The 140,593-nt window shown below is 56.2% G+C and overlaps 7 protein-coding genes and 1 pseudogene across 8 annotated transcripts in view; 3 read left to right on the forward strand and 5 right to left on the reverse strand.

Annotated features, from left to right (window-relative positions):
- LOC306945199 (C-type lectin domain family 2 member B-like) overlaps window positions 1-14,251 on the forward strand; it is a gene marked incomplete at both ends in the record, with an annotated part of 23,148 nt that extends 8,897 nt beyond the window's left edge. Inside the window, 1 exon segment of the mRNA XM_079533904.1 lies at window positions 14,110-14,251. Within this exon segment, the coding sequence (XP_079390030.1) occupies window positions 14,110-14,251 (142 nt within the window).
- Window positions 14,252-22,893: 8,642 nt separating this feature from the next.
- On the reverse strand, window positions 22,894-23,967 carry LOC306945210 (C-type lectin domain family 2 member D-like; the record flags this gene model as incomplete). Its single annotated transcript, XM_079533915.1, has 4 exons — window positions 22,894-23,035; window positions 23,135-23,241; window positions 23,445-23,629; window positions 23,886-23,967. The coding sequence occupies 4 exons, from the start codon at window positions 23,965-23,967 to the stop codon at window positions 22,894-22,896; spliced, it is 516 nt and encodes a 171-aa protein (XP_079390041.1).
- Window positions 23,968-33,365: 9,398 nt separating this feature from the next.
- On the reverse strand, window positions 33,366-34,638 carry LOC306945221 (C-type lectin domain family 2 member B-like; the record flags this gene model as incomplete). Its single annotated transcript, XM_079533925.1, has 5 exons — window positions 33,366-33,507; window positions 33,607-33,713; window positions 33,917-34,101; window positions 34,358-34,453; window positions 34,551-34,638. 5 exons carry the CDS (start codon window positions 34,636-34,638, stop codon window positions 33,366-33,368), a joined length of 618 nt encoding a protein of 205 aa, XP_079390051.1.
- A 1,984-nt stretch (window positions 34,639-36,622) lies between these two features.
- LOC306945229 (uncharacterized protein) lies at window positions 36,623-75,310 on the forward strand (the record flags this gene model as incomplete). Its single annotated transcript, XM_079533937.1, is given in 7 exon segments — window positions 36,623-36,647; window positions 37,062-37,393; window positions 38,478-38,501; window positions 38,505-38,610; window positions 74,356-74,540; window positions 74,792-74,898; window positions 75,235-75,310. Coding segments are annotated over 7 exon segments (855 nt in total).
- An 8,148-nt stretch (window positions 75,311-83,458) lies between these two features.
- LOC306945235 (C-type lectin domain family 2 member B-like) lies at window positions 83,459-84,639 on the reverse strand (the record flags this gene model as incomplete). Its single annotated transcript, XM_079533950.1, is given in 6 exon segments — window positions 83,459-83,600; window positions 83,700-83,806; window positions 84,010-84,194; window positions 84,470-84,575; window positions 84,579-84,596; window positions 84,598-84,639. Coding segments are annotated over 6 exon segments (600 nt in total).
- Window positions 84,640-87,104: 2,465 nt separating this feature from the next.
- Window positions 87,105-92,327, forward strand: LOC306945246 (C-type lectin domain family 2 member H-like; the record flags this gene model as incomplete). Its single annotated transcript, XM_079533961.1, has 3 exons — window positions 87,105-87,185; window positions 91,980-92,086; window positions 92,186-92,327. The coding sequence occupies 3 exons, from the start codon at window positions 87,105-87,107 to the stop codon at window positions 92,325-92,327; spliced, it is 330 nt and encodes a 109-aa protein (XP_079390087.1).
- A 26,599-nt stretch (window positions 92,328-118,926) lies between these two features.
- LOC306945278 (C-type lectin domain family 2 member B-like) lies at window positions 118,927-120,107 on the reverse strand (the record flags this gene model as incomplete). The annotated part of the gene is given in 6 exon segments (XM_079533993.1): window positions 118,927-119,068; window positions 119,168-119,274; window positions 119,478-119,662; window positions 119,938-120,043; window positions 120,047-120,064; window positions 120,066-120,107. Coding segments are annotated over 6 exon segments (600 nt in total).
- Window positions 120,108-139,080: 18,973 nt separating this feature from the next.
- Window positions 139,081-140,290, reverse strand: LOC306945288 (C-type lectin domain family 2 member B-like; annotated as a pseudogene). The gene is made up of 4 exons: window positions 140,091-140,290; window positions 139,632-139,816; window positions 139,314-139,428; window positions 139,081-139,215 (listed from the first exon to the last, which is right to left on the reverse strand). The product of its transcript is annotated as a C-type lectin domain family 2 member B-like (transcript).
- Between the last annotated feature and the right edge of the window lie 303 nt (window positions 140,291-140,593).

The raw sequence follows: 140,593 nt of genomic DNA on the forward strand, positions 1-140,593 counted from the left end.
TTAAGCGTGCACCAATGGCATCATACAGACCAGAAGTGTTGGCATGAGATTGCTGCGGATGGGATCTGTCACTGTGGATTTGTCCCATTCCTCCAGAGGGACAAAGCTGTCGGCTCTGCTGCACACCCACAACTTCTCAGTGTGGCACAGGGCTGAGCTGATCCTGTCCCCATTCAGGTACGCACATCGGCCTCCGCCTCGCAGCTGGAACCTGAGCACAGCAGGGAGCAGAATGGGAAACCCAATCCCAGCCCATCCCAAACAGACCCTGACACACATCCCAGACAGACAGACGGACGCACGCACTGACCAGTTGCTGAAGGCGCTGCCGTCGGCCCACGTCCAGCGCTCGTCCCTTCTGCCCTGTGCAGCCCAATCCAACAGTTTGCCGGGCCCAGGTACCGCAGCATGAATTCCTTTGAACAAACCCAGGGTGTGACTGCAGCCGTTGGAGCACTTTCCCCCCTCAGGCCCACGTCTCAGCTGCCACCTCGCTGCAAGGCATCTCCTCGTGGCTTTGGCGTGGGGCCACTTGGGGGCACCGGGAGCCGTTGGTGCGGCCCCACAAGTGTGGGTTTCCCACCCCCACCTTGCACTGTAGTGCCCACCTTGCACTGCGGGCCACTTGCAGTGCCCACCTTGGCACTGCGGCTCACACCCCGCTCTCACCTTCTGCTCCTCCGTGTCCACGGTGGCCAGGGAAGCTCCGAGGCGCTGGCCAGCGCTCCCTGCTGCTGTCCCAGTCACTCTCGTTGGCCGAGAAATAAAAGCATTTCCCTTGCAAACCGAGCCAGGCGTCGGGCAGACGTGGGAGAAGGGTGGGCGAGGTGAGCACGACTCAGAATGCTGGAGCACTGAGAGGGAGAGAGTTGGGCGAGGGAGAGGCAAAGATCTGAAATACTTGCGATTAAATTGTGATTAAACTGGGATTAAACTGTGATGCACTTGGAAAGTTATGTTCTAGTCGCCATCACAGAAACATGGTGGGATGGCTCCCATAACTGAAATACCACCGCTGAGGGGTATCGGCTCTTCATAATGGATAGGTGAGGTTGGAAGCCTGGGGGAGTGTCATGGTTCTGTTTTTTTGTTTTTGGGTTTCAGTATTCCACATCAAAACATCATGTAGTGTACAGGGCATTGAAGTGTTTGTGAGAATCCTTCTTAGCTTTTTTTTTTTGGCTCAAAGCTTGCTTCCTGAGGTTTTTCTTGTGATAAGACTCTGAGTGACTTGTCAAGGAGGCAAGTGATGGGTGCTAACTGTGTGACAATCGATATCGCTTTGGGAACATTTGCAAGCCCCTTCCCCCAGAGCTGCTTGCTCTGTAGAAGAGCGGAAGAGAGTGCTCAGGAGTGTTCACTGGTGGAAGATCTGGCCTGTGGCCAAACCGCTCCAGCTAAGTATGGAAGGCTGGGGGATGATACCATTGTATCTTGCGAAGGCAAGATGCAAGTTGGTGCCTCCCTGCTTCCTCTTATCTGCTGGCAAGGCCCGGAAGATGGGAACAAAGGAGGTTCCTGCTGAGATCCCAGAGCCAGAAGCTGCCACCACAAGGAGAACTGACTCAACCACCTTGGGTTTGAGCTGTCACTCCAAAAACAGCTGACTCAACCACTTTGAAGCATTGAAAAAGGGCCATGATCACCATGGTCGTCGTCGTCATTGGCAACAGGACAACTCCGCCTGACGACCCACCGCTACTGAAGATCAAAGACTGAACTACGAACCTCGCTGGATCCATGGTGGTGACTATCTCCCTCTTGCTGCCTATAAAGACCCCTTGCTTCTCCTTTTCTATCTTTTCTATCGCCCTCCTTCCCTTCCCCCATTACCCTAATTCATAATAGTGTCCGTTCTCCCCCATTTCCCCTGATTAAGATTTGTAATAAACTGGTTGGACCAACATTTGAACCGTTGCTTCTTAATCTCACGCCGGGTATATAGATAATAAAAGAACCTCCTCTCCCTCCTATAAATTGGAGCGAGACAGTGTTAATACCCCAGTTCCGTGGCAGTAAACTCTGTGGCAGTTGGTGGTACAGCGGTTAGCATAGCTGCCCTCTATGCAGTTGACCTGGGTTCGATTCCTGGCCAATGCACCAAAAATCTGTCACGGAGTTGACCAGATCAATCCATGTCTGTGACAGGGGTGACAGGCCTCTGCCCTCCCCCAGCCCCACAAAATGGGAAGGAAGGAAGGGAGGAAAAGAGCAGCGGCAACAATCTATGGAGGAAAACTTGTTTTACTGTGGTACCAGAAAACAAGACAACACAATATAATACAACTTAATTGAAATTGAGATGAATAAATCAGACAAGATGAGAGAGAGAGAGAGAGAGAGTTCCCAGGACCGAGTCAAACCTGAACAGCTTGGAACGGCCAGGAAAGCGCCTGCAGCACCCACTGCAAGGCAGGGAGAGAGCGCCCCCCATCACTCAGAAGGGCCAGATGCCGTGACTGCTGTAAAGTACAGGGATGGGAACCTGGGATTGGGGCAGTGACACTTTAATGCCCCGTACACTGCATGATGTTTTGATGTGGAATGCTGAAACCCAAAATAAAAAAAACATAGAACCATGACAGGGAGTTGCCTTCTATGTCAGAAAGCAGATAGACTGTGAGAAGCTCCTTCTGAGTCAGGAACAGGTTTAGAGACTGTGGGTTAGAATCAGGGATAGGACTAAGAAAGGCCAGCTGGTGATAGGGCTGCACTACAGGCGGCCTGATCAAGGGGAGATATTGTTGTTGAAGCTTCTTGCTTCAGATGCAGGAGGCACTGTGCTCACAGCTCTCGTCCAGGTGGGGACTTCAACCATCCTGATGTGTGTCGGAAAAGCCACACAGCGAGCTGCAAGATGTCCAGGAGGCTCCTGGAATGCATTGATGACAACTTTGTGGTCCAGCTGTTGGACAGACCGACCAGAGGTGAAGCCTTGCTGGACCTGCTGCTCACCAATGCGGAGGAGATCATGGCGTTAAGGTTGGAGGCAGCCTGGGCTGCAGTGACCACCCTGGTCAAGTTGGTGATCTCAAGGAATGTGGGCCTGGCAAAGAGTGGGGTCAGGATCCTGAACTTTGGAAGAGTGAATTTTAAGCTGTTGAAGGAATTGCTGGCTAAGATCCCCTGAGATGCCATCTTCAAAAACAAATATGCAGAGGAGAGCAGGCTGCTCTTCAACAATGCCTTCCTGAGAGCACAAGAGCTCTCCGTCCCTTTGAACAAGAGAGCAGGCAGAAGAGGCAGGAATCCGGCATGGCTCAGCAAGGACCTGCTGGGCAGCTGAGGGCAAAGAAAGGTGCACACAAGCTCTGGAAACAAGAGCGTGTCACCTGGGAAGAACACAGGGACTTGCAGACAGGGGATCAGGAAAGCCAAGGCACAGGCAGAACTGAACTTGGTGAGGGACGTGAAGAACAACAGGAAGATTCTACAGGTACAGTGGCCAGAAGAGAGAGGCCAAAACGAATGTACCTGCTTTGGTAAATGTAAAAGGGGAACTGGCTTCAATGGGTGAGGAGAAGGCTGAGGTACTGAATGAGTTCTTTGCCCCAGTCTTCACTGGCAGCTGGGATCCTAATATTCCTCACGTCCCTGACACCTGCATCCCTAAACCTCTAGGTGGGGATGAGGTGAGCTCACTGCAGCCTTCCAGGACCTAGAGGAAGCCTATAAACAGGAGGGGACTCCACTCTTTAAAAGGGCAGATAATGTCAGTACAAAGGGAAATGGCCTTAAGTTGAAGGAGGGAAGACTGAGGTTGGATGTCAGGGAGAAGATCTTTACAGAGACAGTGGTGAGGTGCTGGAACGGCTGCCCAAAGAGGTTGTTAATGCCCCGTCCATCCCTGGAGGTGTTGGAGGCCAGGTTGGATGGGGCCCTGGGCAGCCTGGGCCGGTATGAAATGTGGAGGTTGGCAGCCCTGCATGTGCTGGGGGTTGGAGCTCCGTGATTCTTGAGGTCCTTTCCAAATTCTGTGGTTCTCATTCTGTGAATAGTATTTTTGTTCTGAAGGTTCCCCTGCAGCAGGCGTGGGCTTGGGATGCACGGCCATGGGGCGATGGCCTCGCAGCAGTGGCAGAGGCTGGGAAGGTGGAGCAGAAGGCGGTTTGGGGCACCACGTGGGCGCCCCAGGAGCTGGGATGGGGGCTGTGCTTGGGGAGCAGCTCAGGGCTGGGAAACCCCATCGTCCCCCGTCCTACACCCACAATGGATGCTGGGTGGCACTCACCTCTCCCAAACACCAGCGTGACGATGACGCCCACCAGCACTCCACTCACACAGAGCAAAAGGGAGGTTTTCCTTCTGCCCACCTTCCATTTGCAGCCTAGTGGGGCAGAGAGCAGATGGGATCAGGCTCCATTCCCCCATGCAGCTCGGATTCTCTTCTCTTACCCCATTTGGATCGTTGTTTTTCATCACCTGGGCAGAACTGCTCTGCTTCGTGCTCTAGAGAATTTCGTTGTTGTTCTCCTGCTGCCATCGTGTGGGAGTGTTGGATGGTGGAGCTGAGATCTGCCTGTTCTGTTCTTGGAGCTGGGAGAGCGGGCTGGAGGGAGAAAGGAGACACTGACTGTGACTTTAAATATTACAATGGTGAGAAGCAAAACAGTGCCTTATCAGCATCCAGAGCTGAAAGATTTAAACAGACCTCAACTGCACCAAATGAGCCACAAATGGACCCAAAAGGACACAGTCAGCCCAAAATGCACAGAAATGGCACCAAGTCTACTCAAAGCAGACAGAAAGAACCCCACAATGCCCCCAGATCAGACCTAATAGACCAAAACTGCCTCAAAGACACCCAAACTAATGCGAAATGGTTCCAATGGCTCAAAAGGTGTCAGAATGGCCCCCAAAACCACTCACAATGGATCCACAAGGCCCCACAATTGACCCAAAAAAATCAATGAGTGACACAAATGGCACCAAAACAGCCTGAAACAAACTGAAAAGGCTCTGGTTGGCCTCAAAATGACACCATTGGCTTAAATATAACCCCAAATTATCCCCAACACAACCCCAAAATGACCCCAACACGCGCCTTAACGGTGCTCCAACGGCCCAAATGGCACCAAAACCAGCCCAGAACGACCCCACAAGGACCCCAAAATGCTCCCGAGAGCGGCTCCCAAACGGCCGTGGATCGGCCCCTGGCTGCCCAAAGCACCCAAAGCAGCACTGAGAGCCCAGAACAACGGGCCGATGGCACGGACACGGCCCGGCGCCCACAAACGGCCCAAACGCCCGCGGGCATCCCCCAAACGGCCGAGTGGCACAAAGCCGTCCCGCAGCCACCCGAAAACGGGCCCCAAAGCGCCCCCAGGTACCGCGGGCACGAAGGGCTCAATGGCGGGGCGCGAGAGCCTTCGCGGCGTCGCGGCCGGGATGCAGAGCGGGCTGCGCTGCTGCGTGTTGTTTCTGCATTGGAATTGGATAATACTGCTTTTATTTCATGATCTCCGCTATCATAGTTCTTTTGGGGAGTCCTTCTACTCCACTTGGGGAAGATCTCTGATAGTTTACATCACTGATCCTCTAGACGAACCTTCCCAGGCACGCACACTCTGTATAGAGGTGTACAGAAGTACATTTTGTCATACACACTGCAGGAATATCCTGCACGAGAGCAAACCAGAGAACAGTGGTGGCAACCCGAGGAAGCGCCTGAAGAGACATCGGAAGGCCTGGCACCATCCCCCAGTGCTCTTTGTTTAACGAAGCCTTTCAAGAAAATCACCATATCAATACGGCAAGGAGAGCACCGAGACAGCTTGGAAACAACAGGATGGCTGCTGGCTGACAGCAGGTAACAAATAAATTAACAAGTAAAGAGCAAATGTAAACCTTCTGTAAGATTGTGAACCTGGAGTACCAGCCAGTGGGGAAACAGCGGAGGGAGGGAGGCAAGGGGGAGAAAACCGGGTCTAAAGGCTGTCATGCTGTGTCCATAGGCGCTCCTGCTTGCGGGACGCCGCCATTGCAACCGCGAATAAATTCTGCTTTTATCAGAGATACCGTCCTGACAAACATGACTTGGATATTTCCAACACTTCTGCCGGTCTCGCATGCCGGAAAGCAGAAGCGTCACGTATTTGTAAGCCACGCTCATGCGTAATCAGTATATTCAATAGATGTCCTGCAATCCATGTACGTATTCTTTTTTTTTTTCCGGGAATTCATTTAGATAAAGTCCCTCCCCCTGGCGCCAATGTCGTGTGCAGTGAGGGTCCCTGCTGGTGCTCTTTGGGGATGCCCTGAGTTGTCTTCCTCGCTCTGGCGAAACGGCCTAAAATGGCCCCAAACGGTCCCGGAACGGGCGCGGCTCCCAGAAGCGCACTCATAGGGCCCCGTCCGTACGGCGGTCTCGAAACGCCGCATAACAAGGAGAAAAGATTCCAGAGCCTTCCTTGCTTCGGCAGCGCGCACGCAGCGCCACAAACGGCCCTAAAGGCGCTGCCCTCCCCATCTCCGTTCCTTTTTCTCTGTCCCTGTCGCTCCCCTCCCGCCTCCCCTTTCCTTTCCCCTCCCCTTATCCCTGCCCCCTCCCCATCCATATCTCCTCTCCTCCCCCAGTACCCGGCGCTGTGCGCGGTCCGGGACACAGCGCTGCTGCTGCGGGACCGCAACCGCCCAGGTTTATGGATCGTCCGTCAGGGGAGCCCCGTGCGGTCGTCGGCGGTCCGCCCAAAGGCGGTGCTGTGCTGCCGTCGGCAGTCCGCCCATAAGGGGCGCTTTGCGGCCGTCCCGGCGCTGCACGGCGGTACCGCGCGGTGCGGTGCCCCCCCCCCCCCCCGCCTCTGTCCCCGCTTTGCCCGGCGCTGGGAGCCCTTCCCCCTTCTCCCCATCGGCGGAGGCAACTCGTCGCAGTGCCTTGTCTCCCTCACTGTGAATTGTAAACAATTGGGGGCACTGGGAGCCGTTGGTGCGGCCCCACAAGTGTGGGTTTCCCACTCCCGTGTTGGCACTGCGGCTCATGCCCCGCTTTCACCATCTCCTCCTCCGTGTCCACGGTGGCCAGGGAAGCTCCGAGGCGCTGGCAGTGCTCCCTGCTGCTGTCCCAGTCACTCTCGCTGGCCGAGAAATAAAAGCATTTCCCTTGCAAACCGAGCCAGGCGTCGGGGCAGACGTGGGAGAAGGGTGGGCGAGGTGAGCACGACTCAGAATGCTGGAGCACTGAGAGGGAGAGAGTTGGGCGAGTGAGAGGCAAAGAAGGTTCCCCTGCAGCAGGCGTGGGCTTGAGATGCACGGCCATGGGGCGATGGCCTCGCAGCGGTGGCAGAGGCTGGGAAGGTGGAGCAGAAGGCGGTTTGGGGCACCACGTGGGCGCCCCAGGAGCTGGGATGGGGGCTGTGCTTGGGGAGCAGCTCAGGGCTGGGAAACCCCATTGTCCCCTGTCCTACACCCACAATGGATGCTGGGTGGCACTCACCTCTCCCAAACACCAGCGTGACGATGACGCCCACCAGCACTCCGCTCACAAAGAGCAAAAGGGCAGTTTTCCTTCTGCCCACGTTCCATTTGCAGCCTGGTGGGGCAGAGAGCAGATGGGATCGGGCTCCGTTCCCCCCTTCAGCCCTTTCTTGCTGTGTACCAGCAGAGAATCGCTCGTTTCAGGACGAAGTCATTTGTCTACCTCGCCACGTCCTTCCGACCTTTGTCCCAGTTCTGGCCTCTTCTCCCGCCCTGCATGCCTCAGCAATTTCCTATTCTGCTTACCTTCCCTCTTTTTGTTGCTGTCTTAGGGGCCTCTCTTCCACTGTCTGGAGAGGGCTCCCTTTTTACAATCTGCCTGGGCTGACAAAAATACCTAACATGCAGGAAGCAACGGGACACGGCCAACCTCTTCAGCAGTGCGTAGGAACAGGACAAGAGGAAACGGCCACAAACAGAAGCACAGAAAGTTTCACACAAATATGCATAGGAACGTCTCACAGTGAGGGAGACGAGGCACTGCGACGAGTTGCCTCCGCCGATGGGGAGAACGGGGGAAGGGCTCCCAGCGCCGGGCACAGCGGGGACACAGGCGGGGGGGGCACCGCACCGCGCGGTACCGCCGTGCAGCGCCGGGACGGCCGCACAGCGCCCCTTATGGGCGGAGCGCCGACGGCAGCACAGCACCGCCTTTGGGCGGAAAGACGCGCGAATCTTAACTGGGGCGGCTGCGAGCCCGCAGCAGCAGCGCTGTGTCCCGGACCGCGCACGGCAGCAGGTATGAATGGGGAGAAGTGCGCGGGATGGGAAGGGGGCAGGGATAAGGGGAAGAGGAAAGGAAAGGGGAGGCGGGAGGGAAGGGAAAGAGAAAAAGGAACGGAGACGGGGAGGGCAGCGCCTTTAGGGTCGTTTGTGGCGCTGCGTGCGCGCTGCCGAAGCAAGGAAGGCTTTGGAATCTTTTCTCCTTGTTATGCGGCGTTTTTCTGCCATTTCGGGACCGCCGTACGGACGGGGCCCTATGAGTGCGCTTCTGGGAGCCGCGCCCTTTCCGGGACCGTCTGGGGCCATTTTAGGCCGTTTCGCCAGAGCGAGGAAGACAACTCAGGGCATCCCCAAAGAGCACCAGCAGGGACCCTCACTGCACACGACGTTTGCGCCAGGGGGAGGGACTTTGAAATGAATTCCCGGAAAAAAAGAAAGAATATGTCCATGGATTGCAGGACATCTATTGAATATACTGATTACGCATGAGCGTGGCTTACAGATACGTGACGCTTCTGCTTTCCGGCATGCGAGACCGGCAGAAGTGTTGGAAATATCCAAGTCATGTTTGTCAGGACGGTATCTCTGATAAAAGCAGAATTTATTCGCGGTTGCAATGGCGGCGTCCCGCAAGCAGGAGCGCCTATGGACACAGCATGACAGCCTTTAGACCCGGTTTTCTCCCCCTTGCCTCCCTCCCTCCCCTGTTTCCCCACTGGCTGGTACTCCAGGTTCACAATCTTACAGAAGGTTTACATTTGCTCTTTACTTGTTAATTTATTTGTTACCTGCTGTCAGCCAGCAGCCATCCTGTTGTTTCCAAGCTGTCTCGGTGCTCTCCTTGCCGTATTGATATGGTGATTTTCTTGAAAGGCTTCGTTAAACAAAGAGCACTGGGGGATGATGCCAGGCCTTCCGATGTCTCTTCAGGCGCTTCCTCGGGCTGCCATGGCTGTTCTCTGGTTTGCTCTCATGCAGGATATTCCTGCAGTGTGTATGACAAAATGTACATCTGTACACCTCTATACAGAGTGTGCGTGCCTGGGAAGGTTCGTCTAGAGGATCAGTGATGTAAACTATCAGAGATCTTCCCCAAGTGGAGTAGAAGGACTCCCCAAAAGAACTATGATAGCGGAGATCATGAAATAAAAGCAATATTATCCAATTCTAATGCAGAAACAACACGCAGCAGCGCAGCCCGCTCTGCATCCCGGCCGCGACGCCCCGAAGGGTCTCGCGCCCCGCCATTGAGCCCTTCGTGCCCGCGGTACCTGGGGGCGCTTTGGGGCCCGTTTTCGGGTGGCTGCGGGACGGCTTTGTGCCACTCGGCCGTTTGGGGGATGCCCGCGGGCGTTTGGGCCGTTTGTGGGCGCCGGGCCGTGTCCGTGCCATCGGCCCGTTGTTCTGGGCTCTCAGTGCTGCTTTGGGTGCTTTGGGCAGCCAGGGGCCGATCCACGGCCGTTTGGGAGCCGCTCTCGGGAGCATTTTGGGGTCCTTGTGGGGTCGTTCTGGGCTGGTTTTGGTGCCATTTGGGCCGTTGGAGCACCGTTAAGGCGCGTGTTGGGGTCATTTTGGGGTTGTGTTGGGGATAACTTGGGGTTATATTTAAGCCAATGGTGTCATTTTGAGGCCAACCAGAGCCTTTTCAGTTTGTTTCAGGCTGTTTTGGGGCCATTTGTGTCACTCACTGATTTTTTTGGGTCAATTGTGGGGCCTTGTGGATGCATTGTGAGTGGTTTTGGGGCCATTCTGATGCCTTTTGAGCCATTGCAGGGCCATTTGTGTCCGTTTGGAACCATTTCGCATTAGTTTGGGTGACTTGGACGCAGTTTTGGTCTATTAGGTCTGATCTGGGGGCATTGTGGGGTTGTTTCTGTCTGCTTTGAGTAGACTTGGTGCCATTTCTGTGCATTTTGGGCTGACTGTGTCCTTTTGGGTCCATTTGTGGCTGCCGTTGCTGTCTCTCAGTGCTGCAAAAGGGGACGGAGAGTGGCGTGGGGGGAGCTGTGAACAGGTCAGCCCATGAATGAAAAGGAACATTCAGTACGGCTTAACGGTATGTTTAACAGTGGTACTGGGGAGGTGGCAGAAGAAAGTTGATGGTAGAAAGAGAAGTCAGCTTGGGGTGGGGGGTGGATATTGGGTTGAAAAACAACAGCAAGGCAGGGCATCCGGGGGGGGTGGTTGCGGGAACAGAGAGGAAGGAGGTCTGACTAAGAACAGGAAAGGTTTCATTCACGAGTTCCATTTTCGGTATTCACACAGAATCACAGAATTGTAGGGGTTGGAAGGGACCTCCAGAGATCATCGAGTCCAACCCCCCTGCCAAAGCAGGTTCCCTACACCAGGTCGCACAGGTCGGCATCCAGGCAGGTCTTGAGCATCTCCAGAGAAGGAGACTCCACCACCTCCCTGGGCAGCCTGTTCCAGTGCTCCGTCACCCTCACTGTAAAGAAGTTCTTGCGCATGTTTGTGCGGAACTTCCTATGCTGCAGTTTCCGGCCATTTCCCCTCGTCCTGTCTCCACTCTGTGCCAGGGCCGTGCCCCCGTCAACGTCCAGGCAGACTCCCGCTTTCCGTCCTGTGCAGACATAAATCACAGCATCACATCAGAATTGTAGGAGTTGGAAGGGACCTCTAGAGATCATCGAGTCCAACCCCCTGCCAAAGCAGGTTCCCTAAACCAGGTCGCACAGGTAGGCGTTCAGGCGAGACTTCAACATCTGCAGAGAAGGAGACTCCCCACCTCCCTGGGCAGCCTGTTCCAGCGCTCCTCACCTCACTGCACAGCCGTTCCTTTGCACATTGGTGCAGAACTTCCTATGCTGCAGTTTCCGGCCGTTTCCCCTCGTCCTGTCTCCACTCACCACTGAAAACAGTCCGGCCTCGCCATTCTGCCCCCCACACCTCAGATATTTATAGACCTGGATCAGGTCCCCTCTCAGTCTTCTCTTCCCAAGGCTGAACAGACCCAGTTCACTCAGCCTTTCCTCATAGGAGAGATGCTCCAGGCCCTCCACCATCTTGGTGGCCCTCCGCTGGACTCTTTCCAAGAGATCCCTGTCTTTTTTGTACTGGGGAGCCCAGAACTGGACGCAGTGCTCCAGATGAGGCCTCACCAGGGCAGAGTAGAGGGGGAGGATCACCTCCCTCGACCTGCTGGCCACGCTCTTTTTAATGCACCCCAGTAAGCCATTGGCCTTTTTGGCTACAAGGGCACACTGCTGGCTCATGGCCAACCTGTCATCCACCAGGACACCCAGGTCCCTTTCGGCAGAGCTCCCCTCCAGCAGCTCATCCCCCACCCTGTACCGGTGCATGCAATTATTCTTCCCCAGATGCAAGACTCTACACTTGCTGTTGTTAAACCTCATCCGGTTTTGTTCTGTCCAGCTCTCCAGCCTATCCAGGTCTGGCTGAATGGCAACACAGCCTTCAGGCGTGTCAGCCAATCCTCCCAACTTCGTATCATCAGCAAACTTGCTGAGGGTGGCCATTATCCCCTCATCAAGGTCATTGATGAAGATGTTGAACAAGACCGGACCCAGCACAGACCCCTGAGGAACACCACTGGTTACAGGCCTCCAACCGGACTCTGCACCACCAACAACGACCCTCTGCGCTCTGCCAGTCAGCCAGTTCTCAACCCACCTCACCGTCCACTCATCTATCCCACACTTCCTCAGCTTTGTTATAAGGATGTTGTGGGGGACAGTATCAAAAGCCTTGCTGAAATCAAGGTAGACTACATCCACTGCTCTCCCCCCATCCACCCAGCCAGAGACAACATCATAGAAGGCCACCAGGTTGGTCAAGCACGACCTCCCCCTGCTGAACCCGTGCTGACTACTCCTGATAACCTCCTCTTCTTCCAGTTGTCTGGAGATGACATCCAGTACAAGCTGTTCCATCACCTTTCCAGGGACAGAGGTGAGGCTGACTGGCCTATAATTGCCTGGGTCTTCCTTCTTGCCTCTTTTGAAGACCGGAGTGACATTGGCTATCTTCCAGTCCTCAGGCACCTCCCCCGTCCTCCAAGACTTCTCAAAGATGACAGAAAGCGGTTCAGCAACCACCTCTGCCAGCTCCCTCAGCACCCGTGGATGAATCCCATCAGGTCCCATGGATTGGTGAACATTGGTGTTGCCTAGGCGCTCCTGGACCACCTCTTCCCTGACAGAAGGGAGGTCTTCCATTCCCCAGATCCTCTCACTCACCTCCAGGGTCTCAGATTCCCGAGTGGGAGCTTTTTCACTGAAAACAGAAGCAAAGAAGGCATTCAGTATCTCCGCCTTCTCAGCATCCCCCGTTACCAGCACACCCCCGTCACTTAGCAGGGGAGCCACATTCTCCCTAGTCTTCCTTTTACTGTTAATGTACTTGAAAAAACCTTTCTTATTATCCTTTATCCCCTTTGCCAGATTTAATTCCAGGCGGGCTTTAGCCTTCCTTGTCGCATCCCTGCAGACCCTGACAACATTCCTGTATTCTTCCCAAGTAGTCAGACCCTTTTTCCACATTTCATGGCCTTTCTTCTTTCCTTTGAGTTTGTGCACGAGCTCCTTGCTCATCCACACAGGTCTCCTGCCACCCTTTCCCGATTTCTTCCTCACAGGGACACACCGATCCTGAGCTTGGAAGAAGAGCTGCTTAAATGCCCACCAGCTCTCACAGGCCCCCTTCCCTTCCAACACCCTAGCCCATGAGACAGCTCCAAGTAGGTCCCGGAAGAGATCGAAGTCGGCTCTCCTAAAGTCCAGGATAGCAATCCTACTTTTTGCTTTACTTCTTCCACCCAGGATCTTGAACTCCACCATCTCATGGTCACTGCAACCCAAGCTACCCCCGACCTTTACTTCCCTGACAAGCCCTTCTCTATTAGTGAGAATAAGGTCCGGCAGTACCCCTCTCCTCGTCGGTTCCTCAACCACCTGCATCAGGAAGTTGTCTTCAACACATTGCAGGAATCGTCTGGACCGCGCATGCCTGGCCACATTGCTTTTCCAGCAAATATCTGGATAATTGAAGTCCCCCATAAGCACCAGCGCCTGGGATCGTGACGCTGCTTCCAGCTGTTTGTGGAAGGCCTCATCAACCTCCTCCTCCTGATCAGGGGGCCTGTAGCACACACCCACAACGGTGTCAGCCATACCAGCCCGCCCCTTGATTCTTACCCACAAGCTCTCCACTGCTACACCACTCTCCCCCAGGTGGAGTTCAATACATCCAAGCTGCTCTCTTACATAAAGAGCAACTCCACCACCCCGCCTCACCGGCCGATCTTTCCTAAAGAGCACATAGCCCTCCATGACAACATTCCAGTCATGCCAGCTGTCCCACCACGTCTCTGTGATCGCAATGAGATCATAGCCATGTGACCGCACGCAGATCTCCAACTCTTCCTGTTTATTTCCCATACTGCACGCATTGGTGTATAGACACTTCAGGGAGGCAGCATTCCCCTGCCACACTCAACTGGTATTACACATTGACATTTGTTGGTTTGCTTGGCAATAGGGAGCAGTGTATCACATTGAGAATGGTGGAAATACCCAAATAGTTTTTGTCTAGAGGATAAGTGATACCAAAGGCATCTCCTCATACCAAAGCCACGAGGAGATGCCTTGCAGCGAGGTGGCAGCTGAGACGTGGGCCTGAGGGGGGAAAGTGCTGCAACGGCTGCAGTCACACCTGGGTTTGTTCAAAGGAATTCATGCTGCGGTACCTGGGCCCGGCAAACTGTTGGATTGGGCTGCACAGGGCAGAAGGGAACGAGCGCTGGACGTGGGCCGACGGCAGTGCCTTCAGCAACTGGTCAGTGCGTGCGTCCGTCTGTCTGTCTGGGATGTGTGTCAGGGTCTGTTTGGGATGGGCTGGGATTGGGTTTCCCATTCTGCTCCCTGCTGTGCTCAGGTTCCAGCTGCGAGGCGGAGGCCGATGTGCGTACCTGAATGGGGACAGGATCAGCTCAGCCCTGTGCCACACTGAGAAGTTGTGGGTGTGCAGCAGAGCCGACAGCTTCGTCCTCTGGAGGAATGGGACAAATCCACAGTGACAGATCCCAGCCCAGCCAGCTCGTGCCAATGCTGCTGGGCACGGCCATGCCATGGCTGTGTGCTGGAATCTGCCTCTTTCCAGCACTGCTGCAGCTGTTCCTGCCTGGAACCACGCAGCTCTGCTGCTCGTTATCTCTCAGGGAACATGTTTAATTGCACCGTTCCTTAAAGGGAGGGTCCTCTGAGGGTCCTTACAGGTCACAGCAGCACGGAACGATCCCAATGTGCTGCCGTGTGTGGCCAGACTCCAGGCTGGGGTATTTCTGCTCTCCTTTCGAGCTCTGTGTCACATTGCGGTGCCACCACTGTGTCACATCACGCTGCCATCGCTCCCAGCCGCCGTCTGACTTTGGCTCTGGGCGACGTCGCTCCCGGTGCTGTCACACGGCCGCAGCCCTGCAAGGAGGCTTTCTGCACTCACAGTTCTTGCTGAGCTGCAGCGTTTTGTAATTGCGTTGAGCTCTCATTACAGTCGCTGTGTTTTTGGCTGCTGTGCAGTCGGTGCCGTTCTGTCCCTGCGATGGCAGCACCGCGTCCTCCTGCTGTGTCCCTGCAGCGCCGTGCGGGGCAGCAGCAAAGTGAGGGCGCGCTCGGTGCCGCTGTGCGTGTGACGGAGAGAGGGCTGGGAAGGAGAGCAGCGCTGCCAGAAGGACCCCCGGGGCACAGCGGCGGCTGCAGGTGGCACCGATGGCGGTGAGCGGCGGCTGCCGTTGCTGTCGCTCAGTGCTGCAAAAGGGGACGGAGAGCGGCGTGGGGGGAGCTGCGAACAGGTCAGCCCACGATCGAGAAGGACTTTCAGCACGGCTTAATGCTGTTTTGTGCTGCTAATGTAGAGGCTGGAAAGAGAAGTTGAGGGCAGAAAAAGAACTGCTTGTGGCAGAGGGTGGAGGTTGGGTTGAAAAAAACAAGAGCAAGAGCGGGCACGTGGGGGGAGGGTGGTTTGGGGGGAGAGGGCAGGAAGGGCGGTCTGGCAAACAGACAACAGAAAATGTTTTAGTTTAACCATTTTTGTTTGCAGTACTGCACATGGCTACGGGTTGGTTTGCTCAGCAACAGGGAGCAGTGCATCAGTTTCAGAACCAGTATGAGTTCAGCAAAAGGAATCCATGAGTGACACTTGCGAAATCTTCCACTGCAGCTTCAGTGGGCACACAGTGCTGATTTCTCTCTAATTTTGCACTGGGAAATAACAGAGCACCTCTGTCTTCTGCCCTATGGCTTCGCCCCATGAAGAGCACTGCAGTCCCGATGGAACACTGTCATCTTTGGCCTCACAACGCACACAGACATTTCCTCGGGTTCCACAGAGCCTGCTGTAAGAGCGGCTCACTGTGCCATAGGGAGCACTGGGAATGTTCTGAGCTGGGAGCAGCGGGTGGCAGTGGGACATTCCGTGCTGGAGCTGATGGTGAACAAAGGGGGAGCAGTCGGGGGGCACTCGAGCAGCCTGAATAGCGCTGAGCACGGCCAGAGGGACAGCAGCTCGTATCTGAGAGTCCTTGGGAAAGGAGGAGTTCGTGTGACAGTGCAGTGCGTATGGCTGTGTGAGCTGTTGGTGTGCAGGACCTGAACCCCACGAGGGTGCACTCACTGGTCACGTCCCGCAGAGCAACCAGTGAGGAATAAAGACTGGGAGTGGAACGTTGTTTCTGCGTTGTAATTAATGAGATAAGTGTTTTATCTCACGGTCAGTGCCGCCGTTCTGTGTCCTGTCCTGGTACTCATCATTCCTCCCGGGGCTCTCTGGATTTCGCCGGGTCTCTCTGAAGGTCTTCATCACTTTCCTTTGGATGAACTTTCCACGTTGGCGCACGCTCAGCAGGTAGATGGAGTAATTTATAGGTACGGAGAGTGCAGCCGTGCTCTGCGCAGCCGTCTGGAACGGCTCTGAGCCAGGAGCTCAGGACAAGTTCCACATCCCAGCCCTGGAGAGCGTGAGAACGCCTTTACGAATCAGAAACCCTGGACAAGGATATGAACAGGCTCATTGCGTTGACTGCCCTTCGTCCCTCCGCCTTCCTTTTCCCCCGTCGCCCCTCGCGACTCCCCCAGCGCCGTGCCGTTCCCGATCCCATCTCCGCACGCCCGCACATCGGCCGCCGTTCTACTCGTAGCGCCCAGCGCCGCTGCCGCCGGGGAGCGACGGCTCGGCAGCGCCGCCCCGCGGTCACGGAGAGGAAGCGCAGCCGCGCGGCGCTGCGTCGCTGGAGGTGCCCGAGGCCGTTCCGCCCGCGTTCCTTGTGCCGTAGGTTCCGCGTCTCCCCGCCCCCAGCACAGCCCTACGACGGCCGCCGCGCTGCCCCGCCGATCGCAGTGCGCACGCGCAGCCGCACCGCCGCTCTCCGCTGTAACAAGGGAAGGAGTCGGGCGGGGAGGGGAGGGGCCAGGGATGGGGGCGGGGCCTAGGGTGCCACGCCCAATAGGGGAGGTGAGCGCCAAGGGCGGGGCTATGCTAATCTGCGCCGAAAGGGCCGGCGGTAGTTCTCAAACAGGAACAACCGGGGAACGGCGGGCCGCCATCGGGGCGGAGCGGGAGCGTAGCGGTGCGGTGCAGGATGGGGAGCGGCGTTGGGACGACGGGTGAGGGGCCGATGGGGGCAGCGCGTGCGCGTCCGTGAGATGTCGGGGTCGCGCGTGGGGCCGGTTGGTGTCGGGGCAGGGACGCGGGCATCGCTTCTCGGCCTTTTGGCTAAGATCAAGTGTAGTATCTGTTCTTATCAGTTTAATATCTGATACGTCCTCGATGAGAGGACTTTATATTAAACGGATTTTTGGGCGCGGGAGTTGGACCCGGAGCTTGCTCCCTCCGCTCCGCGCATCGTCGCGGTATGGCAGTACCTCCGGGCACGGTGCACCTCCCCGTCCGGGGAGGAGTGTTGGTGGTGAAGGGCAGAGCGGCGGGCGGTGTTTGGTGCGGAGCAGTGTGCTGCTGTGTTCCCGCAGGGGCCGCTGATGGTCCGCATTCGGCGCAGCGTTGCCGCTGTGTGCGCTGATCCTTCAGAGGAGCGGCTGTCAGCCCTCGAGAGCCCCTTCCGGGAGCCGTGGGGCTGCGGGAGCGGGGCCGGAGAAGGGCGCGCTGATGGCTGGGTGCTGCAGCTGTGTGTGGGAAAGGCCGACGGAGGGGCTGTGCAGCCTGGAGCAGGGACGGCTGCGGGGAGACCGCGCTGCGGCTGTCGGTGCCTGAAGGGGCCGAAGCGCAGCAGGAGAAGCGGCTTTGTGTGCGGGCAGAGAGCGGTGGGATGAAGGGGGGACGGTGTTAAACTGAAAGAGACTGAGGTCAGATGGGCACCTCGTGGTTTGTTCTGTGGTTCGAGCAACCTCCTGCAGGATATCCTTGCAAAGTGTATCAGAAAATGTTACATACGTATTGGTGCTGTCCAGGCACAGACTGTTGCTGCCTGTGCATGTACGTGGCTAATTATTTACCTTCTTCCCCTCTTATTCTCTATTACTCGGGTCTTGCTGTGCAGCACCAAATGCTGGCAGTTCTCCGACATCGGGGTCTTTGATCTGTCTGACCTGCCCTTAACTGAAGGCTCAGAGGTGTTTCAGATGGACGGACAGACAGGAGCTGCAGCCTTTGTGCCTGCAGCCACCTGCATCCACCTCATCTCCACGCCTATAAATCACTGCCCTGTGTACTGAGCGCGCATTGCTGGGGAAGGTTCACCTAGAGCACAAGTGATGGAAACTATCGGAGACCCCCAGAAAAGTAGAAAGACGCCTGAAAAGGGCCGTGGCAGCAGAGTCCATGAAATGAAAACTCTTACCTTGCTCTAACGCAGAAGCAGCATTCGATTCCCACAAAACTGAACTGAAAGAAGTGAAACTGAGGCGGGATGGGGGGAAATCCTTCACCCGAGGCGGTGCGGCGCTGGCACCGCTGCCCAGAGCTGTGGGTGCCCCGTCCCTGGAGCTGCCCGAGGCGTGGATGGGAGCCGGGCAGCCCGAGCTGGGGCCACACAGCCCACAACGGGGATTTGGAGCTCGCTGATGCTTTCAATCCCTTCCAACTCGACCCATCGCTCCTCACAACCTCCCGGGGCCGTCCGGCACAGCTGGGGCCATACGCGGTGCCGTCGCTCTGCCGGCCGCAACCCCTCCTGTGCTGCCCGGCTGCGTCCTTTTGGCGCTGCCGGAACGGAGCTGCCGCGTGCGGGGAGGGGGGGGGGGAAGAAGAACAGCCGCTCCTCGGGGCTGTGCGGGCACGGAGGGCAAACGGAGGGCGAGGAGGGGCGGAGGAGCCGAGAGTCACACACTGCGACCGCTGAGCGCGGGAGAGAGCGGCCGGATTTATTGCAGCAAAGCGGCCCGAGCGGCACCTCGTGGGACGGGAAGCGGAAGGAAAAAGAAGAGACGGAAAGCAGGCGGCTCGCACCGCGCCCGGCTTCGGGCAGCGCTGCGCTGCTCTGCGCTGCACCGCGTGGCATCGATGTGCCAGAAAAGGGGCGGCTCCGTATGGCCGAACAGAGAGAGGGGGGAACGCGCTGCAGAACCGAGCCGAGAGCGCCCGGAAGACGCCTGCGAGCGGAGAGAGCGCCGTCACCGTTCCGGGTAGGGCATCCCCCGCACGGCCCGGCAGACGGAGCGCGCAGCCCCGGCCCCGCCGTCTCCCCGCCCCCAGCACGGCACTACGGCGGCCGCCGTGCTGCCCCAGCAGCAACCGATCGCAGTGCGCACGCGCAGCAGCACGGCCGGACGGAGACGGGAGGGGCGGGGCTGGGGGCGGAACCCACGGCGAAAGGGGTGGGCTATGCTAATTTGCGGCGCAGGGGCCGCCGGTAGTGCCCAAACACGAACAACCGAGGAACGGCGGGCCGCCATCGGGGCGGAGCGGGAGCGAAGCCGTGCGGTGCGGGATGGGGAGCGGCGTTGGGACGGCGGGGGAGGGGTCGATGCGAGCAGCGCGTGCGCGTCCGTGAGATGTCGGGGTCGCGCGTGGGGCCGGTTGGTGTCGGGGCAGGGACGCGGGCATCGCTTCTCGGCCTTTTGGCTAAGATCAAGTGTAGTATCTGTTCTTATCAGTTTAATATCTGATACGTCCTCGATGAGAGGACTTTATATTAAACGGATTTTTGGGCGCGGGAGTTGGACCCGGAGCTTGCTCTCTCCGCTCCGCGCATCGTCCCGGTATGGCAGTACCTCCGGGCACGGTGCACCTCCCCGTTCGGGGAGGAGTGTTGGTGGTGAAGGGCAGAGCGGCGGGCGGTGTTTGGTGCGGAGCAGTGTGCTGCTGTGTTCCCGCAGGGGGCGCTGCTGGGCCGCGTTCGGTGGAAGGTTGCCGCTGCCTGGGCTGATCCGGCAGAGGAGCGGCGGGGAGGGGAGCGGCCCCGTCTGTCAGCCCTCGGGAGCCCCCGGAGGGAGAGGGCAACGAGGCCGAAAGCCGAGCTGAAGGGCGGAGTTGCCGCCCTCTGTGTTAACTGCCAAAAGCTGACTGAGGAACAGCCACCATCAGGTCGAGAGCTTGTGGGTAAAAATCACGGACGGATCCAGCAAAGGGCTTCTGGTGGTTGGGGTCTGCTGCAGCCCACCTGCTCAGGGGAGCCCGTTGACGAGCCCTTCTTGCTTCAGCTGCAGGAGCTGTTGCGCTCGCGGGCTCTTGTCCTGATGGGGGATGTCAACGACATGGATGCCTGCTGGGAGAGCAGCACGGCGGGGAGCAGACAGCACAGGAGATTGCTGGAGTCTGTCGAGGACGACTTCCTGGTGCAGGTAACAGATGGACCGACCCGAGGGGAAGCCTTGCTGGGCCTGGCGCTCACCAGGAGGAGAGCATTGGAGAGGCCAAGATCGGAGGCAGCCTGGGCTGCAGTGACCAGGCCTTGGTGCAGTTTGTGATCTGGAGGAATGCAGGCCTGGCAACGAGCAGAGTCAGGACCCTGAACTTCAGGAGGGCAAAATTCTGTCTGCTGAAGGAACTGCCGGGTGCGATCTCCTGGGAAACTGTGCTTAAGGACATAGGAACAGAACTGAGCTGGCAGCTCTTCAAGGACAGAGGGGGGCCACAAAGATGATCAGAGGGCTGCAGCACCTCCCTACAAAGACAGGCGGAGGGAGCTGGGCTCTTCAGCATGGAGAAGTGAAGCTGCAGGGTGACCTCAGTACAGCCTTCAGTACCTGAAGGGAGCCTACAGACAGGAGGGGAAAGGGGAGATGACAGCAGGACGAGGAAAATTGTTTGAAATCGAGGGAGGGCAGCTGGAGGTTGGAGTCAGGGGAAAGTTGTGTGCTGTGAGAGCGGGGAGGGGCTGGAACAGCTGCCCAGAGAGGCTGTGATGCCCCGTCCATCCCTGGAGGTGTTGGAGGCCAGGTTGGATGGGGCCCTGGGCAGCCTGGGCTGCTGTGCAATGGGGAGATTGGTGGCCCTGCGTGTGGTGGGGGGTTGGAGCTTCGTGATCCTTGAGGTCCCTTCCAACCCGGGCCATTCTGTGATTCTGTGACAGCCTTCTGCGAGCACAAGAGCTCTCCACCCCCCAGCAGAAGAAACTGAGCAGAGGAGGCGGGCGGCCGGCATGGCTGAGCAAGGACCCGCAGCTGAATCTGAGGGAAAAGAGGGAAATGTACAGGAAGTGGAAGCAGGGTTGTGTAGCCTGGGAGGAATACGGGGCTGCTGTCTGCATGTGAAGAGATAGATTAGGAAAGCCAAGGTGCAGATGGAGCTGAACTTGGCGAGGGATGTGAAAGATAACAAGAAGGGATTGTACAGGTCCATAGGCAGGAGGAGACAGGCCAAGGAGAGCGTTCCCCTCTGATGAAAGGCAATGGGGAGCTGCCTTCCTCAGGCATGGAAAAAGCTGAGGTGCTCCATGAGTGCTTTGCTTCAGTCTTCACGGGTGGTCAGGCTCCTCCCCATGCCTGCCACGACCCTGAAGCTCCAGGTGTGGGTGAGAGGAGCCGATTCCATCCAGAGGGACCTGGACAGGCTGGAGAAGCGGGCCCGTGAAAACCTGATGAGGCTCAATAAGGCCAAGCGCAGGGTGCTGCAGCGGGTCGGGGCAATGCCAGCTCTTGATGCAGACTGGGCGAAGATCTGCTTGAGAGCAGCCGTGCGGAGAAGGACTTGGGGGTCCTGGCGGACCAGAAGCTGGACACGAGCCAGCAGTGTGCGCTCGCAGCCCGGAAGGACAACTGTGATCCGGGCTGCACGAAAACGGGGCGGCCAGCAGGGACAGGGAGGCTCCACCAGCGGCTCCGGCCGCCCCCGCCGTCCGAGCAGCGCACACAGCGCAGCGCCGCGCCCCGCTAACGGCGGTCGGCGGGACCCAGCGCCGAGAACAGCGCCCAGCAGCGCCCCCTGCGGGAACACAGCAGCACACTGCTCCGCACCAAACACCGCCCGCCGCTCTGCCCTTCACCACCAACACTCCTCCCCGAACGGGGAGGTGCACCGTGCCCGGAGGTACTGCCATACCGGGACGATGCGCGGAGCGGAGGGAGCAAGCTCCGGGTCCAACTCCCGCGCCCAAAAATCCGTTTAATATAAAGTCCTCTCATCGAGGACGTATCAGATATTAAACTGATAAGAACAGATACTACACTTGATCTTAGCCAAAAGGCCGAGAAGCGATGGCTCCAACCCTGCCCGGGCGCCACCCACCCCAACGCCCACCCCCGACATCTCACGGACGCGCACACGCCGCCCGCACCGACCCTCCCCCGCCACCCCAGCGCAGCTCCCAAGCCCCGGCGTCCCGCTCCGTTCCCGCTCCCGGCCCGCCGTTCGCGGTTCTTCGTGTTTGTGTGCTACCGGCGGCCCCTGCGCCGCAGATTAGCATAGCCCCGCCCTTGGAGCACACCTCACTCCATGTTTAACCACTCTTAAACATACCGTTAAGCCCTACTGAGCGTTCCTTCTCGATCGTGGGCTGACCTGTTCGCAGCTCCCCCCACGCCGCTCTCCGTCCCCTTTTGCAGCGCTGAGCGACAGCAACGGCAGCCGCCGCTCACCGCCATCGGTGCCACCTGAAGCCGCCGCTGTGCCCCGGGGGTCCTTCTGGCAGCGCTGCTCTCCTTCCCAGCCCTCTCTCCGTCACACGCACAGCGGCACCGAGCGCGCCCTCACTTTGCTGCTGCCCCGCACGGCGCTGCAGGGACACAGCAGGAGGACGCGGTGCTGCCATCGCAGGGACAGAACGGCACCGACTGCACAGCAGCCAAAAACACAGCGACTGTAATGAGAGCTCAACGCAATTACAAAACGCTGCAGCTCAGCAAGAACTGTGAGTGCAGAAAGCCTCCTTGCAGGGCTGCGGCCGTGTGACAGCACCGGGAGCGACGTCGCCCAGAGCCAAAGTCAGACGGCGGCTGGGAGCGATGGCAGCGTGATGTGACACAGTGGTGGCACCGCAATGTGACACAGAGCTCGAAAGGAGAGCAGAAATACCCCAGCCTGGAGTCTGGCCACACACGGCAGCACATTGGGATCGTTCCGTGCTGCTGTGACCTGTAAGGACCCTCAGAGGACCCTCCCTTTAAGGAACGGTGCAATTAAACATGTTCCCTGAGAGATAACGAGCAGCAGAGCTGCGTGGTTCCAGGCAGGAACAGCCGCAGCAGTGCTGGAAAGAGGCAGATTCCAGCACACAGCCATGGCATGGCCGTGCCCAGCAGCATTGGCACGAGCTGGCTGGGCTGGGATCTGTCACTGCGGATTTGTCCCATTCCTCCAGAGGACGAAGCTGTCGGCTCTGCTGCACACCCACAACTTCTCAGTGTGGCACAGGGCTGAGCTGATCCTGTCCCCATTCAGGTACGCACATCGGCCTCCGCCTCGCAGCTGGAACCTGAGCACAGCAGGGAGCAGAATGGGAAACCCAATCCCAGCCCATCCCAAACAGACCCTGACACACATCCCAGACAGACAGACGGACGCACGCACTGACCAGTTGCTGAAGGCGCTGCCGTCGGCCCACGTCCAGCGCTCGTCCCCTTCTGCCCTGTGCAGCCCAATCCAACAGTTTGCCGGGCCCAGGTACCGCAGCATGAATTCCTTTGAACAAACCCAGGTGTGACTGCAGCCGTTGGAGCACTTTCCCCCCTCAGGCCCACGTCTCAGCTGCCACCTCGCTGCAAGGCATCTCCTCGTGGCTTTGGCGTGGGGCCACTTGGGGGCACCGGGAGCCGTTGGTGCGGCCCCACAAGTGTGGGTTTCCCACCCCCGTGTTGGCACTGCGGCTCACGCCCCGCTCTCACCATCTCCTCCTCCGTGTCCACGGTGGCCAGGGAAGCTCCGAGGCGCTGGCAGTGCTCCCTGCTGCTGTGCCAGTCACTCTCGTTGTCCGAGAAATAAAAGCATTTCCCTTGCAAACCGAGCCAGGCGTCGGGGCAGACGTGGGAGAAGGGTGGGCGAGGTGAGCACGACTCAGAATGCTGGAGCACTGAGAGGGAGAGAGTTGGGCGAGTGAGAGGCAAAGAAGGTTCCCCTGCAGCAGGCCTGGGCTTGGGATGCACGGCCATGGGGCGATGGCCTCGCAGCGGTGGCAGAGGCTGGGAAGGTGGAGCAGAAGGCGGTTTGGGGCACCACGTGGGCGCCCCAGGAGCTGGGATGGGGGCTGTGCTTGGGGAGCAGCTCAGGGCTGGGAAACCCCATCGTCCCCCGTCCTACACCCACAATGGATGCTGGGTGGCACTCACCTCTCTCAAACACCAGCGTGACGATGACGCCTATCAGCACTCCGCTCACAAATAGCAAAAGGGAGGTTTTCCTTCTGCCCATCTTCCATTTGCAGCCTGGTGGGGCAGAGAGCAGATGGGATTGGGCTCTGTTCCCCCCTTCAGCCCTTTCCTGCTGTGTACCAGCAGAGAATCGCGGATTCTCTTCTCTTACCCCGTTTGGATCGCTGGTTTTCGTCTCCTGGGCAGAATTGTTCTGCTTCGTGCTGTGGGGAATTTGGTTGTTGTTCTCCTACTGCCATTGTGTGCAAGTGTTGGGTGGTGGAGCTGAGATCTGCTCGTCCTGTTCTGGGAGCTGGGAGAGCGGGCGGGAGGGAGAAAGGAGACACCGACTGTGACTTTAAATATTACAATGGTGAGAAGCAAAGTAATGCCTTATCAGCATCCAGAGCTGAAAGATTCAAACGGACTTCAACTGCACCAAATGAGCCACAAATGGACCCAAGAGGACAAAGTCAGCCCAAAATGCACAGAAATGGCACCAAGTCTACTCAAAGCAGACAGAGACAGCCCCACAATGCCCCCAGATCAGACCTAATAGACCAAAACTGCCTCCAAGTTACCCAAACTAATGCGAAATGGTTCCAAACGGACACAAATGGCCCTGCAATGGCTCAAAAGGCATCAGAATGGCCCCAAAACCACTCACAACGGATCCACAAGGCCCCACAATTGACCCAAAAAAATCAGTGAGTGACACAAATGGCCCCAAAACAGCCTGAAACGAACTGAAAAGGCTCTGGTTGGCCTCAAAATGACACCATTGGCTTCCAAATAACCCCAAGTTATCCCCAACACAACCCCAAAATGACCCCAACACGCGCCTTAACGGTGCTCCAACGGCCCAAATGGCACCAAAACCAGCCCAGAACGACCCCACAAGGACCCCAAAATGCTCCCGAGAGCGGCTCCCAAACGGCCGTGGATCGGCCCCTGGCTGCCCAAAGCACCCAAAGCAGCACTGAGAGCCCAGAACAACGGGCCGATGGCACGGACACGGCCCGGCGCCCACAAACGGCCCAAACGCCCGCGGGCATCCCCCAAACGGCCGAGTGGCACAAAGCCGTCCCGCAGCCACCCGAAAACGGGCCCCAAAGCGCCCCCAGGTACCGCGGGCACGAACGGCTCAATGGCGGGGCGTGGTTCGTGGGACGGCGCGGCGGCGACCAATCGGCGACCGGGGCTGCGCGCGCTTTTTCGCAGTGGCGGGCAAAGAAATGGCGGCTTTGCGCGGGAACGTGGCACAGCGCGCCGCCGCGGTCGGAATGGAGATCGCGCCGCCGGAGTGAAACTTGCCATTTTTTTCGCCTGCGTCGCGTGGCGGCGATGATACGGCTGCAGAAACAGACGGGCAGACAGCGAGAGGCAGCGCTGACCGCGATTTGGAGCCGGGTGGGACAGAGACGATGAACAGAGAGAGATGGAGGTCGGCGGGATCCGCGCGGAGGCGCAGCGGCACGCGTGGCGGGTTTTGCGCCCTCAGTAACGGGGAAACGGTGCGGCAGCGCGGTGCGGTGGGTGCGGGTCTTGCGGATCGTTGGTTCTGCACTGCAGGACACCGCGTCGCAACGCCATTCGCGCCGCTCTTTAAATCCCGGCAGCGCCGGGCGGTGCTGAGCGCTGCTCTTGTTAACGCTGTGCGGTGCAGCGCCCACCGGGACGGCTCCGTGCGGTGCTGAGCGCCCCTTTCTTCCGCCGAACCGCCCCGCAACGGGCGCGAGCGGCACCGACCGACCGCAGCGCACCGCACAGCGGTCCGAAAAGGCACCGAAACGGCCCGAAATGGCCCCAAACGGTCCCGGAACGGGCGCGGCCCCCAGAAGCGCTCTTATAAGGCTCCGTCCGTACAGCGGTCCGAAATGACAGAAAAACGCCGCACAACCAGGAGAAAAGATTCCAAACCTTCCTTGCTTCTGTGGCCCACAGAATGCAACAAACGGCCCTAAAGGCGCTGCCCTCCCCGTCTCCGTTCCTTTTTCTCTTTCCCTTCCCTCCCGCCTCCAATTTCCTTTCTTCTTCCCCTTTTCCCTGCCCCTTCCCATCCCGCGCACTTCTCCCCATTCATACCTGCTGCCGTGCGCGGTCCGGGACACAGCGCTGCTGCTGCGGGACCGCAGCCGCCCCAGTTAAGATTCGCGCGTCTTTCCGCCCAAAGGCGGTGCTGTGCTGCCGTCGGCGGTCCGCCCATAAGGGGCGCAGTATGGCCGTCCCGGCGCTGCACGGCGGTACCGCGCGGTGCGGTGCCCCCCCCGCCTGTGTCCCCGCTGTGCCCGGCGCTGGGAGCCCTTCCCCCGTTCTCCCCATCGGCGGAGGCAACTCCTCGCAGTGCTTCGTCACCCTGACTGCGAAGACGTTCCTATGCATAAAGCTGTGCTGCCATTCAGTGAGACCTGGACAGGCTGGAGAGCTGGGCAGTAAGAAACCGGATGAGGTTTAACAACAGCAAGTGTAGAGTCTTGCATCTGGGGAGGAATAATTGCATGCACCAATACAGGTCTGGGGGATGAACTGCTGGAGAGGAGCTCTGTGGAGAGGGACCTGGGTGTCCTGGTGGACGACAGGTTGCCACGAGCCAGCAGTGTGCCCTTGTGGCCAAGAGGGCCAGTGGCATCCTGGGGTGCATTGCAAAGAGCGTGGCCAGCAGGTCGAGGGAGGTGATCCTCCCCCTCTGCTCTGCCCTGGTGAGGCCTCACCTGGAGCACTGCGTCCAGTTCTGGGCTCCCCAGCACAAAACAGACAGGGAGCTCTTGGGAAGAGTCCAGCAGAGGGCCACAAAGGTGGTGAAGAGCCTGGAGCATCTCTGCTATGGAGAAAGGCTGCATGAACCGGGTCTGTTCAGCCTCAAGAAAAGAAGAGTGAGAGGGAATCTAATTCAGATTTGTAAATATCTGAGGTGTGGGGGCCATGGTGGCGAGGCCGGACTCTTTTCAGTGGTGAGTGGAGACAGGACAAGGGGAAACGGCCATCAGCTGCAGCACAGGAAGTTCTGCACCAATGTGCGCAAGGACTTCTGTAGGTGATTCGATGGAGCGCTGGAACAGGCTGCCAGGTGGTGGTGGGTTCTCCTTCTGTGCAGATGTTCACGTCTTGCCTGGATGCCTCCCTGTGTGACCTGCTGTAGGGAACCTGCTTTGGCAGCAGGTTGGTCTCGATGATCTCTAGAGGTCCTTTCCAACCCCTACAATTCTGTGATTCTGTGATATTTGTGTGAAACTTTCAGTGTTGTGTTTATGGCCATATCCTCTTGTCCTGTTCCTAAGCACTGCTGAAACAGTTGGCCACGTCCCATTGTTTCCTGCATGTATCAGGTATTTATAGACGCTGATCAGCTGCATCAATTCGCCCTGCTCTGCACAACGCACACCTGTGCCCCCGGAGATAAGTATCACCTGCTGCGTGCTCAGGCGAGTATTTGGAGTTGTTGCGCTGAGCAGATGGGAATGAACGCTGGGTGGAGCCGCAGCTTTGGGTTCGGTTCAGTTTGGTTCACCTCACCTCTCTGCCGGCATCCCTCATTGCCATCGATCCCCGCGAGGGCTTCGCTAAGAAGAGCGCTCCGCCGGCACCGCTGTGCCCTCAGCCCGACCCTTCTCTGCCCCTCTGCCCGCACACGCCGGGCACAGCCCCGCACCTCCGCGCTGCAATGGATGAAAGAGAGCGGCTGAGCGCTTCCCCGCACCGAGAGGTGGCGATCCAGCCGGGAGACGGAGAACAGCAGCCTCAGCGGGGTAATGCCGGGAGGCAGCGGGAAAGGGCCGAGCGGGGAAAAGAGCCCGAGCCCACGGGAGGGGAGAGAGCGGCGGGAGTGAGCGGGGAGCTGCGCTGAGAGTGCGGGAGAGAAGGAGAGTCCGAGTGCGGGAGAAGGGACGGGCAGTGCGGGGACAGCGCGAGGACGGGGCTGGGATGGCAGCGAGAGCGTTGGAAAGGCAGCAGCCCGGAGTGACAGGATGGGCGCTGCAGGGAGGGACGGTACAGAGCTCTTTTCTACCTTGTGCGGAGCTGCGGGGGGCGGAGTGGATGGGGGATGGAGTTCCGTCCCGCCGAGCCCGTGAGTCACCTGCAGCGCTCCGTTCTGTGCCGGCTCGTAGCGGCAGCGGTGCGGGCAGCAGAGCAGGAGGTGCCCGTCCTGGGCATCCTGTCCATGGCGCTGCTGGGGCCGCAGCTCAGCGCTGCGCTCAGCGTTGGCCCCTCGCTGCCAGGGAGACACTGAGGCCCTGCAGCTCAGAGAGGGGAGCGGAGCCGTGGGGGTCTGCAGCACAGCGCTGTGGGGAGCGGCTGGGGGGAGGGGGACGGGGCGGCGTGGGACAGAAGTGGCCCAGGGAGAGCTCAGCGCTCTGTGCCCCTCGTGAAAGGAGGCTGGAGTGAAGGAGGGGTTGGTCTCCATCTGCAGGGAACGGGGATGCGACGGGAGGGGATGGGCTCAGGGTGCAACGGGGAGGGTCGGGTTGGAATTGGGTGCAACCTGTGCTGCAAAGAGCGGTCAGCACTGCACAGCTGCCCAGGGCAGCGGGGAGCCCCCATCCCTGAGAGTGTTCCAAGAATGTGGGGATGTGATACAAAGGGACACGGTGTAGTGGGAAAATGATGGTGGTTTGTGGACTTTTGGTCTGGATGATCTTTGCGAAGAAGAAGTTCTTTACCGTGAGAGTGGTGAGGATCTGGAACAGCTGCCCAGAGAGGCTGTGATGCCCCGTCCATCCCTGAAAGTGTTCGAGGCCAGACTGGATGGGGCCCTGGGCAGCCTGGGCTGCTATGAAATGTGAAGATTGGTGGCCCTGCGTGTGGTGGGGGGTTGGAGCTTCCTGACCCTTGAGATGCCTTCCAACCCAAACTGTTCTGTGATTCTATGACATGATTCTACGAGGTCATTTCTAATTGTGGTGATTCAGTGGCTGCATGAACTGCTCTCTGTCTGACCAGGCTCCAAATGCAGTGAGCTGTGGAAGAAAAGGCGCCGTGTGCTCTGCATGGCTGTGTGTGCAGTGCCATGGATCCTTGTTTTGGTGCTGCTGGCTGTGATAGGTGAGTGCCACCCGCATCCCACGGGGATGGAACCTCTATGGTGGGTGTAGGACGGGGGACGATGGGGTTTCCAAGCGCCCTGAGCTGCACCCCAAGCACAGCCCCCATCCCACCTCCTGGGGTGCCCACGTGATGCCCCAAACCGCCTTCTGCCCCATTTTCCCTTTGGTGGGTTACTCCCTTCTCAGAGGAACAGAGAGCCCCATATGCAGAGCCTAGGGGAACGACGCTTGAGCTGGGGGTGAGGCAGATGACTTGTCTGGAATGTGTCTATACCAACGCACACAGCGTGAGCAACAACCAGGAGGAGTTGGAAGCGATTGTGAGTCAGGCTAATTATGACCTTGTTGCTCTTTCCGAAACATGGTGGGACCACTGCCGTGACTGGAGTGCTGAGATAGATGGCTACAAGCTCTTCAGAAGGGATAGACGAGGAAAGAAGGGTGGTGGTGTGGCCCTTTATATTAAAGACTGTTTTGAGGTAGAAGAGCTTGGGGTTGGGAATGATGGAGTGCAGTGTCCATGGGTAAGGATCAGGGAAGGCCTGTGGGGGCGGCATCTTGGTGGGGGTCTGTTACAGACCGCCTCATCAGGACGAAGAGTTGGACGCATTCTAGGAGCAGCTCGTGGAAGTCATGGGATCACCAGCACTTGTTCTGATGGGCGACTTCAACTTCCCTGATAAATGTTGGAAGTATAATATAGCGCAGAGGAAGCAGTCCAGGAGGTTTCTAGGCTGTGTGGAAGGTTGCTTCCTTACGCAGCTGGTAGGAGAGCCTTCCAGGGGCGGCTGCTGGACCTGGTCTTCGCTAACAGAGAAGAACTGGTGGGAGAAGTGAAGGCTGGGGACCATTGTGGGCAGAGCGAAATTGTAGAGTTCTCCATTCTTGGGGACATCAAAAGAGTGACCAGCAAAACTGCCTTCCTGAACTTCCAGAGGGCGGACTTTGATCTGTTCAGGGCGCTTGTAGCGCGGGTCCCTTGGGAGTGGCTTCTCAAGGGTAAAGGGGCCCAGGAAGCCTGGATGCTCCTCAAGGTGGAAGCCTTAAAGGCACAGGAGCAGGCTGGCCTCCGGAGGTCCCTTCCGACCCCTACAGCTCTGTGATTGTGTGACAATGGGTCCCTCGCAATGGGGGACCCTGAATGGAATCCATAGATGGGACCCCTAAAATAGAGTCCTCCAAATGGGATCTCTGAACGGGGACCTCAATGGAGACCCCAAAAGGGGACCCCTACATTGAGACTCCCAAAAATGGGGGCAATAATGGGGGTTTGGAGGCCTTAATGATGGTCGTGTATCATCTGGCCATGATGATCAGCAGTGACTGTGTTTGTAATGCCACGCTGTGGGACTGGGGCAGTAATGGTATCAAATAGCATTAGCAATGGGATAATCATCAGAAATAGATAGTAATGGGGGTGGGGCACCGCATATAGAAACAATCAGAAGTGTATTATTAGTAATGGTGTAAAGAGTCACTGCTACGTGCAGTCACAAAAATGGGGGGAAATTGGGGCGATAACCTTAAGAGAAATATTAATCTTCAGTTTATGATCAGAAATATGAAAAGTAATGATAAAATGGCAGTTTTGGGGCACAGGGGCACTTAATCATAAAAGATCATAAGGAATAAATCTGTCACGGAGTTGACCAGATCAATCCATGCCCGTGACAGGGGGGCAGTAGGCCCCTGCCCTTCCCCCCTCCCCCAGCCCCACAAAATGGGAAGGAAGGAAGGGAGGAAAAGAACAGCGGCAACAATCTATGGAGGAAAACTTGTTTTACTGTGGTACCAGAAAACAAGACAACACAATATAATACAATTTAATTGAAATTGAGATGAATAAATCAGACGAGATGAGAGAGAGAGAGAGAGAGAGTTCCCAGGACCGAGTCAAACCTGAACAGCTTGGAACAGCCAGGAAAGCGCCTGCAGCACCCACTGCAAGGCAGGGAGAGAGCGCCCCCAGCTGGCAGGGCAGATCCATGACTGCTGTCATGCACAGGGATGAGGACCTGGAATTGGGGCATTGACACTTTAATTCCCCGAACACTCTGTGATGTGGAATGTTATATATGATAGATGTTTTGATGTGGAATGCTGAAACACAAAACCCAAAAAACATAAAGCCATGACAAAATGAACGGTATTAGCGTGAAGAATTGCAGTGTTAAACGTGGTGATAAAATTGAGGTGGAAATGGGAGAAATCTCACAGCTGTTAATAATGGGGTAATAATCAGAAATAGGAAATCCACAAATGGTGATAATGGGGAATTGAGGCACCAATTCTAGTAATAATGTTAATATTCCTAATGATGGGACAGGAGTGAGAAAGAGTGATGAAATGGGGAACTGGGCACTAATAACAACAGCAGTAATAACAACAAATGAAGCGTAGCGATAACAATGAGTATTTGGGCAATAATACTGTTATTATTACTAGTAACAGTGACACTGTTGACAGTAACAATGAAGAATTATGGTGAGAATAACGGAAATCATGGGGGTTTGGAGCAGTAATCATCACCATACTATTAATAATGCCAAAAACATGAAATGGTGCCAATCAGGGAAATGGAGGAAAAATAATAACTACAAAGTGTATTGATGATAACAGTGTAATTAACAACGGTATTAATGCAGTGATACAGAATCACAGAATCTCATGGTTGGAAACGACCTGCAAGATCATCCAGTCCAACCACCCTGCCATTCCTATCAGTGCCACAAGCTACTAAACCACGTCTCGTAGCTCCTCATCCAGGCGCCTCTTGAACACCACCAGGGACGGCGACTCCACCACCTCCCTGGGCAGCCATTGCAGTGCCTGACCACCCTTTGAGAGAAAAAGTTTCTCCTAATATCCAAGCTAAACCTCCTCTGGTATAACTTCTGGCCATTTCCTCGGGTCCTACTATTTGCCCGGGAGAAGAGGCCAGAGCCTTTTGCACCACAACCTCCCTTCAGGAAGTTGTACAGTGCAATGCGGTCTCCCCTGAGCCTCCTCTTCTCCAGACTGAACAATCCCAGCTCCCTCAGCCGCTCTTCATAAGGTTTGTGCTCCAGACCCCTCACCATTTCGTTGCCCTTCTCTGCACACGTTCCAGGGCCTCAACATCTTTCTTGTAGTGAGGGGCCCAAACTGAACACAGCACTCGAGCTGCGGCCTCACCAGTGCTGAGTACAGGGGGATGCTCACCTCCCTGCTCCTGCTGGCCACACCATTTCTGATGCAGGCCAGGATGCCGTTGGCCCTCTTGGCCACCTGAGCACACTGTCGGCTCCTGTTCAGCCGAGCATCAACCAACACCCCCAGGTCCCTTTCCTCTTCACAATCATCCAACCACTCATCCCCAAGCCTGTAACGCTGCATGGGGTTGTTGTGGCCAAAGTGCAGAACCCGACACTTGGCCTTGTTAAACCTCATCCCATTCAAATACAAATTGGGGGAATTGAGGAAAGGATCATTAATAAATGGGATTCATAACAGACAAGTAAAAATGGGGAATATAACGATAACAATGGCAATGAATAAAGACTTGGGGCAATTATTATTAGTAGTAGTAATATTATACTGTTCTCTATTGTATATAATATTGTGTTATATAAAGATATTGAAATAGCACAAAGTTATATAGGAAATGGTTATATATTATCAGTATAAATTAAATAAGAAATGGTTATATATTATCAGTATAAATTAAATAAGAAATGGTTGTGTATTATTTGTACAAATTAAATAAGAAATGTTGTGTATTCTATGTCGGAGTTAAATAAGAAATGCTGGCTGAGCCCCGCGGGACGCAGCGCTGCTCTGTGCTCTGCTCACACTGCTGGCTGCGCTGCTCCAGGTCCTGGCAGCTCCAGGAGTCGGGGACAGCGATCCTCACCCTGCCCACCCACCCGTCCCATGGCGCTGTGACCTGTAAGGACCCACAAAGGACCACCCTTCCTTTATGGCACGGTGCAATTAAACATGTTCCCTGAGAGATAAGGCGAATGGGATCCGTCATTCTGGATATGTCCCATTCTTACAGAGGAAGTTGTTGCTCCTGCAGCAGACCCAGTATTTTGGTAGGTGGCAGACTGTTAACATACTACAAAATAATAGCACTAATCTAAACTATCAGGGTCAGCACACCCTCTACGAGAGATGCTTGCACCTACAGCCACAAATATCAGATCCCTTAAAACTTTGTCCCATCCTAGGAAAATTCTACAGCTTTTAGGTCCCCAACACCAACCCATCCCGGCTGCTCCAACATTCATCATTCTCCTGAGAAGAAAAGAGGAACATCTGCATGGTTCCATACAGGAACAGCTGCAGCAGTGCTGGTAAGAGGCAGATTCCAGCACACAGCCATGGCATGGCCGTGCCCAGCAGCATTGGCACGAGCTGGCTGGGCTGGGATCTGTCACTGTGGATTTGTCCCATTCCTCCAGAGGACGAAGCTGTCGGCTCTGCTGCACACCCACAACTTCTCAGTGGTGCACAGGGCTGAGCTGATCCTGTCCCCATTCAGGTACACACATCGGCCTCCGCCTCGCAGCTGGAACCTGAGCACAGCAGGGAGCAGAATGGGAAACCCAATCCCAGCCCATCCCAAGCAGACCCTGACACACATCCCAGACAGACAGACGGACGCACGCACTGACCAGTTGCTGAAGGCGCTGCCGTCGGCCCACGTCCAGCGCTCGTCCCCTTCTGCCCTGTGCAGCCCAATCCAACAGTTTGCCGGGCCCAGGTACCGCAGCATGAATTCCTTTGAACAAACCCAGGTGTGACTGCAGCCGTTGGAGCACTTTCCCCCCTCAGGCCCACGTCTCAGCTGCCACCTCGCTGCAAGGCATCTCCTCGTGGCTTTGGCGTGGGGCCACTTGGGGGCACCGGGAGCCGTTGGTGCGGCCCCACAAGTGTGGGTTTCCCACCCCCGTGTTGGCACTGCGGCTCACGCCCCGCTCTCACCATCTCCTCCTCCATGTCCACGGTGGCCAGGGAAGCTCCGAGGCGCTGGCAGTGCTCCCTGCTGCTGTGCCAGTCACTCTCGTTGGCCGAGAAATAAAAGCATTTCCCTTGCAAACCGAGCCAGGCGTCGGGGCAGACGTGGGAGAAGGGTGGGCGAGGTGAGCACGACTCAGAATGCTGGAGCACTGAGAGGGAGAGAGTTGGGCGAGTGAGAGGCAAAGAAGGTTCCCCTGCAGCAGGCGTGGGCTTGGGATGCACGGCCATGGGGCGATGGCCTCGCAGCGGTGGCAGAGGCTGGGAAGGTGGAGCAGAAGGCGGTTTGGGGCACCACGTGGGCGCCCCAGGAGCTGGGATGGGGGCTGTGCTTGGGGAGCAGCTCAGGGCTGGGAAACCCCATCGTCCCCCGTCCTACACCCACAATGGATGCTGGGTGGCACTCACCTCTCCCAAACACCAGCGTGACGATGACGCCCACCAGCACTCCGCTCACAAAGAGCAAAAGGGAGGTTTTCCTTCTGCCCACCTTCCATTTGCAGCCTGGTGGGGCAGAGAGCAGATGGGATCGGGCTCTGTTCCCCCATGCAGCCCTTTCCTGCTGTGTACCAGCAGAGAATCACAGATTCTCTTCTCTTACCCCATTTGGATCTTTGGTTTTCATCTCCTGGGCAGAACTGCTCTGCTTCGTGCTGTGGGGCATTTGGTTGTTGTTCTCCTGCTGCCATCGTGTGGAACTGGAGCTGTGTTGGATGGTGGAGCTGAGATTTGCCCGTCCTGTTCTGGGAGTGGGGAGAGCAGGCGGAAGGGGAAAAGGAGATGCTGACTGTGACTTTAAGTATTAGATGTATTAAAAGCAAAGTAATGCCTTATCAGCATGCAAAGCTGAAAGACTTAAACGGATCTCCACTGCACCAAATGAGCCACAAATGGACCCAAAAAGACACAGTCAGCCCAAAATGCACAGAAATGGCACCAAATTACTCAAAGCAGACAAAAACAACCCCACAATGCCCCCACATCACACCTAATAGACCAAAACTGCCTCAAAGTCACCCAAACTAATGCAAAATGGTTCCAAACGGACACAAACGGCCCTGCAATGTCTCCCAAAACCACAACGGATCCACAGGGCCCCACAATTGACCCAAAAAAATCAATGAGCGACACAAATGGCCCCAAAACAGCTTGAGACGAACTGAAGTGGCACATTGCTTTCATTCCCAACAGAAAAGCAATCCCTTGTCACGTGACACGGCAGCGCCATTCGCGCCGCTCTTTAAATCTCGGCAGCGCCGGGCGGTGCTGAGCGCTGCTCTTGTTAACGCCGTGCGGTGCAGCGCCCACCTTCCGCCGAACCGCCCCGCAACGGGCGCGAGCGGCACCGACCGACCGCAGCGCACCGCACAGCGGTCCGAAAAGGCACCGAAACGGCCCGAAATGGCCCCAAACGGTCCCGGAACGGGCGCAGCCCCCAGAAGCGCTCTTATAAGGCTCCGTCCGTACAGCGGTGCCGAAATGACAGAAAAACGCCGCACAACCAGGAGAAAAGATTCCAAACCTTCCTTGCTTCTGTGGCCCACAGAATGCAACAAACGGCCCTAAAGGCGCTGCCCTCCCCGTCTCCGTTCCTTTTTCTCTTTCCCTCCCCTCCCGCCTCCCCTTTCCTTTCCCCCTCTCCTTATCCCTGCCCCGTCCCCATCCCCCTCTTCTCGCCCCCCCATACCTGCTGCCGTGCGCCGTCCGGGACACAGCGCTGCTGCTGCGGGACCGCAACCGCCCAGTTTTATCGATCGTCCGTCAGGGGAGCCCGTGGGAGGTCCGCCCAAAGGCGGTGCTGTGCTGCCGTCGGCGGTCCGCCCATAAGGGGCGCTGTGCGGCCGTCGCTTAGGAACAGGACAAGTGTTCACACTAACACGCGCGGTGCGGTGCCCCCCCCGCCTGTGTCCCCGCTGTGCCCGGCGCTGGGAGCCCTTCCCCCGTTCTCCCCATCGGCGGAGGCAACTCCTCGCAGTGTTTCTTCACCCTCACTGTGAGACGTTGCTATGCATAAAGCTGTGCTGCCATTCAGTGAGACCTGGACAGGCTGGAGAGCTGGGCAGTAAGAAACTGGATGAGGTTTAACAACAGCAAGTGTAGAGTCTTGCATCTGGGGAGGAATAATTGCATGCACCAATACAGGTCTGGGGGATGAACTGCTGGAGAGGAGCTCTGCGGAGAGGGATCTGGGTGTCCTGGTGGACGACAGGTCGGCCATGAGCCAGCAGTGTGCCCTTGTGGCCAAGAGGGCCAGTGGCATCCTGGGGTGCATTGCAAAGAGCGTGGCCAGCAGGTCGAGGGAGGTGATCCTCCCCCTCTGCTCTGCCTTGGTGAGGCCTCACCTGGAGCACTGCGTCCAGTTCTGGGCTCCCCAGCACAAAACAGACAGGGAGCTCTTGGAAAGAGTCCAGCAGAGGGCCACCAAGATGGAGAGGGGCCTGGAGCATCTCTGCTATGGAGAAAGGCTGAGTGAACTGGGTCTGTTCAGCCTCAAGAAAAGAAGAGTGAGAGGGAATCTAATTCAGATTAGTAAATATCTGAGGTGTGGGGGCCATGGTGGCGAGGCCGGACTCTTTTCAGTGGTGAGTGGAGACAGGACAAGGGGAAACGGCCATCAGCTGCAGCACAGGAAGTTCTGCACCAATGTGCGCAAGGACTTCTGTAGGTGATTCGATGGAGCGCTGGAACAGGCTGCCAGGTGGTGGTGGGTTCTCCTTCTGTGCAGATGTTCACGTCTTGCCTGGATGCCTCCCTGTGTGACCTGCTGTAGGGAACCCGCTTTAGCAGCAGGTTGGTCTCGATGATCTCTAGAGGTCCTTTCCAACCCCTACAATTCTGTGATTCTGTGATATTTGTGTGAAACTTTCAGTGTTGTGTTTATGGCCATATCGTCTTGTCCTATTCCTAAGCACTGCTGAAACAGTTGGCCACGTCCCATTGCTTCCTGCATGTATCAGGTATTTATAGACGCTGATCAGCTGCATCAATTCGCCCTGCTCTGCACAACGCACACCTGTGCCCCCGGAGATAAGTATCACCTGCTGCGTGCTCAGGTGAGTATTTGGAGTTGTTGCGCTGAGCAGATGGGAATGAACGGTGGGTGGAGCCGCAGCTTTGGGTTCGGTTCACCTCACCTCTCTGCCGGCATCCCTCATTGCCATCGATCCCCGCGAGGGCTTCGCTCAGAAGAGCGCTCCGCCGGCACCGCTGTGCCCTCAGCCCGACCCTTCTCTGCCCCTCTGCCCGCACACGCCGGGCGCAGCCCCGCACCTCCGCGCTGCTATGGATGAAAGAGAGCGGCTGAGCGCTTCCCCGCACCGAGAGGTGACGATCCAGCCGGGAGACGGAGAACAGCAGCCTCAGCGGGGTAATGCCGGGAGGCAGCGGGAAAGGGCCGAGCGGGGAAAAGAGCCCGAGCCCACGGGAGGGGAGAGAGCGGCGGGAGTGAGCGGGGAGCTGCGCTGAGAGTGCGGGAGAGAAGGAGAGTCCGAGTGCGGGAGAAGGGGCGGGCAGCGCGGGGACAGCGCGAGGACGGGGCTGGGATGGCAGCGAGAGCGTTGGAAAGGCAGCAGCCCGGAGTGAGAGGATGGGCGCTGCAGGGAGGGACGGCAAAGAGCTCTTTTCTACCTTGTGCGGAGCTGCGGGGGGCGGAGTGGATGGGGGATGGAGTTCCGTCCCGCCGAGCCCGTGAGTCACCTGCAGCGCTCCGTTCTGTGCCGGCTCGTAGCGGCAGCGGTGCGGGCAGCAGAGCAGGAGGTGCCCGTCCTCTGCATCCTGTCCATGGCGCTGCTGGGGCCGCAGCTCAGCGCTGCGCTCAGCGTTGGCCCCTCGCTGCCAGGGAGACACTGAGGCCCTGCAGCTCAGAGAGGGGAGCGGAGCCGTGGGGGTCTGCAGCACAGCGCTGTGGGGAGCGGCTGGGGGGAGGGGGACGGGGCGGCGTGGGACAGAAGTGGCCCAGGGAGAGCTCAGCGCTCTGTGCCCCTCGTGAAAGGAGGCTGGAGTGAAGGAGGGGTTGGTCTCCATCTGCAGGGAACGGGGATGCGACGGGAGGGGATGGGCTCAGGGTGCAACGGGGAGGGTCGGGTTGGAATTGGGTGCAACCTGTGCTGCAAAGAGCGGTCAGCACTGCACAGCTGCCCAGGGCAGCGGGGAGCCCCCATCCCTGAGAGTGTTCCAAGAATGTGGGGATGTGATACAAAGGGACACGGTGTAGTGGGAAAATGATGGTGGTTTGTGGACTTTTGGTCTGGATGATCTTTGCGAAGAAGAAGTTCTTTACCGTGAGAGTGGTGAGGATCTGGAACAGCTGCCCAGAGAGGCTGTGATGCCCCGTCCATCCCTGAAAGTGTTCGAGGCCAGACTGGATGGGGCCCTGGGCAGCCTGGGCTGCTATGAAATGTGAAGATTGGTGGCCCTGCGTGTGGTGGGGGGTTGGAGCTTCCTGACCCTTGAGATGCCTTCCAACCCAAACTGTTCTGTGATTCTATGACATGATTCTACGAGGTCATTTCTAATTGTGGTGATTCAGTGGCTGCATGAACTGCTCTCTGTCTGACCAGGCTCCAAATGCAGTGAGCTGTGGAAGAAAAGGCGCCGTGTGCTCTGCATGGCTGTGTGTGCAGTGCCATGGATCCTTGTTTTGGTGCTGCTGGCTGTGATAGGTGAGTGCCACCCGCATCCCACGGGGATGGAACCTCTATGGTGGGTGTAGGACGGGGGACGATGGGGTTTCCAAGCGCCCTGAGCTGCACCCCAAGCACAGCCCCCATCCCACCTCCTGGGGTGCCCACGTGATGCCCCAAACCGCCTTCTGCCCCATTTTCCCTTTGGTGGGTTACTCCCTTCTCAGAGGAACAGAGAGCCCCATATGCAGAGCCTAGGGGAACGACGCTTGAGCTGGGGGTGAGGCAGATGACTTGTCTGGAATGTGTCTATACCAACGCACACAGCGTGAGCAACAACCAGGAGGAGTTGGAAGCGATTGTGAGTCAGGCTAATTATGACCTTGTTGCTCTTTCCGAAACATGGTGGGACCACTGCCGTGACTGGAGTGCTGAGATAGATGGCTACAAGCTCTTCAGAAGGGATAGACGAGGAAAGAAGGGTGGTGGTGTGGCCCTTTATATTAAAGACTGTTTTGAGGTAGAAGAGCTTGGGGTTGGGAATGATGGAGTGCAGTGTCCATGGGTAAGGATCAGGGAAGGCCTGTGGGGGCGGCATCTTGGTGGGGGTCTGTTACAGACCGCCTCATCAGGACGAAGAGTTGGACGCATTCTAGGAGCAGCTCGTGGAAGTCATGGGATCACCAGCACTTGTTCTGATGGGCGACTTCAACTTCCCTGATAAATGTTGGAAGTATAATATAGCGCAGAGGAAGCAGTCCAGGAGGTTTCTAGGCTGTGTGGAAGGTTGCTTCCTTACGCAGCTGGTAGGAGAGCCTTCCAGGGGCGGCTGCTGGACCTGGTCTTCGCTAACAGAGAAGAACTGGTGGGAGAAGTGAAGGCTGGGGACCATTGTGGGCAGAGCGAAATTGTAGAGTTCTCCATTCTTGGGGACATCAAAAGAGTGACCAGCAAAACTGCCTTCCTGAACTTCCAGAGGGCGGACTTTGATCTGTTCAGGGCGCTTGTAGCGCGGGTCCCTTGGGAGTGGCTTCTCAAGGGTAAAGGGGCCCAGGAAGCCTGGATGCTCCTCAAGGTGGAAGCCTTAAAGGCACAGGAGCAGGCTGGCCTCCGGAGGTCCCTTCCGACCCCTACAGCTCTGTGATTGTGTGACAATGGGTCCCTCGCAATGGGGGACCCTGAATGGAATCCATAGATGGGACCCCTAAAATAGAGTCCTCCAAATGGGATCTCTGAACGGGGACCTCAATGGAGACCCCAAAAGGGGACCCCTACATTGAGACTCCCAAAAATGGGGGCAATAATGGGGGTTTGGAGGCCTTAATGATGGTCGTGTATCATCTGGCCATGATGATCAGCAGTGACTGTGTTTGTAATGCCACGCTGTGGGACTGGGGCAGTAATGGTATCAAATAGCATTAGCAATGGGATAATCATCAGAAATAGATAGTAATGGGGGTGGGGCACCGCATATAGAAACAATCAGAAGTGTATTATTAGTAATGGTGTAAAGAGTCACTGCTACGTGCAGTCACAAAAATGGGGGGAAATTGGGGCGATAACCTTAAGAGAAATATTAATCTTCAGTTTATGATCAGAAATATGAAAAGTAATGATAAAATGGCAGTTTTGGGGCACAGGGGCACTTAATCATAAAAGATCATAAGGAATAAATCTGTCACGGAGTTGACCAGATCAATCCATGCCCGTGACAGGGGGGCAGTAGGCCCCTGCCCTTCCCCCCTCCCCCAGCCCCACAAAATGGGAAGGAAGGAAGGGAGGAAAAGAACAGCGGCAACAATCTATGGAGGAAAACTTGTTTTACTGTGGTACCAGAAAACAAGACAACACAATATAATACAATTTAATTGAAATTGAGATGAATAAATCAGACGAGATGAGAGAGAGAGAGAGAGAGTTCCCAGGACCGAGTCAAACCTGAACAGCTTGGAACAGCCAGGAAAGCGCCTGCAGCACCCACTGCAAGGCAGGGAGAGAGCGCCCCCAGCTGGCAGGGCAGATCCATGACTGCTGTCATGCACAGGGATGAGGACCTGGAATTGGGGCATTGACACTTTAATTCCCCGAACACTCTGTGATGTGGAATGTTATATATGATAGATGTTTTGATGTGGAATGCTGAAACACAAAACCCAAAAAACATAAAGCCATGACAAAATGAACAGTATTAGCGTGAAGAATCGCAGTGTTAAACGTGGTGATAAAATTGAGGTGGAAATGGGAGAAATCTCACAGCTGTTAATAATGGGGTAATAATCAGAAATAGGAAATCCACAAATGGTGATAATGGGGAATTGAGGCACCAATTCTAGTAATAATGTTAATATTCCTAATGATGGGACAGGAGTGAGAAAGAGTGATGAAATGGGGAACTGGGCACTAATAACAACAGCAGTAATAACAACAAATGAAGCGTAGCGATAACAATGAGTATTTGGGCAATAATACTGTTATTATTACTAGTAACAGTGACACTGTTGACAGTAACAATGAAGAATTATGGTGAGAATAACGGAAATCATGGGGGTTTGGAGCAGTAATCATCACCATACTATTAATAATGCCAAAAACATGAAATGGTGCCAATCAGGGAAATGGAGGAAAAATAATAACTACAAAGTGTATTGATGATAACAGTGTAATTAACAACGGTATTAATGCAGTGATACAGAATCACAGAATCTCATGGTTGGAAACGACCTGCAAGATCATCCAGTCCAACCACCCTGCCATTCCTATCAGTGCCACAAGCTACTAAACCACATCTCGTAGCTCCTCATCCAGGCGCCTCTTGAACACCACCAGGGACGGCGACTCCACCACCTCCCTGGGCAGCCATTGCAGTGCCTGACCACCCTTTGAGAGAAAAAGTTTCTCCTAATATCCAAGCTAAACCTCCTCTGGTATAACTTCTGGCCATTTCCTCGGGTCCTACTATTTGCCCGGGAGAAGAGGCCAGAGCCTTTTGCACCACAACCTCCCTTCAGGAAGTTGTACAGTGCAATGCGGTCTCCCCTGAGCCTCCTCTTCTCCAGACTGAACAATCCCAGCTCCCTCAGCCGCTCTTCATAAGGTTTGTGCTCCAGACCCCTCACCATTTCGTTGCCCTTCTCTGCACACGTTCCAGGGCCTCAACATCTTTCTTGTAGTGAGGGGCCCAAACTGAACACAGCACTCGAGCTGCGGCCTCACCAGTGCTGAGTACAGGGGGATGCTCACCTCCCTGCTCCTGCTGGCCACACCATTTCTGATGCAGGCCAGGATGCCGTTGGCCCTCTTGGCCACCTGAGCACACTGTCGGCTCCTGTTCAGCCGAGCATCAACCAACACCCCCAGGTCCCTTTCCTCTTCACAATCATCCAACCACTCATCCCCAAGCCTGTAACGCTGCATGGGGTTGTTGTGGCCAAAGTGCAGAACCCGACACTTGGCCTTGTTAAACCTCATCCCATTCAAATACAAATTGGGGGAATTGAGGAAAGGATCATTAATAAATGGGATTCATAACAGACAAGTAAAAATGGGGAATATAACGATAACAATGGCAATGAATAAAGACTTGGGGCAATTATTATTAGTAGTAGTAATATTATACTGTTCTCTATTGTATATAATATTGTGTTATATAAAGATATTGAAATAGCACAAAGTTATATAGGAAATGGTTATATATTATCAGTATAAATTAAATAAGAAATGGTTATATATTATCAGTATAAATTAAATAAGAAATGGTTGTGTATTATTTGTACAAATTAAATAAGAAATGTTGTGTATTCTATGTCGGAGTTAAATAAGAAATGCTGGCTGAGCCCCGCGGGACGCAGCGCTGCTCTGTGCTCTGCTCACACTGCTGGCTGCGCTGCTCCAGGTCCTGGCAGCTCCAGGAGTCGGGGACAGCGATCCTCACCCTGCCCACCCACCCGTCCCATGGCGCTGTGACCTGTAAGGACCCACAAAGGACCACCCTTCCTTTATGGCACGGTGCAATTAAACATGTTCCCTGAGAGATAAGGCGAATGGGATCCGTCATTCTGGATATGTCCCATTCTTACAGAGGAAGTTGTTGCTCCTGCAGCAGACCCAGTATTTTGGTAGGTGGCAGACTGTTAACATACTACAAAATAATAGCACTAATCTAAACTATCAGGGTCAGCACACCCTCTACGAGAGATGCTTGCACCTACAGCCACAAATATCAGATCCCTTAAAACTTTGTCCCATCCTAGGAAAATTGTACAGCTTTTAGGTCCCCAACACCAACCCATCCCGGCTGCTCCAACATTCATCATTCTCCTGAGAAGAAAAGAGGAACATCTGCATGGTTCCATACAGGAACAGCTGCAGCAGTGCTGGTAAGAGGCAGATTCCAGCACACAGCCATGGCATGGCCGTGCCCAGCAGCATTGGCACGAGCTGGCTGGGCTGGGATCTGTCACTGTGGATTTGTCCCATTCCTCCAGAGGACGAAGCTGTCGGCTCTGCTGCACACCCACAACTTCTCAGTGGTGCACAGGGCTGAGCTGATCCTGTCCCCATTCAGGTACACACATCGGCCTCCGCCTCGCAGCTGGAACCTGAGCACAGCAGGGAGCAGAATGGGAAACCCAATCCCAGCCCATCCCAAGCAGACCCTGACACACATCCCAGACAGACAGACGGACGCACGCACTGACCAGTTGCTGAAGGCGCTGCCGTCGGCCCACGTCCAGCGCTCGTCCCCTTCTGCCCTGTGCAGCCCAATCCAACAGTTTGCCGGGCCCAGGTACCGCAGCATGAATTCCTTTGAACAAACCCAGGTGTGACTGCAGCCGTTGGAGCACTTTCCCCCCTCAGGCCCACGTCTCAGCTGCCACCTCGCTGCAAGGCATCTCCTCGTGGCTTTGGCGTGGGGCCACTTGGGGGCACCGGGAGCCGTTGGTGCGGCCCCACAAGTGTGGGTTTCCCACCCCCGTGTTGGCACTGCGGCTCACGCCCCGCTCTCACCATCTCCTCCTCCATGTCCACGGTGGCCAGGGAAGCTCCGAGGCGCTGGCAGTGCTCCCTGCTGCTGTGCCAGTCACTCTCGTTGGCCGAGAAATAAAAGCATTTCCCTTGCAAACCGAGCCAGGCGTCGGGGCAGACGTGGGAGAAGGGTGGGCGAGGTGAGCACGACTCAGAATGCTGGAGCACTGAGAGGGAGAGAGTTGGGCGAGTGAGAGGCAAAGAAGGTTCCCCTGCAGCAGGCGTGGGCTTGGGATGCACGGCCATGGGGCGATGGCCTCGCAGCGGTGGCAGAGGCTGGGAAGGTGGAGCAGAAGGCGGTTTGGGGCACCACGTGGGCGCCCCAGGAGCTGGGATGGGGGCTGTGCTTGGGGAGCAGCTCAGGGCTGGGAAACCCCATCGTCCCCCGTCCTACACCCACAATGGATGCTGGGTGGCACTCACCTCTCCCAAACACCAGCGTGACGATGACGCCCACCAGCACTCCGCTCACAAAGAGCAAAAGGGAGGTTTTCCTTCTGCCCACCTTCCATTTGCAGCCTGGTGGGGCAGAGAGCAGATGGGATCGGGCTCTGTTCCCCCATGCAGCCCTTTCCTGCTGTGTACCAGCAGAGAATCACAGATTCTCTTCTCTTACCCCATTTGGATCTTTGGTTTTCATCTCCTGGGCAGAACTGCTCTGCTTCGTGCTGTGGGGCATTTGGTTGTTGTTCTCCTGCTGCCATCGTGTGGAACTGGAGCTGTGTTGGATGGTGGAGCTGAGATTTGCCCGTCCTGTTCTGGGAGTGGGGAGAGCAGGCGGAAGGGGAAAAGGAGATGCTGACTGTGACTTTAAGTATTAGATGTATTAAAAGCAAAGTAATGCCTTATCAGCATGCAAAGCTGAAAGACTTAAACGGATCTCCACTGCACCAAATGAGCCACAAATGGACCCAAAAAGACACAGTCAGCCCAAAATGCACAGAAATGGCACCAAATTACTCAAAGCAGACAAAAACAACCCCACAATGCCCCCACATCACACCTAATAGACCAAAACTGCCTCAAAGTCACCCAAACTAATGCAAAATGGTTCCAAACGGACACAAACGGCCCTGCAATGTCTCCCAAAACCACAACGGATCCACAGGGCCCCACAATTGACCCAAAAAAATCAATGAGCGACACAAATGGCCCCAAAACAGCTTGAGACGAACTGAAGTGGCACATTGCTTTCATTCCCAACAGAAAAGCAATCCCTTGTCACGTGACACGGCAGCGCCATTCGCGCCGCTCTTTAAATCTCGGCAGCGCCGGGCGGTGCTGAGCGCTGCTCTTGTTAACGCCGTGCGGTGCAGCGCCCACCTTCCGCCGAACCGCCCCGCAACGGGCGCGAGCGGCACCGACCGACCGCAGCGCACCGCACAGCGGTCCGAAAAGGCACCGAAACGGCCCGAAATGGCCCCAAACGGTCCCGGAACGGGCGCAGCCCCCAGAAGCGCTCTTATAAGGCTCCGTCCGTACAGCGGTGCCGAAATGACAGAAAAACGCCGCACAACCAGGAGAAAAGATTCCAAACCTTCCTTGCTTCTGTGGCCCACAGAATGCAACAAACGGCCCTAAAGGCGCTGCCCTCCCCGTCTCCGTTCCTTTTTCTCTTTCCCTCCCCTCCCGCCTCCCCTTTCCTTTCCCCCTCCCCTTATCCCTGCCCCGTCCCCATCCCCCTCTTCTCGCCCCCCCATACCTGCTGCCGTGCGCCGTCCGGGACACAGCGCTGCTGCTGCGGGACCGCAACCGCCCAGTTTTATCGATCGTCCGTCAGGGGAGCCCGTGGGAGGTCCGCCCAAAGGCGGTGCTGTGCTGCCGTCGGCGGTCCGCCCATAAGGGGCGCTGTGCGGCCGTCGCTTAGGAACAGGACAAGTGTTCACACTAACACGCGCGGTGCGGTGCCCCCCCCGCCTGTGTCCCCGCTGTGCCCGGCGCTGGGAGCCCTTCCCCCGTTCTCCCCATCGGCGGAGGCAACTCCTCGCAGTGTTTCTTCACCCTCACTGTGAGACGTTGCTATGCATAAAGCTGTGCTGCCATTCAGTGAGACCTGGACAGGCTGGAGAGCTGGGCAGTAAGAAACTGGATGAGGTTTAACAACAGCAAGTGTAGAGTCTTGCATCTGGGGAGGAATAATTGCATGCACCAATACAGGTCTGGGGGATGAACTGCTGGAGAGGAGCTCTGCGGAGAGGGATCTGGGTGTCCTGGTGGACGACAGGTCGGCCATGAGCCAGCAGTGTGCCCTTGTGGCCAAGAGGGCCAGTGGCATCCTGGGGTGCATTGCAAAGAGCGTGGCCAGCAGGTCGAGGGAGGTGATCCTCCCCCTCTGCTCTGCCTTGGTGAGGCCTCACCTGGAGCACTGCGTCCAGTTCTGGGCTCCCCAGCACAAAACAGACAGGGAGCTCTTGGAAAGAGTCCAGCAGAGGGCCACCAAGATGGAGAGGGGCCTGGAGCATCTCTGCTATGGAGAAAGGCTGAGTGAACTGGGTCTGTTCAGCCTCAAGAAAAGAAGAGTGAGAGGGAATCTAATTCAGATTAGTAAATATCTGAGGTGTGGGGGCCATGGTGGCGAGGCCGGACTCTTTTCAGTGGTGAGTGGAGACAGGACAAGGGGAAACGGCCATCAGCTGCAGCACAGGAAGTTCTGCACCAATGTGCGCAAGGACTTCTGTAGGTGATTCGATGGAGCGCTGGAACAGGCTGCCAGGTGGTGGTGGGTTCTCCTTCTGTGCAGATGTTCACGTCTTGCCTGGATGCCTCCCTGTGTGACCTGCTGTAGGGAACCCGCTTTAGCAGCAGGTTGGTCTTGATGATCTCTAGAGGTCCTTTCCAACCCCTACAATTCTGTGATTCTGTGATATTTGTGTGAAACTTTCAGTGTTGTGTTTATGGCCATATCGTCTTGTCCTATTCCTAAGCACTGCTGAAACAGTTGGCCACGTCCCATTGCTTCCTGCATGTATCAGGTATTTATAGACGCTGATCAGCTGCATCAATTCGCCCTGCTCTGCACAACGCACACCTGTGCCCCCGGAGATAAGTATCACCTGCTGCGTGCTCAGGCGAGTATTTGGAGTTGTTGCGCTGAGCAGATGGGAATGAACGGTGGGTGGAGCCGCAGCTTTGGGTTCGGTTCACCTCACCTCTCTGCCGGCATCCCTCATTGCCATCGATCCCCGCGAGGGCTTCGCTCAGAAGAGCGCTCCGCCGGCACCGCTGTGCCCTCAGCCCGACCCTTCTCTGCCCCTCTGCCCGCACACGCCGGGCGCAGCCCCGCACCTCCGCGCTGCAATGGATGAAAGAGAGCGGCTGAGCGCTTCCCCGCACCGAGAGGTGACGATCCAGCCGGGAGACGGAGAACAGCAGCCTCAGCGGGGTAATGCCGGGAGGCAGCGGGAAAGGGCCGAGCGGGGAAAAGAGCCCGAGCCCACGGGAGGGGAGAGAGCGGCGGGAGTGAGCGGGGAGCTGCGCTGAGAGTGCGGGAGAGAAGGAGAGTCCGAGTGCGGGAGAAGGGGCGGGCAGCGCGGGGACAGCGCGAGGACGGGGCTGGGATGGCAGCGAGAGCGTTGGAAAGGCAGCAGCCCGGAGTGAGAGGATGGGCGCTGCGGGGAGGGACGGCACAGAGCTCTTTTCTACCTTGTGCGGAGCTGCGGGGGGCGGAGTGGATGGGGGATGGAGTTCCGTCCCGCCGAGCCCGTGAGTCACCTGCAGCGCTCCGTTCTGTGCCGGCTCGTAGCGGCAGCGGTGCGGGCAGCAGAGCAGGAGGTGCCCGTCCTCTGCATCCTGTCCATGGCGCTGCTGGGGCCGCAGCTCAGCGCTGCGCTCAGCGTTGGCCCCTCGCTGCCAGGGAGAACTGAGGCCCTGCAGCTCAGAGAGGGGAGCGGAGCCGTGGGGGTCTGCAGCACAGCGCTGTGGGGAGCGGCTGGGGGCAGGGGGACGGGGCGGCGTGGGACAGAAGTGGCCCAGGGAGAGCTCAGCGCTCTGTGCCCCTCGTGAAAGGAGGCTGGAGTGAAGGAGAGGTTGGTCTCCATCTGCAGGGAACGGGGATGCGACGGGAGGGGATGGGCTCAGGGTGCAACGGGGAGGGTCGGGTTGGAATTGGGTGCAACCTGATGCTGCAAAGAGCGGTCAGCACTGCACAGCTGTCCAGGGCAGCGGGGAGCCCCCATCCCTGAGAGTGTTCCAGGAATGTGGGGATGTGATACAAAGGGACACGGTGTAGTGGGAAAATGATGGTGGTTTGTGGACTTTTGGTCTGGATGATCTTTGCGAAGAAGAAGTTCTTTACCGTGAGAGTGGTGAGGATCTGGAACAGCTGCCCAGAGAGGCTGTGATGCCCCGTCCATCCCTGAAAGTGTTCGAGGCCAGACTGGATGGGGCCCTGGGCAGCCTGGGCTGCTATGAAATGTGAAGATTGGTGGCCCTGTGTGTGGTGGGGGGATGGAGCTTCCTGACCCTTGAGATGCCTTCCAACCCAAACTGTTCTGTGATTCTATGACATGATTCTACGAGGTCATTTCTAATTGTGGTGATTCAGTGGCTGCATGAACTGCTCTCTGTCTGACCAGGCTCCAAATGCAATGAGCTGTGGAAGAAAAGGCGCCGTGTGCTCTGCATGGCTGTGTGTGCAGTGCCATGGATCCTTGTTTTGGTGCTGCTGGCTGTGATAGGTGAGTGCCACCCACATCCCACGGGGATGGAACCTCTATGGTGGGTGTAGGACGGGGGACGATGGGGTTTCCCAGCGCCCTGAGCTGCTCCCCAAGCACAGCCCCCATCCCAGCTCCTGGGGCGCCCACGTGGTGCCCCAAACCGCCTTCTGCCCCATTTTCCCTTTGGTGGGTTACTCCCTTCTCAGAGGAACAGAGGGCCCCATATGCAGACCTGACCCGGGCTGTCAGGAAGCGTGCTGCCTTTTTGGGGCTCAGGTCAGGGACACAACCGGGTAAGTCCCAAAGCTGGTTAGGTCATCTGACTACTTTCCGCTACTCGTAGATCAGGTGGGCAGTGATGAAATCGCTCAGACAAGCCTACGCACGATGAAAAAAGATTTCAGGGGTTTTGGGCATTTAGTCCACGGAGCGGGAGCTCAAGTGATCTTCTGCTCTGTACTTGCTTCAGGGCCAATGAGGGACTCTGAGCGGGATAGAAAGGCACAAGCAATGAATAATTGGCTCGGAGGCTGGTGTCGAGGCAGAATCTTTGGGTTCTTTGATCATGGGGCAGTTTACTCGGCCCCTGGCCTGTGGTCTGTCTGTGGAACCCACCTATCTCGAAGGGGGCAGCGAACACTAGCGCAGGAACTAGCGGGGCTTATTGAAAGAGCTTTAAACTAGCTATGAAGGGGGAAGGGGACAGAACAGGCCTCTCAAGAGATGAGCCTAGGGGAACGACGCTTGAGCTGGGGGTGAGGCAGATGACTTGTCTGGAATGTGTCTATACCAACGCACACAGCGTGAGCAACAAGCAGGAGGAGTTGGAAGCGATTGTGAGTCAGGCTAATTATGACCTTGTTGCTCTTTCCGAAACATGGTGGGACCACTGCCGTGACTGGAGTGCTGAGATAGATGGCTACAAGCTCTTCAGAAGGGATAGACGAGGAAAGAAGGGTGGTGGTGTGGCCCTTTATATTAAAGACTGTTTTGAGGTAGAAGAGCTTGGGGTTGGGAATGATGGAGTGCAGTGTCCATGGGTAAGGATCAGGGAAGGCCTGTGGGGGCGGCATCTTGGTGGGGGTCTGTTACAGACCGCCTCATCAGGACGAAGAGTTGGACGCATTCTGGGAGCAGCTCGTGGAAGTCATGGGATCACCAGCACTTGTTCTGATGGGCGACTTCAACTTCCCTGATAAATGTTGGAAATATAATATAGAGCAGAGGAAGCAGTCCAGGAGGTTTCTAGGCTGTGTGGAAGGTTGCTTCCTTACGCAGCTGGTAGGAGAGCCTTCCAGGGGCGGCTGCTGGACCTGGTCTTCGCTAACAGAGAAGAACTGGTGGGAGAAGTGAAGGCTGGGGACCATTGTGGGCAGAGCGAAATTGTAGAGTTCTCCATTCTTGGGGACGTCAAAAGAGTGACCAGCAAAACTGCCTTCCTGAACTTCCAGAGGGCGGACTTTGATCTGTTCAGGGCGCTTGTAGCGCGGGTCCCTTGGGAGTGGCTTCTCAAGGGTAAAGGGGCCCAGGAAGCCTGGATGCTCCTCAAGGTGGAAGCCTTAAAGGCACAGGAGCAGGCTGGCCTCCGGAGGTCCCTTCCGACCCCTACAGCTCTGTGATTGTGTGACAATGGGTCCCTCGCAATGGGGGACCCTGAATGGAATCCATAGATGGGACCCCTAAAATAGAGTCCTCCAAATGGGATCTCTGAACGGGGACCTCAATGGAGACCCCAAAAGGGGACCCCTACATTGAGACTCCCAAAAATGGGGGCAATAATGGGGGTTTGGAGGCCTTAATGATGGTCGTGTATCATCTGGCCATGATGATCAGCAGTGACTGTGTTTGTAATGCCACGCTGTGGGACTGGGGCAGTAATGGTATCAAATAGCATTAGCAATGGGATAATCATCAGAAATAGATAGTAATGGGGGTGGGGCACCGCATATAGAAACAATCAGAAGTGTATTATTAGTAATGGTGTAAAGAGTCACTGCTACGTGCAGTCACAAAAATGGGGGGAAATTGGGGCGATAACCTTAAGAGAAATATTAATCTTCAGTTTATGATCAGAAATATGAAAAGTAATGATAAAATGGCAGTTTTGGGGCACAGGGGCACTTAATAATAAAGATCATAAGGAATAAATCTGTCACGGAGTTGACCAGATCAATCCATGCCCGTGACAGGGGGGCAGTAGGCCCCTGCCCTTCCCCCCTCCCCCAGCCCCACAAAATGGGAAGGAAGGAAGGGAGGAAAAGAACAGCGGCAACAATCTATGGAGGAAAACTTATTTTACTGTGGTACCAGAAAACAAGACAACACAATATAATACAATTTAATTGAAATTGAGATGAATAAATCAGACGAGATGAGAGAGAGAGAGAGAGTTCCCAGGACCGAGTCAAACCTGAACAGCTTGGAACGGCCAGGAAAGCGCCTGCAGCACCCACTGCAAGGCAGGGAGAGAGCGCCCCCCATCACTCAGAAGGGCCAGATGCCGTGACTGCTGGAATGTACAGGGATGGGAACCTGGGATTGGGGCATTGACACTTTAATTCCCCGAACACTTTGTGATGTGGAATGTTATATATGATAGATGTTTTGATGTGGAATGCTGAAACACAAAACCCAAAAAACATAAAGCCATGACAAAATGAACGGTATTAGCGTGAAGAATCGCAGTGTTAAACGTGGTGATAAAATTGAGGTGGAAATGGGAGAAATCTCACAGCTGTTAATAATGGGGTAATAATCAGAAATAGGAAATCCACAAATGGTGATAATGGGGAATTGAGGCACCAATTCTGGTAATAACGTTAATATTCCTAATGATGGGACAGGAGTGAGAAAGAGTGATGAAATGGGGAACTGGGCACTAATAACAACAGCAGTAATAACAACAAATGAAGTGTAGCGATAACAATGAGTATTTGGGCAATAATACTGTTATTATTACTAGTAACAGTGACACTGTTGACAGTAACAATGAAGAATTATGGTGAGAATAACGGAAATCATGGGGGTTTGGAGCAGTAATCATCACCATACTATTAATAATGCCAAAAACATGAAATGGTGCCAATCAGGGAAATGGAGGAAAAATAATAACTACAAAGTGTATTGATGATAACAGTGTAATTAACAACGGTATTAATGCAGTGATACAGAATCACAGAATCTCAAGGTTGGAAACGACCTGCAAGATCATCCAGTCCAACCACCCTGCCATTCCTATCAGTGCCACAAGCTACTAAACCATCTCTCGTAGCTCCTCATCCAGGCGCCTCTTGAACACCACCAGGGACGGCGACTCCACCACCTCCCTGGGCAGCCATTGCAGTGCCTGACCACCCTTTGAGAGAAAAAGTTTCTCCTAATATCCAAGCTAAACCTCCTCTGGTATAACTTCTTGCCATTTCCTCGGGTCCTACTATTTGCCCGGGAGAAGAGGCCAGAGCCTTTTGCACCACAACCTCCCTTCAGGAAGTTGTACAGTGCAATGCGGTCTCCCCTGAGCTCCTCTTCTCCAGACTGAACAATCCCAGCTCCCTCAGCCGCTCTTCATAAGGTTTGTGCTCCAGACCCCTCACCATTTCGTTGCCCTTCTCTGCACACGTTCCAGGGCCTCAACATCTTTCTTGTAGTGAGGGGCCCAAAACTGAACACAGCACTTCAGCTGCAGCCTCACCAGTGCTGAGTACAGGGGGATGCTCACCTCCCTGCTCCTGCTGGCCACACTATTTCTGATGCAGGCCAGGATGCTGTTGGCCCTCTTGGCCACCTGAGCACACTGTGGGCTCATGTTCAGCCGAGCATCAACCAACACCCCCGGGTCCCTTTGCTCTTCACAATCATCCAACCACTCATCCCCAAGCCTGTAACGCTGCATGGGGTTGTTGTGGCCAAAGTGCAGAACCTGACACTTGGCCTTGTTAAACCTCATCCCATTCAAATACAAACTGGGGGAATTGAGGCAAGGATCATTAATAAATGGGATTCATAACAGACAAGTAAAAATGGGGAATATAACGATAACAATGGCAATGAATAAAGACTTGGGGCAATTATTATTAGTAGTAGTAATATTATACTCTTCTCTATTGTATATAATATTGTGTTATATAAAGATATTGAAATAGCACGAAGTTATATAGGAAATGGTTATATATTATTTGTATAAATTAAATAAGAAATGGTTGTATATGATTAGTATAAATCAAATAAGAAATGGTTATATATTATTTGTATAAATCAAATAAGAAATGTTGTGTATTCTATGTCTGAGTTAAATAAGAAATGCTGGCTGAGCCCCGCGGGACGCAGCGCTGCTCTGTGCTCTGCTCACACTGCTGGCTGCGCTGCTCCAGGTCCTGGCAGCTCCAGGGGTCGGGGACAGCGATCCTCACCCTGCCCACCCACCCGTCCCATGGCGCTGTGACCTGTAAGGACCCACAAAGGACCCTTCCTTTATGGCACGGTGCAATTAAACATGTTACCTGAGAGATAAGGCGAATGGGATCCGTCATTCTGGATATGTCCCATTCTTACAGAGGAAGTTGTTGCTCCTGCAGCAGACCCAGTATTTTGGTAGGTGTCAGACTGTTAACATACTACAAAATAATAGCACTAATCTAAACTATCAGGGTCAGCACACCCTCTACGAGAGATGCTTGCACCTACAGCCACAAATACCAGATACCTTAAAACTTTGTCCCATCCTAGGAAAATTGTACAGCTTTTAGGTCCCCAACACCAACCCATCCCGGCTGCTCCAACATTCATCATTCTCCTGAGAAGAAAAGAGGAACATCTGCATGGTTCCATGCAGGAACAGCTGCAGCAGTGCTGGAAAGAGGCAGATTCCAGCACACAGCCATGGCATGGCCGTGCCCAGCAGCGTTGGCACGACCTGGCTGGGCTGGGATCTGTCACTGTGGATTTGTCCCATTCCTCCAGAGGACGAAGCTGTCGGCTCTGCTGCACACCCACAACTTCTCAGTGTGGCACAGGGCTGAGCTGATCTTTTCCCCATTCAGGTACGCACATCGGCCTCCGCCTCGCAGCTGGAACCTGAGCACAGCAGGGGGCAGAATGGGAAACCCAATCCCAGCCCATCCCAAACAGACCCTGACACACATCCCAGACAGACAGACGGACGCACGCACTGACCAGTTGCTGAAGGCGCTGCCGTCGGCCCACGTCCAGCGCTCGTCCCCTTCTGCCCTGTGCAGCCCAATCCAACAGTTTGCCGGGCCCAGGTACCGCAGCATGAATTCCTTTGAACAAACCCAGGTGTGACTGCAGCCGTTGGAGCACTTTCCCCCCTCAGGCCCACGTCTCAGCTGCCACCTCGCTGCAAGGCATCTCCTCGTGGCTTTGGCGTGGGGCCACTTGGGGGCACCGGGAGCCGTTGGTGCGGCCCCACAAGTGTGGGTTTCCCACCCCCGTGTTGGCACTGCGGCTCACGCCCCGCTCTCACCTTCTGCTCCTCCGTGTCCACGGTGGCCAGGGAAGCTCCGAGGCGCTGGCAGTGCTCCCTGCTGCTGTGCCAGTCACTCTCGTTGGCCGAGAAATAAAAGCATTTCCCTTGCAAACCGAGCCAGGCGTCGGGGCAGACGTGGGAGAAGGGTGGGCGAGGTGAGCACGACTCAGAATGCTGGAGCACTGAGAGGGAGAGAGTTGGGCGAGGGAGAGGCAAAGAGCTGAAATACTTGTGATTAAATTGTGATTAAACTGGGATTAAACTGTGATGCACTTGGAAAGTTATGTTCTAGTCGCCATCACAGAAACATGGTGGGATGGCTCCCAGAACTGAAATACCACCGCTGAGGGGTATCGGCTCTTCAGAATGGATAGGTGAGGTTGGAAGCCTGGGGGAGTGTCATGGTTCTATGTTTTTTTGTTTTTGGGTTTCAGTATTCCACATCAAAACATCATGTAGCGTACAGGGCATTGAAGTGTTAATGCCCCAGTTCCGTGGCAGTAAACTCTGTGGCAGTTGGTGGTACAGCGGTTAGCATAGCTGCCCTCTATGCAGTTGACCTGGGTTCGATTCCTGGCCAATGCACCAAAAATCTGTCACGGAGTTGACCAGATCAATCCATGTCTGTGACAGGGGTGACAGGCCTCTGCCCTCCCCCAGCCCCACAAAATGGGAAGGAAGGAAGGGAGGAAAAGAGCAGCGGCAACAATCTATGGAGGAAAACTTGTTTTACTGTGGTACCAGAAAACAAGACAACACAATATAATACAATTTAATTGAAATTGAGATGAATAAATCAGACAAGATGAGAGAGAGAGAGAGAGAGAGAGTTCCCAGGACCGAGTCAAACCTGAACAGCTTGGAACGGCCAGGAAAGCGCCTGCAGCACCCACTGCAAGGCAGGGAGAGAGCGCCCCCCATCACTCAGAAGGGCCAGATGCCGTGACTGCTGTAAAGTACAGGGATGGGAACCTGGGATTGGGGCAGTGACACTTTAATGCCCCGTACACTGCATGATGTTTTGATGTGGAATGCTGAAACCCAAAATGAAAAAAACATAGAACCATGACAGGGAGTTGACTTCTATGTCAGAAAGCAGATAGACTGTGAGAAGCTCCTTCTGAGTCAGGAACAGGTTTAGAGACTGTGGGTTAGAATCAGGGATGGGACTAAGAAAGGCCAGCTGGTGATAGGGCTGCACTACAGGCGGCCTGATCAAGGGGAGATATTGTTGTTGAAGCTTCTTGCTTCAGATGCAGGAGGCACTGTGCTCACAGCTCTCGTCCAGGTGGGGACTTCAACCATCAAAGAATCACAGAATCACAGAATCACAGACTTGTAGGAGTTGGAAGGGAGCTCCAGAGCTCATGGAGTCCAACCCCCTGCCAAAGCAGGTTCCCTACACCAGGTTGCACAGGTCGGCATCCAGGCAGGTCTGGAACATCTCCAGAGAAGGAGACTCCACCACCTCCCTGGGCAGCCTGTTCCAGTGCTCCGTCACCCTCACTGTAAAGAAGTTCTTGCGCATGTTTGTGCGGAACTTCCTATGCCGCAGTTTCCAGCCGTTTCCCCTTGTCCTGTCTCCACTCACCACAGAAAACAGTCTGGCCTTGCCATTCTGCCCCCCACACCTCAGATATTTATAGACCTGGATCAGGTCCCCTCTCAGTCTTCTCTTCCCAAGGCTGAACAGACCCAGTTCACTCAGCCTTTCCTCATAGCAGAGATGCTCCAGGCCCTCCACCATCTCCGTGGCCCTCCGCTGGACTCTTTCCAAGAGATCCTTGTCTTTTTTGTACTGGGGAGCCCAGAACTGGACGCAGTGCTCCAGGTGAGGCCTCACCAGGGCAGAGTAGAGGGGGAGGATCACCTCCCTCGACCTGCTGGCCACGCTCTTTTTGATGCACCCCAGGATGCCATTGGCCTTTTTGGCTACAAGGGCACACTGCTGGCTCATGGCAACCTGTCATCCACCAGGACACCCAGGTCCCTCTCCGCAGAGCTCCCCTCCAGCAGCTCATCCCCCAACCTGTACTGGTGCATGCAATTATTCCTCCCCAGATGCAAGACTCTACACTTGCTGTTGTTAAACCTTATCCGGTTTTTTTTCTGCCCAGCTCTCCAGCCTGTCCAGGTCTTGCTGAATGGCAACACAGCCTTCAGGCTGTCAGCCAATCCTCCCAACTTCGTATCATCAGCAAACTTGCTGAGGGTGGCCATTATCCCCTCATCAAGGTCATTGATGAAGATGTTGAACAAGACCGGACCCAGCACAGACCCCTGAGGAACACCACTGGTTACAGGCCTCCAACCGGACTCTGCACCACCAACAACGACCCTCTGCGCTCTGCCAGTCAGCCAGTTCTCAACCCACCTCACTGTCCACTCATCTATCCCACACTTCCTCAGCTTTGTTATAAGGATGTCGTGGGGGACAGTATCAAAAGCCTTGCTGAAATCAAGGTAGACTACATCCACTGCTCTCCCCCCATCCACCCAGCCAGAGACAACATCATAGAAGGCTACCAGGTTGGTCAAGCACAACCTCCCCCTTGTGAACCCGTGCTGACTACTCCTGATAACCTCCTCTTCTTCCAGTTGTCTGGAGATGACATCCAGTACAAGCTGTTCCATCACCTTTCCAGGGACAGAGGTGAGGCTGACTGGCCTATAATTGCCTGGGTCTTCCTTCTTGCCTCTTTTGAAGACCGGAGTGACATTGGCTATCTTCCAGTCTTCAGGCACCTCCCCCGTCCTCCAAGACTTCTCAAAGATGACAGAAAGCGGTTCAGCAACCACCTCTGCCAGCTCCCTCAGCACCCGTGGATGAATCCCATCAGGTCCCATGGATTGGTGAACATTGGTGTTGCCTAGGCGCTCCTGGACCACCTCTTCCCTGACAGAAGGGAGGTCTTCCATTCCCCAGATCCTCTCACTCACCTCCAGGGTCTCAGATTCCCGAGTGGGAGCTTTTTCACTGAAAACAGAAGCAAAGAAGGCATTCAGTATCTCCGCCTTCTCAGCATCCCCCGTTACCAGCACACCCCCGTCACTTAGCAGGGGAGCCACATTCTCCCTAGTCTTCCTTTTACTGTTAATGTACTTGAAAAAACCTTTCTTATTATCCTTTATCCCCTTTGCCAGATTTAATTCCAGGCGGGCTTTAGCCTTCCTTGTCGCATCCCTGCAGACCCTGACAACATTCCTGTATTCTTCCCAAGTAGTCAGACCCTTTTTCCACATTTCATGGGCTTTCTTCTTTCCTTTGAGTTTGTGCACGAGCTCCTTGCTCATCCACACAGCTCTCCTGCCACCCTTTCCCGATTTCTTCCTCACAGGGACACACCGATCCTGAGCTTGGAAGAAGAGCTGCTTAAATGCCCACCAGCTCTCACAGGCAATCATCCTGATATGTGTCGGAAAAGCCGCACAGCCAGCTGCAAGATGTCCAGGAGGCTCCTGGAATGCATTGATGACAACTTTGTGGTCCAGCTGTTGGACAGACCGACCAGAGGTGAAGCCTTGCCGAACCTGCTGCTCACCGATGCGGAGGAGATCATGGCGTTAAGGTTGGAGGCAGCCTGGGCTGCAGTGACCACTCTGGTCAAGTTGGTGATCTCAAGGAATGTGGGCCTGGCAAAGAGTGGGGTCAGGATCCTGAACTTCGGAAGAGTGAATTTTAAGCTGTTGAAGGAATTGCTGGCTAAGATCTCCTGAGATGCTGACCTTAAAGGCAAAGATGTTGAGGAGAGCTGGCTGCTCTTCAACAATGCCTTCCTGAGAGCACAAGAGCTCTCCGTCCCTTTGAACAAGAGAGCAGGCAGAAGAGGCAGGAATCCGGCATGGCTCAGCAAGGACCTGCTGGGCAGCTGAGGGCAAAGAAAGGTGCACACAAGCTCTGGAAACAAGAGCGTGTCACCTGGGAAGAACACAGGGACTTGCAGACAGGGGATCAGGAAAGCCAAGGCACAGGCAGAACTGAACTTGGTGAGGGAGGTGAAAAACAACAGGAAGATTCTACAGGTACAGTGGCCAGAAGAGAGAGGCCAAAACAAGTGTACCTGCTTTGGTAAATGTAAAAGGGGAACTGGCTTCAATGGGTGAGGAGAAGGCTGAGGTACTGAATGAGTTCTTTGCCCCAGTCTTCACTGGCAGCTGGGATCCTAATATTCCTCACGTCCCTGACACCTGCATCCCTAAACCTCTAGGTGGGGATGAGGTGAGCTCACTGCAGCCTTCCAGGACCTAGAGGAAGCCTATAAACAGGAGGGGACTCCACTCTTTAAAAGGGTAGATAATGTCAGGACAAAGGGAAATGGCCTTAAGTTGAAGGAGGGAAGACTGAGGTTGGATGTCAGGGAGAAGATCTTTACAGAGACAGTGGTGAGGTGCTGGAACGGCTGCCCAAAGAGGTTGTTAATGCCCCGTCCATCCCTGCAGGTGTTGGAGGCCAGGTTGGATGGGGCCCTGGGCAGCCTGGGCCGGTATGAAATGTGGAGGTTGGCAGCCCTGCATGTGCTGGGGGTTGGAGCTCCGTGATTCTTGAGGTCCTTTCCAACCTGGTCAATTCTGTGGTTCTCATTCTGTGAATAGTATTTTTGTTCTGAAGGTTCCCCTGCAGCAGGCGTGGGCTTGGGATGCACGGCCATGGGGCGATGGCCTCGCAGCGGTGGCAGAGGCTGGGATGGTGGAGCAGAAGGCGGTTTGGGGCACCACGTGGGCACCCCAGGAGCTGGGATGGGGGCTGTGCTTGGGAAGCAGCTCAGGGCTGGGAAACCCCATCGTCCCCCGTCCTACACCCACAATGGATGCTGGGTGGCACTCACCTCTCCCAAACACCAGCGTGACGATGACGCCCACCAGCACTCCGCTCACAAACAGCAAAAGGGAGGTTTTCCTTCTGCCCACCTTCCATTTGCAGCCTGGTGGGGCAGAGAGCAGATGGGATCGGGCTCCGTTCCCCCCTTCAGCCCTTTCCTGCTGTGTACCAGCAGAGAATCGCAGATGCTGTTCTGTTACCCCTTTCGGATCGTTGGTTTTCTTCTGATAAATGCAGCATTTCTTCCCGCTGTGGCATATCTGATTGCTGCTCTCCTGCTGCCATCGTGTGGGAGTGTTGGATGGCGGAGCTGAGATCTGCCCGGCCAGTTCTGGGAGCTGGGAGAGCGGGCGGGAGGGAGAGAGGAGACACTGACTGTGACTTTAAGTATTAGAAGTATTAAAAGCAAAGTAATGCCTTATCAGCATCCAGAGCTGAAAGATTCAAACGGACTTCAACTGCACCAAATGAGCCACAAAAGGCCCCAAATGGACACAGCTGGCCCAGAAATGGGGACAAACTGCCCCAAATTCACAGAAATGGCACCTAATGGACTCACAGCAGGCAGAAAGAACCCCACAATGCCCCCAGATCAGACCTAATAGACCAAAACTGCCTCAAAGACACCCAAACTAAGGGGAAATGGTTCCAAACGGACACAAATGGCCCTGCAATGGCTCAAAAGGCATCAGAATGGCCCCAAAACCACTCACAACGGATCCACAAGGCCCCACAATTGACCCAAAAAAATCAATGAGTGACACAAATGGCACCAAAACAGCCTGAAACAAACTGAAAAGGCTCTGGTTGGCCTCAAAATGGACACCATTGGCTTCCAAATAACCCCAAGTTATCCCCAACACAACCCCAAAATGACCCCAACACGCGCCTTAACGGTGCTCCAACGGCCCAAATGGCACCAAAACCAGCCCAGAACGACCCCACAAGGACCCCAAAATGCTCCCGAGAGCGGCTCCCAAACGGCCGTGGATCGGCCCCTGGCTGCCCAAAGCACCCAAAGCAGCACTGAGAGCCCAGAACAACGGGCCGATGGCACGGACACGGCCCGGCGCCCACAAACGGCCCAAACGCCCGCGGGCATCCCCCAAACGGCCGAGTGGCACAAAGCCGTCCCGCAGCCACCCGAAAACGGGCCCCAAAGCGCCCCCAGGTACCGCGGGCACGAAGGGCTCAATGGCGGGGCGCGAGAGCCTTCGCGGCGTCGCGGCCGGGATGCAGAGCGGGCTGCGCTGCTGCGTGTTGTTTCTGCATTAGAATTGGATAATATTGCTTTTATTTCATGATCTCCGCTATCATAGTTCTTTTGGGGAGTCCTTCTACTCCACTTGGGGAAGATCTCTGATAGTTTGCATCACGGATCCTCTAGACGAACCTTCCCAGGCACGCACACTCTGTATAGAGGTGTACAGATGTACATTTTGTCATACACACTGCAGGAATATCCTGCATGAGAGCAAACCAGAGAACAGCCATGGCAGCCCGAGGAAGCGCCTGAAGAGACATGGAAGGCCTGGCATCATCCCCCAGTGCTCTTTGTTTAACGAAGCCTTTGAAGAAAATCACCATATCAATACGGCAAGGAGAGCACCGAGACAGCTTGGAAACAACAGGATGGCTGCTGGCTGACAGCAGGTAACAAATAAATTAACAAGTAAAGAGCAAATGTCAACCTTCTGTAAGATTGTGAACCTGGAGTACCAGCCAGTGGGGAAACAGCGGAGGGAGGGAGGCAAGGGGGAGAAAACCGGGTCTAAAGGCTGTCATGCTGTGTCCATAGGCGCTCCTGCTTGTGGGACGCCGCCATTGCAACCGCGAATAAATTCTGCTTTTATCAGAGATACCGTCCTGACAAACATGACTTGGATATTTCCAACTGTCCTGCAATCCATGGACATATTCTTTTTTTTTCAAACATTCCTTGCTTCTGTGAGAATCAAGTGTTGTTTCTGCATTAGAATTGTATAATATTATTTTTATTTTATGATCTCCGCTATCATAGTTCTTTCTGGGAGTCCCAGTAGATTAACTTGGGGAAGATCTCTGATAAGTTTACATCACTTATCGTATAGACGAACCTTCCCAGGAACGCATACTCTGTATATAGGTGTATATATGTATATTTTGTCATACACACTGCAAGAATATCCTGCACAAGAGCAAACCAGAGAACAAGCCATGGCATGCCCGAGGAAGCGCCTGAAGAGACATTGGGAAGGCCTGACATCATCCCCCAGTGCTCTTTGTTTAACGATAAGGACTTTAAAGAAAATCACCATATCAATAGGACAAGGAGAGCACCGAGACATCTTGGAAACAACAGGATGACTACTGACTGGCACCAGATAACAAATAAATGAACAAGTAAATTGTAAATGTAAACCTTCTGATAAGATTGTGAACCTGGAGTACCCAGCCAGTGGGGAAACAGGGGAGGGGGAGGCAAGGGGGAGAAAACAGGGTATAAAGGCTGTCATGTTGTGTCCATAGGCGCGCTCCTACTTGCGGGACGCCCGCCATTGCAATCGCGAATAAATTCTGCTTTTATCAGAGATACCGTCCTGACAAAAATTACTTGGATGATTTCCAACAATTTGGGGGCTCGTCCGGGATTATGATCGCCTCTTTAGGAGTTTCCCTACCGCCCTGCACAGGATAGGTGCACCCCGCTGATTTCAGCGGTCCTGTCTGGGTGGTGAGGTGACACTCCTTGGTACGGCCGATAAAAAACCGAGACTGTTTCATAAAGGACGGACTCTGTGAAAGCCAAGGGGCTGATAGGCACGGGTGTTGGCCATTGCGACCCGGTAACTTCGTGCACGGACCAAGGTAAGGGGATTTAACTCTTTCCTTGGGGATCGGTTGAGACTCTTGAGTGTGTGTGACTGAGACGCGCTGTCAGTGCGAAGCGAGTGCGGAGTCCCGACCTGCGGTTCCGCTGTGCCGCGAGGGGCACGGCCAGGGACGGACGGAGCGGCTGTGTTGGTGAAAGGAAGAGTCTCGGGAGGGAACTGTTGGTGTGCGGTACCCTGTGCACTTGACGAAGTGCCAGCAGTACACCCCTATTAATCCGAGATAGGAGTATAGTACTCCTGAGGGATTGGGCCCAAAATCCGAGAATCAGAGTGTGGTAACCTGTGAGCTGGGGAGTTCACAGTAGCATTCTGGAGGGATGGGTAATAGGAGTTCTGAGAGCAGGGGAAAAAGGTCCCCGGAATGGTGCCTAGAGAGAGCCAGCCCCTTGGGAGAAGTGTTTCAAAACTGGAAAATAATCCCAAAACTAGGAAAAGAACAGGGAAAAGATATTTAAATACTGTATACAGTGGGGAGCCACTACAGGGAAAATCATTATTTTGACCGAAATAGGAGTCTGACGAAAATTGGGCCTATCAGACTTTGTATTTATATGTAAACAGTAAGACTCCTTTTCTGAAACAGAATTGGCTTAGGTCTCTTAATGAATGCAAGAAGTAAAGAAATGTGCCTCGCGAGGAGTCCAAGTTCAAAGGAAATAGGAAAGAGAAGTAGAAAGATCATAAATGGGATCCCTTAGATAACTTCCCCCCCTTTAATTTCTAAAGCAGTGCAATTTCTAAAGCGGCGGTGACCTCTCCAGAGGAGGAAAGTGGGTGCTGCTGATCTGTGCAGGGTCCTGGAGAGAGGATGCACTCTCGATTACTGAGGGAGTTGGAGTCATGCGAATGGGACCTGGAGAGTTTTCCTTTCTCTAATACTAACCTTACTAATACTTCACTTTATCCTCTTAAGGCAGTCTTAGGTCAAAGGGAAAAAGGTGCGGTAATGCCTGCTGTTTTTACTAGAAGAGAAGTTAGGAGTAGTTTCAAGAAGAATTCCTTAACTGAGGATTCTATAAGTGTAGCAGAACAATTAGATCAATTTGTAGGGCCTAATTTGTACTCATGGATGGAAATGATGTTTATCATTGATATGTTGTTTATTGGAAAGGAGGTTGGCAGCTATGCAAGTGTGGGAAATGAATACAGAGGGAAGGTTGAGCTCTGGAGGAAGGCAGAGAGAGAGAAGGATGCTGAGGATAAATTGTACTGATTATTGTCACTGTCTTCGTGATTGTTAAATGTTTATGTCCTGAAAGTGTTGTGTTATGTTATGTTGTGTACGAGGCTGTTATGGAACAAGGGGTGTCTAAAGTGATATGAGTAGACCCCCTGGGTTGTATTTTGGCTCACTGGAGAAACATTGTTGGTGAGCCAGGTGGAATATTGAATAAGAAACCAGGAACGTAAATGGAGTAATGGGACCAGTTTTATAATTGAGTATCCTAATCATGAGACCAAGTGCTGGGTGTTTGTGGAAGTTGAGGAATTGTGTTGTTTGATTTGTGGATTTTGAAGGCACTGGGAGAAACTGTCTTAATGGTATGTGGAAATGCAATTGTTAATGACATGTGGAATTGCAGTTTTAATGGTATGTGGAAATTATGTGGAAATGCAGTTGTTAATGGTATGTGGAAATTATGTGGAAATGCAGTTTTAATGGTATACGGAAATGCAGAAATGCAATTTTAATGGTATGTGGAAATTGTGTGGAAATGCAATTTTTAATGGTATGGGGAAATGCAGTTGTTAACGGTATGTGGAAATGCAATTGTTAATGGTATGTGGAAATTATGTGGAAATGCAGTTTTTAATGGTATGTGGAATTGCAGTTGAGGGTACAAATAGTGGAATTGTGGAAAAACAAACAAACAAACAAAAAAATGGCAAAAAGGTTAAGGAAAACAGTGAGTTTGGGATATTAGAGTTGGGCCGGCACGAGAACACATCCCCGCACACCCCCCACTGCGGCTTGTAAGAACAACTTGGAGTGGGAGAAAGAGCTGGGGGCCGGAGCCTCCCGCTGTGATGTGAAGGGTGCAGTGCTTGTGAATGGGGATGGGACGAGACATTGGAAGTGAGAATAGCCGGCATCTGCAGAGCTGGGGAAACCCGGTATCCAGTGTGAGCACTGGAAGCCTGGGGAGAGGAGGGGGTGAAACTGAAATACAATGTTAGTAATGGCTGTGATGATGAGAGTTTGGAAAGTGAAAAGGGTTTGGGAAAAACAAACTGAGGAAGGCAAAGTTGAGCGAGGTTAACAGGGATGTCCTTACCTAGAAGAAGAGGTAAGGGGAGCCTGGAAGGGCTCAGGGAGAGTTCCACCCTGCCAGGACTGAAAGCAGCAGGGGAAGCAGGCTGAAGAGGTTTATTTTCTGATACCTCTGGGTGCCTCTTATCTGTGCTACATCAAGAATTATTACCCATAGATGATTTTCGTAATAGTTGTAGCAGCTACTGGCAAGAGAAGTTAACTTTTTTTTGGACCAATTAAATACAGGCTAGGAGAACAAGTAGGAATATATAAATTCTTGTACATGCCAGGTTCTCCAAAACGATTAGTTGGGCATGACATGTTAGAATAGTTGAATGTAGAGATGAAATTCAGAAGAGACGATTGGAACTACTAGTCAAGCAAGAGCAATGGACTGAAAATTTTAAGTCTGGCTTTAACACTAACTGGGAAAAGCAATGTTGTACTCCCAGAAGTTATGTAAATCCTACATTGGGTATACACAGGATTACAGGCATCAGGGATGTCTGGCAGAGCCAAAAATGCGGCCCAATGAAAGTTAAGTTAAAGATTAGGAGATAAAGGAGCCAGCCCAACCAGGGTAAAGCAATGCCCTTTAAGGATACAAGACTGTAGGAGGATAAAAGAAATAAAAATAACTTTTTGGATTTTGGATTACTATTTGGATAGAAATCCAAATACAACACCCAATCTTGCAAATGAAAAATTGGATGGCAAGAGCTATAGTTTGGTACAAGATTTGAGGGCAATTAATAGAAAAGTTGAATATATACAACACATGGTGTATATCTTTATTAACCAAGTTGAGGAATAAGCAGGTGGGGTTTACCGTTCTGGACTTGAAGTACACCTTTTTCTGCCTGGTTTTGCAAAAGAAAGTCTACAATTATTTGCCTTTGAATAGGAAAACTCAAATATGGAGAGAAGAAAAAAATAATAATTAAAAGTAATAATAATAATAATTCAGTTAACCTGCACAGTGATACCCAGAGTTGTGAGAACAGCCCGGTGATTTTTGAGAACTGGTCAACTCGTGGGCCTGAGATTTGGGTTCACCATCTCACAGTGGAACTTTACTGCAGTACGTGGATGTTACAGTAACAAAGGACTGTGTGCAATAGACTGTGAGCTTGCTGAATTTCTTGATTTAAATGGCTATCAAGTTTCTCAACAGAAAGCACAACTGATCAAAGAGAAGGAAGCAATTTGCTGAACACCCAGAACGCCAATGCAGAGCTGCCTCCAAGCCAGCAGTGTGCGACTGCATGGAGACTGTCTGTGCCAGCTGGTCAGACCTACAGGAGGAACTGTTGGACGATGCTGAGGAGTCCTGGATTCATCTACGGAAGCAGTTTTGTGAAGACAAGGAAACCGTAAGGCAGGACATGCAGTAACTGCTTCTGACAAGGTAATTGAAGCAAAACCATTAGCTGTGGGGACTTCCACTCAGAAGGCTGAAATAATTGCCTTGACAAGAACCTTAAATATATGGATGGATGCTAAATGTGCTTTTGAGGTGGTACCCACTCGTGGTACCATCTGGAAAGAGCAAGGATTGCTTACACACAAGGAAAACAAATTCAGCATGATGTAAATCTACCAAAGAACATCATGGCTGTTATACATTGTAAAGGACATCAGAAGAGTGACACTGTACAGGAAACTGGAAATATGATGGTGGATCAGGTGGCAAAACAGGCAGCTGAAGGAAAAGAAAATGGTGAACGGCTTTAATTCCAGATGGTAAACTTGAAATATCTGAACCTTAGTCAGAACCTATAAGGTACTCTAGAAAGGATAGGAATCTAATTAATGAAGGGAAGAGAGCAAGCTGACAGATGGGTGCATACCCAGATGGACACACTGTTGTGCCCGTTAGTATTGTATAGAATTTGGTTCTAAGGGAACATAATAAAACATGGGGGGGTACAGACCCCAGAAGGTAACTGTACAATCCTAATAGCAGGAACAGGGTACAAGTGGGGCATGTTGGAAAGGGAACCTTCCAGGACAACAATTGCAAATTGATTTTTTTAACTGCCAGGAAAAATGAGGGTTTTGATATATGCTGGTTCTAACCAATACCCTTTCAGGGTGACCAGAAGCATTCCCTTGCAGGAGCAATAGAGCCAAGAAAGTAACCAAGGTACTCTTGCAGGAGATTATTCCAAGGTTTGGGTGTCCTGCAACAATACCCTTCAACCACGGAACTCATTTTATTGCAGAGATTGTCTAACAGGTCAGCAAGCATTGGGAATAAATTGGCAATTGCACACAGCACACAGACCACAGGCGAGTGGTCAGGGGGAAAAGATGAACTGTCTAATTAAATCACAGGTTGTAAAACTGGGACAGGAAGCTGGACTATCCTGATCACAGTTGTTGCCTTTGGCTCTCCTTAGTACCAGAACAAAACCTAGAGCCAAAGAGGGGTTAAGTCCTTTCACAATACTGTACAGAAGGCCTTATGTTGTACAAAAGGGAATTTCTACCCAAGTAGGGAGCAAAATATTAACTAAGCATGTGATAAGTCTACAGGAATAGCTCTGAGGAAAAAGAGAAACTGGTTCTAGGAACTAGAGCCTAAGGCCTTGATATGGCTCAATAATATGTATGTAACAAATCTCTTTAAGATTCGCCCCTGGAACCAAGCTGGGTAGGTCTGTTCCAGGTGCTGCTAACATCCCACACAAGAGCATTGTGGATACATCATACTAGAGTTAAGAAGGTCCATCGAACACAATGAGAACTGAAATCAGCTGGACCCTTAAAATTGTGAATCTAAGGACAGAAATGTGGGCTCTTGTAACTGTTAGAAATGTTGATTTGATGAGTGCAGCATTTGATGTAAATACTTACGTATCTCTTGTGACAAACATTATTACATATCAATATTGTTTGCTATGCGGGCAAGCTAAGGATTTAAACTTTTCTCTTCTTGTTGTTCCTGATGATTTTAAGGCAAGAAATCAAACTGTTGCAGGGTTTGAGTCACTGTCCTGGTGGGTGATGATCAACAAGAATGTAGATTGGGTTAACTACATCTGTTATAATCAATGGAGATTTACAAATTATACAGAGTGCAATAAAGAGAATTGCAGGACAGTTAGATGCCACAAGTAGGGTGGCCTGAGAAAATAGGATCTGCTAAGATATGATAAAGGAATGTATATGTAACACTGGGTACCCGTTGTTGCACCTTCATCCCAATAACACAGCTCTGGATGACGTAATAACGAAGGCATTGCAAGGGCTTGGTGCCACCCTTGTCAATGAAGTGGCAGAAAAAAAAAAAAAAATCAGGAATAGATACTTCTGTCACTGGATGGTTGGAGTTCTGGTTTGGTAAATGGAAAGGGGTGACTGTATCCACATTTACTTCGTTGATAGTAGCAGCAGGAGCCTTCATGGCCACTGGTTGCTGTGTCATCCCCTTTGTGAGGGGACTAGTAGAGTGATTGATAGAGAAAGCACTATTGAAGCAAGCACTAATGGAGCCATTACATTTGGATAAAATTATGGTATTAGAGGAGATGGGAGATAAAGAAAGTGAAGACGAGGGCGATGTCTATAAAAGTGAACCTTAAAAAGAATTGCAGAAATCAACAGTATATAAAAAGAGAAAAAGGGGGGAATTGTGAGAATCAAGTGTTGCTTCTGCATTAGAATTGTATAATATTATTTTTATTTTATGATCTCCGCTATCATAGTTCTTTCTGGGAGTCCCAGTAGATTAACTTGGGGAAGATCTCTGATAAGTTTACATCACTTATCGTATAGACGAACCTTCCCAGGAACGCATACTCTGTATATAGGTGTATATATGTATATTTTGTCATACACACTGCAAGAATATCCTGCACGAGAGCAAACCAGAGAACAAGCCATGGCATGCCCGAGGAAGCGCCTGAAGAGACATTGGGAAGGCCTGACATCATCCCCCAGTGCTCTTTGTTTAACGATAAGGACTTTAAAGAAAATCACCATATCAATAGGACAAGGAGAGCACCGAGACATCTTGGAAACAACAGGATGACTACTGACTGGCACCAGATAACAAATAAATGAACAAGTAAATTGTAAATGTAAACCTTCTGATAAGATTGTGAACCTGGAGTACCCAGCCAGTGGGGAAACAGGGGAGGGGGAGGCAAGGGGGAGAAAACGGGGTATAAAGGCTGTCATGTTGTGTCCATAGGCGTGCTCCTACTTGCGGGACGCCCGCCATTGCAATCGCGAATAAATTCTGCTTTTATCAGAGATACCGTCCTGACAAAAATTACTTGGATTATTTCCAACAGTTCTGGGCTGGTTTTGGTGCCATTTGGGCCTTTGGAGCACCGTTAAGGCGCGTGTTGGGCTCATTTTGGGGTTGTGTTGGGGATAATTTGGGGTTATTTGGAAGCCAATGGTGTCCATTTTGAGGCCAACCAGAGCCTTTTCAGTTCGTTTCAGGCTGTTTTGGGGCCATTTGTGTCACTCATTGATTTTTTTGGGTCAATTGTGGGGCCTTGTGGATCCGTTGTGAGTGGTTTTGGGGCCATTCTGACGCCTTTTCAGACATTGGAACCATTTTGCATTAGTTTGGGTGACTTAGAGGCAGTTTTGGTCTATTAGGTCTGATCTGGGGGCATTGTGGGGATGTTTCTGTCTGCTTTGAGTAGACTTGGTGCCATTTCTGTGCATTTTGGGCTGACTGTGTCCTTTTGGGTCCATTTGTGGCTCATTTGGTGCAGTAGAAGTCCGTTTGAATCTTTCAGCTCTGGATGCTGATAAGGCACTGTTTTGCTTCTCACCACTGTAATATTTAAAGTCACAGTCAGTGTCTCCTCTCTCCCTCCCGCCCGCTCTCCCAGCTCCCAGAACAGGACGGGCAGATCTCAGCTCCACCATCCAACACTCCCACACGATGGCAGCAGGAGAGCAGCAATCAGATATGCCACAGCAGGAAGAAATGCTGCATTTATCAGAAGAAAACCAACGATCCGAAAGGGGTAAGAGAACAGCATCTGTGATTCTCTGCTGGTACACAGCAGGAAAGGGCTGAAGGGAGGAATGGAGCCCGATCCCATCTGCTCTCTGCCCCACCAGGCTGCAAATGGAAGGTGGGCAGAAGGAAAACCTCCCTTTTGCTGTTTGTGAGCGGAGTGCTGGTGGGCGTCATCGTCACGCTGGTGTTTGGGAGAGGTGAGTGCCACCCAGCATCCATTGTGGGTGTAGGACGGGGGACGATGGGGTTTCCCAGCCCTGAGCTGCTTCCCAAGCACAGCCCCCATCCCAGCTCCTGGGGTGCCCACGTGGTGCCCCAAACCGCCTTCTGCTCCACCTTCCCAGCCTCTGCCACCGCTGCGAGGCCATCGCCCCATGGCCGTGCATCCCAAGCCCACGCCTGCTGCAGGGGAACCTTCAGAACAAAAATACTATTCATAGAATGAGAACCACAGAATTGACCAGGTTGGAAAGGGCCTCAAGAATCACGGAGCTCCAACCCCCAGCACATGCAGGGCTGCCAACCTCCACATTTCATACCGGCCCAGGCTGCCCAGGGCCCCATCCAACCTGGCCTCCAACACCTGCAGGGATGGACGGGGCATTAACAACCTCTTTGGGCAGCCGTTCCAGCACCTCACCACTGTCTCTGTAAAGATCTTCTCCCTGACATCCAACCTCAGTCTTCCCTCCTTCAACTTAAGGCCATTTCCCTTTGTCCTGACATTATCTACCCTTTTAAAGAGTGGAGTCCCCTCCTGTTTATAGGCTTCCTCTAGGTCCTGGAAGGCTGCAGTGAGCTCACCTCATCCCCACCTAGAGGTTTAGGGATGCAGGTGTCAGGGACGTGAGGAATATTAGGATCCCAGCTGCCAGTGAAGACTGGGGCAAAGAACTCATTCAGTACCTCAGCCTTCTCCTCACCCATTGAAGCCAGTTCCCCTTTTACATTTACCAAAGCAGGTATACTCGTTTTGGCCTCTCTCTTCTGGCCACTGTACCTGTAGAATCTTCCTGTTGTTTTTCACCTCCCTCACCAAGTTCAGTTCTGCCTGTGCCTTGGCTTTCCTGATCCCCTGTCTGCAAGTCCCTGTGTTCTTCCCAGGTGACACGCTCTTGTTTCCAGAGCTTGTGTGCACCTTTCTTTGCCCTCAGCTGCCCAGCAGGTCCTTGCTGAGCCATGCCGGATTCCTGCCTCTTCTGCCTGCTCTCTTGTTCAAAGGGACGGAGAGCTCTTGTGCTCTCAGGAAGGCATTGTTGAAGAGCAGCCAGCTCTCCTCAACATCTTTGCCTTTAAGGTCAGCATCTCAGGAGATCTTAGCCAGCAATTCCTTCAACAGCTTAAAATTCACTCTTCCGAAGTTCAGGATCCTGACCCCACTCTTTGCCAGGCCCACATTCCTTGAGATCACCAACTTGACCAGAGTGGTCACTGCAGCCCAGGCTGCCTCCAACCTTAACGCCATGATCTCCTCCGCATCGGTGAGCAGCAGGTTCGGCAAGGCTTCACCTCTGGTCGGTCTGTCCAACAGCTGGACCACAAAGTTGTCATCAATGCATTCCAGGAGCCTCCTGGACATCTTGCAGCTGGCTGTGCGGCTTTTCCGACACATATCAGGATGATTGCCTGTGAGAGCTGGTGGGCATTTAAGCAGCTCTTCTTCCAAGCTCAGGATCGGTGTGTCCCTGTGAGGAAGAAATCGGGAAAGGGTGGCAGGAGAGCTGTGTGGATGAGCAAGGAGCTCGTGCACAAACTCAAAGGAAAGAAGAAAGGCCATGAAATGTGGAAAAAGGGTCTGACTACTTGGGAAGAATACAGGAATGTTGTCAGGGTCTGCAGGGATGCGACAAGGAAGGCTAAAGCCCGCCTGGAATTAAATCTGGCAAAGGGGATAAAGGATAATAAGAAAGGTTTTTTCAAGTACATTAACAGTAAAAGGAAGACTAGGGAGAATGTGGCTCCCCTGCTAAGTGACGGGGGTGTGCTGGTAACGGGGGATGCTGAGAAGGCGGAGATACTGAATGCCTTCTTTGCTTCTGTTTTCAGTGAAAAAGCTCCCACTCGGGAATCTGAGACCCTGGAGGTGAGTGAGAGGATCTGGGGAATGGAAGACCTCCCTTCTGTCAGGGAAGAGGTGGTCCAGGAGCGCCTAGGCAACACCAATGTTCACCAATCCATGGGACCTGATGGGATTCATCCACGGGTGCTGAGGGAGCTGGCAGAGGTGGTTGCTGAACCGCTTTCTGTCATCTTTGAGAAGTCTTGGAGGACGGGGGAGGTGCCTGAAGACTGGAAGATAGCCAATGTCACTCCGGTCTTCAAAAGAGGCAAGAAGGAAGACCCAGGCAATTATAGGCCAGTCAGCCTCACCTCTGTCCCTGGAAAGGTGATGGAACAGCTTGTACTGGATGTCATCTCCAGACAACTGGAAGAAGAGGAGGTTATCAGGAGTAGTCAGCACGGGTTCACAAGGGGGAGGTTGTGCTTGACCAACCTGGTAGCCTTCTATGATGTTGTCTCTGGCTGGGTGGATGGGGGGAGAGCAGTGGATGTAGTCTACCTTGATTTCAGCAAGGCTTTTGATACTGTCCCCCACGACATCCTTATAACAAAGCTGAGGAAGTGTGGGATAGATGAGTGGACAGTGAGGTGGGTTGAGAACTGGCTGACTGGCAGAGCGCAGAGGGTCGTTGTTGGTGGTGCAGAGTCCGGTTGGAGGCCTGTAACCAGTGGTGTTCCTCAGGGGTCTGTGCTGGGTCCGGTCTTGTTCAACATCTTCATCAATGACCTTGATGAGGGGATAATGGCCACCCTCAGCAAGTTTGCTGATGATACGAAGTTGGGAGGATTGGCTGACAGCCTGAAGGCTGTGTTGCCATTCAGCAAGACCTGGACAGGCTGGAGAGCTGGGCAGAAAAAAACCGGATAAGGTTTAACAACAGCAAGTGTAGAGTCTTGCATCTGGGGAGGAATAATTGCATGCACCAGTACAGGTTGGGGGATGAGCTGCTGGAGGGGAGCTCTGCGGAGAGGGACCTGGGTGTCCTGGTGGATGACAGGTTGCCATGAGCCAGCAGTGTGCCCTTGTAGCCAAAAAGGCCAATGGCATCCTGGGGTGCATCAAAAAGAGCGTGGCCAGCAGGTCGAGGGAGGTGATCCTCCCCCTCTACTCTGCCCTGGTGAGGCCTCATCTGGAGCACTGCGTCCAGTTCTGGGCTCCCCAGTACAAAAAAAACAAGGATCTCTTGGAAAGAGTCCAGCGGAGGGCCACGGAGATGGTGGAGGGCCTGGAGCATCTCTGCTATGAGGAAAGGCTGAGTGAACTGGGTCTGTTCAGCCTTGGGAAGAGAAGACTGAGAGGGGACCTGATCCAGGTCTATAAATATCTGAGGTGTGGGGGGCAGAATGGCGAGGCCAGACTGTTTTCTGTGGTGAGTGGAGACAGGACAAGGGGAAACGGCTGGAAACTGCGGCATAGGAAGTTCCGCACAAACATGCGCAAGAACTTCTTTACAGTGAGGGTGACGGAGCACTGGAACAGGCTGCCCAGGGAGGTGGTGGAGTCTCCTTCTCTGGAGATGTTCCAGACCTGCCTGGATGCCGACCTGTGCAACCTGGTGTAGGGAACCTGCTTTGGCAGGGGGTTGGACTCCATGAGCTCTGGAGCTCCCTTCCAACTCCTACAAGTCTGTGATTCTGTGATTCTGTGATTCTTTGATGGTTGAAGTCCCCACCTGGACGAGAGCTGTGAGCACAGTGCCTCCTGCATCTGAAGCAAGAAGCTTCAACAACAATATCTCCCCTTGATCAGGCCGCCTGTAGTGCAGCCCTATCACCAGCTGGCCTTTCTTAGTCCCATCCCTGATTCTAACCCACAGTCTCTAAACCTGTTCCTGACTCAGAAGGAGCTTCTCACAGTCTATCTGCTTTCTGACATAGAAGTCAACTCCCTGTCATGGTTCTATGTTTTTTTTATTTTGGGTTTCAGCATTCCACATCAAAACATCATGCAGTGTACGGGGCATTAAAGTGTCACTGCCCCAATCCCAGGTTCCCATCCCTGTACTTTACAGCAGTCACGGCATCTGGCCCTTCTGAGTGATGGGGGGCGCTCTCTCCCTGCCTTGCAGTGGGTGCTGCAGGCGCTTTCCTGGCCGTTCCAAGCTGTTCAGGTTTGACTCGATCCTGGGAACTCTCTCTCTCTCTCTCTCTCATCTTGTCTGATTTATTCATCTCAATTTCAATTAAGTTGTATTATATTGTGTTGTCTTGTTTTCTGGTACCACAGTAAAACAAGTTTTCCTCCATAGATTGTTGCCGCTGCTCTTTTCCTCCCTTCCTTCCTTCCCATTTTGTGGGGCTGGGGGAGGGCAGAGGCCTGTCACCCCTGTCACAGACATGGATTGATCTGGTCAACTCCGTGACAGATTTTTGGTGCATTGGCCAGGAATCGAACCCAGGTCAACTGCATAGAGGGCAGCTATGCTAACCGCTGTACCACCAACTGCCACAGAGTTTACTGCCACGGAACTGGGGCATTAACACTGTCTCGCTCCAATTTATAGGAGGGAGAGGAGGTTCTTTTATTATCTATATACACGGCGTGAGATTAAGAAGCAACGGTTCAAATGTTGGTCCAACCAGTTTATTACAAATCTTAATCAGGGGAAATGGGGGAGAACGGACACTATTATGAATTAGGGTAATGGGGGAAGGGAAGGAGGGCGATAGAAAAGATAGAAAAGGAGAAGCAAGGGGTCTTTATAGGCAGCAAGAGGGAGATAGTCACCACCATGGATCCAGCGAGGTTCGTAGTTCAGTCTTTGATCTTCAGTAGCGGTGGGTCGTCAGGCGGAGTTGTCCTGTTGCCAATGACGACGACGACCATGGTGATGATGGCCCTTTTTCAATGCTTCAAAGTGGTTGAGTCAGCTGTTTTTGGAGTGACAGCTCAAACCCAAGGTGGTTGAGTCAGTTCTCCTTGTGGTGGCAGCTTCTGGCTCTGGGATCTCAGCAGGAACCTCCTTTGTTCCCATCTTCCGGGCCTTGCCAGCAGATAAGAGGAAGCAGGGAGGCACCAACTTGCATCTTGCCTTCGCAAGATACAATGGTATCATCCCCCAGCCTTCCATACTTAGCTGGAGCGGTTTGGCCACAGGCCAGATCTTCCACCAGTGAACACTCCTGAGCACTCTCTTCCGCTCTTCTACAGAGCAAGCAGCTCTGGGGGAAGGGGCTTGCAAATGTTCCCAAAGCGATATCGATTGTCACACAGTTAGCACCCATCACTTGCCTCCTTGACAAGTCACTCAGAGTCTTATCACAAGAAAAACCTCAGGAAGCAAGCTTTGAGCCAAAAAAAAAACCTAAGAAGGATTCTCACAAACACTTCAATGCCCTGTACACTACATGATGTTTTGATGTGGAATACTGAAACCCAAAAACAAAAAAACAGAACCATGACACTCCCCCAGGCTTCCAACCTCACCTATCCATTATGAAGAGCCGATACCCCTCAGCGGTGGTATTTCAGTTATGGGAGCCATCCCACCATGTTTCTGTGATGGCGACTAGAACATAACTTTCCAAGTGCATCACAGTTTAATCCCAGTTTAATCACAATTTAATCGCAAGTATTTCAGATCTTTGCCTCTCCCTCGCCCAACTCTCTCCCTCTCAGTGCTCCAGCATTCTGAGTCGTGCTCACCTCGCCCACCCTTCTCCCACGTCTGCCCCGACGCCTGGCTCGGTTTGCAAGGGAAATGCTTTTATTTCTCGGCCAACGAGAGTGACTGGGACAGCAGCAGGGAGCGCTGCCAGCGCCTCGGAGCTTCCCTGGCCACCGTGGACACGGAGGAGCAGAAGGTGAGAGCGGGGTGTGAGCCGCAGTGCCAAGGTGGGCACTGCAAGTGGCCGCAGTGCAAGGTGGGCACTACAGTGCAAGGTGGGGGTGGGAAACCCACACTTGTGGGGCCGCACCAACGGCTCCCGGTGCCCCCAAGTGGCCCCACGCCAAAGCCACGAGGAGATGCCTTGCAGCGAGGTGGCAGCTGAGACGTGGGCCTGAGGGGGGAAAGTGCTCCAACGGCTGCAGTCACACCTGGGTTTGTTCAAAGGAATTCATGCTGCGGTACCTGGGCCCGGCAAACTGTTGGATTGGGCTGCACAGGGCAGAAGGGGACGAGCGCTGGACGTGGGCCGACGGCAGCGCCTTCAGCGACTGGTCAGTGCGTGCGTCCGTCTGTCTGTCTGGGATGTGTGTCAGGGTCTGTTTGGGATGGGCTGGGATTGGGTTTCCCATTCTGCTCCCTGCTGTGCTCAGGTTCCAGCTGCGAGGCGGAGGCCGATGTGCATACCTGAATGGGGACAGGATCAGCTCAGCCCTGTGCCACACTGAGAAGTTGTGGGTGTGCAGCAGAGCCGACAGCTTCGTCCTCTGGAGGAATGGGACAAATCCACAGTGACAGATCCCATCCGCAGCAATCTCATGCCAACACTTCTGGTCTGTATGATGCCATTGGTGCACGCTTAACTCTGCCTCTTTCCGTCACTCCTGCAGCTGTTCCTGCACGGAACCACGCAGCTCTGCTGCTCGTTATCTCTCAGGGAACATGTTTAATTGCACCTTGCCATAAAGGAAGGGTCCTTTGTGGGTCCTTACAGGTCACAGCACCATGGGACGGGTGGGTGGGCAGGGTGAGGATCGCTGCCCCTGACCCTTGGAGCTGCCAGGACCTGGAGCAGCGCAGCCAGCAGTGTGAGCAGAGCACAGAGCAGCGCTGCGTCCCGCGGGGCTCAGCCAACACTTTGTGCTCTGGGTTTTGATTTTGTGCTGTTTGGTTCTTGCCACACGCACTGTTGTTGTTGTTGTTTCATGTAGATAATGATCTAATTCTGTGCTATGTCAATATATTTATATAACATAATATTATATACCATAGAGAACAGTATAATGTCACTGCTGCTAATAATAATCGCCCCAAGTCTTCATTCATTGCCATTGTTATCATTATATTCCCCATTTTTACTTGACTGTTATGAATCCCATATATTCAAGATCCTTGCCTCAATTCCCCAAGTTTTATCACTCCATTAATACCGTTGTTAATTACACTGTTATCATTAATACATTTTGTAGTTATTTTTATTATTGTTGTCTTGTTTCCCTGATTGGCACCATTTCATTTCATGTTTATGCCATCATTAATTGCATGGTGACGATTATTGCTCCAAACCCCCATGATTTCCATTCTTGTCCTCCTGCGGGAGAAGGGACGGGCAGCGTGGGGACAGCGCGAGGACGGGGCTGGGATGGCAGCGAGGGCGTTGGAAAGGCAGCAGCCCGGAGTGACAGGATGGGCGTTGCAGGGAGGGACGGCAAAGAGCGCTTTCACATGGAGCACAAACTTCACGGCTAGATGCGGACAGGACCTGGGGTAGTAAAGGTTGTAAAGCAAAGGAGGTTGGATTCAGTTTTGATATCAGGGGAGCTGTTTCGTGAGGAAGCGGTTGTGGGAACGTAAGAAAAAACTGCTCAGAGCAGCAGCTGTGGAGCAAGACAAATGGCATGAGAGCCAAGGACACCTTTAGAAGAAGAAAGAACATCTCACGGCTCTGACTGGCTGAGTGCCTGTGTCTACGGCTGGGGAGTGTTTTGCAGGATGCTCTGTTAACATGTATAAATAGAGTAGTGCTTAAGAGTAAAGTACACGAACAGCTTGTAAGCATATTGGTGTGCTGTTACGTCTCCGGCCGCGTTCCTGAAAGTCCAGAGGCTTCCCCACAGTGGTGAGGTGCTGGCACAGCTGCCCTTATTGGCTGTGGATGCTCCCCCTCTGGCTGTGCTCCAGGCCAGGCTGGATGGGGCCCCAGATCTCCGATCCAGGACGTGGTGCAACGGCTGGCAGCGCTGCCTGTGGAGGGGGGTTGGCACGTGGTGATCCTTGGGGTTTTTTCACCCTACGGTCAACTGCACCCAGGGCCTGAGAAGGTCATGGAGGAAATTACCTTGAGAGCAAACACATGGCATGGATCATAGAATCATACAATCATAGAAAGGCCCACAGTGCTCAGCTGGTTCCAACCCCCCGCTGTGTGCAGGGTCACCAACCAGCACACCAGGCTGCCCAGAGCCACATCCAGCCTGGCCTTGAATGCCTCCAGGGATGGGGCATCCACAACACAGCATCACAGAATCACAGAATCGTAGGGGTTGGAAGGGACCTCCGGAGATCAGAGTCCAACCCCCTGCCAAAGCAGGTTCCCTAAACCAGGTCGCACAGGGAGGCGTCCAGGCGAGTCTTGAACATCTGCAGAGAAGGAGACCCCACCACCACCTGGCAGCCTGTTCCAGCGCTCCGTCACCTCACCTGAAGAAATCCTTGCGCACATTTATGTGGAACTTCCTCTGCTGCAGTTTCCGGCCGTTTCCCCTCGTCCTGTCTGCACACACTTGTGAAAACGGTCCAGCCTCGCCATTCTGCCCTCCACACCTTAGATATTTATAGACCTGGATCAGGTCCCCTCTTAGTCTTCTTTTCTCAAGGCTGAACAGACCCAGTTCACTCAGCCTTTCTCCATAGCAGAGATGCTCCAGGCCTCTCACCACCTTCGTGGCCCTCCGCTGGACTCTTCCCAAGAGATCCCTGTCTGTTTTGTGCTGGGGAGCCCAGAACTGGACGCAGTGCTCCAGCCTCCTTGGGCAACCTGTTCCAGTGCCTCACCGCCCTCTGGCTGAAAAACTTCCTCCTCATATCCAACCCAAACCTCCCCTGTCTCACTTTAAAGCCATTCCCCTTGTCCCATCACCACCCACCCTCACAAACAGCCATTCCCCCTCCTGTTTTACGCTCCCTTCAACTGCTGGAAGGCCACCATGAGGTCTCCTTGCAGCCTTCTCTTCTCCAGCGAGTGGGACAATGAGGGGATGGGGCCCAGCCACCTGCTGAATCACAAGAACATCTTTTCTATGTTGTGACAACAGCCTTTTTCCACATAACTTGAGTAGACTCAAACTGAAGGACAGGAGACATGTACCGTAAGCCAAGCAGATTGCAGAGTCCACTGACCATCAAATAAAGACAAGAACGTAGAACAGACGTCTTGTTGTAGAAGGTAAGACAGCAGTAAAAATGCCTCACTTCAAGACAGCACCACTGGGAGCCGGGCTGGGCTACCCCCCTTTGAAAGGTGGGAAATTCACAGTGAGAATGATCACCAGCCTCCATCCCAGGACCACCAGAGACCCCCACCACGACGTTAGGACACACGCCCAAAAGGGAGGGACACGATGTTAACTTTTTCTTGGCATTTCTGCCCACGTCCTTGACAAGCGATGGCTGTGCATACGCTCTACCTCTGAATACGCAGCTGCTGCATGCTGGCGGAATGATCCCCATGCACGCAGCGCTGCAGTAAAGGAAGGCCTGCTTGAGACAGCTGCCATGTCAAGTTACTCTGTTGGAATTGTCAGCTCCAGTTGGTGACCCGGCAGGAGACCCTCTGCTCGGCTGTGGACCCACCGAGAGGAGAACGCCCCGCGCCCACCGGCAGCTCGTCCGGGAGGGACTGCAAGTCTGAGGAGGGTCAGCGCAGGGGCAGACAGCGTCCTGTGGGTAAAGGTACCCCTGAGCCTGGGTTCTCTTTCTCTGGTTCTGCTCTTTGCTTAAGGCCTCTGGCAGAAGCACTCGTGGGTCGCGTTGGGCAGCGCAGCGTGCACGGCAGCAAAACTGCATCGGCCCTGAAGGCACCAAGTGCTAAGTTGGTAAATGGGAGCTGGCAGAGGTGATTGCTGAACCGCTTTCTGTCATCTTTGAGAGGTCTTGGAGGACGGGGGAGGTGCCTGAAGACTGGAGGATAGCCAATGTCACTCCGGTCTTCAAAAAGGGCAAGAAGGAAGATCCTGGCAATTATAGGCCAGTCAGCCTCACCTCTGTCCCTGGAAAGGTGATGGAACAGCTTGTACTGGATGTCATCTCCAGACAACTGGAAGAAGAGGAGGTTATCAGGAGTAGTCAGCACGGGTTCAGCAGGGGGAGGTCGTGCTTGACCAACCTGGTGGCCTTCTATGATGTTGTCTCTGGCTGGGTGGATGGGGGGAGAGCAGTGGATGTAGTCTACCTTGATTTCAGCAAGGCTTTTGATACTGTCCCCCACAACATCCTTATAACAAAGCTGAGGAAGTGTGGGATAGATGAGTGGACAGTGAGGTGGGTTGAGAACTGGCTGACTGGCAGAGCGCAAAGGGTCATTGTTGGCGGTGCAGAGTGTGGCTGGAGACCTGTAACCAGTGATGTCCCCAGGGGTCAGTGCTGGGTCCGGTCTTGTTCAACATCTTCATCAATGACCTTGATGAGGGGATGGTGGCCACCCTCAGCAAGTTTGCTGATGATACGAAGTTGGGAGGATTGGCTGACACGCCTGAAGGCCGTGCTGCCATTCAGCGAGACCTGGACAGGCTGGAGAGCTGGGCAGAAAAAAAACAGATGAGGTTTAACAACAGCAAGTGCAGAGTCTTGCTTCTGGGGAGGAATAATTGCATGCACCGGTACAGGTTGGGGGATGAGCTGCTGGAGAGGAGCTCTGCGGAGAGGGACCTGGGTGTCCTGGTGGACGACAGGTTGCCATGAGCCGGCAGTGTGCCCTTGTGGCCAAGAGGGCCAACGGCATCCTGGGGTGCATTGCAAAGAGCGTGGCCAGCAGGTGGAGGGAGGCGATCCTCCCCCTCTGCTCTGCCCTGCTGAGGCCTCACCTGGAGCACTGCGTCCAGTTCTGGGCTCCCCAGCACAAAACAGACAGGGATCTCTTGGGAAGAGTCCAGCGGAGGGCCACCAAGATGGTGAGGGGCCTGGAGCATCTCTGCTATGAGGAAAGGCTGAGTGAACTGGGTCTGTTCAGCCTTGAGAAAAGAAGGCTGAGAGGGGACCTGATCCAGGCCTGTAAATATCTGAGGTGTGGGGGGCAGAATGGCGAGGCCGGACTCTTTTCAGTGGTGAGTGGAGACAGGACGAGGGGAAACGGCCGGAAACTGCAGCATAGGAAGTTCTGCACCAATGTGCAAAGGAACGGCTGTGCAGTGAGGTGAGGAGCGCTGGAACAGGCTGCCCAGGGAGGTGGGGAGTCTCCTTCTCTGCAGATGTTGAAGTCTCGCCTGAACGCCTACCTGTGCGACCTGGTTTAGGGAACCTGCTTTGGCAGGGGGTTGGACTCGATGATCTCTAGAGGTCCCTTCCAACTCCTACAATTCTGTGATGCTGTGATTTATGTCTGCACAGGACGGAAAGCGGGAGTCTGCCTGGACGTTGACGGGGGCACGGCCCTGGCACAGCAGCCGTGCTTGGGAGGGCATTTCCAGTCACCGTAATGCTGTGCTGCCAGCAGGGGCTCGGCAGGAAAGTGGCGAGTGGAACTTTGTGGTAAATGACTGAACCGGTTTTCTTTTCCCGGGTGTTGGAGCTGCATCAGTCATTGCCACCGTCTTCGTAACTGTTAAGTGCCTGTGTTGTAGGAGCGTTATTTGCAGAACCCCATTCCCCGTCCCAAACGCTCCTGTTTTGCTGGGGTTTGTTGGCTGTGACTCTGGCTCAGGGAATTCGGTGCTCCTGTGCCTGGGGAGGCAGGTGGGCCCCGTTCCCCAGCATTGGGGATTGTATCCGACGGCTCCGACCGGCCGGGATGCAGTGCTGCTATGGGACAAAGGGTGTCTGAGAAAATTCTGTCAGTGACCCCTGGGTTGAACTTTGGCTCACTGGAGAGAGGTCACTGGTGAGGCAGGGGGAACACTGGAGAACAAACCGGGAACACAAACGAAGGAACGGGACGGGAGTTACAGCTGAGTGCCCCGGTTGTGAGACCAAGTGCTGGGTGCTGATGGGCACTGGAGAACTGCACTGTTTGACTCGTGAGCTGTGAAGGGAGCGGCACAAACTGTCTTGATGGTCCATGGAAGTGTAATTGTTAACGGTGCATGGAAGTGTAACTGAGGGCACAAATAGTGGAATAGTAGGGGAAAAAATGGCAACAGGGGTAAGGAAAAGCATGAATTATGACAGTTTAGGAAGTGAAAAAGGTCTGGGAGAGGCACAGGCTGAGGAAGACGGAGATGAGCCAGGTGTAACAGGGATGTCAGGACTGAGAAGAGAGGTGAGAGATATGGCAAAATTGATTGAGGAACATAGTAAGGAAGTTGGGAAGAACAACAGCAGCTGCTACTGTTGCTGCAATAGAGCAGGGCCTGAGGACCCAGAGATCCCCACGGGAAAGGGTGGAAGGAATCCGGGAGGTTTCTGCCCCCACTGGGCCGAAAGCAGCTGGGGAAGCAGGGCAAAGAGGTTTATTTCCTGATGCAGGTGCCTCGTATCTGTGCTACGTCAAGAATTATTACCCATAGGTGATTTTTGTAGTAGTTGTAGGAGCCACAGGCAAGTGAAGTTCACTTTTTGGGGGGGACCAATTAAATCCTGGCTAGGAGAACAAGTTGGAATGCATACATTCTTGTACATGCCAGGCTCTCCACAGCCATTACTTGGGCACAACGAATCAGAACAGTTGAATGTAGAGATTAAATTCAGTAGAGAAAATTGGAGCTAAGTGTCAAGCGAAACCAATTGACTGAAACTTTTAAGTCCGGCTTCAACACAAACTGGGAAAAGCAATGTTGTACCCCCAGAAGTTACGTAAATCCTACATCAGGTACACAGGATTGCAGGATCAGGAATGCCTGGCAGAGCCACAAATGCAGCCCAATAGAAGTTCAGTTCAAGACGGGAGCCAGCCGAGCCGGGGCTGGGGGGATGGGGGGAAAGGAAGGCGGAGGGACGAAGGGCAGTCAACGCAATGAGCCTGTTCATATCCTTGTCCAGGGTTTCTGATTCGTAAAGGCGTTCTCACGCTCTCCAGGGCTGGGATGTGGAACTTGTCCTGAGCTCCTGGCTCAGAGCCGTTCCAGACGGCTGCGCAGAGCAGGGCTGCACTCTCCGTACCTATAAATTACTCCATCTACCTGCTGAGCGTGCGCCAACGTGGAAAGTTCATCCAAAGGAAAGTGATGAAGACCTTCAGAGAGACCCGTCGAAATCCAGAGAGCCCCGGGAGGAATGATGAGTACCAGGACAGGACACAGAACGGCGGCACTGACCGTGAGATAAAACACTTATCTCATTAATTACAACGCAGAAACAACGTTCCACTCCCAGTCTTTATTCCTCACTGGTTGCTCTGCGGGACGTGACCAGTGAGTGCACCCTCGTGGGGTTCAGGTCCTGCACACAAACAGCTCACACAGCCATACGCACTGCACTGTCACACGAACTCCTCCTTTCCCAAGGACTCTCAGATACGAGCTGCTGTCCCTCTGGCCGTGCTCAGCGCTATTCAGGCTGCTCGAGTGCCCCCCGACTGCTCCCCCTCTGTTCACCATCAGCTCCAGCACGGAATGTCCCACTGCCACCCGCTGCTCCCAGCTCAGAACATTCCCAGTGCTCCCTATGGCACAGTGAGCCGCTCTTACAGCAGGCTCTGTGGAACCCGAGGAAATGTCCGTGCGTGTTGTGAGGCCAAAGATGACAGTGTTCCATGGGGACTGCAGTGCTCTTCATGGGGCAAAGCCATGGGGCAGAAGACAGAGGTGCTCTGTTATTTCCCAGTGCAAAATTAGAGAGAAATCAGCTCTGTGTGCCCACTGAAGCTGCAGTGGAAGATTTCACAAGTGTCACTCATGGATTCCGTTTGCTGAACTCATGCTGGTTCTGAAACTGATGCACTGCTCCCTGTTGCTGAGCAAACCAACCCGTAGCCATGTGCAGTACTGCAAACAAAACTGCCTAAACCAGAACTTTTTCTGTTGTCTTTTTGCCAGACCGCCCTTCCTGCCCCCTCCCCCCACGTGCCTGCTCTTGCTCTTGTTTTTTTTTAGCCCAACCTCCACCCCCTGCCACAAGCAGTTCTTTTTCTGCTCTCAACTTCTTTTTCCAGCCTCTACATTAGCAGCACAAAACAGCATTAAGCCGTACTGAACGTCCTTCTCGATCATGGGCTGACCTGTTCGCAGCTCCCCCCACGCCGCTCTCCGTCCCCTTTTGCAGCGCTGAGCGACAGCAACGGCAGCCGCCGCTCACCGCCATCGGTGCCACCTGCAGCCGCCGCTGTGCCCCGGGGGTCCTTCTGGCAGCGCTGCTCTCCTTCCCAGCCCTCTCTCCGTCACACGCACAGCGGCACCGAGCGCGCCCTCACTTTGCTGCTGCCCCGCACGGCGCTGCAGGGACACAACAGGAGGACGCGGTGCTGCCATCGCAGGGACAGAACGGCACCGACTGCACAGGAGCAAAACCACAGCGACTTTAATGAGAGCTCAGTGCAATTACAAAAGGCTGCAGCTCAGCAAGAACTGTGAGTGCAAAAAGCCTCCTGCAGGGCTGCGGCCGTGTGACAGCACCGGGAGCGACGTCGCCCAGAGCCAAAGTCAGACAGCGGCTGGGAGCGATGGCACCGCGATGTGACACAGAGCCCGAAAGGAGAGCAGAAATACCCCAGCCTCGGGTCCAGCCGTACTGGGGCAGCACCATGGGATCATTCCATGCTGCGGTGACCTGTAAGGACCCTCAGAGGACCCTCCCTTTAAGGCACAGTGCAATTAAACATGTTCCCTGAGAGATAACGAGCAGCAGAGCTGCGTGGTTCCAGGCAGGAACAGCTGCAGCAGTGCTGGAAAGAGGCAGATTCCAGCACGCAGCCATGGCATGGCCGTGCCCAGCAGCATTGGCACGAGCTGGCTGGGCTGGGATCTGTCACTGTGGATTTGTCCCATTCCTCCAGAGGACGAAGCTGTCGGCTCTGCTGCACGCCCACAACTTCTCAGTGTGGCACAGGGCTGAGCTGATCCTGTCCCCATTCAGGTACGCACATCGGCCTCCGCCTCGCAGCTGGAACCTGAGCACAGCAGGGAGCAGAATGGGAAACCCAATCCCAGCCCATCCCAAACAGACCCTGACACACATCCCAGACAGACAGACGGACGCACGCACTGACCAGTTGCTGAAGGCGCTGCCGTCGGCCCACGTCCAGCGCTCGTCCCCTTCTGCCCTGTGCAGCCCAATCCAACAGTTTGCCGGGCCCAGGTACCGCAGCATGAATTCCTTTGAACAAACCCAGGTGTGACTGCAGCCGTTGGAGCACTTCCCCCCCTCAGGCCCACGTCTCAGCTGCCACCTCGCTGCAAGGCATCTCCTCGTGGCTTTGGTGTGGGGCCACTTGGGGGCATCAGGAGCCGTTGGTGCGGCCCCACAAGTGTGGGTTTCCCACCCCCGTGTTGGCACTGCGGCTCACGCCCCGCTCTCACCATCTCCTCCTCCGTGTCCACGGTGGCCAGGGAAGCTCCGAGGCGCTGGCAGTGCTCCCTGCTGCTGTCCCAGTCACTCTCTCTGGCTGAGAAATAAAAGCATTTCCCTTGCAAACTGAGCCAGGCGTCGGGGCAGACGTGGGAGAAGGGTGGGCGAGGTGAGCACGACTCAGAATGCTGGAGCACTGAGAGGGAGAGAGTTGGGCGAGTGAGAGGCAAAGAAGGTTCCCCTGCAGCAGGCGTGGGCTTGGGATGCACGGCCATGGGGCGATGGCCTCGCAGCGGTGGCAGAGGCTGGGAAGGTGGAGCAGAAGGCGGTTTGGGGCACCACGTGGGCGCCCCCGGAGCTGGGATGGGGGCTGTGCTTGGGGAGCAGCTCAGGGCGCTGGGAAACCCCATCGTCCCCCGTCCTACACCCACCATAGAGGTTCCATCCCCGTGGGATGCGGGTGGCACTCACCTATCACGGCCACCAGCACCAAAACAAGGATCCATGGCACTGCACACACAGCCATGCAGAGCACACGGCGCCTCTTCTTCCACAGCTCACTGTATTTGGAGCCTGGTCAGACAGAGAGCAGTTCATGCAGCCACACCATCACCACGGCTGGAAAAGACCTCCAAGATCATGCAGTCCAACCATCCACAAATCACCACCATTCCCCACCAAACCGCATCACTTTGGACCACAGCCCCACAGCGCTGTGCTGCAGACCCCCACGGCTCCGCTCCCCTCTCTGAGCTGCAGGGCCTCAGTGTCTCCCTGGCAGCGAGGGGCCAACGCTGAGCGCAGCGCTGAGCGGCGGCCCCAGCAGCGCCATGCAGAGGACGGGCACTTCCTGCTCTGCTGCCCGCACCGCTGCCGCTACGAGCCAGCACAGAAGGGAGCGCTGCAGGTGACTCACGGGCTCGGCGGGACGGAACTCCATCCCCCATCCACTCCGCCCCCCGCAGCTCCGCACAAGGTAGAAAAGAGCTCTGTGCCGTCCCTCCCCGCAGCGCCCATCCTCTCACTCCGGGCTGCTGCCTTTCCAACGCTCTCGCTGCCATCCCAGCCCCGTCCTCGCGCTGTCCCCGCGCTGCCCGCCCCTTCTCCCGCACTCGGACTCTCCTTCTCTCCCGCACTCTCAGCGCAGCTCCCCGCTCACTCCCGCCGCTCTCTCCCCTCCCGTGGGCTCGGGCTCTTTTCCCCGCTCGGCCCTTTCCCGCTGCCTCCCGGCATTACCCCGCTGAGGCTGCTGTTCTCCGTCTCCCGGCTGGATCGTCACCTCTCGGTGCGGGGAAGCGCTCAGCCGCTCTCTTTCATCCATAGCAGCGCGGAGGTGCGGGGCTGCGCCCGGCGTGTGCGGGCAGAGGGGCAGAGAAGGGTCGGGCTGAGGGCACAGCGGTGCCGGCGGAGCGCTCTTCTTAGCGAAGCCCTCGCGGGGATCGACTGTGAAAGCGCTGCCGGTTTGGGAGATCGGTAACCACGGTTTCAACCGCTGTGTGGAACAGTCCGGGCAGCGCGTCAGTCCCAGCCCAAACTCATCCTCACCGCGCATGCAGGCCACGCTCTGACACCGGACACTTATGAGCCAACACCCAACGTCCGCCCCGCCCCATCCGTAAAACAGCCCGCAGGGAGCGCCGCTGGCATGGGATGATCAGCATCAATGGGCGGGGAGAGAGATTGGGAATGGTGGTTTCATCAGTTCTTTTCTGCCCCGCTCGCAGGACTTCCGCCTGCGCTGCCTCCCCTCAGTACCGCGGTCGCACCGTCGCAGCTGCCGGGCCGAGGCGGCGACCCGGAGCGAGGGGCCGCGGGATCTGCGGGCTCCGTGTGGGCACCCCGTTGGGCCGCCCGAGGGGTGAGGCGGCGGTCCGGGCCGCGGAGCGCGGGGAGCTCCGGGACGCGGAGGTCCCCCCGGGTCCCGAGGGACGAGGGGCTGTCATGGCCCCGATGGCCGATGGGGCGGATGGGACCCCGGGCTGCGATAACGGTGGCGCGGCCGGCAGGGCAGGGAGCTGCTCCTCCCCTCTGCTCTGCCCTGCTCGGGCCTCACCTGGAGCACTGCGTGCAGATCTGGGCTCCCAGGACAAAACAGACAGGCATCTCCTGGAGAGAGCCCGGCGAAGGGCACAGGGATGCCATGGCCGGGAGCAGCTCCATATGGGGATCGGCAGGGGGGACCCGGGGCTGTTCAGCATGGGGAAGGGAAGGCTGATCAGTGTCTATAAATACCTAACACATGCAGGAAGCAACGGGACATGGCCAACCTCTTCAGCAGTGCGTAGGAACAGGACAAGAGGATACGGCCACAAACAGAAGCACAGAAAGTTTCGCACAAATATGCATAGGAACGTCTTCACAGTGAGGGAGACGAGGCACTGCGACGAGTTGCCTCCGCCGATGGGGAGAACGGGGGAAGGGCTCCCAGCGCCGGGCACAGCGGGGACACAGGCGGGGGGGGCACCGCACCGCGCGGTACCGCCGTGCAGCGCCGGGACGGCCGCAAAGCGCCCGTTATGGGCGGACTGCCGACGGCAGCACAGCACCGCCTTTGGGCGGAAAGGCGCGCGAATCTTAACTGGGGCGGCTGCGAGCCCGCAGCAGCAGCGCTGTGTCCCGGACGGCGCACGGCAGCAGGTATGAATGGGGAGGGGTGCGCGGGATGGGAAGGGGGCAGGGACAAGGGGAAGAAGAAAGGAAAGGGGAGGCGGGAGGGAAGGGAAAGAGAAAAAGGAGTGGAGACGGAGAGGGCAGCGCCTTTAGGGCCGTTTGTGGCGCTGCGTGCGCGCTGCCGAAGCAAGGAAGGCTTTGGAATCTTTTCTCCTTGTTATGCGGCGTTTTTCTGCCATTTCGAGACCGCCGTACGGACGGGGCCCTATGAGTGCGCTTCTGGGAGCCGCGCCCGTTCCGGGACCGTTTGGGGCCATTTCGGGCCGTTTCGCCAGAGCGAGGAAGACAACTCAGGGCATCCCCAAAGAGCACCAGCAGGGACCCTCACTGCACACGACGTTTGCGCCAGGGGGAGGGACTTTGAAATGAATTCCCGGAAAAAAAGAAAGAATATGTCCATGGATTGCAGGACATCTATTGAATACATTGAGTACGCATGAGCGTGGCTTACAAATACGTGACGCTTCTGCTTTCCGGCATGCGAGACCGGCAGAAGTGTTGGAAATATCCAAGTCATGTTTGTCAGGACGGTATCTCTGATAAAAGCAGAATTTATTCGCGGTTGCAATGGCGGCGTCCCGCAAGCAGGAGCGCCTATGGACACAGCATGACAGCCTTTAGACCCGGTTTTCTCCCCCTTGCCTCCCTCCCTCCGCTGTTTCCCCACTGGCTGGTACTCCAGGTTCACAATCTTACAGAAGGTTTACATTTGCTCTTTACTTGTTAATTTATTTGTTACCTGCTGTCAGCCAGCAGCCATCCTGTTGTTTCCAAGCTGTCTCGGTGCTCTCCTTGCCGTATTGATATGGTGATTTTCTTGAAAGGCTTCGTTAAACAAAGAGCACTGGGGGATGGTGCCAGGCCTTCCGATGTCTCTTCAGGCCCTTCCTCGGGCTGCCATGGCTGTTCTCTGGTTTGCTCTCGTGCAGGATATTCTTGCAGTGTGTATGACAAAATGTACATCTGTACACCTCTATACAGAGTGTGCGTGCCTGGGAAGGTTCATCTAGAGGATCAGTGATGCAAACTATCAGAGATCTTCCCCAAGTGGAGTAGAAGGACTCCCCAAAAGAACTATGATAGCGGAGATCATGAAATAAAAGCAGTATTATCCAATTCCAATGCAGAAACAACACGCAGCAGCGCAGCCCGCTCTGCATCCCGGCCACGACGCCCCGAAGGCTCTCGCGCCCCGCCATTGAGCCCTTCGTGCCCGCGGTACCTGGGGGCGCTTTGGGGCCCGTTTTCGGGTGGCTGCGGGACGGCTTTGTGCCACTCGGCCGTTTGGGGGATGCCCGCGGGCGTTTGGGCCGTTTGTGGGCGCCGGGCCGTGTCCGTGCCATCGGCCCGTTGTTCTGGGCTCTCAGTGCTGCTTTGGGTGCTTTGGGCAGCCAGGGGCCGATCCACGGCCGTTTGGGAGCCGCTCTCGGGAGCATTTTGGGGTCCTTGTGGGGTCGTTCTGGGCTGGTTTTGGTGCCATTTGGGCCGTTGGAGCACCGTTAAGGCGCGTGTTGGGGTTGTGTTGGGGATAACTTGGGGTTATATTTAAGCCAATGGTGTCATTTTGAGGCCAACCAGAGCCTTTTCAGTTTGTTTCAGGCTGTTTTGGGGCCATTTGTGTCACTCACTGATTTTTTTGGGTCAATTGTGGGGCCTTATGGATGCATTGTGAGTGGTTTTGGGGCCATTCTGATGCCTTTTGAGCCATTGCAGGGCCATTTGTGTCCGTTTGGAACCATTTCGCATTAGTTTGGGTGACTTGGAGGCAGTTTTGGTCTATTAGGTGTGATGTGGGGGCATTGTGGGGTTCTTTCTGTCTGCTTTGAGTAGACTTGGTGCCATTTCTGTGCATTTTGGGCTGACTGTGTCCTTTTGGGTCCATTTGTGGCTGCCGTTGCTGTCTCTCAGTGCTGCAAAAGGGGACGGAGAGTGGCGTGGGGGGAGCTGTGAACAGGTCAGCCCATGAATGAAAAGGAACATTCAGTACGGCTTAACGGTATGTTTAACAGTGGTACTGGGGAGGTGGCAGAAGAAAGTTGATGGTAGAAAGAGAAGTCAGCTTGGGGTGGGGGGTGGATATTGGGTTGAAAAATAACAGCAAGACAGGGCATCCGGGGGGGGGTGGTTGCAGGAACAGAGAGGAAGGAGGTCTGACTAAGAACAGGAAAGGTTTCATTCAAGAGTTCCATTTTCGGTATTCACACAGAATCACAGAATTGTAGGGGTTGGAAGGGACCTCCAGAGATCATCGAGTCCAACCCCCTGCCAAAGCAGGTTCCCTACACCAGGTCGCACAGGTCGGCATCCAGGCAGGTCTTGAACATCTCCAGAGAAGGAGACTCCACCACTTCCCTGGGCAGCCTGTTCCAGTGCTCCGTCACCCTCACTGTAAAGAAGTTCTTGCGCATGTTTGTGCGGAACTTCCTATGCTGCAGTTTCCGGCCATTTCCCCTCGTCCTGTCTCCACTCCCCACTGAAATGAGTCCGGCCTCGCCATTCTGCCCCCCACACCTCAGATATTTATAGACCTGGATCAGGTCCCCTCTCGCTCTTCTTTTCTCAAGGCTGAACAGACCCAGTTCACTCAGCCTTTCCTCATAGGAGAGATGCTCCAGGCCCCTCACCATCTTGGTGGCCCTCCGCTGGACTCTTCCCAAGAGATCCCTGTCTGTTTTGTGCTGGGGAGCCCAGAACTGGACGCAGTGCTCCAGATGAGGCCTCACCAGGGCAGAGCAGAGGGGGAGGATCACCTCCCTCGACCTGCTGGCCACGCTCTTTTTAATGCACCCCAGTAAGCCATTCGCCTTTTTGGCTACAAGGGCACACTGCTGGCTCATGGCCAACCTGTCATCCACCAGGACACCCAGGTCCCTTTCCGCAGAGCTCCCCTCCAGCAGCTCATCCCCCAACCTGTACCGGTGCATGCAATTATTCTTCCCCAGATGCAAGACTCTACACTTGCTTTTGTTAAACCTCATCCGGTTTTTTTCTGCCCAGCTCTCCAGCCTATCCAGGTCTGGCTGAATGGCAACACAGCCTTCAGGCGTGTCAGCCAATCCTCCCAACTTTGTATCATCAGCAAACTTGCTGAGGGTGGCCATTATCCCCTCATCAAGGTCATTGATGAAGATGTTGAACAAGACCGGACCCAGCACAGACCCCTGAGGAACACCGCTGGTTACAGGCCTCCAACTGGACTCTGCACCACCACCACCGACCCTCTGCGCTCTGCCAGTCAGCCAGTTCTCAACCCACCTCACTGTCCACTCATCTATCCCACACTTCCTCAGCTTTGTTATAAGGATGTTGTGGGGGACAGCATCAAATGCCTTGTTGAAATCAAGGTAGACTACATCCACTGCTCTCCCCCCACCCACCCAGCCAGAGACAACATCATAGAAGGCTACCAGGTTGGTCAAGCACAACCTCCCCCTTGTGAACCCGTGCTGACTACTCCTGATAACCTCCTCTTCTTCCAGTTGTCTGGAGATGACATCCAGTACAAGCTGTTCCATCACCTTTCCAGGGACAGAGGTGCGGCTGACTGGCCTATAATTGCCTGGGTCTTCCTTCTTGCCTCTTTTGAAGACCGGAGTGACATTGGCTATCTTCCAGTCTTCAGGCACCTCCCCCGTCCGCCAAGACTTCTCAAAGATGACAGAAAGCGGTTCAGCAACCACCTCTGCCAGCTCCCTCAGCACCCGTGGATGAATCCCATCAGGTCCCATGGATTGGTGAACATTGGTGTTGCCTAGGCGCTCCTGGACCACCTCTTCCCTGACAGAAGGGAGGTCTTCCATTCCCCAGATCCTCTCACTCACCTCCAGGGTCTCAGATTCCCGAGTGGGAGCTTTTTCACTGAAAACAGAAGCAAAGAAGGCATTCAGTATCTCTGCCTTCTCAGCATCCCCCGTTACCAGCACACCCCCGTCACTTAGCAGGGGAGCCACATTCTCCCTAGTCTTCCTTTTACTGTTAATGTACTTGAAAAAACCTTTCTTATTATCCTTTATCCCCTTTGCCAGATTTAATTCCAGGCGGGCTTTAGCCTTCCTTGTCGCATCCCTGCAGACCCTGACAACATTCCTGTATTCTTCCCAAGTAGTCAGACCCTTTTTCCACATTTCATGGCCTTTCTTCTTTCCTTTGAGTTTGTGCACGAGCTCCTTGCTCATCCACACAGGTCTCCTGCCACCCTTTCCCGATTTCTTCCTCACAGGGACACACCGATCCTGAGCTTGGAAGAAGAGCTGCTTAAATGCCCACCAGCTCTCACAGGCCCCCTTCCCTTCCAACACCCTAGCCCATGAGACAGCTCCAAGTAGGTCCCGGAAGAGATCGAAGTCGGCTCTCCTAAAGTCCAGGATAGCAATCCTACTTTTTGCTTTACTTCTTCCACCCAGGATCTTGAACTCCACCATCTCATGGTCACTGCAACCCAAGCTACCCCCGACCTTTACTTCCCTGACAAGCCCTTCTCTATTAGTGAGAATAAGGTCCGGCAGTACCCCTCTCCTCGTCGGTTCCTCAACCACCTGCATCAGGAAGTTGTCTTCAACACATTGCAGGAATCGTCTGGACCGCGCATGCCTGGCCACATTGCTTTTCCAGCAAATATCTGGATAATTGAAGTCCCCCATAAGCACCAGCGCCTGGGATCGTGACGCTGCTTCCAGCTGTTTGTGGAAGGCCTCATCAACCTCCTCCTCCTGATCAGGGGGCCTGTAGCACACACCCACAACGGTGTCAGCCATACCAGCCCGCCCCTTGATTCTTACCCACAAGCTCTCCACTGCTACACCACTCTCCCCCAGGTGGAGTTCAATACATCCAAGCTGCTCTCTTACATAAAGAGCAACTCCACCACCCCGCCTCGCCGGCCGATCTTTCCTAAAGAGCACATAGCCCTCCATGACAACATTCCAGTCATGCCAGCTGTCCCACCACGTCTCTGTGATCGCAATGAGATCATAGCCATGTGACCGCACGCAGATCTCCAACTCTTCCTGTTTATTTCCCATACTGCACGCATTGGTGTATAGACACTTCAGGGAGGCAGCATTCCCCTGCCACACTCAACTGGTATTACACATTGACATTTGTTGGTTTGCTTGGCAATAGGGAGCAGTGTATCACATTGAGAATGGTGGAAATACCCAAATAGTTTTTGTCTAGAGGATAAGTGATACCAAAGGCATCTCCTCATACCAAAGCCACGAGGAGATGCCTTGCAGCGAGGTGGCAGCTGAGACGTGGGCCTGAGGGGGGAAAGTGCTCCAACGGCTGCAGTCACACCTGGGTTTGTTCAAAGGAATTCATGCTGCGGTACCTGGGCCCAGCAAACTGTTGGATTGGGCTGCACAGGGCAGAAGGGGACGAGCGCTGGACGTGGGCCGACGGCAGTGCCTTCAGCAACTGGTCAGTGCGTGCGTCCGTCTGTCTGTCTGGGATGTGTGTCAGGGTCTGTTTGGGATGGGCTGGGATTGGGTTTCCCATTCTGCTCCCTGCTGTGCTCAGGTTCCAGCTGCGAGGCGGAGGCCGATGTGCGTTCCTGAATGGGGACAGGATCAGCTCAGCCCTGTGCCACACTGAGAAGTTGTGGGTGTGCAGCAGAGCCGACAGCTTCGTCCTCTGGAGGAATGGGACAAATCCACAGTGACAGATCCCAGCCCAGCCAGCTCGTGCCAATGCTGCTGGGCACGGCCATGCCATGGCTGTGTGCTGGAATCTGCCTCTTTCCAGCACTGCTGCAGCTGTTCCTGCAGGGAACCACGCAGCTCTGCTGCTCGTTATCTCTCAGGGAACATGTTTAATTGCACCGTTCCTTAAAGGGAGGGTCCTCTGAGGGTCCTCGAAGGTCACAGCAGCACGGAATGATCCCATGGTGCTGCCCCAGTACGGCTGGACCCGAGGCTGGGGTATTTCTGCTCTCCTTTCGGGCTCTGTGTCACATCACGCTGCCATCGCTCCCAGCTGCCATCTGACTTTGGCTCTGGGCGACGTCGCTCCCGGTGCTGTCACACGGCCGCAGCCCTGCAGGAGGCTTTCTGCACTCACAGTTCTTGCTGAGCTGCAGCCTTTTGTATTTGCGCTGAGCTCTCATTACAGTCGCTGTGGTTTTGCTCCTGTGCAGTCGGTGCCGTTCTGTCCCTGCGATGGCAGCACCGCGTCCTCCTGCTGTGTCCCTGCAGCGCCGTGCGGGGCAGCAGCAAAGTGAGGGCGCGCTCGGTGCCGCTGTGCGTGTGACGGAGAGAGGGCTGGGAAGGAGAGCAGCGCTGCCAGAAGGACCCCCGGGGCACAGCGGCGGCTTCAGGTGGCACCGATGGCGGTGAGCGGCGGCTGCCGTTGCTGTCGCTCAGCGCTGCAAAAGGGGACGGAGAGCGGCGTGGGGGGAGCTGCGAACAGGTCAGCCCACGATCGAGAAGGACTTTCAGCACGGCTTAATGCTGTTTTGTGCTGCTAATGTAGAGGCTGGAAAGAGAAGTTGAGGGCAGAAAAAGAACTGCTTGTGGCAGAGGGTGGAGGTTGGGTTGAAAAAAACAAGAGCAAGAGCGGGCACGTGGGGGGAGGGTGGTTTGGGGGGAGAGGGCAGGAAGGGCGGTCTGGCAAACAGACAACAGAAAATGTTTTAGTTTAACCATTTTTGTTTGCAGTACTGCACATGGCTACGGGTTGGTTTGCTCAGCAACAGGGAGCAGTGCATCAGTTTCAGAACCAGTATGAGTTCAGCAAAAGGAATCCATGAGTGACACTTGTGAAATCTTCCACTGCAGCTTCAGTGGGCACACAGAGCTGATTTCTCTCTAATTTTGCACTGGGAAATAACAGAGCACCTCTGTCTTCTGCCCCATGGCTTTGCCCCATGAAGAGCACTGCAGTCCCGATGGAACACTGTCATCTTTGGCCTCACAACGCGCACGGACATTTCCTCGGGTTCCACAGAGCCTGCTGTAAGAGCGGCTCACTGTGCCATAGGGAGCACTGGGAATGTTCTGAGCTGGGAGCAGCGGGTGGCAGTGGGACATTCCGTGCTGGAGCTGATGGTGAACAGAGGGGGAGCAGTCGGGGGGCACTCGAGCAGCCTGAATAGCGCTGAGCACGGCCAGAGGGACAGCAGCTCGTATCTGAGAGTCCTTGGGAAAGGAGGAGTTCGTGTGACAGTGCAGTGCGTATGGCTGTGTGAGCTGTTCGTGTGCAGGACCTGAACCCCACGAGGGTGCACTCACTGGTCACGTCCCGCAGAGCAACCAGTGAGGAATAAAGACTGGGAGTGGAACGTTGTTTCTGCGTTGTAATTAATGAGATAAGTGTTTTATCTCACGGTCAGTGCCGCCGTTCTGTGTCCTGTCCTGGTACTCATCATTCCTCCCGGGGCTCTCTGGATTTCGCCAGGTCTCTCTGAAGGTCCTCATCACTTTCCTTTGGATGAACTTTCCACGTTGGCGCACGCTCAGCAGGTAGATGGAGTAATTTATAGGTACGGAGAGTGCAGCCCTGCTCTGCGCAGCCGTCTGGAACGGCTCTGAGCCAGGAGCTCAGGACAAGTTTTCCACATCCCAGCCCTGGAGAGCGTGAGAACGCCTTTACGAATCAGAAACCCTGGACAAGGATATGAACAGGCTGATTGCGTTGATTGCCCTTCGTCCCTCCGCCTTCCTTTCCCCCGTCGCCCCTCGCGACTCCCCCAGCGCCGTGCCGTTCCCGATCCCATCTCCGCACGCCCGCACATCGGCCGCCGTTCTACTCGTAGCGCCCAGCGCCGCTGCCGCCGGGGAGCGACGGCTCGGCAGCGCCGCCCCGCGGTCACGGAGAGGAAGCGCAGCCGCGCGGCGCTGCGTCGCTGGAGGTGCCCGAGGCCGTTCCGCCCGCGTTCGTTGTGCCGTAGGTTCCGCGTCTCCCCGCCCCCAGCACAGCCCTACGACGGCCGCCGCGCTGCCCCGCCGATCGCAGTGCGCACGCGCAGCAGCAACGCCGCTCTCTGCGGTAAAAGGGAAAGAAGTCGGGCGGGGCGGGGAGGGGCCAGAGCTGGGGGCGGGGCCTGCGGTGCCACGCCCAAAGAAGGGGAGGTGTGCGCCAAGGGCGGGGCTATGCTAATCTGCGGCGCAGGGGCCGCCGGTAGTTCTCAAACACGAAGAACCGGGGAACGGCGGGCAGATATCGGGGCGGAACGGGAACGGAGAGGGGCGCTGCGGGTGGGGAGCGGCGCTGGGGCGGCGGGGGAGGAGTCGTTGCGGGCGGCGTGTGCGCGTCCGTGACATATCGGGAGCGCGCGTGTCTGCGGGACGTGTGCGGGGAGCGAGACGAGCATCGCTTCTCGGCCTTTTGGCTAAGATCAAGTGTAGTATCTGTTCTTATCAGTTTAATATCTGATACGTCCTCGATGAGAGGACTTTATATTAAACGGATTTTTGGGCGCGGGAGTTGGACCCGGAGCTTGCTCCCTCCGCTCCGCGCATCGTCCCGGTATGGCAGTACCTCCGGGCACGGTGCACCTCCCCGTTCGGGGAGGAGTGTTGGTGGTGAAGGGCAGAGCGGCAGGCGATGTTTGGTGCGGAGCAGTGTGCTGCTGTGTTCCCTCCCGCAGGGGGCGCTGCTGGGCGCTGTTCTCGGCGCTGGGTCCCGCTGAGCGCCGTTAGCGGGGCGCGGCGCTGCGCTGTGTGCGCTGCTCGGACGGCGGGGGCGGCCGGAGCCGCTGGTGGAGCCTCCCTGTCCCTGCTGGCCGCCCCGTTTTCGTGCAGCCCGGATCACAGTTGTCCTTCCGGGCTGCGAGCGCACACTGCTGGCTCGTGTCCAGCTTCTGGTCCGCCAGGACCCCCAAGTCCTTCTCCGCACGGCTGCTCTCAAGCAGATCTTCGCCCAGTCTGCATCAAGAGCTGGCATTGCCCCGACCCGCTGCAGCACCCTGCGCTTGGCCTTATTGCCCTCATCAGGTTTTCACGGGCCCGCTTCTCCAGCCTGTCCAGGTCCCTCTGGATGGAATCGGCTCCTCTCACCCACACCTGGAGCTTCAGGGTCGTGGCAGGCATGGGGAGGAGCCTGACCACCCGTGAAGACTGAAGCAAAGCACTCATGGAGCACCTCAGCTTTTTCCATGTCTGAGGAAGGCAGCTCCCCGTTGCCTTTCATCAGAGGGGAACGCTCTCCTCGGCCTGTCTTCTCCTGCCTATGGACCTGTACAACCCCTTCTTGTTATCTTTCACATCCCTCGCCAAGTTCAGCTCCATCTGCACCTTGGCTTTCCTAATCTATCTCTGCACATGCACACAGCAGCCCCGTATTCCTCCCAGGCTACACAACCCTGCTTCCACTTCCTGTACATTTCCCTCTTTTCCCTCAGATTCAGCTGTCGTTCCTTGCTCAGCCATGCCGGCCGCCCGCCTCCTCTGCTCAGTTTCTTCTGATGGGGGGTTGAGAGCTCTTGTGCTCACAGAAGGCTGTCACGGAATCACAGAATGGCCCGGGTTGGAAGGGACCTCAAGGATCACGAAGCTCCAACCCCCCACCAATGCAGGGCCACCAACCTCCCCATTTCACAGCAGCCCAGGCTGCCCAGGGCCCCATCCAACCTGGCCTCCAACACCTCCAGGGATGGACGGGGCATCACAGCCTCTCTGGGCAGCTGTTCCAGCCCCTCCCCGCTCTCACAGCACACAACTTCCCCCTGACACCCAACCTCCAGCTGCCCTCCCTCGGCTTCAAACCATTTCCCCTCATCCTGCTGTCATCTCCCCTTTCCAAGAGCTGACTCCCCTCCTGTTTTTAGGCTCCCTTCAGGTACTGAAGGCTGCACTGAGGTCACCCTGCAGCTTCTCTTCTCCATGCTGAAGCGCCCAGCTCCCTCCGCCTGTCTTTGTAGGAGGTGCTGCAGCCCTCTGATCATCTTTGTGGCCCCCCTCTGTCCTTGAAGAGCTGCCAGCTCAGTTCTGTTCCTATGTCCTTAAGCACAGTTTCCCAGGAGATCGCACCCGGCAGTTCCTTCAGCAGACAGAAGTTTGCCCTCCTGAAGTTCAGGGTCCTGACTCTGCTCGTTGATCCGCCCGTGGCAGGGAGCGTGCAAAGGCGGAGCTGTGCTGGGGAACGGCGCTGCACGGCGGGACCGCGGGGCGCCGGGGACGGAGATCAGAAGCGCTGCCGGGAGCGGCGCAGAGAACAGCGCGAACGCGGCCCAGTGATCCCCCAGGACCCCCCCAAGATTTCCCCACGGACCTCTCAAGGTTCCCTAGCTGGTGATCCCCCCCACCGCCCGCCCCAACCCTCTCCCAGCAGATCCCAAGTATGGCTCACACGGGGGGGCACAGGGCAGGGCCCGCCCCAGGGCGGCTCCCAGCTCCCGGGCCAGGCAGGCGGCAGCAGAAGGGCTGGCAAGGGCCAGGGCCAGGGGACCCCTCTCCGTGTCCAGGCGCACCTAGGAACTGGGTGTACTGGGAGGCACTGGGAGGCATTGGAGGGGGGTCTTGGTAGAGCCCTGGGGGGATTGGGGCTCTCCAATGGGAATGGAGGGGACTGGAGAGACTTGTACAAACTGGAAGGGCACTGGAATATACTGGGAGGGTGCTGGGAGGTCACTGAGAGGTGCTGGGAGGGAGCTGGGAAGGTGGTGGAGGCTGGCTGGTTCACACTGGTCCATAATGGGAGGTAATGGGATATACTGTAAGGGCCCGAGAGGCACTGGGAGTCAGTGGATGGAGACTGGGCAGGCAGTGGAGGGCCACTGGTCCATACTGGTCCATACTGGGAAACATTATAAGGTAAAGCAATGACTTAAGGAGATCATTGGGGCGGTACTGGCAGTCACTGGAAGGGCACTGGGGCACACTGAGAGGCTCGGCAGGATTCTGGGCAAGCAGTTGAGGGTCACCAGTCCGCACTGGCCCATACTGGTCTGCGCTGGGAGGTGGTGGGTACCTGGGTGGGGCTGGTGGCACTGATGCAGCGAATCTCCAGCACGCTCAGGGAACCTTCAGCCTGGCAACAAACAGCAATCTTTGTGCACGTGGGCACACAGATGGGCATGCCAATCCACATGCAATTTCTCATGGCCATCTTTGTGCAAACAGGTAGGAAAGGGCTCAGCAGTATGAAAACCCTGCTGCAAGAGGATGGACTCCATGCAAACCCTCGTGCATACATTTGTGCAAATCCTCATCGAAATTATTGTGCGAATTCCCATCTAAGCTTTCATGTGAATGTTTGTGCAAAAAGGCAGGCTTGTGCAAACAGCTGCTTCTGTGAAGCCTTGTGCAGATGCTCATAAAATGCTTGTGCTAGGGAACAGTGCAAATCCTCACGTGGTTTCTCATGCAGCGGGTCGTGCTGGGCACAACCAGATCCCTCTGAACATCCCTATGCAAATCGTTCTGCAAATCCCCGTATCAATCCGCGTGAAAATTGAGCACATTCACTCGTGCAAATTCCCGTGCAAGGGCTCACCTTGGCCGGTGTTGTGGGGCCGAAGAGGTGCAGGCGCCAGGCAGTGAGGGCCTGGGGGACAGAGGCTGGCACCCAGTGCTCCCAGTGCTTCCAGTAAGAGCTCAGACCTCTCCCAGTGCCCCATGGTGCTCCCAGTGATCTCCCAGAGCCCCATTTGCCCATCTGACAGCGCTCCCCCCTTTTCTTCCTGCAGTGGAGGCGCCGTGGTGTTGGTGACATCAGTGGCCGGCTTTATGCCCTCCCCAGTGAGCGGGGGGCAATGGAGGCGGGCGAGGAGTGCTGGGATGGGGGGAAGGGGTGGGACAGGGGGTGACGGTGGGTGCGGTGGGGAGGTGGTGGGGGCGGTCAGACAGTGGGGTGGAGGAATGGTGGGCGGTGGGTGGAAGAAGGGCAAGGGGGAGGAATGGCTGCTGGGACGCACGGCGTGCAGCCGCTGATGGGACAGATGGACGTGTGGTTGGGACAGACAGCAGAGGGACATGCGGACGGACAGACGGGTTGTTGTGATCACTCCTGTGCCCCGCAGGCTCTGGGCCCATACAGCGTGAGCAAAACAGCACTGCTGGGGCTGGTGAAGGTGTTGGCCCCGGAGCTGCGCGCCCGCAGAGTGCGGCTCAACGCTGTCGCACCCGGCCTCATTCAGACCCGCTTCAGTGCCGCCGTGAGGGCGGGGGGGTCATGGGAATGGGGGGCTGGAGGGGGGCCGTGGGGCGGTGCTCAGAGCCCCGTGGTGGGGAATGCAGAGGGGTGGAGCTGTGCCTGAGGGGCGGGTCAGAGAACGATAGAATCACAAGGTTGGGAAGGACCTGCAGGAGCATCTTGTCCAGCCAAGGGGTCTGAGCGGGGCAGGGCATGAAGCAGGGCCTCCTATGCGGGGTGGGGGTCGGGGGCTGGGCGTGGTTGTGGGGTGGGCGGAGCCTCTTGGTGGTGGACGATCTGACAACCAATGGGGGGACGGGTCGGGTGGGAGGAGCCGGTGGGGGGAGGGGTCTGCGATGGGCGGGGCTGGAGGTGAGCAGCCTGCGGTGTCCCTCTGTTGCAGCTGTGGGAGAACGAGGCCACCAAGGAACAGCTGATGTCCACCATGGGGATCGACAGGTGGGGAACGGCCCCGAGAGCCTCAGCGTGGGGACGGGGACCTGTGGGTGGTGGCGCTGACAAGGAGTGACCCTGCGGTGTCTTCCCCTGTCCGCAGGCTGGGAACGCCATCGGATGTGGCCGAGGTGGTGGCGTTCCTCTGCTCCCCCGCCGCCTCCTACGTGGTGGGAGAGACCGTGGTGGTGGCCGGGGGGACGCCGTCCCGCCTCTGAAGACCCCCGAAGAGGGATGGCATCACTGTGTGGCAGCGGGGTGGTCTGGGAGAGACATCCGTGTCTGTAGGGGAGCTCTGGGGACACCTGACGGGATGCTGAGCTTTAGTCCAGGAGGATGAGGGGACCTATGGGCAGACCTCCAGGTCTATAGGAGGCACTTGGGGCCATCCGGGGGGAGCTGGGGCCTGCAGAAAACTTCTGTGTGTGCCGTGGAGGTCTTTGTAGGCCCCAGTGTCCCCTTGGATGTCCCCGTAGCGTTTCTAGGGGCAGCAACAGGGAATACTGAGGCTTACAGAAGCATCTGGGGACATCCGGGGTGGTCTGTAAGGAATACTGAGGTCTGTAGGGGGTGCTTGGGATCTGTGGGGGACACTGTGGTCTACAGAGAAGTGGAAGGGGCTTTGTAGGAGACACTGAAGTCAATATGGGGCGTTTGGGGAAATCTATGGGGACATGGAGGCATAGCGACATCTCAGGGACACCAGCATCCATAGGGGAATTTCTAGGAGCTGCCAGGTAAACTTGGGGTCACTTCAGCATGTTTGAGGCACTTTGGATCCCCCAATAAATCCACTGACGCTGCCCTGGTTACAGCTCAGAGGTGTCTATTTGGGGCCATGGTGGAGTGCCGTCACAGCATCAACGTGGGAGTGACCATCCTGGCAGTGTTGGCAGCCGTCTTGAAGGGACAGGCATTGAGGTGGCATCTCCTTGGACCTCCCCCTTGGGGCTTTTGTCCCCCTTTGTCCACCAGTGCTGTCACTCCAGCACAGGAGGCCGCCAATGGGTCAGGCACAGCCCTCCCTTGGTGAAGCAGCGCTGGCTGTCTCGGATCACACGCTCATCCCTCATGTGCCTGAACTCTTCCAGGAGAATCTGCTCCTACATCTTCCCAGGCTCAGCGGGGAGACCCAGCAGCCTGTAGCTCCCCAGTTCCTCCTCCCTCCCTTTGATGTTTCCCTTTTTCCAGTCCCTGGGGACTTTGCCTGGCAGCCAGCTCAGCCAGCTCCCGTAGGACCCTGGGTTGCACGCCATCCAGCCCCAGGGACTTATACACATTCATTCTCAACCGTCAGTCACAGATTTGCTCTGCCCTTGCAGCAGGGAGGAGTTTGCTCCCCCGGTTCCCACCTGGAGGTTCAGGTTCAGCGATGTGAGGTTCAGGGATGTGAGAATCCTGGCTGCCAGCAAAGACTGAGGCAGAGAACGCATTGAGTACCTCAACCTCCTCCATACCTGTTGCAGCCAGTTCTCCTTTCCCATTTAGCAGAGGAGGTACGCTCTCTTCGGCCTGCCTTTTCGGACTGATGTACCTGGATCCCTTCTTGTTGTCTTTAGCATCTTGTTGTCAAAGCAAAGGACCGAGGAGCAAAACTGGGAGGGGAATGGGAAGCGACCCAAACGCTCAGCGGCTCCGTAACAGGAGCTCTGCGTCGCACCCACCGACGCCCCAGCCCCACCAACAGGTTCGGCCGCCCGCGCCGTCCGAGCAGCGCACACAGCGCCGAGAACAGCGCCCAGCAGCGCCCCCTGCGGGAACACAGCAGCACACTGCTCCGCACCAAACACCGCCTGCCGCTCTGCCCTTCACCACCAACACTCCTCCCCGAACGGGGAGGTGCACCGTGCCCGGAGGTACTGCCATACCGGGACGATGCGCGGAGCGGAGGGAGCAAGCTCCGGGTCCAACTCCCGCGCCCAAAAATCCGTTTAATATAAAGTCCTCTCATCGAGGACGTATCAGATATTAAACTGATAAGAACAGATACTACACTTGATCTTAGCCAAAAGGCCGAGAAGCGATGCCCGTCTCTTTTCCCGGGCGCCACCCACCCCAACGCCCACCCCCGACATCTCACGGACTCCCCACCCTGCGCTCCGCAACTGAGCTGCCGCTCCGTCCGATGTCTGCCCGCCGTTCCGCGGTTCTTCGTGTTTGGGCGCTACCGCCGGCCCTTTCGGCGCAGATTAGCATAGCCCCGCCCTTGGCGCACACCTCACTCCATGTTTAACCACTCATAAAAATTCCGTTAAGCCGTACTGAACGTTCCGTCTCGATCGTGGGCTGACCTGTTCACAGCCTCCCCACGCCGCTCTCCGTCCCCTTTTGCAGCGCTGAGCGACAGCAACGGCAGCCGCCGCTCACCGCCATCGGTGCCACCTGCAGCCGCCGCTGTGCCCCGGGGGTCCTTCTGGCAGCGCTGCTCTCCTTCCCAGCCCTCTCTCCGTCACACGCACAGCGGCACCGAGCGCGCCCTCACTTTGCTGCTGCCCCGCACGGCGCTGCAGGGACACAACAGGAGGACGCGGTGCTGCCATCGCAGGGACAGAACGGCACCGACTGCACAGCAGCCCAAACCACAGCGACTTTAATGAGAGCTCAGTGCAATTACAAAAGGCTGCAGCTCAGCAAGAACTGTGAGTGCAGAAAGCCTCCTGCAGGGCTGCGGCCGTGTGACAGCACCGGGAGCGACGTCGCCCAGAGCCAAAGTCAGACGGCGGCTGGGAGCGATGGCACCGTGATGTGACACAGTGGTAGCACCACAATGTGATACAGAGCTCAAAAGGAGAGCAGAAATACCCCAGCCTCGGGTCCAGCAGCACTGGGGCAGCACCGTGGGATCGTTCCGTGCTGCTGTGACCTTTGAGGACCCTTACAGGGCCCTCCCTTCAAGACAATGTGCAATTATACATGTTCCCTGAGAGATAACGAGCAGCAGAGCTGCGTGGTTCCGTGCAGGAACAGCTGCAGGAGTGATGGAAAGAGGCAGAGTTAAGCGTGCACCAATGGCATCATACAGACCAGAAGTGTTGGCGTGAGATTGCTGCGAATGGGATCTGTCACTGTGGATTTGTCCCATTCCTCCAGAGGACGAAGCTGTCGGCTCTGCTGCACACCCACAACTTCTCAGTGGTGCACAGGGCTGAGCTGATCCTGTCCCCATTCAGGAACGCACATCGGCCTCCGCCTCGCAGCTGGAACCTGAGCACAGCAGGGAGCAGAATGGGAAACCCAATCCCAGCCCATCCCAAACAGACCCTGACACACATCCCAGACAGACAGACGGACGCACGCACTGACCAGTTGCTGAAGGCGCTGCCGTCGGCCCACGTCCAGCGCTCGTCCCCTTCTGCCCTGTGCAGCCCAATCCAACCGTTTGCCCGGCCCAGGTACCGCAGCATGAATTCCTTTGAACAAACCCAGGTGTGACTGCAGCCGTTGGAGCACTTTCCCCCCTCAGGCCCACGTCTCAGCTGCCACCTCGCTGCAAGGCATCTCCTCGTGGCTTTGGCGTGGGGCCACTTGGGGGCACCGGGAGCCGTTGGTGCGGCCCCACAAGTGTGGGTTTCCCACCCCCGTGTTGGCACTGCGGCTCACGCCCCGCTCTCACCATCTCCTGCTCCGTGTCCACGGTGGCCAGGGAAGCTCCGAGGCGCTGGCAGTGCTCCCTGCTGCTGTCCCAGTCACTCTCGTTGGCCGAGAAATAAAAGCATTTCCCTTGCAAACCGAGCCAGGCGTCGGGGCAGACGTGGGAGAAGGGTGGGCGAGGTGAGCACGACTCAGAATGCTGGAGCACTGAGAGGGAGAGAGTTGGGCGAGTGAGAGGCAAAGAAGGTTCCCCTGCAGCAGGCGTGGGCTTGGGATGCACGGCCATGGGGCGATGGCCTCGCAGCGGTGGCAGAGGCTGGGAAGGTGGAGCAGAAGGCGGTTTGGGGCACCACGTGGGCGCCCCAGGAGCTGGGATGGGGGCTGTGCTTGGGGAGCAGCTCAGGGCTGGGAAACCCCATCGTCCCCCGTCCTACACCCACAATGGATGCTGGGTGGCACTCACCTCTCCCAAACACCAGCGTGACGATGACGCCCACAAGCACTCCGCTCACAAAAAGCAAAAGGGAGGTTTTCCTTCTGCCCACGTTCCATTTGCAGCCTGGTGGGGCAGAGAGCAGATGGGATCGGGCTCCGTTCCCCCCTTCAGCTCTTTCCTGCTGAGTACCAGCAGAGAATCACAGATTCTCTTCTCTTACCCCGTTTGGATCGTTGGTTTTCTTCTGATAAATGCAGCATTTCTTCCTGCTGTGGCATATCTGATTCCTGCTCTCCTGCTCCCATCGTGTGGGAGTGTTGGATGGTGGAGCTGAGATCTGCCCGGCCAGTTCTGGGAGCTGGGAGAGCGGGCGGGAGGGAGAGAGGAGACACTGACTGTGACTTTAAGTATTAGAAGTATTAAAAGCAAAGTAATGCCTTATCAGCATGCAAAGCTGAAAGATCCAAATGGACCTCAGCTGCACCAAATGAGCCACAAAAGGCCCCAGAAGGACACAGTTGGCCCAGAAATGGGGACACACTGCCCCAAATTCACAGAAATGGCACCAAGTGGACTCAAAGGAGACAGAGACAGCCCCACAATGCCCCCAGATCAGACCTAATAGACCAAAACTGCCTCAAAGACACCCAAACTAAGGGGAAATGGTTCCAAACGGACACAAATGGCCCTGCAATGGCTCAAAAGGCATCAGAATGGCCCCAAAACCACTCACAACGGATCCACAAGGCCCCACAATTGACCCAAAAAAATCAATGAGTGACACAAATGGCCCCAAAACAGCCTGAAACGAACTGAAAAGGCTCTGGTTGGCCTCAAAATGACACCATTGGCTTCCAAATAACCCCAAGTTATCCCCAACACAACCCCAAAATGACCCCAACACGCGCCTTAACGGTGCTCCAACGGCCCAAATGGCACCAAAACCAGCCCAGAACGACCCCACAAGGACCCCAAAATGCTCCCGAGAGCGGCTCCCAAACGGCCGTGGATCGGCCCCTGGCTGCCCAAAGCACCCAAAGCAGCACTGAGAGCCCAGAACAACGGGCCGATGGCACGGACACGGCCCGGCGCCCACAGACGGCCCAAACGCCCGCGGGCATCCCCCAAACGGCCGAGTGGCACAAAGCCGTCCCGCAGCCACCCGAAAACGGGCCCCAAAGCGCCCCCAGGTACCGCGGGCACGAACGGCTCAATTTCTTTTGTAAAACGCGTGTAAAATTTTTGTAAATGGCGTGGTTCGCAGCACGGCGCGGCGGCGACCAATCGGCGGCCGGCTTTTTCGCAATCGCGTCCAGGTTTGAAAGAAGTCGTGGCTTTGCAAGTCGGAATGGAGATCGCGCCGCCGGAGTGAAACTTGCCATTTTTTTCGCCTGCGTCGCGTGGCGGCGATGATACGGCTGCAGAAACAGACGGGCAGACAGCGAGAGGCAGCGCTGACCGCGATTTGGAGCCGGGTGGGACAGAGACGATGAACCGAGAGAGATGGAGGTCGGCGGGATCCGCGCGGAGGCGCAGCGGTACGCGTGGCGGGTTTTGCGCCCTCAGTAACGGGGAAACGGTGCGGCAGCGCGGTGCGGTGGGTGCGGGTCTTGCGGATCGTTGGTTCTGCACTGCAGGACACCGCGTCGCAACGCCATTCGCGCCGCTCTTTAAATCCCGGCAGCGCCGGGCGGTGCTGAGCGCTGCTCTTGTTAACGCTGTGCGGTGCAGCGCCCACCGGGACGGCTCCGTGCGGTGCTGAGCGCCCCTTTCTTCCGCCGAACCGCCCCGCAACGGGCGCGAGCGGCACCGACCGACCGCAGCGCACCGCACAGCGGTCCGAAAAGGCACCGAAACGGCCCGAAATGGCCCCAAACGGTCCCGGAACGGGCGCGGCCCCCAGAAGCGCTCTTATAAGGCTCCGTCCGTACAGCGGTCCCGAAATGACAGAAAAACGCCGCACAACCAGGAGAAAAGATTCCAAAGCCTTACTTGCTTCTGTGGCCCACAGAATGCAACAAACGGCCCTAAAGGCGCTGCCCTCCCCATCTCCGTTCCTTTTTCTCTTTCCCTCCCCTCCCGCCTCCCCTTTCCTTTCCCCCTCCCCTTATCTCTGCCCCCTCCTGATCTCCCTCTTCTCTCCCCCCCATACCTTCTGCCGTGCGCCGTCCGGGACACAGCGCTGCTGCTGCGGGACCGCAACCGCCCAGGTTATGGTTCGTCCGTCAGGGGAGCCCCGTGCGGTCGTTGGCGGTCCGCCCAAAGGCGGTGCTGTGCTGACGTCGGCGCTCCGCCCATAAGGGGCGCTGTGCGACCGTCCCGGCGCTGCACGGCGGTACCGCGCGGTGCGGTGCCCCCCCCCGCCTGTGTCCCCGCTGTGCCCGGCGCTGGGAGCCCTTCCCCCGTTCTCCCCATCGGCGGAGGCAACTCCTCGCAGTGCTTCGTCACCCTGACTGTGAAGACGTTCCTATGCATAAAGCTGTGCTGCCATTCAGTGAGACCTGGACAGGCTGGAGAGCTGGGCAGTAAGAAACCGGATAAGGTTTAACAACAGCAAGTGTAGACTCTTGCATCTGGGGAGGAATAATTGCATGCACCGGTACAGGGTGGGGGATGAGCTGCTGGAGATTTGCTCTGCGGAGAGGGACCCGGGTGTCCTGGTGGACAACAGGTTGCCATGAGCCAGCAGTGTGCCCTTGTGGCCAAGAGGGCCAACGGCATCCTGGGGTGCATTGCAAAGAGCGTGGCCAGCAGGTGGAGGGAGGTGATCCTCCCCCTCTGCTCTGCCCTGGTGAGGCCTCACCTGGAGCACTGCGTCCAGTTCTGGGCTCCCCAGTACAAAACAGACAGGGATCTCTTGGGAAGAGTCCAGCGGAGGGCCACCAAGATGGAGAGGGGCCTGGAGCATCTCTGCTATGGAGAAAGGCTGAGTGAACTGGGTCTGTTCAGCCTTGAGAAAAGAAGAGCGAGAGGGGATCTAATCCAGGTTTGTAAATATCTGAGGTGTGGGGGCCGTGGTGGTGAGGCCAGGCTCTGTTCAGTGGTACGTGGAGACAGGACGAGGGGAAACGGCCATCAGCTGCAGCACAGGAAGTTCTGCACCAATGTGTGAAGGAACTTCTGTACAGTGAGGTGAGGAGCACTGGAACAGGCTGCCCAGGAAGGTGGTGGAGCAGCTGAAGCAGTTGGCCACGTCCCATTGCTTCCTGCATGTATCAGGTATTTATAGATGCTGATCAGCTGCATCAATTCGCCCTGTTCTGCCCACCCCGCACCTGCGCCTGCGGAGATAAATATCACCTGCTGTGTGCTCAGGCGAGTATTTGGAGTTGTTGCGCTGAGCAGATGGGAATGAACGCTGGGTGGAGCCGCAGCTTTGGGTTCGGTTCACCTCACCTCACCTCTCTACCGGCATCCATCATTGCCATCGATCCCCGCGAGGGCTTTGCTCAGAAGAGCGCTCTGCCGGCACTGCTATGCCCTCAGCCCGACCCTTCTCTGTGCCTCTGCCCACACGGCTGCAGCTCAGCGCTGCGCTCAGCGTTGGCCCCTCACTGCCAGGGAGACACTGAGGCCCTGCAGCTCAGAGAGGGGAGCGGAGCCGTGGGGGTCTGCAGCACAGCGCTGTGGGGCTGTGGTCCAAAGTGATGCGGTTTGGTGGGGAATGGTGGTGGTTTGTGGATGGTTGGACTGCATGATCTTGGTGGCATTTTGCAACCGTATTGATTGTGTGGCTGCATGAACTGCTCTCTGTCTGACCAGGCTCCAAGAAGAGGCGCTGTGTGCTCTGCATGGCTGTGTGTGCAGTGCCATGGATCCTTGTTTTGGTGCTGGTGGCCGTGATAGGTGAGTGCCACCCGCATCCCATGGGGATGGAACCTCTATGGTGGGTGTAGGACGGGGGACGATGGGGTTTCCCAGCGCCCTGAGCTGCTCCCCAAGCACAGCCCCCATCCCAGCTCCTGGGGTGCCCACGTGGTGCCCCAAACCGCCTTCTGCTCCACCTTCCCAGCCTCTGCCACCGCACGCCACCCCATGCATGAGGGGGATGAAGGCCATAAAGATAAGGTTTGAGAACAGCCCGAGGACATTTGGCAGGGAGGGGTTTTGATGTCCACAGCACGAGAAGAAACTGGTTTGGGGGGATGCCCCCCCTGAAAGGCCAGGAGTTGACAGTGAAAACGGTCAGAAGCCTTTGAGAGGAAAATAACAAAGCTTCATCCCACGACCCACTATCCACACACCAGAGGGGAGGGTCTGCACGCTAATGAACTGTCGGGGTGTAATGAATATGGATCCGAATCCAGGGAAAACTATTGATTATGTATTAGTTTCGCCTATATCTGTAGCACGATTTCTCTAGACGGTGTGCAAGTCAGGCGGATCGATGCCCCTTGCACCCGGTGTCTGCGCAGCACTGAATAAACCACACCTGCTTGGTAATCTTACAATCTTGGGTTACAGAGTTTGATTCCGCACTTCAAGGGGGCATTTCAAGGATCCCAAGGGGTATCGATGGGCCTTTGGAGGAGCTGCTGCAGATGCAGACAAGGTGAAGCAGCTGTCTGTTCTGCCTGGCCTGTCAGAAGATCCGTCTGTTGTGGGGTTGCTTCAGGTAAAAGAGCAGCAGGTGCCGATTGCCACAAAAACGGTGCGCAGACGGCAGCACCGCACCAACAGGGACTCCTTGCTCCCCGTTCGTGAGTTGATTCGTCAGCTAGAGAGTCAGGGAGTGATCAGCAAAACCCACTCACCTTTAACAGCCCCATACGGCCGGTGCATAAAGCCAGCAGAGAATGGAGGCTGACGGTAGACTGCCATGGTCTGAATGAATCAGAGAACGGCCCCGTTTGGAAAAGACCCCCAGGATAATGAAGTCCAACCCCAACCCAACCATCCTACCCCAACTCTAACAACCTCCACTAAATCATGTCCCTGAGCACCACATCCAAACGGTTTTTAAACACATCCAGGGATGGTGACTCAACCACCTCCCTGGCAGCCCATCCCACTGCTTAACAGCCCTTTCCGTAAAGAAGTTTTTCCTGAGATCCAACCTAAACCTCCCCTGGCACAACCTGAGGCCATTTCCCCTCGTCCTGTCAGCAGGGAGAAGAGAGCAGCCCCGCTCTCATGCAATCATCTTTCAGGTATCGGAAGAGAGCACTGATGTCTCCCTCAGCCTCCTCTTCCCCAGACCGAAGAGCCTCCGTTCCTTCGGTGGCTCAAAGTCACACCCGCACTGAGTACAGAAGCGCGCTCCAAGGGCCCCGTCCGTACAGCGGTCAAACGACAGAAAAACGCCCCGCAATGAGGGGAAAGATCCCAAAGCCGTCCTTCCTTCGGCAGCGCGCACGCAGCGCCACACGGTGCGGCGCTCTGCGGAGATCCGCCCATAGGGGGAGCCGTGCGGTCGGCCGGCGCCGCACGACCGGACCGCGTGGAGCGGTGCCCCCCGCCTCTTAACACCAATTTGCCGGGAGCAGCGGGGAACCTCCGTGTGAGCCGCGCCGGTAGGAGGAGACGGGAGGAGGGCTGAGGTGCGCAGAGCGACGGGAACGGGACACAACCGCTGGAGGCAGCCGCGCTCTACTATTTTCAGATCTGCCCTTCACCACCAACACTCCTCCCCGAACGGGGAGGTGCACCGTGCCCGGAGGTACTGCCATACCGGGACGATGCGCGGAGCGGAGGGAGCAAGCTCCGGGTCCAACTCCCGCGCCCAAAAATCCGTTTAATATAAAGTCCTCTCATCGAGGACGTATCAGATATTAAACTGATAAGAACAGATACTACACTTGATCTTAGCCAAAAGGCCGAGAAGCGATGCCCGTCTCTTTGCCCGGGCGCCACCCACCCCAACGCCCACCCCCGACATCTCACGGACGCGCACACGCCGCCCGCACCGACCCTCCCCCGCCGCCACAGCCCCGCTCCCCACCCTGCGCTCCGCAACTGAGCTCCCGCTCCGTCCGATGCCTGCCCCGCCGTTCCGCGGTTGTTCGTGTTTGGGCGCTACCGCCGGCCCTTTCGGCGCAGATTAGCATAGCCCCGCCCCTCCGCCGAAGCCCCGCCTTCGAGCTCATCCCTTTCTCCATTGATGCTCTGCTGGGATGTGTGTCAGGGTCTGTTTGGGATGCGCTGGGATTGGGTTTCCCATTCTGCTCCCTGCTGTGCTCAGGTTCCAGCTGTGAGGCGGAGGCCGATGTGCGTACCTGAATGAGAACGGGATCAGCTCAGCCCTGTGCCACACTGAGAAGTTGTGGGTGTGCAGCAGAGCCGACAGCTTTGTCCCCTGGAGGAAGCAGAAGGCATTCCCACGTTAACCAATGCCATCAGCTTTGAGGTCATTGCAAGGCTGCTGCGCACAGCAAAGCCGTCGGTCAATCCTTCCATCTGCCTCTTTCCGTCGCTCGGCGTCACCAAAGTCTAACCAGACTGCACTTGGCATTAAAGCCTCTTCAGTAATGAGAAAATGACCGGTCGTTGTCACTGTGACTCTGCTGAAGGGAGCAGAAGCGCCGATATGCAGACCAGACCCTCCACGCAGGGAGCTCTGCTGCCTCCTGGGGGCCCGGGTTAAAGATGTGAGGAATAAAGTTCCTTCCATTTTTGGCCCTCAGATTACCGCCTCCTGTTGTTTCAGGTTGGCAGCCATGATACAGGAAGAATTTCCCTAAGGACTGTGAAAAAGGACTTCAGAGCCTTGGGGCGACAGGTCAGGGGTTTGGAAGCACAAGCTGTGTTCTCCTCTGTCCTTCCAGCTATAGGGAACAATGAGGAACTCCATATGATGGGCCAACTGAATAAAACCTGGCTCCAAGCCTGGTGTGCCCTGCAGGGGTTGGGTTTTGTGACCTCTGCTCCATTTGCACGAAGCCAGGCCTGCAGGCAGCTGATAGGAGCAGCTTCTCCCACTGGAGGGGTCTTACGATGGAGTTGGGAAGGTTCATCGATTGAGTTCTATTCACTGACGGAGTTGATAAACTAGGTATAAAGGAGGTGGGGTGTAGCTGGGGTCACTGGGGCAGAGCCTGTGTGTAACGTGCCGGTGCTTGTGGGACAGGGATGTGCTGGAAAGATCCCACAGCCTCGTGTCTTGGTGAGGGAGGAGGACGACTCACCTTTTTGTAGGAAGAACAGGAGGGTTGGTGTGAGGTTGGTGGCTGCAGAAACACCTGAGTGTGGCCAAGAGGTATCAGGGCTACGGCCGCTCCAAAGGAGGCCCAGCTCAGGTGCATTTACAGCGATGCAGGCAGCACTGGTGATAAACAGGAGCTGGAGGCCACTGTGTGGTTGCAAAGCTGTGATACGGTCGCCATCTGGGAAACGTGGCGGGATGGCTCACAGCTGGAGTGCTGTGGTGGGTGGCTGCCAACGTGTCCAAAGAGAGACGAGGCAGGAAAGGTGGCAGTGGAGCCCTCTGTGTTAAGAAAGAATGCGAATGTATGGAAATGAATGATTAAGGAGAACGGATGGGTCAGAATAAAAGGGAAGCCCAGTAAGGCTGACATTATCATGGGAGTCTGCTCCAGGCCACCCAACCAGGATGAGGAGGTGGACGAGACACTTCACAGACACTTGGGTGAGGTCTCAAGGTCTCTCCGCATTGTTCTTATGGGGGACTTCACCTTCCCCGACATTTGCTGGATTTATGATACAGCACATAGGGAACAGTCCTGGAGGTTGCCAGAGTGTGGGGGAGAAAAATTCCTGGCACAGCTGGTGAAGGAGCCAATGGAGGAAAGCAAAATCCTGGTCCTGCTGTTTGTTAACAGAGGTCTTGTGGGGGGTGCAAAGGTTGGAAGCCGCCTGGGGGCCCGTGATCACGAGATGCTAGATGGCTCCATCCTTGTTGAAGCCTGCAGGAGAGTCAGGAGAGCTGCCGGCTCGGACTTCCGGAGGACAGACTTTGGCCTCTTTAGGCCACGGCTGAGAGCATCTGCTGGGAGGAAGCTTTGGAGGGCATGGGAGCCCAGGAAGGCTGGGAATACGTTAAGGAAGTCATTTTAATGGCGCAGGAGCTGAACTTCCCCAAGTCATGGAAGACGAGCCGACAGGCAGGGAGGCCAGACTGGCTGAACAGAGACCACTGGCCGGAATTCAAGAGCAAAAGGAAAGCTTGTGGTCTCCGGAAGAGCGGGCAGGTGTTGCGGTTCCGCGACTTTCTGTTGTCAGTATTTCACATCAGAACATCACGTGGAGCAGCGGCAGTTCACGAGTTAATTTCCGGTTCCGTTTGCTGTTGTGGACTCTGGGTATCCCGGCGGGAGGGGAGGGGCGGCATCCCCGAGGACCTGCGGGCAGAGGCAGTGGGGCGGAGCTGCGGACGGGACGCGCGGCGGCTGCCTCTCCCCGCCCGGCCCGGCTCGGCGTCTCAGCTGGCCTGCAGTCGTGGTCTGACTCCCATTGCTGACAGCCTCGTCTCCCCGTTTTGTTTGATTTAGTCAGATTCAGTGCATGACCCTCCCTCCTCAGATCGTTGCCGTCGTGTTTTCTCTTCGTTAAAACTACCGGCTAGCTCTCCGCCCTTCCCCCTCTCCCGGAGCGCACGGGGCCGGCCGGGTCGCGGCAAACCGTTCGTACCCTCCCTTCTTTTCTTTCTTTTCTTCTTCCTTTTTTCTTCTCCCCGGGGCCTGTGCCCCCTTGTCACGGACTTACATCTAAGGATAAACCGTGACAGCAAGCAGCTTGTGATGATTACAGGAACGCAGTGAAGCCACGCAGGGAGACAGCGAGAGCGGGGCTGCGCTTCTCACTGGTGACAGGATGAGGGGAAAGGGCTTCAAGTCGTGCCAGAGTGAGTGTAGATGTTAGGAAGCACTTCTGTACAGAAGGGGTTGTAAAGCACTGGGATGGGCTGAGTCACCACCCCTGGATGAGTTTAAAAACCATTTGGACGTGGTGCTCAGGGCCGTGATTGAGCAGAGGGCTGTTGGAGTTGGGGTGGGATGGTTGGCTCGTGGTTTATTGGATCATCTTTAAGATCGTTTCCAACCCGAGCAATTCTATGACTCTGTGACTCGTTGCTGTGTTTCTGCTCAAACTAGCTGTCACGCCGTTCTTCAGGGCAGCGGCTGAACGAGCTCCGTGCTTCCGTGCCAGACATCACTGCACCGCACCGCCTGCGTCCCGCAGCAAAGAGCCTCCATCTGTCGCTCAGCAGCGCTACGAGGCGGCTTTAAGGCGTCCCCTTCTGCTCCAAGCTCAGACGGCGGGCAGCAGCGCAGCCGCGCGGCCCCCGACACCGCCACGCTGCGCAGCGCCCGCCCTGCGACCCCGGCGTCCGAGCGGCCGCACTTCCGCAGTGTGACAGCACGGCGGGGGCGGGGCTTCGGCGAGGGGGCGGGGCTATGCTGATAAGAGCCGCTGGGGCCGCCGGTAGCTCTCAAACGCGAAAAAACGCGGAAGGGCGGGCCGCCATCGGGGAGGAGCGGGAGCGAAGCGGGGCGGATGAGAGGTGGAGTGCGGCGCTGTGGCGGCGGGGGAGGGTCGGTGCGTGCGGCGTGTGCGCGTCCGTGAGATGTCGGGGGTGGGCGTTGGGGTGGGTGGCGCCCGGGCAAAGAGACGGGCATCGCTTCTCGGCCTTTTGGCTAAGATCAAGTGTAGTATCTGTTCTTATCAGTTTAATATCTGATACGTCCTCGATGAGAGGACTTTATATTAAACGGATTTTTGGGCGCGGGAGTTGGACCCGGAGCTTGCTCCCTCCGCTCCGCGCATCGTCCCGGTATGGCAGTACCTCCGGGCACGGTGCACCTCCCCGTTCGGGGAGGAGTGTTGGTGGTGAAGGGCAGAGCGGCGGGCGGTGTTTGGTGCGGAGCAGTGTGCTGCTGTGTTCCCGCAGGGGGCGCTGCTGGGCGCTGTTCTCGGCGCTGTGTGCGCTGCTCGGACGGCGCGGGCGGCCGAACCTGTTGGTGGGGCTGGGGCGTCGGTGGGTGCGACGCAGAGCTCCTGTTACGGAGCCGCTGAGCGTTTGGGTCGCTTCCCATTCCTCTCCCAGTTTTGCTCCTCGGTCCTTTGCTTTGACAACAAGATGCTAAAGACAACAAGAAGGGATCCAGGTACATCAGTCCGAAAAGGCAGGCCGAAGAGAGCAGTCAGGATTCTCACATCCCTGAACCTCACATCGCTGAACCTGAACCTCCAGGTGGGAACCGGGGGAGCAAACTCCTCCCTGCTGCAAGGGCAGAGCAAATCTGTGACTGACGGTTGAGAATGAATGTGTACAAGTCCCTGGGGCTGGATGGCGTGCAACCCAGGGTCCTACGGGAGCTGGCTGAGCTGGCTGCCAGGCAAAGTCCCCAGGGACTGGAAAAAGGGAAACATCAAAGGGGGGAAGGAGGAACTGGGGAGCTACAGGCTGCTGGGTCTCCCCGCTGAGCCTGGGAAGATGTAGGAGCAGATTCTCCTGGAAGAGTTCAGGCACATGAGGGATGAGCGTGTGATCCGAGACAGCCAGCGCTGCTTCACCAAGGGAGGGCTGTGCCTGACCCATTGGCGGCCTCCTGTGCTGGAGTGACAGCACTGGTGGACAAAGGGGGACAAAAGCCCCAAGGGGGAGGTCCAAGGAGATGCCACCTCAATGCCTGTCCCTTCAAGACGGCTGCCAACACTGCCAGGATGGTCACTCCCACGTTGATGCTGTGACGGCACTCCACCATGGCCCCAAATAGACACCTCTGAGCTGTAACCAGGGCAGCGTCAGTGGATTTATTGGGGGATCCAAAGTGCCTCAAACATGCTGAAGTGAACCCAAATTTACCTGGCAGCTCCTAGAATGTCCCCTATGGATCCCGGTGTCCCTGAGATGTCGCTATGCCTCCATGTCCCCATAGATTTCCCCAAACGCCCCATATTGACTTCAGTGTCTCCTACAAAGCCCCTTCCACTTCTCTGTAGACCACAGTATCCCCCACAGATCCCAAGCACCCCCTACAGACCTCAGTATTCCTTACGGACCACCCCGGATGTCCCCAGATGCTTCTGTAAGCCTCAGTATTCCCTGTTGATCGCCCTAGAAACGCTACGGGGACATCCAAGGGGACACTGGGGCCTACAAAGACCTCCACGGCACACGCAGAAGTTTTCTGCAGGCCCCAGCTCCCCCCGGATGGCCCCAAGTGCCTCCTATAGACCTGGAGGTCTGCCCATAGGTCCCCTCATCCTCCTGGACTAAAGCTCAGCATCCCGTCAGGTGTCCCCAGAGCTCCCCTACAGACACGGATGTCTCTCCCAGACCACCCCGCTGCCACACAGTGATGCCATCCCTCTTCGGGGGTCTTCAGAGGCGGGACGGCGCCCCCCCGGCCACCACCACGGTCTCTCCCACCACGTAGGAGGCGGCGGGGGAGCAGAGGAACGCCACCACCTCGGCCACATCCGATGGCGTTCCCAGCCTGCGGACAGGGGAAGACACCGCAGGGTCACTCCTTGTCAGCGCCACCACCCACAGGTCCCCGTCCCCACGCTGAGGCTCTCGGGGCCGTTCCCCACCTGTCGATCCCCATGGTGGACATCAGCTGTTCCTTGGTGGCCTCGTTCTCCCACAGCTGCAACAGAGGGACACCGCAGGCTGCTCACCTCCAGCCCCGCCCATCGCAGACCCCTCCCCCCACCGGCTCCTCCCACCCGACCCGTCCCCCCATTGGTTGTCAGATCGTCCACCACCAAGAGGCTCCGCCCACCCCACAACCACGCCCAGCCCCCGACCCCCACCCCGCATAGGAGGCCCTGCTTCATGCCCTGCCCCGCTCAGACCCCTTGGCTGGACAAGATGCTCCTGCAGGTCCTTCCCAACCTTGTGATTCTATCGTTCTCTGACCCGCCCCTCAGGCACAGCTCCACCCCTCTGCATTCCCCACCACGGGGCTCTGAGCACCGCCCCACGGCCCCCCTCCAGCCCCCCATTCCCATGATCCCCCCGCCCTCACGGCGGCACTGAAGCGGGTCTGGATGAGGCCGGGTGCGACGGCGTTGAGCCGCACTCCGCGGGCGCGCAGCTCCGGGGCCAACACCTTCACCAGCCCCAGCAGTGCTGTTTTGCTCACGCTGTATGGGCCCAGAGCCTGCGGGGCACAGGAGTGATCACAACAACCCGTCTGTCCATCCACATGTCCCTCTGCTGTCCGTCCCAACCACACGTCCATCTGTCCCATCAGCAGCTGCACGCCGTGCGTCCTGGCAGCCATTCCTCCCCCTTGCCCTTCTTCCACCCACCGCCCACCATTCCTCCACCCCACTGTCTGACCGCCCCCACCACCTCCCCACCGCACCCACCGTCACCCCCTGTCCCACCCCTTCCCCCCATCCCAGCACTCCTCGCCCGCCTCCATTGCCCCCCGCTCACTGGGAAGGGCATAAAGCCGGCCACTGATGTCACCAACACCACGGCGCCTCCACTGCAGGAAGAAAAGGGGGGAGCGCTGTCAGATGGGCCCACCCCCAAGAAGCCACTCTCTCCATCAAACCCCTCTCTCCCACCACAGCCCACCCCCTCTCACCCTCTCTTCTCCATGTGGGGCAACACCAGCTTCACCAGCATCGCTGCTGCCGTTACGTTCACCTGGAAGATCTGGAGAGGCCAGAGCCATGAGAGTGGGGTGCAGTCAGTGGGTCGTGGTCAGTGGTTGTGGTCAGTAGGGCAGGGTGTGGGTAGGGAGGAGGGAGGCTCCACCAGCGGCTCCGGCCGCCCCCGCCGTCCGAGCAGCGCACACAGCGCAGCGCCGCGCCCCGCTAACGGCGCTCAGCGGGACCCAGCGCCGAGAACAGCGCCCAGCAGCGCCCCCTGCGGGAACACAGCAGCACACTGCTCCGCACCAAACACCGCCTGCCGCTCTGCCCTTCACCACCAACACTCCTCCCCGAACGGGGAGGTGCACCGTGCCCGGAGGTACTGCCATACCGGGACGATGCGCGGAGCGGAGGGAGCAAGCTCCGGGTCCAACTCCCGCGCCCAAAAATCCGTTTAATATAAAGTCCTCTCATCGAGGACGTATCAGATATTAAACTGATAAGAACAGATACTACACTTGATCTTAGCCAAAAGGCCGAGAAGCGATGCTCGCCTCCCTCCCCGCACACGTCCCGCAGACACGCGCGCCCCCGATATGTCACGGACGCGCACACGCCGCCCGCAACGACTCCTCCCCCGCCGCCCCAGCGCCGCTCCCCACCCGCAGCGTCCCTCTCCGTTCCCGTTCCGCCCCGATATCTGCCCGCCGTTCCCCGGTTCTTCGTGTTTGAGAACTACCGGCGGCCCCTGCGCCGCAGATTAGCATAGCCCCGCCCTTGGCGCACACCTCCCCTTCTTTGGGCGTGGCACCGCAGGCCCCGCCCCCAGCTCTGGCCCCTCCCCGCCCCGCCCGACTTCTTTCCCTTTTACCGCAGAGAGCGGCGTTGCTGCTGCGCGTGCGCACTGCGATCGGCGGGGCAGCGCGGCGGCCGTCGTAGGGCTGTGCTGGGGGCGGGGAGACGCGGAACCTACGGCACAACGAACGCGGGCGGAACGGCCTCGGGCACCTCCAGCGACGCAGCGCCGCGCGGCTGCGCTTCCCCTCCGTGACCGCGGGGCGGCGCTGCCGAGCCGTCGCTCCCCGGCGGCAGCGGCGCTGGGCGCAACGAGTAGAACGGCGGCCGATGTGCGGGCGTGCGGAGATGGGATCGGGAACGGCACGGCGCTGGGGGAGTCGCGAGGGGCGACGGGGGAAAAGGAAGGCGGAGGGACGAAGGGCAATCAACGCAATGAGCCTGTTCATATCCTTGTCCAGGGTTTCTGATTCGTAAAGGCGTTCTCACGCTCTCCAGGGCTGGGATGTGGAAAACTTGTCCTGAGCTCCTGGCTCAGAGCCGTTCCAGACGGCTGCGCAGAGCAGGGCTGCACTCTCCGTACCTATAAATTACTCCATCTACCTGCTGAGCGTGCGCCAACGTGGAAAGTTCATCCAAAGGAAAGTGATGAAGACCTTCAGAGAGACCTGGCGAAATCCAGAGAGCCCCGGGAGGAATGATGAGTACCAGGACAGGACACAGAACGGCGGCACTGACCGTGAGATAAAACACTTATCTCATTAATTACAACGCAGAAACAACGTTCCACTCCCAGTCTTTATTCCTCACTGGTTGCTCTGCGGGACGTGACCAGTGAGTGCACCCTCGTGGGGTTCAGGTCCTGCACACAAACAGCTCACACAGCCATACGCACTGCACTGTCACACGAACTCCTCCTTTCCCAAGGACTCTCAGATACGAGCTGCTGTCCCTCTGGCCGTGCTCAGCGCTATTCAGGCTGCTCGAGTGCCCCCCGACTGCTCCCCCTCTGTTCACCATCAGCTCCAGCACGGAATGTCCCACTGCCACCCGCTGCTCCCAGCTCAGAACATTCCCAGTGCTCCCTATGGCACAGTGAGCCGCTCTTACAGCAGGCTCTGTGGAACCCGAGGAAATGTCCGTGCGCGTTGTGAGGCCAAAGATGACAGTGTTCCATCGGGACTGCAGTGCTCTTCATGGGGCGAAGCCATAGGGCAGAAGACAGAGGTGCTCTGTTATTTCCCAGTGCAAAATTAGAGAGAAATCAGCACTGTGTGCCCACTGAAGCTGCAGTGGAAGATTTCGCAAGTGTCACTCATGGATTCCTTTTGCTGAACTCATACTGGTTCTGAAACTGATGCACTGCTCCCTATTGCTGAGCAAACCAACCCGTAGCCATGTGCAGTACTGCAAACAAAAATGGTTAAACTAAAACATTTTCTGTTGTCTGTTTGCCAGACCGCCCTTCCTGCCCTCTCCCCCCAAACCACCCTCCCCCCACGTGCCCGCTCTTGCTCTTGTTTTTTTCAACCCAACCTCCACCCTCTGCCACAAGCAGTTCTTTTTCTGCCCTCAACTTCTCTTTCCAGCCTCTACATTAGCAGCACAAAACAGCATTAAGCCGTGCTGAAAGTCCTTCTCGATCGTGGGCTGACCTGTTCGCAGCTCCCCCCACGCCGCTCTCCGTCCCCTTTTGCAGCGCTGAGCGACAGCAACGGCAGCCGCCGCTCACCGCCATCGGTGCCACCTGCAGCCGCCGCTGTGCCCCGGGGGTCCTTCTGGCAGCGCTGCTCTCCTTCCCAGCCCTCTCTCCGTCACACGCACAGCGGCACCGAGCGCGCCCTCACTTTGCTGCTGCCCCGCACGGCGCTGCAGGGACTCAACAGGAGGACGCGGTGCTGCCATCGCAGGGACAGAACGGCACCGACTGCACAGGAGCAAAACCACAGCGACTGTAATGAGAGCTCAGTGCAATTACAAAACGCTGCAGCTCAGCAAGAACTGTGAGTGCAGAAAGCCTCCTGCAGGGCTGCGGCCGTGTGACAGCACCGGGAGCGACGTCGCCCAGAGCCAAAGTCAAACGGCGGCTGGGAGCGATGGCAGCGTGATGTGACACAGAGCCCGAAAGCAGAGCAGAAATACCCCAGCCTCGGGTCCAGCCGTACTGGGGCAGCACCATGGGATCATTCCGTGCTGCTGTGACCTTCGAGGACCCTCAGAGGACCCTCCCTTTAAGGCAAGGTGCAATTAAACATGTTCCCTGAGAGATAACGAGCAGCAGAGCTGCGTGGTTCCCTGCAGGAACAGCTGCAGCAGTGCTGGAAAGAGGCAGATTCCAGCACACAGCCATGGCATGGCCGTGCCCAGCAGCATTGGCACGAGCTGGCTGGGCTGGGATCTGTCACTGTGGATTTGTCCCATTCCTCCAGAGGACGAAGCTGTCGGCTCTGCTGCACACCCACAACTTCTCAGTGTGGCACAGGGCTGAGCTGATCCCGTCCCCATTCAGGTACGCACATCGGCCTCCGCCTCGCAGCTGGAACCTGAGCACAGCAGGGAGCAGAATGGGAAACCCAATCCCAGCCCATCCCAAACAGACCCTGACACACATCCCAGACAGACAGACGGACGCACGCACTGACCAGTTGCTGAAGGCGCTGCCGTCGGCCCACGTCCAGCGCTCGTCCCCTTCTGCCCTGTGCAGCCCAATCCAACCGTTTGCCGGGCCCAGGTACCGCAGCATGAATTCCTTTGAACAAACCCAGGTGTGACTGCAGCCGTTGGAGCACTTTCCCCCCTCAGGCCCACGTCTCAGCTGCCACCTCACTGCAAGGCATCTCCTCGTGGCTTTGGCGTGGGGCCACTTGGGGGCACCGGGAGCCGTTGGTGCGGCCCCACAAGTGTGGGTTTCCCACCCCCGTGTTGGCACTGCGGCTCACGCCCCGCTCTCACCTTCTGCTCCTCCGTGTCCACGGTGGCCAGGGAAGCTCCGAGGCGCTGGCAGTGCTCCCTGCTGCTGTGCCAGTCACTCTCGCTGGCCGAGAAATAAAAGCATTTCCCTTGCAAACCGAGCCAGGCGTCGGGGCAGACGTGGGAGAAGGGTGGGCGAGGTGAGCACGACTCAGAATGCTGGAGCACTGAGAGGGAGAGAGTTGGGCGAGGGAGAGGCAAAGAAGGTTCCCCTGCAGCAGGCGTGGGCTTGGGATGCACGGCCATGGGGCGATGGCCTCGCAGCGGTGGCAGAGGCTGGGAAGGTGGAGCAGAAGGCGGTTTGGGGCACCACGTGGGCGCCCCAGGAGCTGGGATGGGGGCTGTGCTTGGGGAGCAGCTCAGGGTGCTGGGAAACCCCATCGTCCCCCGTCCTACACCCACCATAGAGGTTCCATCCCCGTGGGATGCGGGTGGCACTCACCTATCACAGCCAGCAGCACCAAAACAAGGATCCATGGCACTGCACACACAGCCAGGCAGAGCACACGGCGCCTCTTCTTCCACAGCTCACTGCATTTGGAGCCTGGTCAGACAGAGAGCAGTTCATGCAGCCACACAATCAACACAGTTGGAAAACACCTCCAAGATCATGCAGTCCAACCATCCACAAATCACCACCATTCCCCACCACACCGCATCACTTTGGACCACAGCCCCACAGCGCTGTGCTGCAGACCCCCACGGCTCCGCTCCCCTCTCTGAGCTGCAGGGCCTCAGTGTCTCCCTGGCAGTGAGGGGCCAACGCTGAGCGCAGCGCTGAGCTGCGGCCCCAGCAGCGCCATGCAGAGGACGGGCACCTCCTGCTCTGCTGCCCGCACCGCTGCCGCTACGAGCCGGCACAGAAGGGAGCGCTGCAGGTGACTCACGGGCTCGGCGGGACGGAACTCCATCCCCCATCCACTCCGCCCCCCGCAGCTCCGCACAAGGTAGAAAAGAGCTCTGTGCCGTCCCTCCCCGCAGCGCCCATCCTCTCACTCCGGGCTGCTGCCTTTCCAACGCTCTCGCTGCCATCCCAGCCCCGTCCTCGCGCTGTCCCCGCGCTGCCCGTCCCTTCTCCCGCACTCGGACTCTCCTTCTCTCCCGCACTCTCAGCGCAGCTCCCCGCTCACTCCCGCCGCTCTCTCCCCTCCCGTGGGCTCGGGCTCTTTTCCCCGCTCGGCCCTTTCCCGCTGCCTCCCGGCATTACCCCGCTGAGGCTGCTGTTCTCCGTCTCCCGGCTGGATCGTCACCTCTCGGTGCGGGGAAGCGCTCAGCCGCTCTCTTTCTTCCATAGCAGCGCGGAGGTGCGGGGCTGCGCCCGGCGTGTGCGGGCAGATGGGCAGAGAAGGGTCGGGCTGAGAGCACAGCGGTGCCGGCGGAGCGCTCTTCTTAGCGAAGCCCTCGCGGGGATCGACTGTGAAAGCGCTGCCGGTTTGGGAGATCGGTAACCACGGTTTCAACCGCTGTGTGGAACAGTCCGGGCAGCGCGTCAGTCCCAGCCCAAACTCATCCTCACCGCGCATGCAGGCCACGCTCTGACACCGGACACTTATGAGCGAACATCCAACGTCCGCCCCGCGCCATCCGTAAAACAGCCCGCAGGGAGCGCCGCTGGCATGGGATGATCAGCATCAATGGGCGGGGAGAGAGATTGGGAATGGTGGTTTCATCAGTTCTTTTCTGCCCCGCTCGCAGGACTTCCGCCTGCGCTGCCTCCCCTCAGTACCGCGGTCGCACCGTCGCAGCTGCCGGGCCGAGGCGGCGACCCGGAGCGAGGGGCCGCGGGATCTGCGGGCTCCGTGTGGGCACCCCGTTGGGCCGCCCGAGGGGTGAGGCGGCGGTCCGGGCCGCGGAGCGCGGGGAGCTCCGGGACGCGGAGGTCCCCCCGGGTCCCGAGGGACGAGGGGCTGTCATGGCCCCGATGGCCGATGGGGCGGATGGGACCCCGGGCTGCGATAACGGTGGCGCGGCCGGCAGGGCAGGGAGCTGCTCCTCCCCTCTGCTCTGCCCTGCTCGGGCCTCACCTGGAGCACTGCGTGCAGATCTGGGCTCCCAGGACAAAACAGACAGGCATCTCCTGGAGAGAGCCCGGCGAAGGGCACAGGGATGCCATGGCCGGGAGCAGCTCCATATGGGGATCGGCAGGGGGGACCCGGGGCTGTTCAGCATGGGGAAGGGAAGGCTGATCAGTGTCTATAAATACCTAACACATGCAGGAAGCAACGGGACATGGCCAACCTCTTCAGCAGTGCGTAGGAACGGGACAAGAGGATACGGCCACAAACAGAAGCACAGAAAGTTTCACACAAATATGCATCGGAACGTCTCACAGTGAGGGAGACGAGGCACTGCGACGAGTTGCCTCCGCCGATGGGGAGAAGGGGGGAAGGGCTCCCAGCGCCGGGCACAGCGGGGACACAGGCGAGGGGGGCACCGCACCGCGCGGTACCGCCGTGCAGCGCCGGGACGGCCGCAAAGCGCCCGTTATGGGCGGACTGCCGACGGCAGCACAGCACCGCCTTTGGGCGGAAAGGCGCGAATCTTGGGCGGCTGCGAGCCCGCAGCAGCAGCGCTGTGTCCCGGACGGCGCACGGCAGCAGGTATGAATGGGGAGGGGTGCGCGGAATAGGGAGAGGGCAGGGAAAAGGGGAAGAGGAAAGGAAAGGGGAGGCGGGAGGGAAGGGAGAGAGAAAAAGGAGTGGAGACGGGGAGGGCAGCGCCTTTAGGGCCGTTTGTGGCATTTTGTGGGCCACAGAAGCAAGGAGTGTTTGAAAAAAAAAGAATATGTCCATCGATTGCAGGACAGTTGGAAATATCCAAGTCATGTTTGTCAGGACGGTATCTCTGATAAAAGCAGAATTTATTCGCGGTTGCAGTGGCGGCGTCCCGCAAGCAGGAGCGCCTATGGACACAGCATGACAGCCTTTAGACCCGGTTTTCTCCCCCTTGCCTCCCTCCCTCCCCTGTTTCCCCACTGGCTGCACTCCAGGTTCACAATCTTACAGAAGGTTTACATTTGCTCTTTACTTGTTAATTTATTTGTTACCTGCTGTCAGCCAGCAGCCATCCTGTTGTTTCCAAGCTGTCTCGGTGCTCTCCTTGCCGTATTGATATGGTGATTTTCTTCAAAGGCTTCGTTAAACAAAGAGCACTGGGGGATGATGCCAGGCCTTCCCATGTCTCTTCAGGCCCTTCCTCGGGCTGCCATGGCTGTTCTCTGGTTTGCTCTCGTGCAGGATATTCTTGCAGTGTGTATGACAAAATGTACATCTGTACACCTCTATACAGAGTGTGCGTGCCTGGGAAGGTTCATCTAGAGGATCAGTGATGCAAACTATCAGAGATCTTCCCCAAGTGGAGTAGAAGGACTCCCCAAAAGAACTATGATAGCGGAGATCATGAAATAAAAGCAGTATTATCCAATTCCAATGCAGAAACAACACGCAGCAGCGCAGCCCGCTCTGCATCCCGGCCGCGACGCCCCGAAGGCTCTCGTGCCCCGCCATTGAGCCCTTCGTGCCCGCGGTACCTGGGGGCGCTTTGGGGCCCGTTTTCGGGTGGCTGCGGGACGGCTTTGTGCCACTCGGCCGTTTGGGGGATGCCCGCGGGCGTTTGGGCCGTTTGTGGGCGCCGGGCCGTGTCCGTGCCATCGGCCCGTTGTTCTGGGCTCTCAGTGCTGCTTTGGGTGCTTTGGGCAGCCAGGGGCCGATCCACGGCCGTTTGGGAGCCGCTCTCGGGAGCATTTTGGGGTCCTTGTGGGGTCGTTCTGGGCTGGTTTTGGTGCCATTTGGGCCGTTGGAGCACCGTTAAGGCGCGTGTTGGGGTCATTTTGGGGTTGTGTTGGGGATAATTTGGGGTTATTTGGAAGCCAATGGTGTCCATTTTGAGGCCAACCAGAGCCTTTTCAGTTCGTTTCAGGCTGTTTTGGGGCCATTTGTGTCACTCATTGATTTTTTTGGGTCAATTGTGGGGCCTTGTGGATCCGTTGTGAGTGGTTTGGGGGCCATTCTGACGCCTTTTGAGCCATTGCAGGGCCATTTGTGTCCGTTTTGAACCATTTCCCCTTAGTTTGGGTGACTTGGAGGCAGTTTTGGTCTATTAGGTCTGATCTGGGGGCATTGTGGGGTTCTTTCTGCCTGCTGTGAGTCCATTAGGTGCCATTTCTGTGAATTTGGGGCAGTTTGTCCCCATTTCTGGGCCAGCTGTGTCCATTTGGGTCCAATTTTGGCTCATTTGGTGCAGTTGAGTTCCATTTGGATCTTTCAGCTTTGCATGCTGATAAGGCATTACTTTGCATTTTAATACTTCTAATACTTAAAGTCACAGTCAGTGTCTCCTCTCTCCCTCCCGCCCGCTCTCCCAGCTCCCAGAACTGGCCGGGCAGATCTCAGCTCCACCATCCAACACTCCCACACGATGGCAGCAGGAGAGCAGCAATCAGATATGCCACAGCGGGAAGAAATGCTGCATTTATCAGAAGAAAACCAACGATCCGAAAGGGGTAAGAGAACAGCATCTGTGATTCTCTGCTGGTGCACAGCAGGAAAGGGCTGAAGGGGGGAACGGAGCCTGATCCCATCTGCTCTCTGCCCCACCAGGCTGCAAATGGAACGTGGGCAGAAGGAAAACCTCCCTTTTGCTCTTTGTGAGCGGAGTGCTTGTGGGCGTCATCGTCATGCTGGTGTTTGGGAGAGGTGAGTGCCACCCAGCATCCATTGTGGGTGTAGGACGGGGGACGATGGGGTTTCCCAGCCCTGAGCTGCACCCCAAGCACAGCCCCCATCCCAGCTCCTGGGGCGCCCACGTGGTGCCCCAAACCGCCTTCTGCTCCACCTTCCCAGCCTCTGCCACCGCTGCGAGGCCATCGCCCCATGGCCGTGCATCCCAAGCCCACGCCTGCTGCAGGGGAACCTTCTTTGCCTCTCACTCGCCCAACTCTCTCCCTCTCAGTGCTCCAGCATTCTGAGTCGTGCTCACCTCGCCCACCCTTCTCCCACGTCTGCCCCGACGCCTGGCTCGGTTTGCAAGGGAAATGCTTTTATTTCTCGGCCAGCGAGAGTGACTGGGACAGCAGCAGGGAGCACTGCCAGCGCCTCGGAGCTTCCCTGGCCACCGTGGACACGGAGGAGGAGATGGTGAGAGCGGGGCGTGAGCCGCAGTGCCAACACGGGGGTGGGAAACCCACACTTGTGGGGCCGCACCAACGGCTCCCGGTGCCCCCAAGTGGCCCCACGCCAAAGCCACGAGGAGATGCCTTGCAGCGAGGTGGCAGCTGAGACGTGGGCCTGAGGGGGGAAAGTGCTCCAACGGCTGCAGTCACACCTGGGTTTGTTCAAAGGAATTCATGCTGCGGTACCTGGGCCCGGCAAACGGTTGGATTGGGCTGCACAGGGCAGAAGGGGACGAGCGCTGGACGTGGGCCGACGGCAGCGCCTTCAGCAACTGGTCAGTGCGTGCGTCCGTCTGTCTGTCTGGGATGTGTGTCAGGGTCTGTTTGGGATGGGCTGGGATTGGGTTTCCCATTCTGCTCCCTGCTGTGCTCAGGTTCCAGCTGCGAGGCGGAGGCCGATGTGCGTACCTGAATGGGGACAGGATCAGCTCAGCCCTGTGCCACACTGAGAAGTTGTGGGTGTGCAGCAGAGCCGACAGCTTCGTCCTCTGGAGGAATGGGACAAATCCACAGTGACAGATCCCATCCGCAGCAATCTCATGCCAACACTTCTGGTCTGTATGATGCCATTGGTGCACGCTTAACTCTGCCTCTTTCCGTCACTCCTGCAGCTGTTCCTGCACGGAACCACACAGCTCTGCTGCTCGTTATCTCTCAGGGAACATGTTTAATTGCACCTTGCCTTGAAGGGAGGGCCCTGTAAGGGTCCTCGAAGGTCACAGCAGCATGGAATGATCCCACGGTGCTGCCCCAGTGCTGCTGGACCCGAGGCTGGGGTATTTCTGCTCTCCTTTTGAGCTCTGTGTCACATTGTGGTGCCACCACTGTGTCACATCGCGGTGCCATCGCTCCCAGCCGCCGTCTGACTTTGGCTCTGGGCGACGTCGCTCCCGGTGCTGTCACACGGCCGCAGCCCTGCAGGAGGCTTTCTGCACTCACAGTTCTTGCTGAGCTGCAGCCTTTTGTAATTGCACTGAGCTCTCATTACAGTCGCTGTGGTTTTGCTCCTGTGCAGTCGGTGCCGTTCTGTCCCTGCGATGGCAGCACCGCGTCCTCCTGCTGTGTCCCTGCAGCGCCGTGCGGGGCAGCAGCAAAGTGAGGGCGCGCTCGGTGCCGCTGTGCGTGTGACGGAGAGAGGGCTGGGAAGGAGAGCAGCGCTGCCAGAAGGACCCCCGGGGCACAGCGGCGGCTGCAGGTGGCACCGATGGCGGTGAGCGGCGGCTGCCGTTGCTGTCGCTCAGTGCTGCAAAAGGGGACGGAGAGCGGCGTGGGGGGAGCTGCGAACAGGTCAGCCCATGATCGAGAAGGACGTTCAGTACGGCTTAATGCCGTGTTTTGTGCTGCTAATGTAGAGGCTGGAAAGAGAAGTTGAGGGCAGAAAAAGAACTGCTTGTGGCAGGGGGTGGAGGTTGGGTTAAAAAAAACAACACGAGTGCAGGCACGTGGGGGGAGGGGGTAGGAAGGGCGGTCTGGCAAAAAGACGACAGGAAATGGTCTGGTTTAGGCAGTTTTGTTTGCAGTACTGCACATGGCTACGGGTTGGTTTGCTCAGCAACAGGGAGCAGTGCATCAGTTTCAGAACCAGCATGAGTTCAGCAAAAGGAATCCATGAGTGACACTTGTGAAATCTTCCACTGCAGCTTCAGTGGGCACACAGTGCTGATTTCTCTCTAATTTTGCACTGGGAAATAACAGAGCACCTCTGTCTTCTGCCCCATGGCTTTGCCCCATGAAGAGCACTGCAGTCCCGATGGAACACTGTCATCTTTGGCCTCACAACGCACACAGACATTTCCTCGGGTTCCACAGAGCCTGCTGTAAGAGCGGCTCACTGTGCCATAGGGAGCACTGGGAATGTTCTGAGCTGGGAGCAGCGGGTGGCAGTGGGACATTCCGTGCTGGAGCTGATGGTGAACAAAGGGGGAGCAGTCGGGGGGCACTCGAGCAGCCTGAATAGCGCTGAGCACGGCCAGAGGGACAGCAGCTCGTATCTGAGAGTCCTTGGGAAAGGAGTTCGTGTGACAGTGCAGTGCGTATGGCTGTGTGAGCTGTTCGTGTGCAGGACCTGAACCCCACGAGGGTGCACTCACTGGTCACGTCCCGCAGAGCAACCAGTGAGGAATAAAGACTGGGAGTGGAACGTTGTTTCTGCGTTGTAATTAATGAGATAAGTGTTTTATCTCACGGTCAGTGCCGCCGTTCTGTGTCCTGTCCTGGTACTCATCATTCCTCCCGGGGCTCTCTGGATTTCGCCGGGTCTCTCTGAAGGTCTTCATCACTTTCCTTTGGATGAACTTTCCACGTTGGCGCACGCTCAGCAGGTAGATGGAGTAATTTATAGGTACGGAGAGTGCAGCCCTGCTCTGCGCAGCCGTCTGGAACGGCTCTGAGCCAGGAGCTCAGGACAAGTTCCACATCCCAGCCCTGGAGAGCGTGAGAACGCCTTTACGAATCAGAAACCCTGGACAAGGATATGAACATGCTCATTGCGTTGATTGCCCTTCGTCCCTCCGCCTTCCTTTCCCCCCATCCCCTCCAGCCCCGGCTCGGCTGGCTCCCGTCTTGAACTGAACTTCTATTGGGCTGCATTTGTGGCTCTGCCAGGCATTCCTGATGCCTGCAATCCTGTGTACCTGATGTAGGATTTACGTAACTTCTGGGGGTACAACATTGCTTTTCCCAGTTTGTGTTGAAGCCGGACTTAAAAGTTTCAGTCAATTGGTTTCGCTTGACACTAAGCTCCAATTTTCTCTACTGAATTTAATCTCTACATTCAACTGTTCTGATTCGTTGTGCCCAAGTAATGGCTGTGGAGAGCCTGGCATGTACAAGAATGTATGCATTCCGACTTGTTCTCCTAGCCAGGATTTAATTGGTTCCCCCAAAAAGTGAACTTCTCTTGCCTGTGGCTCCTACAACTACTACAAAAATCACCTGTGGGTAATAATTCTTGACGTAGCACAGATACGAGGCACCCGCATCAGGAAATAAACCTCTTTGCCCTGCTTCCCCAGCTGCTTTCGGCCCAGTGGGGGCAGAAACCTCCCGGATTCCTTCCACCCTTTCCCGTGGGGATCTCTGGGTCCTCAGGCCCTGCTCTATTGCAGCAACAGTAGCAGCTGCTGTTGTTCTTCCCAACTTCCTTACTATGTTCCTCAATCAATTTTGCCATATCTCTCACCTCTCTTCTCAGTCCTGACATCCCTGTTACACCTGGCTCATCTCCGTCTTCCTCAGCCTGTGCCTCTCCCAGACCTTTTTCACTTCCTAAACTGTCATAATTCATGCTTTTCCTTACCCCTGTTGCCATTTTTCCCCTACTATTCCACTATTTGTGCCCTCAGTTACACTTCCATGCACCGTTAACAATTACACTTCCATGGACCATCAAGACAGTTTGTGCCGCTCCCTTCACAGCTCACGAGTCAAACAGAGCAGTTCTCCAGTGCCCATCAGCACCCAGCACTTGGTCTCACAACCGGGGCACTCAGCTGTAACTCCCGTCCTGTTCCTTCGTTTGTGTTCCCGGTTTGTTCTCCAGCGTTCCCCCTGCCTCACCAGTGACCTCTCTCCAGTGAGCCAAAGTTCAACCCAGGGGTCACTGACAGAATTTTCTCAGACACCCTTTGTCCCATAGCAGCACTCCATCCCGGCCGGTCGGAGCCGTCGGATACAATCCCCAATGCTGGGGAACGGGGCCCACCTGCCTCCCCAGGCACAGGAGCACCAAATTCCCTTAGCCAGAGTCACAGCCAACAAACCCCAACAAAACAGGAGCGTTTGGGACGGGGAATGGGGTTCTGGGCCACGCTCCTTGCAATGCACCCCAGGATGCCATTGGCCCTCTTGGCCACAAGGGCACACTGCTGGCTCATCGCCAACCTGTCATCCACCAGGACACCCAGGTCCCTCTCCGCAGAGCTCCTCTCCAGCAGCTCATCCCCCACCCTGTACCGGTGCATGCAATTATTCCTCCCCAGATGCAAGACTCTACACTTGCTTCTGTTAAACCTCATCCGGTTTTTTTCTGCCCAGCTCTCCAGCCTGTCCAGGTCTCGCTGAATGGCAGCACGGCCTTCAGGCTGTCAGCCAATCCTCCCAACTTCGTATAATCAGCAAACTTGCTGATGGTGGCCATTATCCCCTCATCAAGGTCATCGATGAAGATGTTGAACAAGGCCGGACCCAGCACTGACCCCTGGGGGACACCACTGGTTGCAGGTCTCCAGCCACACTCTTCACCGCCAATGATGACCTTCTGCGCTTTGCCAGTCAGCCAGTTCTCAACCCACCTTACTGTCCACTCATGTATCCCACACTTCCTCAGCTTTGTTATAAGGATGTTGTGGGGGACAGTATCAAAAGCCTTGCTGAAATCAAGGTAGACTATATCCACTGCTCTCCCCCCATCCACCCAGCCAGAGACAACATCATAGAAGGCCACCAGGTTGGTCAAGCACGACCTCCCCCTGCTGAACCCGTGCTGACTACTCCTGATAACCTCCTTTTCTTCCAGTTGTCTGGAGATGGCATCCAGTACAAGCTGTTCCATCACCTTTCCAGGGACAGAGGTGCGGCTGACTGGCCTATAATTGCCAGGATCTTCCTTCTTGCCCTTTTTGAAGACCGGGGTGACATTGGCTATCCTCCAGTCTTCAGGCACCTCCCCCGTCCTCCAAGACCTCTCAAAGATGACAGAAAGCGGTTCAGCAATCACCTCTGCCAGCTCCCATTTACCAAATTAGCACTTGGTGCCTTCAGGGCCGATGCAGTTTTGCTGCCGTGCACGCTGCGCTGCCCAACGCGACCCACCAGTGCTTCTGCCAGAGGCCTTAAGCAAAGAGCAGAACCAGAGAAAGAGAACCCAGGCTCAGGGGTACCTTTACCCACAGGACGCTGTCTGCCCCTGCGCTGACCCTCCTCAGACTTGCAGTCCCTCCCGGACGAGCTGCCGGTGGGCGCGGGGCGTTCTCCTCTCGGTGGGTCCACAGCCGAGCAGAGGGTCTCCTGCCGGGTCACCAACTGGAGCTGACAATTCCAACAGAGTAACTTGACATGGCAGCTGTCTCAAGCAGGCCTTCCTTTACTGCAGCGCTGCGTGCATGGGGATCATTCCGCCAGCATGCAGCAGCTGCGTATTCAGAGGTAGAGCGTATGCACAGCCATCGCTTGTCAAGGACGTGGGCAGAAATGCCAAGAAAAAGTTAACATCGTGTCCCTCCCTTTTGGGCGTGTGTCCTAACGTCGTGGTGGGGGTCTCTGGTGGTCCTGGGATGGAGGCTGGTGATCATTCTCACTGTGAATTTCCCACCTTTCAAAGGGGGGTAGCCCAGCCCGGCTCCCAGTGGTGCTGTCTTGAAGTGAGGCATTTTTACTGCTGTCTTACCTTCTACAACAAGACGTCTGTTCTACGTTCTTGTCTTTATTTGATGGTCAGTGGACTCTGCAATCTGCTTGGCTTACGGTACATGTCTCCTGTCCTTCAGTTTGAGTCTACTCAAGTTATGTGGAAAAAGGCTGTTGTCACAACATAGAAAAGATGTTCTTGTGATTCAGCAGGTGGCTGGGCCCCATCCCCTCATTGTCCCACTCGCTGGAGAAGAGAAGGCTGCAAGGAGACCTCATGGTGGCCTTCCAGCAGTTGAAGGGAGCGTAAAACAGGAGGGGGAATGGCTGTTTGTGAGGGTGGGTGGTGATGGGACAAGGGGAATGGCTTTAAAGTGAGACAGGGGAGGTTTGGGTTGGATATGAGGAGGAAGTTCTTCAGCCAGAGGGCGGTGAGGCACTGGAACAGGTTGCCCAAGGAGGCTGGAGCACTGCATCCAGTTCTGGGCTCCCCAGCACAAAACAGACAGGGATCTCTAGGGAAGAGTCCAGCGGAGGGCCACGAAGGTGGTGAGAGGCCTGGAGCATCTCTGCTATGGAGAAAGGCTGAGTGAACTGGGTCTGTTCAGCGTGGAGAAAAGAAGAGTGAGAGGGGACCTGATCCAGGCCTGTAAATATCTAAGGTGTGGAGGGCAGAATGGCGAGGCCGGACCGTTTTCACAAGTGTGTGCAGACAGGACGAGGGGAAACGGCCGGAAACTGCAGCAGAGGAAGTTCCACACAAATGTGCGCAAGGATTTCTTCAGGTGAGGTGACGGAGCGCTGGAACAGGCTGCCAGGTGGTGGTGGGGTCTCCTTCTCTGCAGATGTTCAAGTCTCGCCTGGACGCCTCCCTGTGCGACCTGGTTTAGGGAACCTGCTTTGGCAGGGGGTTGGACTCTGATCTCCGGAGGTCCCTTCCAACCCCTACGATTCTGTGATTCTGTGATGCTGTGTTGTGGATGCCCCATCCCTGGAGGCATTCAAGGCCAGGCTGGATGTGGCTCTGGGCAGCCTGGTGTGCTGGTTGGTGACCCTGCACACAGCAGGGGGTTGGAACCAGCTGAGCACTGTGGGCCTTTCTATGATTGTATGATTCTATGATCCATGCCATGTGTTTGCTCTCAAGGTAATTTCCTCCATGACCTTCTCAGGCCCTGGGTGCAGTTGACCGTAGGGTGGAAGGACCCCAAGGATCACCACGTGCCAACCCCCCTCCACAGGCAGTGCTGCCAGCCGTTGCACCACGTCCTGGATCGGAGATCTGGGGCCCCATCCAGCCTGGCCTGGAGCACAGCCAGAGGGGGAGCATCCACAGCCAATAAGGGCAGCTGTGCCAGCACCTCACCACTGCGGGGAAGCCTCTGGACTTTCAGGAACGCGGCCGGAGACGTAACAGCACACCAATATGCTTACAAGCTGTTCGTGTACTTTACTCTTAAGCACCACTCTATTTATACATGTTAACAGAGCATCCTGCAAAACACTCCCCAGCCGTAGACACAGGCACTCAGCCAGTCAGAGCCGTGAGATGTTCTTTCTTCTTCTAAAGGTGTCCTTGGCTCTCATGCCATTTGTCTTGCTCCACAGCTGCTGCTCTGAGCAGTTTTTTCTTACGTTCCCACAACCGCTTCCTCACGAAACAGCTCCCCTGATATCAAAACTGAATCCAACCTCCTTTGCTTTACAACCTTTACTACCCCAGGTCCTGTCCGCATCTAGCCGTGAAGTTTGTGCTCCATGTGAAAGCGCTCTTTGCCGTCCCTCCCTGCAGCGCCCATCCTCTCACTCCGGGCTGCTGCCTTTCCAACGCCCTCGCTGCCATCCCAGCCCCGTCCTCGCGCTGTCCCCGCGCTGCCCGTCCCTTCTCCCGCAGGAGGACAAGAATGGAAATCATGGGGGTTTGGAGCAATAATCGTCACCATGCAATTAATGATGGCATAAACATGAAATGAAATGGTGCCAATCAGGGAAACGAGACAATAATTAAAATAATTACAAAATGTATTGATGGTGTAATTAACTACGGTATTAATGGAGTGATACACTTTGGAGGGGAGCTCTGCGGAAAGGGACCTGGGTGTCCTGGTGGACGGCAGGTTGCCATGAGCCAGCAGTGTGCCCTTGTGGCCAAGAGGGCCAATGGCATCCTGGGGTGCATTGCAAAGAGCGTGGCCAGCAGGTGGAGGGAGGTGATCCTCCCCCTCTACTCTGCCCTGGTGAGGCCTCATCTGGAGCACTGCGTCCAGTTCTGGGCTCCCCAGTACAAAACAGACAGGGATCTCTTGGGAAGAGTCCAGCGGAGGGCCTCCAAAATGGTGAGGGGCCTGGAGCATCTCTGCTATGGAGAAAGGCTGAGTGAACTGGGTCTGTTCAGCCTTGAGAAAAGAAGAGCGAGAGGGGACCTGATCCAGGTCTATAAATATCTAAGGTGTGGGGGGCAGAATGGCGAGGCCGGACTCTTTTCAGGGGGGAGTGGAGACAGGACGAGGGGAAATGGCCGGAAACTGCAGCATAGGAAGTTCTGCACAAACGTGCGCAAGAACTTCTTTACAGTGAGGGTGACGGAGCACTGGAACAGGCTGCCCAGGGAGGTGGTGGAGTCTCCTTCTCTGGAGATGTTCCAGACCTGCCTGGATGCCGACCTGTGCGACCTGCTGTAGGGAACCTGCTTTGGCAGGGGGTTGGACTCGATGAGCTCTGGAGCTCCCTTCCAACCCCTACAATTCTGTGTGTGATTCTGTGTGTGTGATAAAACTTGGGGAATTGAAGCAAGGATCTTGAATAAATGGGATTCATAACAGTCAAGTAAAAATGGGGAATATAATGATAACAATGGCAATGAATGAAGACTTGGGGCAATTATTATTAGCATTAGTAACATTATACTGTTCTCTATGGTATATAATATCATGAATATAAATAGTAATAAATAAATAGTATAAATACATGAAACAACAACAACAACAGTGCGTGTGGCAAGAACCAAACAGAATAAAATCAAAACCCGGAGCACAAAGTGTTGGCTGAGCCCCGCGGGACGCAGCGCTGCTCTGTGCTGTGCTCACACTGCCTGCTGCGCTGCTCCAGGTCCTGGCAGCTCCAGGGGTCGGGGGTAGCGATCCTCACCCTGCCCACCCACCCGTCCCACGGCGCTGTGACCTGTAAGGACCCACAAAGGACCCTTCCTTTAAGGCAAGGTGCAATTAAACATGTTCCCTGAGAGATAACGAGCGGCAGAGCTGCGTGGTTCCCTGCAGGAACAGCTGCAGCAGTGCTGGAAAGAGGCAGACTCCAGCACACAGCCATGGCATGGCCGTGCCCAGCAGCATTGGCACGAGCTGGCTGGGCTGGGATCTGTCACTGTGGATTTGTCCCATTCCTCCAGAGGACGAAGCTGTCGGCTCTGCTGCACACCCACAACTTCTCAGTGTGGCACAGGGCTGAGCTGATCCTGTCCCCATTCAGGTACGCACATCGGCCTCCGTTTCGCAGCTGGAACCTGAGCACAGCAGGGGGCAGAATGGGAAACCCAATCCCAGCCCATCCCAAACAGACCCTGACACACATCCCAGACAGACAGACGGACGCACGCACTGACCAGTTGCTGAAGGCGCTGCCGTTGGCCCACGTCCAGCGCTCGTCCCCTTCTGCCCTGTGCAGCCCAATCCAACCGTTTGCCGGGCCCAGGTACCGCAGCATGAATTCCTTTGAACAAACCCAGGTGTGACTGCAGCCGTTGGAGCACTTTCCCCCCTCAGGCCCACGTCTCAGCTGCCACCTCGCTGCAAGGCATCTCCTCGTGGCTTTGGCGTGGGGCCTCTTGGGGGCACCGGGAGCCGTTGGTGCGGCCCCACAAGTGTGGGTTTCCCACCCCCACCTTGCACTGTAGTGCCCACCTTGCACTGCGGCCACTTGCAGTGCCCACCTTGGCACTGCGGCTCACGCCCCGCTCTCACCATCTCCTCCTCCGTGTCCACGGTGGCCAGGGAAGCTCCGAGGCGCTGGCAGTGCTCCCTGCTGCTGTCCCAGTCACTCTCGCTGGCCGAGAAATAAAAGCATTTCCCTTGCAAACCGAGCCAGGCGTCGGGGCAGACGTGGGAGAAGGGTGGGCGAGGTGAGCACGACTCAGAATGCTGGAGCACTGAGAGGGAGAGAGTTGGGCGAGTGAGAGGCAAAGAAGGTTCCCCTGCAGCAGGCGTGGGCTTGGGATGCACGGCCATGGGGCGATGGCCTCGCAGCGGTGGCAGAGGCTGGGAAGGTGGAGCAGAAGGCGGTTTGGGGCACCACGTGGGCGCCCCAGGAGCTGGGATGGGGGCTGTGCTTGGGGAGCAGCTCAGGGCTGGGAAACCCCATCGTCCCCCGTCCTACACCCACAATGGATGCTGGGTGGCACTCACCTCTCTCAAACACCAGCGTGACGATGACGCCCACCAGCACTCCGCTCACAAAGAGCAAAAGGGAGGTTTTCCTTCTGCCCACCTTCCATTTGCAGCCTGGTGGGGCAGAGAGCAGATGGGATCAGGCTCTGTTCCCCCCTTCAGCCCTTTCTTGCTGTGTACCAGCAGAGAATCACAGATGCTGTTCTCTTACCCCTTTCAGATTGTTGGTTTTCTTCTGATAAATGCAGCATTTCTTCCCGCTGTGGCATATCTGATTGCTGCTCTCGTGCTGCCATCGTGTGGGAGTGTTGGATGGTGGAGCTGAGATCTGCCCGGCCAGTTCTGGGAGCTGGGAGAGCGGGCGGGAGGGAGAGAGGAGACACTGACTGTGACTTTAAGTATTAGAAGTATTAAAAGCAAAGTAATGCCTTATCAGCATCCAGAGCTGAAAGATCCAAACGGACCTCAACTGCACCTAATGAGCCACAAATGGACCCAAATGGACACAGCTGGCCCAGAAATGGGGACAAACTGCCCCAAATTCACAGAAATGGCACCTAATGGACTCAAAGCAGGCAGAGACAGCCCCATAATGCCCCCAGATCAGACCTAATAGACCAAAACTGCCTCAAAGACACCCAAACTAATGTGAAATGGTTCAAAACGGACACAAATGGCCCTGCAATGGCTCAAAAGGCATCAGAATGGCCCCAAAACCACTCACAATGCATCCACAAGGCCCCACAATTGACCCAAAAAAATCAGTGAGTGACACAAATGGCCCCAAAACAGCCTGAAACGAACTGAAAAGGCTCTGGTTGGCCTCAAAATGACACCATTGGCTTCCAAATAACCCCAAATTATCCCCAACACAAACCCAAAATGAGCCCAACACGCGCCTTAACGGTGCTCCAACGGCCCAAATGGCACCAAAACCAGCCCAGAACGACCCCACAAGGACCCCAAAATGCTCCCGAGAGCGGCTCCCAAACGGCCGTGGATCGGCCCCTGGCTGCCCAAAGCACCCAAAGCAGCACTGAGAGCCCAGAACAACGGGCCGATGGCACGGACACGGCCCGGCGCCCACAAACGGCCCAAACGCCCGCGGGCATCCCCCAAACGGCCGAGTGGCACAAAGCCGTCCCGCAGCCACCCGAAAACGGGCCCCAAAGCGCCCCCAGGTACCGCGGGCACGAAGGGCTCAATGGCGGGGCGCGAGAGCCTTCGGGGCGTCGTGGCCGGGATGCAGAGCGGGCTGCGCTGCTGCGTGTTGTTTCTGCATTGGAATTGGATAATACTGCTTTTATTTCATGATCTCCGCTATCATAGTTCTTTTGGGGAGTCCTTCTACTCCACTTGGGGAAGATCTCTGATAGTTTACATCACTGATCCTCTAGACGAACCTTCCCAGGCACGCACACTCTGTATAGAGGTGTACAGATGTACATTTTGTCATACACACTGCACGAGAGTAAACCAGAGAACAATGGCGGAAACCCGAGGAAGCGCCTGAAGAGACATCGGAAGGCCTGGCACCATCCCCCAGTGCTCTTTGTTTAACGAAGCCTTTGAAGAAAATCACCATATCAATACGGCAAGGAGAGCACCGAGACAGCTTGGAAACAACAGGATGGCTGCTGGCTGACAGCAGGTAACAAATAAATTAACAAGTAAAGAGCAAATGTAAACCTTCTGTAAGATTGTGAACCTGGAGTGCAGCCAGTGGGGAAACAGGGGAGGGAGGGAGGCAAGGGGGAGAAAACCGGGTCTAAAGGCTGTCATGCTGTGTCCATAGGCGCTCCTGCTTGCGGGACGCCGCCATTGCAACCGCGAATAAATTCTGCTTTTATCAGAGATACCGTCCTGACAAACATGACTTGGATATTTCCAACACTTCTGCCGGTCTCGCAAGCCGGAAAGCAGAAGCGTCACGTATTTGTAAGCCACGCTCATGCGTACTCAATGTATTCAATAGATGTCCTGCAATCCATGGACATATTCTTTCTTTTTTTCCGGGAATTCATTTCAAAGTCCCTCCCCCTAGATAACAAGAAGGGGTTGTACAGGTCCATAGGCAGGAGGAGACAGGCCAAGGACAGCGTTGCCCTCTGATGAAAGGCAATGGGGAGCTGCCTTCCTCAGGCATGGAAAAAGCTGAGGTGCTCCATGAGTGCTTTGCTTCAGTCTTCACGGGTGGTCAGGCTCCTCCCCATGCCTGCCACGACCCTGAAGCTCCAGGTGTGGGTGAGAGGAGCCGATTCCATCCAGAGGGACCTGGACAGGCTGGAGAAGCGGGCCCGTGAAAACCTGATGAGGGCAATAAGGCCAAGCGCAGGGTGCTGCAGCGGGTCGGGGCAATGCCAGCTCTTGATGCAGACTGGGCGAAGATCTGCTTGAGAGCAGCCGTGAGGAGAAGGACTTGGGGGTCCTGGCGGACCAGAAGCTGGACGCGAGCCAGCAGTGTGCGCTCGCAGCCCGGAAGGACAGCTGTGATCCGGGCTGCACGAAAACGGGGCGGCCAGCAGGGACAGGGAGGCTCCACCAGCGGCTCCGGCCGCCCCCGCCGTCCGAGCAGCGCACACAGCGCAGCGCCGCGCCCCGCTAACGGCGCTCAGCGGGACCCAGCGCCGAGAACAGCGCCCAGCAGCGCCCCCTGCGGGAGGGAACACAGCAGCACACTGCTCCGCACCAAACACCGCCTGCCGCTCTGCCCTTCACCACCAACACTCCTCCCCGAACGGGGAGGTGCACCGTGCCCGGAGGTACTGCCATACCGGGACGATGCGCGGAGCGGAGGGAGCAAGCTCCGGGTCCAACTCCCGCGCCCAAAAATCCGTTTAATATAAAGTCCTCTCATCGAGGACGTATCAGATATTAAACTGATAAGAACAGATACTACACTTGATCTTAGCCAAAAGGCCGAGAAGCGATGCTTGTCTCGCTCCCCGCACACGTCCCGCAGACACGCGCGCTCCCGATATGTCACGGACGCGCACACGCCGCCCGCAACGACCCCTCCCCCGCCACCCCAGCGCCGCTCCCCACCCGCAGCGCCCCTCTCCGTTCCCGTTCCGCCCCGATATCTGCCCGCCATTCCCCGGTTCTTCGTGTTTGAGAACTACCGGCGGCCCCTGCGCCGCAGATTAGCATAGCCCCGCCCTTGGCGCACACCTCCCCTTCTTTGGGCGTGGCACCGCAGGCCCCGCCCCCAGCTCTGGCCCCTCCCCGCCCCGCCCGACTTCTTTCCCTTTTACCGCAGAGAGCGGCGTTGCTGCTGCGCGTGCGCACTGCGATCGGCGGGGCAGCGCGGCGGCCGTCGTAGGGCTGTGCTGGGGGCGGGGAGACGCGGAACCTACGGCACAACGAACGCGGGCGGAACGGCCTCGGGCACCTCCAGCGACGCAGCGCCGCGCGGCTGCGCTTCCCCTCCGTGACCGCGGGGCGGCGCTGCCGAGCCATCGCTCCCCGGCGGCAGCGGCGCTGGACGCTACGAATAGAAGGGCGGCCGATGTGCGGGCTCTCCAGGGCTGGGATGTGGAACTTGTCCTGAGCTCCTGGCTCAGAGCCGTTCCAGACGGCTGCGCAGAGCAGGGCTGCACTCTCCGTACCTATAAATTACTCCATCTACCTGCTGAGCGTGCGCCAACGTGGAAAGTTCATCCAAAGGAAAGTGATGAAGACCTTCAGAGAGACCCGGCGAAATCCAGAGAGCCCCGGGAGGAATGATGAGTACCAGGACAGGACACAGAACGGCGGCACTGACCGTGAGATAAAACACTTATCTCATTAATTACAACGCAGAAACAACGTTCCACTCCCAGTCTTTATTCCTCACTGGTTGCTCTGCGGGACGTGACCAGTGAGTGCACCCTCGTGGGGTTCGGGTCCTGCACACCAACAGCTCACACAGCCATACGCACTGCACTGTCACACGAACTCCTCCTTTCCCAAGGACTCTCAGATACGAGCTGCTGTCCCTCTGGCCGTGCTCAGCGCTATTCAGGCTGCTCGAGTGCCCCCCGACTGCTCCCCCTTTGTTCACCATCAGCTCCAGCACGGAATGTCCCACTGCCACCCGCTGCTCCCAGCTCAGAACATTCCCAGTGCTCCCTATGGCACAGTGAGCCGCTCTTACAGCAGGCTCTGTGGAACCCGAGGAAATGTCTGTGTGCGTTGTGAGGCCAAAGATGACAGTGTTCCATCGGGACTGCAGTGCTCTTCATGGGGCAAAGCCATAGGGCAGAACTGTAAGTGCAGAAAGACTCCTGCAGGGCTGCGGACGTGTGACAGCACCGGGAGCGACGTCGCCCAGAGCCAAAGTCAGACGGTGGCTGGGAGTGATGGCACCGCGATGTGACACAGTGGTGGCACTGCGATGTGACACAGAGCTCGAAAGGAGAGCAGAAATACCCCAGCCTCGGGTCCAGCCGTACTTGGGCAGCACCATGGGATCATTCTGTGCTGCGGTGACCTTCAAGGACGCTCAGAGGAACCTGCCTTTAAGGCACAGTGCAATTAAACATGTTCCCTGAGAGATAACGAGCAGCAGAGCTGCATGGTTCCATGCAAGAACAGCTGCAGCAGTGCTGGAAAGAGGCAGATTCCAGCACACAGCCATGGCATGGCCGTGCCCAGCAGCATTGGCACGAGCTGGCTGGGCTGGGATCTGTCACTGTGGATTTGTCCCATTCCTCCAGAGGACGAAGCTGTCGGCTCTGCTGCACACCCACAACTTCTCAGTGTGGCACAGGGCTGAGCTGATCCCGTCCCCATTCAGGTACGCACATCGGCCTCCGCCTCACAGCTGGAACCTGAGCACAGCAGGGAGCAGAATGGGAAACCCAATCCCAGCCCATCCCAAACAGACCCTGACACACATCCCAGACAGACAGACGGACGCACGCACTGACCAGTTGCTGAAGGCGCTGCCGTCGGCCCACGTCCAGCGCTCGTCCCCTTCTGCCCTGTGCAGCCCAATCCAACAGTTTGCCGGGGCCAGGTACCGCAGCATGAATTCCTTTGAACAAACCCAGGTGTGACTGCAGCCGTTGGAGCACTTTCCCCCCTCAGGCCCACGTCTCAGCTGCCACCTCGCTGCAAGGCATCTCCTCGTGGCTTTGGCGTGGGACCACTTGGGGGCACCGGGAGCCGTTGGTGCGGCCCCACAAGTGTGGGTTTCCCACCCCCGTGTTGGCACTGCGGCTCACGCCCCGCTCTCACCTTCTGCTCCTCCGTGTCCACGGTGGCCAGGGAAGCTCCGAGGCGCTGGCAGTGCTCCCTGCTGCTGTGCCAGTCACTCTCGTTGGCCGAGAAATAAAAGCATTTCCCTTGCAAACCGAGCCAGGCGTCGGGGCAGACGTGGGAGAAGGGTGGGCGAGGTGAGCACGACTCAGAATGCTGGAGCACTGAGAGGGAGAGAGTTGGGCGAGTGAGAAGCAAAGAAGGTTCCCCTGCAGCAGGTGTGGGCTTGGGATGCACGGCCATGGGGCGATGGCCTCGCAGCGGTGGCAGAGGCTGGGAAGGTGGAGCAGAAGGCGGTTTGGGGCACCACGTGGGCGCCCCAGGAGCTGGGATGGGGCTGTGCTTGGGGAGCATCTCAGGGCGCTGGGAAACCCCATCGTCCCCCGTCCTACACCCACCATAGAGGTTCCATCCCCGTGGGATGTGGGTGGCACTCACCTATCACGGCCACCAGCACCAAAACAAGGATCCATGGCACTGCACACACAGCCATGCAGAGCACACGGCGCCTCTTCTTCCACAGCTCACTGCATTTGGAGCCTGGTCAGACAGAGAGCAGTTCATGCAGTCACACCATCACCACGGCTGGAAAACACCTCCAAGATCGTGCAGTCCAGCCATCCACAAACCACCACCATTCCCCACCAAACCGCATCACTTTGGACCACAGCCCCACAGCGCTGTGCTGCAGACCCCCACGGCTCCGCTCCCCTCTCTGAGCTGCAGGGCCTCAGTGTCTCCCTGGCAGTGAGGGGCCAATGCTGAGTGCAGCGCTGAGCTGCGGCCCCAGCAGCGCCATGCAGAGGACGGGCACCTCCTGCTCTGCTGCCCGCACCGATGCTGCTATGCGCTGGGACACCATTGGCCTTCTTGGACACCAGGCACAATGCTGGCTCGTGTCCTAGTGTCTTTTTCACCCCATGTGCCTCTGCCCTATCTCG

Source organism: Tetrao urogallus (genome assembly GCF_951394365.1).
Source record: "Tetrao urogallus genome assembly, chromosome: 1".
Lineage (NCBI taxonomy): Eukaryota > Metazoa > Chordata > Aves > Galliformes > Phasianidae > Tetrao > Tetrao urogallus.